This window comes from Magnolia sinica, chromosome 16 (assembly GCF_029962835.1).
Source record: "Magnolia sinica isolate HGM2019 chromosome 16, MsV1, whole genome shotgun sequence".
NCBI lineage: Eukaryota > Viridiplantae > Streptophyta > Magnoliopsida > Magnoliales > Magnoliaceae > Magnolia > Magnolia sinica.
Genome location: NC_080588.1, coordinates 55,087,744 through 55,231,922, shown reverse-complemented (window position 1 = coordinate 55,231,922; position 144,179 = coordinate 55,087,744). Strand labels below are relative to the sequence as shown.

Below are 144,179 nucleotides of genomic sequence, written 5' to 3'. Positions count from 1 at the left end.
GATCATTAAGAAAATTTCTTAAATTATATTATTTCACACTATTTATCATTGAAATCTTTCCTGACATGGCTTCGCCTGACCTGGACCTGTACGTCCAGGACTAAAGCCCAAGCCTTTCAGCCCAATTAAGGCCAGGACTTAGAAGACTAGGGTTGAACCAGGCCAACCTCACCCCGGCATATTGCCATGTCGACATGGGTCGGGTCAAAAGGAGTTCTAAACCACACCTAATGATAAGAAAAACATAAGAATATCTTCATTATTCAAGTGTTTACCATTGAATTGACCAAACATAGCCCATTTATTAAATGGGCCTGTTCGGACTGGGCCAGGGTCTGCCCAAGCACCACCTGTGAAATGAAACTCTGCGAGCCCGAGAAAAACGGGGCTCGGCCAAGCTCATCCTAAAAATGAAGTAAAAAACTATGTGTTGCATGCTAAGTATTCGTGTAGCTTCTTGTTCTCAAGGACATGCCTTGGGTTTGAGTAGTGGTGGCAACAGGGCTAGGGCTAGCCCAAACTGACATTATTGGGGCAAACCCAAAGCCCATATTAAGCCCAACAAGGACCCAGTATAGCAGGCCCAGACGTAACCGAAAAAATGAGCACATCACATGAAATTAGAATTGGCTGATTTTACAGTCTTTCCCAGTGGTGTGGCCCATTTGAATTCTCAATAAGAAAGATTTTTTTATATGTACGGTTAGAAAGAGGGACCTCAAATGATGGACAGATGGATGTCACGTAAACATCACAGCAGCACACACAAAAATCATGTGCTAAACACGCTATACATGTGAGTACGGGACGCACTTAATATGTAGGCTGCCGGAACATTTTAAAACGAAGAAAATGCTACAACCGAGCACCTCATAATTACATAAACGCTCTTATCTTTGCTTTAAATCTCTCTTAATACTCTACACCTCACGTGCACATTTATTGATAAAATCAGGGCGCGTGGGCTGGCCTTAAAGGTGGCATGGAACAGGCTAGATGAGGCCAATTGACGCAGGGTTGATCACCATCTTACTCAGGGATAACTACTCCAAATCTAGAGCTTCTCTGGACTCCTTGTAGAAATTCCTCGAATTCACAGGGGATGAAACTAAAAAATAATTTCTAATAATTCAAAATAAATTGATTGATGATGATGATGATGATAATAATAATAATAATAATAATAATAATAAACAAAATTAGAATCCTCTAAATGGTGAACTTAAACCTAGGATGGAATTTCCAACTCAAACTCCCTAAACAGGTGACTTACTATAAATAATAAACTTACCATTTATAGTGGTCATAATATCTACTAGATTTCATGGTTTTCAGCCAAAAATAGTACATGTCCAATTTGGCCTAACCACGTTATTCTCCTAATTTTTCCAAGCCCTTTTCATGTTGGGCATGACTCCTAAAACTCCAAGGATCAAAAGTTATGATCAAATTAAAAATTATTATTTATATTAAAAACATAAATAAAATAGACTTTCCGCCATCGATCTGATGCAATCTAGCAAATCCGGTGTGGACAACTTGGCATAGCGGGTTGGTTGGTTAAAGTAGCTTCTCTTACACCAAAATTATATATGGTATGTTGAAAAACTCATTCCAATTTATGAGATACGACTGTTTTAAAGTTCTGACAATCCTGATCACTTCCACCTCCGATCAAGCCTTCTATAGTCCATCTTGGCCATGAAATTGTCCATAACCCACTCTGTATCACCAATGTTGGCCTTACCCTAACCTAGAGCCCTAAGCCAGAACCCTAACCCTCTCCCTAAGTAGTTTGAGCCAAGCTAGGGTTTGGCCAAGCCATAAGAGAGTTGGCCTTTTAAGTTAAAGATAAGTTATATAGATGTTTTATGTACAAGTGGTGTATAATTATGTGTTTATGAATCATGATTCACTTCTAGAATATATATCAAACTTTTCTACAGCATACAAGAGCAAAATAAAATAATTCATCAAGAAAATGCCTAATTCAATTATCCACCATATGCATATAAACGAGTGCATCAATGTATTGTTCACAATCTAAAATGGATTTACATTTTGGACAGTTTGTAAGTGCTTACACATCATTCATTATACACTGCCAAAAGTATCAATGTTCTTCATGTTGCTATAAACACTAGCATACAGATTCTATAGTATGTGTACAAACTCTATAGTCTATGTTACTGGTACCTATGAACTATACCCTAGGGCAATGGTTGGGCCAAGTGAGTCTATTCATCATTAGCCCTAGCATACCCGATCCAAACACCGAATTTGTGAGATTCAATCAGATCAACGGTCGAAACTCCATTTTAATTTTGTTTTTACTATTTATTGTAAGTTTTAGTTCGATTATAATTCTTGATCCTTAAAGCTTTAGGAGTGTTGCCCAACATGAAAAGGGCTTAGAAAATTTAAAAGAATAATGTGGTTAGGCCAAATTGGACATTTACTATTTTTGGTCGAAAGCCATAAAGTCTAGTAGATATCATGACCATCTATAAATAGTAAACTTACTATTTATAGTAAGTCACGAATTTTAGAGAGTATGAGTTAGAGTTGGAGTTCGAGTTTGAGACTTCTTCCTAAGTTTGATATCACTATTTAAAATATTATAAATTCATTTTTATCATCAATCGATATATTTTTGAATTTATTAGAATTTATTTCTATTTTTCCTATTTTTTCTCGTGGATTTTAGGAATCTTTGTGAGGATTCCAAAGAAGCTCTCTAAATTCATAGTTATCCTCGAGGAAGACGGTGATCAACCTCATCACATACATATCCCTGCATCACATCACCACAAGTCTAACTATTCTAGGTGGGTTGGGCAACCCATTATCACTCTTATATGTCAGAGACCCATACCATAAAATGGTAGGCCCGTTTTGAAAACCATCAACATAAAAATCATGTGGATATTCTATGAGGTCGACCACACATTTGGACTCAATAAAAATTGACGATATGACTTAGAAATGGGTGTGGCCGCCCTATAATAAATTGGATTAGCCTCATTTTAAAACAGGTGATGCTCATTGCAGGACCTACCATTTTTATGGTATGATATCTTACATCTTAAGGGGCACACACGTTAATAAGAAAGATGGGGATACATGAAAAGTTGGCATACAACCAACTATATGTGATAAGTCTCTCTTCAATGAAGTATGCTAAGCTCACACTGATATGAGGGAGCCTACTAGCATGCCACACCATATGCTACGGCAACACGTACATGTATAAGATCCAATCGATCCATCTCATGAATCTCTTTATTTGATGCATTTTCTTAAAAATTAGTCTACTCATCAAGGGCATCTACACAGTGGGATCCATCTGATAGATATAGCTTGGATCTTACACATGTCAATCACTTTGTGATGCAGGTTGCATACCGTTTAAACAATCTCCATTGTCTATTTTCTTATGGCCTGCGTTTGAATTGTCCAAAGGCCTAGATTTTGACGTGTGATCACACAAGTGTCCACATCTAGCTTTGACCTTAAAAGACCATGACCATGGCACCACCGCGCGGATCCCACATGAAGCCCTTTAATTGAGTGACTCAAACTCAACTAGTCTTCGTAAAGGAATTTCCTATTAGTCTTTAATAATTTCCAGCAAAAGTTTTAATTATTACTTTTGAGTTATCAAATGATATCAAAACAATATGAAATTGGCAATATTTGAAAGTCTATAAAATTAGCCTTTCAACGGGTAGTTTTGACAAATATCATTGAGATTTTGAAAATATTGTGATATTTTAGCAATAAATAAACTAAATGATATCATTGCGAGATTGTCAAAATATTGACAATGTTAAAGTTTTGTGATTTTTTCATGAAATTATCTTGATAGATGTTGACTAACTTATGTTATAATTATATATTAAAAAATAAATTTTCATATTAATTTATGATAAATATTTACTGATTCTTTTTAGCGAGATTTCTTGATAATAATCTTAAGAAAACCTCAAATTTTGAAAATATTTTGAAATACAATCGAGCGGATAAATTCCCAACAACAAGATTTGTCACCGCCAATGAGCATAAAATCTATGATACCATTTGGATGTGTAGGGTTGTGACAAGATAACAAATTAAACTGAAGTAAGATTGCATCTTATTGGTTGTTAAGATTTACGAATCAATTTTCTAATCTGTAAGGTTTACAGACACGGATTTAGATCCCATTTTAGCATCTTATTGAGATTAAAGTATATTTCCTATGCTTTGTTTTATCACATTTCAACGCTGTTGGACCCTAACATTCAGTGTTTTTAACTTCTCAGTTGCTTTCAAACCCCCTACATACAAAACCACATATTTTTGTGCATCTATTCAGGTTAGAAGGTGTTAAGGAAAGTTTCCTTGGAAAGACATTGAATCTGATTACGGGACAAAGCATGCATCACATTTTAAGTCATCGTGCATCTCGTGCACCTTGTTTGTGTCAGTTCAAACCCTAACCTAGCCATCATAGACCTTTTAAAATAATAATAATAATAATAATAATAATAAGTAGCTTTTTAGTTAAAAAATTTACAAGTCCTAGCAACCAGGCTATCAATAATAGTAAAAACAAAACAAAATAGACAACCCATCACAAAATGAAGGCGATGATTGAAAGATTGATCTTGTCAACTGACGCAGGGAAAGACATGTTGAGGTTGAGCACCGTTTGGGGCGGGGGGCGGGCGGACTATTCCGAATCCATGAAACTTTTCTTCTCAAGACTCTTTAGAGAGATACCTTGAATCCACGGGGAAAATAAAAAATAGAATAATTTTTAGAAAATTCATAATAAATTCGTTGATAACTAAAACGAGTTTACAACCTTCTTAAATAATGACATGAAACCTAAGAAGAAGTTTCAGAATTAAACTACAACTAAAACTACTAAAAATCGTGACTTACTATAAATAGTAAACTTACTATTTATAGGCACTCATGATCTCCACTGGACCTCATGGTTTTCGGCCAAAAATAGTAAGTGTCCTATTTAGCTCAACCATGTTATTCTCCTAATTATTCTAAGCACTTTTCATGTTGGACGGAACTCCTAGAGCCCAATGGATGAAGAGTTATAATCAAATTAAAACTTACTATAAATAGTAAAAAATGAAAATTCAACCATCGATCTGATGGAATATCGCAAATTTGGCGTAGGCAACCTGGCTAGCCAATTTGGGTAGCTAAAGTAGCTCATCCTACCCCAAAATCATATATGGCATGTCAGATAACTCATTTCAATTTGCGGGATACACCCGTTTTAAGATTCTAACGGTCCGGATCACTCGAGCCTTTTCTAGTCCATCTTAGCCATGATATTGTACATGAACCACTCTACATCAATCCCCTCCACTTCAAAAGAACTCGTCCTTGAGTTCTTATCCTGCTTTGGATCGTGATACTCGGTTGGGTCCGCAACGTTGAAAGTGTGCGAGATCTCCATGTCATCCGAAAGATCAACAACATAAGCGTTTTCATTAATCTTTCGGAGTATCGGTACCAGTCCAATCTTCTTATTCTTTAATTTGTTGTACGTCCCAATCAAAAACCTTTCCTTACGTAGATGGATCATAACTTCGTCGCACACCTCGAACCCCTTTTGTTGTCAATGCTTGTCGGCTTGCTCCTTATACTTGTCGTTCGAGGCATGTAACTTGGCTTGCACCTTTGTATGAATGCCCATGATTATGTCCGTCATATGATCTGCTGCAACGCTCATGCCTAGGAGCTTGGGCCAAGGGGTCAAATCAAGTGTGTGGCGAGGCACTCAACCATAAATAATCTAGAATGAGGACTTTCATGTCGAGCGGTTCACCATGTTATTCAATGCAAACTCTGCTTGAGATAATGTCAAATCCCACTGCTTCAATTTTTCACCTAAAATATATCGAAGGAGGTTCCCCAATGTATGATTCACAACTTCAGTTTGCCCATTGGTCTGTGGGTGGTAGGCACTGCTGAACTAAAGTCGAGTATCGAACCGATTTCACAAAGTCCGTCAGAAGTGGCTAATAAACTTTGTATGACGGTCAGAAGTAATATCTTGAGAACCCTGTTTAGCCGCACGACTTCTTTGAAGAATAGATTTGTCATGTGTGTCGCATCGAGGGTCTTCTTGCATGGGATGAAGTGTGTCATCTTCGAGACTAGATTTGGGGACAATGTCAATATAATGTTGAACATCTCTCATGGTAGGCAATTCATCGGGAAGGTCATCGGGCTAAATTTCTTTGAATTCATACAACAAGGATTTTAGTTTATCAGGGATGATGGTGGGCTCAAGTTTCTTTCCTTTTACAATTAATGTATAGACATGTCCTGTTATTTTGGATTCCTCCACGAAATCTCGTATGGTTAAGAGAAAACAACCCTGCACTTTAGAAGTTTCAGGTGACTCCTTTGGATCCATAGGGGCTAATATGATTTTTCGGCCATCCTTGACGAAAATATACACATTATCTCGCCCTTTATGAGTGGCGTCACGATTGGATTGTCATGGCTGATCAAGTAGTATGTGACAGGCCTCCATGTCAACTACATTGCATAATACTTCGTCTTTATAATGTTTACCAATTGAAAAAGATATAATTTTTTTGTTGTTCAATTACTTTCATCTCATTGACATTTTTAATCCAACTGATCGTTTATAGGGAGGGATGAAGTTCCGTTTTTAATTGCAATTTCTCCACCATAATTTTAGAGACGATGTTCTCGTTGTTCTTACTATCGATGATCACATCACAAACTTTTTGATTCACCGTACACCTAGTTCGAAATATGTTATGTCGTCGTGGACCTCTTTCCTTGACGCATACAATAGTAGCCTCACGCCCAACAACTCACCATGATCCTGTGAAACCTAACATGTCTCATCTGCTTTGTCCTTATGGCATGCTCCAGTCCCTCAATATTTGGATCTTCATCGGTGTTTTCAGCACTACCATCAATGATGGTAATGTTCACCACTTGTCGATGGGGACAACTGTTTGATAGGTGACCCAGTTGGCCACAACGATAGCAATGGTCGAGTCCCGGCCGACTGTAGGGGTTCGGGATCCTTTTCAAACCAGTAGCAGTCGATACGCCCCTTTAGGGCCTAGCTTGCCCACTTTCTTGATCTCAGTTCATGGGTGTAGAAGGTTGAGTGCACACTCTTACAGGTTCTTTTCCTATGGAGCTCCTTGGGACGAACCTGCCGCAACGACCCTAGTGGTAGGATAGGTATGTGTGTTAGGACATTCAAGCTGTGCTTTTACTCGGTTAGCTAACTTGATTGCATCATTCATCTTCCAATTGGACTGCATTTAGATCCAATCCCGGATCATCATACGCAATCTACCGTTAAATCTGGTGACTTATTATGATTCAGTCTCGACCAAATCATTACGCATCGCCAAGAGGTAGAATTCTTCTATGTAATCTCTCATTAACCGACTGCCCTGCCGATAATTTTGGTCTTGTTGGAATAGTACTTGATCATAATCATTGGGGAAGAATCGTGCACGTAGCAGCTATTTCATCCGCTACAATGTGCGAATTGGTACTTTCGCCTGCCTCACCCGTGCGAGTTGTAGTTGTTCCCACCAAGTTGAAGCTCCGCCCTTCAACTTGTAGGTCATAAGCTTGACCTTCTTCGCATCGAAGATGTCCACATAGTCCAAGAATCACTCAACTTCAGAAAGTCAATCAAGGAAATCCTCAATGTAAAGTTAGCTATTGAAGATGGAATATCTGTAAGGCCCGTATCCTAGACCGTACCATTCCGTAGGCTTCCGCGATCCTTCCGGTCGAATTTCGGCAACCCTCGACCTATATTCGACGTTTGTGGGCGATCCTAAACCGAGTCCTCCATGTCAGAGTCGACTCGACAAGAAACTTGTACCCCTGCAACCATGTCATCGTCGCGGTTTCAACGCCGCGACTCGTGCACCGATCCGATACCCAGGACAGGAGATGTGGGCCTGCGTTCATCTCAAAGAAAACGCCGCGCGTTGCAAATTCTGAGAGAATCTCTACAATATGTCTCATCACTCAATCAGTCAATCAAGTCAAGTACATTCCATACCCCAAGTACAAGCAATCTATCCCTCCTTTTTCCCAAGTCAACTCTCTCTCTCTCTCCCTACCCATCCCTCTTTTCTAAATTTCAAACACACCCATACCTCTCCATTTCCTTTCCTTACAACCACCACTCCATCCATCCCTTTAATCCATTACTTCCCCCTCTCTCTCTCTCTCTCATTCCCTCTATTCACTCCCAAGCAAGCCAAAATACCACTCGGCCAAGCCTTTCTAAGCTCTCCCAAAACAACAAGTGTGGCTCACCCTCTCATCTCACATCTCAACCATTCATTCATCATCTACCTCCATCAACATTGAAGGCAAGGAGCTAAGGAGGCTAAGGGACCAAGAAGGAGGTCAATAGGTGGGTGATCTACCGTCGATTTGCATTTGAGGGCCCACTTGTAGTGGGACCCATTTTGATGTATGAGTTGTAATCATGTGGGGCCCATAGTGGCGGGGCCTCTCTCTCTCTCTCTCTCTCTCTCTCTCTCTCTCTCTCTCTCTCTCTCTCGTATGGATGATAGTGTGATTGTGTGTGTGGCCCACCATGAAGTGTATATTTTATCCATGCCATTCGCCTTCATAAGACCCACCTGACGCATGTGTTGGATCTACACCATCCAGCTCGTTACCGGGCCTAGACGGAAGGAAAACACAAATATCATATTATTCCAAATAGGTGGGCCACGTCCATGTGGGACCCACCATGATGAGGTAAATCCACACCGTCCATCAATGGAGGTGGCTAATAGTGCAGTCTGACAGTGGGGTGTAGCTAACAGTAAAGTGAGAACTGACTGTGGAGTGTACCGCCTAGCCACCCCTTTTTCTTTCTTTGAAATATAATATAATAAATATATTGTATATATATTATACCATCAGGTGGGCCATGTCTATGTGGGACCCACCATGATGCCTGTGTTATTTCCATGCCATCCAGCGTCCAGGGATGCTCGACATATAGTGAGGTGTGAACTGACGTGGGTATTGTTGAGGGTCAAATATGGCATGTCAGACCCAGTTGCTGCATAGATTTACAAGCATGATACCGCTTAATGGCCTGATTTAATCGTGTTTGTGATGCAGGGCGTATTCACGAGCTTGGGCTGGAAAAGGGTACTAAAGGCATGGATTTAACAGTCTAAAGTCACCAAGGCAAGCGACGGACCCTATGAGACCAAGATCGACAGATTTGCACGCCAGGGACCCAAGGAAATCGAGGAATTGAAGCTCAAGTGGCCTGAAAAGTGTCCAGAATGCAAGATCATAGGGTTCCCACCATCCGATCAGTTCAAAACTCCATACGTGGCCTGAGGACCATAAATGAACCGTACACGTAAAATTTCAGCTCCTGGATCACTGTGGAAGTGGCCCAACGGACAGATCAGCCCCTTTAATCATTATGTGGGGCCAGCCTGATATCCGGATATGCTTCAAAATTGTTCTAGACTGTTTAAATGAGCTGACAAAATGGATGGACGGAGCGGATCTCTCAAAAGCATCATAATGGACCCCACTGGAGTATGCGTGTGCATAGTGCATAGGTGCACTGGCCGTGCACAGGAACGAGAAGTTAGTCAATCCGACTTTTGACCGACTCCTTCTTCCAATTCCCACCAAAACGCAACAGCGTTTTATGCCGTGCTTCGCGGTTTCGATTGTGGGCCCCACACATCATCCAAATGGATGATCAGTGCCGTCCATTGCGTCCATAAGGGGGCGAAAACCCTCTCCTATGCGTCCGTTTGTCCTCATGCAAGCTACGGGAAGATCGTAACTATAAATCGCAGGTTGGACGGCAGCGAGCAAAGTTTAGTGGACCACACCAACTACACTCCAAAACCGTCTATTCCTGACTGGTTTTTCGTCAGTAACTCAGTGGACGTGGTGGATTTTATCAAAAACATCACTGTGGGGTCCACCAATCATCGGATATTCCGACGCGGAAGCTCTGTTTCGCGTCTGTGGCTGCAGAGAAAGCTTGTGGGCCACTGACGTGATTATCAGTCGAATCTGGACCGTTCATCAGACGCCCATGCTCCCTAAAAATAGCGCCTAGGTGGTGGAATTGCAGAGGACAGTTTTAATTGGATTTCGACCGTCCAATCGGAAGACCGACGGTAAATTAAACTAACTCGTTGTTCACCTCGAAGCGGATCCAAAACCAATCAGATTTCATTGGTTTTTCGAGGGGAAACTTATGGATGGGTCGGATTTCTCATCCAACATCAATCCTGGGCCCACCAGTCATCACAGATGCAAGGCCGTGGTTCTTTTCGCGTAAACAGGGAGTCCGTCTCCGTTGCAAAGAGGCTGCGAAGGAGAAGTCAGTGCTCGACTCAGCCACCACTGGCGGAATCTTATAAAGAGAGGGGGAGATCAGTGGCTGAGAGGAGAGAAGTTTTTGGGTTTTGTTTTCTTGAGGTAAGGCTGGACGTGGGAGCAGGGTGATCGGTTTTTGGGTTTTAGACAGAGAGTACAGGTGGTCTGCTGCTGTAACCGTTTGGAGAAAGGATTGAAAAGACGTGTCCAGAGGTTGGCTTGGCTGGAACAGGATGTTGGAACGGAAGAGAGTGAAGAAAGAATAAGTGTTTTCTTCTTTTCTTTACTTTTCCGTTTTATTTTTCTTTTTATTTGCTTCGGGTTCAGGCTATTCATGTGTGGCTAAACCTCTTAGCTAGGGCTAAGAGGTGAAGCCTGTAGCGAGATGGGAGATACTGTTTCATGCCTTTAATTCATAAACTGAATTTGATATATTTAATTATTAAAGGAATATTTTTCCTAGTCTTTAATGGTCTGTTGTGACTGAAATTACAATGGGATTGCAAGGGCTTTGAATATTTCTTTCCCCTTTTTATGTTTATGAAGTCAGGAAGCCCTGTTGTTCATCATTGCTCCATGGGCATGGTAGGATGACAGTACCCTTCCTGATCCTCATACATTGTTGATTGGTTGGTAATTAGTTTAATCCTGTTGTTTGCTTTGTCTCCTGGGCATGGTTAGATGATGGAATCCATTCTAATTCATATACCTTTCATCTCTTGAAAACCAGATCAAGTAAGTTCAGTTTGAATTCCATAAACATTGATGCAGGCATAAGATCTTCCTGATCTCTACAAGTGGATCCTCTGAATCCCTAGTTTCCTTCCTCTGAATTCCTTAAAGTTTTAGATAATTATTCCACAATTATTTCCTAAATTCTATTTGGTTTAGATCACATCTTAGTCTAGTTCTATTTCTACCTAGTTTCAGGAAACGTACAAGTTTCAGTCCCTGTGGATTCGACCTCGGTCTTACCGAGTTTATTACTACATCACAACCCTATACTTGGGGAGTGAACAAGTTTTTGGCGCCGTTGCCGGGGACTGACGGTTACGTTTTTCTGAAATTAATTAGTTTTAGAATTAGGTTAGGATTAGGATTTTACTTACTTTAGGATAGAAGTTTTTATTTTATTTTATTCTATTTTTAGAACTTAACCTGTTTTCCTGTTTTGTAGGATCCTGACATAAGTTCTTAAATTGGTAATTCCTTCCTAATCTCTCTACTTTTTCATATTTTTAGAATTAGGGTTTAAATTTTAGAAATTTTCTAATTCTAGTATCCTCCCTTCTGTAGGAAATAGTTTTTTAGAACTTAACCTGTTTTCCTGTTTTGTAGGATCCTGACATAAGTTCTTAAATTGGTAATTCCTTCCTAATCTCTCTACTTTTTCATATTTTTAGAATTAGGGTTTAAATTTTAGAAATTTTCTAATTCTAGTATCCTCCCTTCTGTAGGAAATAGTTTATTTTTAGAATTTTTGTTATTTCTTTCCCTTCTTAGAAATTAACTTTCTATTTTTTTTTAATTTTTTCTAACACTTTTAGAATCCAGTCTTGTTTCCTAATTTATTTTTAGAATTTTTGTTTAGGAACTAACCTTCTTATTTGGTAGGCCTTTAAGATAGAAATTTCTAATTCGATAAGCTCTGTCCCTACTTTCTATTTTTCAGTTCTCTTTTAATAATTTCCTTTCTAGTTTAGATCTTTCCTAATTTATTTTAGAAATTTCCACTTTCTTTTAAGAATTCCTTCTTTTAGAAATCAGTTTACTGTTATCTTTCTTTTAAAAGATTGTTTTTCTCCTTTTTAGAATCTAACTTATTTTTGTTTTATTTTGCAGGTCCTTAACTTAGGGGCTTCAATTTGGTAATTTCTTTCCAACTCTCTCTTTCTTTCTAGCTTTTCTTCTTTTTTCTTAGGATTAGGTTTTTAATTGAGGGCTGCGAGTGTTTTCATGCCCAAGTGGGCCCGTGACAACACTCGACGTCTCTTGACTGAAGGAGGATTGGTTGAGGGGTTGACTATCCATCGCAGGACTAGACACCGCTCGAAATCCCCTGAGTTAACTGAAGTTATGGCTGAAGACCAACCTCCTCTACTTCCACCAAGGGTGGAGGATACCCAAGATGAAAATGAGGTGCAACAGGCACCCCCGCCTCGTACTTTACGAGATTATCTACAACCGGCGGGAGTGAGTATGCCCTCATGCATGATTTTTCCTGAAAACACAGGACAAATGGACATCAAGCCAGGAGTTATCCAACTCCTTCCCAAATTCCATGGACTTGAATCTGAAAGTCCATATTTACATTTGAAAGAGTTCGATGAGATAATAGCTACATTATGTTTTCCTAATGTATCTGAGGATACAATTAGGCTGAAACTCTTTCCTTTCTCCTTAAAAGAGAAAGCTAAGACGTGGTTACATTCACTGCGTCCTAGATTCATTGGCACATGGAACGACATGCAGAGGGAATTCATAAAAAAATTCTTCCCACATCATAAAACGATTACCCTCAGAAAAGCAATCATGGACTTTGCCCAAAAGGAAGATGAAACATTCTTTCAATGTTGGGAAAGGTTCAAAGATTTGGTCAGTTCATGCCCACAACACGCATTTGAAACGTGGCGCATTACAAATTTTTTCTATGATGGACTGACATCTTCCATGCGCCAAATGGTCGAGACAATGTGTAATGGAGAGTTCATCAACAAAGATGTTGACGAGGTATGGGATTACCTCGATAGTCTCGCTGAAAAAACACAATCATGGGACTATTACCCAATGGCGAACACCACGTCTAGGCCGACTCAATTAAAGGAGAAAGGTGGATTATATCTCTTGAAAGAAGAGGATGATCTCAAGTGTAAAGTGACTACGCTCATAAGGAAAGTTGAGGCCATGGAAGGAAAGAAGGATAAGGTCAATGAAATTGTTTGCGGCATCTGTGATTGCAACATTCACACAACTGAAAACTGTCCTACAATACCTGCCTTTCGAGGAGTGTTGAATGAACAAGCCAATGCCGTAAATAATTATCAAAGACCTTTTACTGGACCTAACTCCAACACATACAATCCTGGCTGGAAAAATCATCCAAACTTTAGTTGGAGGAATGGACAAACGGCTACCCCTCCAGGTTTCTTCAATCAAAATCCAAATCAAGTGAAACCTCAAGAGGAACCGGTTCAAAATCCTATACAAGAGCTGGCTCAGGCAATGCGGGGAATTACAGATTTTATGCAAAAGATAGATTCTCGTATGACGGTTATAGAAAAGGGGATGCTTCCTGCACAACCTCTCCCCAATCCTAAACCGCAGTACGAGAATAATGATCCCAGCTCTTCAAATCAGATGGGGCATGCTAAATCCATCACCACTCTTAGGAGTGGGAAGATCATTGATAAAACTCTTCCGGTTAGGCCCGAAAAGCCTCAAGAACCAAAAGAGGACAACAATGATGGATCCAGTGATGCCCCACAAAAAGTAGAACCAGAACTTCTAGAGAAGCCAGTTGCTCCATTCCCCCAACGGTTGGTTTCACCAAAACCTCTCTCTAACTCTCAGGATATCCTGGAGGTGTTGAAACAAGTGAAAGTCAACATTCCTCTACTTGATGTCGTTAAACAGATACCTTCATACGCCAAATTCCTGAAAGACTTATGCACGACCAAACGACGGAAAATTATTCAAAAGAAAATCTTCTTGACTGAGAAAGTGAGTGCCATCTTGAAGCAAGACGTGCCGCAGAAATTCAAGGATCCCGGTAGCCCAACCATATCATATGTAATCGGGAACCATCGAATTGATCACGCACTTCTTGACTTAGGAGCGAGCGTCAATCTGATTCCCTACTTGGTATACAAACAGTTAGGTTTGGGTGAATTAAAACCCACCCTAACCACACTGCAACTTGCTGATCGCTCTGTTCGTGTACCAAGAGGGATAATTGAGGATGTGTTAGTCCAGGTCGATAGATTTTACTACCCTGTAGATTTTATCATCCTGGACACCGAACCCATCAATAACATGAGCACTCAGATTCCCGTCATTCTTGGTCGCCCATTCCTTGCCACGTCAAATGCAATTATCAATTGTAGGAATGGTATCATGACTATGTCTTTTGGAAATTTGACATTGGAGTCAAACATTTTTTTCAATAACGGCAGCAACTCAAAGGATGATGACGATTTCCACGACATTAACATGATTGACTCTTTCATGGAAGATACGACACCGCTGACCTTATCCTCCGACCATCTGGAGACGTGACTGGCCCACTCCCATGATTTTAATGATGACATGATTAGGGAGACGTGTGCCTTGCTTGATACTGCACCGGTACTTGAAGTTAACCGGTGGAGGCCACAATTTGAAGAATTGCCACAAACCGATGTAGTGCCTCTACCGTCTAACCTCAAGCCGCCGAAGCTTGACCTAAAACCTTTGCCCTCTGATTTGAAATATGCATATTTAGGTCAAGATGAGACATACCCGGTGGTGATCTCTGCCCACCTGGAGAAAGAACAAGAGAGTATGCTCATATCTACTCTCATTGAGCATAAAGGAGCCCTGGGATGGACGATAGCGGACCTCAAGGGAATCGATCCCTCGATTTGTACTCACCGCATATACCTTGAGGATAATGCAAAAATCGCTCGGCAACCACAACGTAGACTAAATCCAAATATGAAGGAAGTGGTTAAGGCCGAGGTTCTTAAACTATTGGATGTGGGTATTATATACCCTATATCTGATACTCAATGGGTGAGTCCAACTCAAGTGGTCCCTAAGAAGTCTGGAATCACCATCGTAGCCAATGCTAATAATGAACTCGTGCCAACTAGAGTCACTACTGGTTGGAGAATGTGCATTGACTACAGGAAGTTGAATACCGTCACGAGGAAAGACCACTTTCCCTTACCATTCATTGATCAGATCCTGGAAAGGTTAGCTGGTCATTCCTATTATAGTTTCCTTGACGGGTTTTCGGGCTACAACCAGATAGAGATAGCCCCTGAAGACCAGAAAAAGACCACATTCACATGTCCCTACGGCACCTTTGCCTATCGAAGGATGCCATTCGGACTATGTAATGCCCCTGCCACCTTTCAGCGATGTATGCTTAGTATCTTTTCTGATATGGTGGGGCAATACCTAGAGGTCTTCATGGACGACTTCTCTGTTTACGGTCCATCTTTCAGCAAGTGCTTGGAAAGTCTTAAATGTGTGCTGAAAAGATGTGAAGAAAAGAACTTGGTACTTAATTGGGAGAAGTGTCATTTCATGGTTCAGAAGGGAATAGTCCTTGGGCATATCATCTCGTCCAAGGGAATCGAGGTAGATAAGGCAAAAATCGATCTTATCTCTAACCTACCCCCACCCATGAACATAGAGACGTGCGATCCTTCTTAGGACACGCAGGATTTTACAGGCGATTCATAAAGGACTTTAGTCTCCTCTCTCGTCCTTTATGCACTCTTCTTCAAAAGGATGCTCCGTACGAGTGGACTGAGCAATGCCAGGAAGCTTTCACCAAGCTTAAGGGCACGTTAACCACTGCACCTATCATGCAGCCACCCGACTGGAGCCTTCCTTTTGAGCTTATGTGCGACGCTTCTGATTATGCTCTTGGAGCGGTCCTAGGCCAGAGAAAAGATAAGCGGCCCTACGTCATTCATTACGTAAGTAGAACTTTAAATTCTGCCCAGGTGAACTACTCGACTACGGAAAAGGAACTCTTAGCTGTAGTGTTCGCCTTGGACAAATTTAGGTCTTACTTGATCGGATCCAAGATCATTATTTACACAGATCATGCGGCACTTAAGTATCTTCTTTCTAAGAATGATTCTAAGCCCCGTTTGATACGATGGATCCTTCTACTTCAAGAATTTGATTTGGAGATTAAAGATAAAAAGGGAGTAGAGAACGTAGTGGCCGATCACCTTTCTCGCCTTAATACCTCTGATTCCCTTGAGGCGACCCATATCAATGACATGTTCCCTGATGAACAGCTGTTCAGAGTCTCCCATTCACCTTGGTTCGCTGATATTGCTAATTTTCTTATCACAGGTTCTATACTAACACAGTGGACTGCGCAAGATAAGAAGAAATTTTTCACCGAGGTGCGCAACTTTTTCTGGGATGATCCTTATTTATTTAAATATTGCCCAGACCAAATTCTAAGGAGATGTGTACCAGACGATGAGCATCAGAGCGTCATCTCCTTCTGTCACTCACAGGCCTATGGTGGTCACTTCTCTGCTAAAAAGACCATGGCCAAGATTCTACAGTGTGGCTTTTACTGACCCACTATGTTCAGGGACACTCATGAGTTTTGCAAAGCTTGTGAGCGTTGTCAGAAATTGGGAGCATTATCCCGTCGAAATATGATGCCTTTGAATCTCATCCTTATCATTAAAGCATTTGATTGTTGGGGCATCGATTTCATGGGACCATTCCCCCAATCATTTGGGAATCTGTATATTTTGCTCACCGTGGATTATGTCACTAAATGGGTCGAAGCGATTCCGTGTCGAAAGAATGACCATCGCACGGTCATTAAATTCCTAAAAGAGAGCATCCTTTCTCGATTCGGAACGCCTCGAGCCATCATTAGTGATGGGGGCTCACACTTTTGTAATAGACCATTCGAGAGCTTAATGAAGAAATACGGTATCTCTCATAAGGTGAGCACCCCATACCATCCACAAATAAGTGGACAAGCTGAGATTTCGAATAGGGAGATCAAACACATTTTAGAGAAAACGGTTAACCCAGATCGTAAGGATTGGTCAATTCGATTGACCGATGCCTTATGGGCATACCGTACTGCCTTTAAAACCCCTATTGGAATGTCTCCCTTTAGACTTGTCTATGGGAAAGCTTGTCACTTGCCTGTGGAGCTGGAACATAAAGCGTACTGGGCGATCAAAAATCTTAATTTCAATCTTGACAACGCTGGCTCGCTACGCAAACTTCAATTGAATGAACTTGAGGAAATCCGGAATGATACGTACGATAATGCGAGAATTTACAAGGACAAGATGAAAGCATTTCATGACCAACACATTTTGCGAAAATCATTCACGCCTGGTCAGAAGGTCCTTTTGTACAATTCTCGATTACATCTCTTTCCGGGTAAGCTTCGATCTCGTTGGACCGGCCCTTACATTGTTGTCACTATTTTTCCACATGGGGCCGTTGAGATAAGAGATCCCGACAATGGCAAGGAGTTTAAAGTCAATGGACATCGATTGAAACCATTTGTCGAGAAATTTGATTCAGAGGACGTGTCCATGCCTCTGACTGATCCTGTTTACCAGGATTGATCTCCTAGTCTGATGGAGATATAGGTAGGTTTCCTGCTTTCTTAGGACTAAGGTAGTTGCTTTATTTGTCTGGCTGAAGACAGTAAACTTAGCGCTCCTGGGAGGCAGCCCAGCTCTTCATTTCATTTCTTTTATATCATTAGTTAGTTCAATGTTTGTGGGTAACATTACTGCAAACCCTCACGAGACTACAACTTGTCCACTAGGGGTAACCTAGGGGTTTAAAGGCTTGTTGCATACGCTAAATGCAATCGAGAGCACCTATGAAAATGGTGTAGGTAGTATTTCATTTTTGTTATTTTTTTTATTTTATTTGGTCTCTCTCTTGTGCTGACCCGCTCTTACGTAGATATCTTTGGAAAGCCTCTTGATTCTTTCGTCCAGGTACTATCTTTCCATCACTCCTATTTTTCCGTTGTCTCATGTGCATTGCATGTCTATTTCTTTTTACATTGAGGACAATGTAGATTTTTGGTTGGGGGTGGGAGATTAGGTTTCCTAATCAGTGTTTTCTTGGTCTTTAGCAAAAGTGGTGAAAATTTTTAATTTTTCAGGATTTCTGATGAATTCAAAGTGATTTTGATGGCCATCTAGGGTACTTAGAATTTCAAAATGCGTGATGTTGGTACTTCATGACTCTTGGATTCAGTTATCTATTAAATTTCACAGCTAAGTTTGAATTGTTAATCCATTTTTAGAATTTGTAGATATTGATTGAGTCATGAATTCGCAAGACACATCTCGCTTGCATGTTAAGGTTTCAGTCTGATATTGAAGGATTAATGTGGTAATCACTAAGCATGAACAGAACCGGCCTGAGAAAATTAAAAGGATTGGGCGAACAGTCTTTATCATAGGATTGCTCCCTATAGGTGAGGACTCGATTCCCCATGAATGATATGTGAAAAAGTTGGGTATACAGTCTTTATCTTAGGTTTGCTCCCTGTAGGTGAGGATTTGATCCCTCTTCATGGCGTTACTCGTAATGAAAAAATAATAATAATAAGTCAAAAATTAAGAGAATAAAAAAAAAATAGGTGTAAGCCAAGTTGGGTTATCGTGATTTCTCTTATTTATTACCAATGATATCCTTAAATATCAAGGTGAATCTTAATGTTGACAAGTCGAGATTGGACTATACACTCATGGAACTCAATATTTAAAATCGGTCAAATTAATGGATTAATATTTGAGCTTGATTATAAAGGTTACTGTGAACTTGATTTCAGGAGAAAGTAAACCCAACATTCATGAATCATAGAATTCTAGGATATGGATTGCTTTTCAAAAATCATTCGATTTTATAGAAATTGTTCTGTAATTCTCAATTTATTTTTCGCATACTTTGCTCGGGACTAGCAAAATGCTGGTTGGGGGTTGTGTTGAGGGTCAAATATGGCATATCGGACCCAGTTGCTGCATAGATTTACAAGCATGATACCGCTTAATGGCCTGATTTAATCGTGTTTGTGATGCAGGGCGTATTCACGAGCTTGGGCTGGAAAAGGGTACTAAAGGCATGGATTTAACAGTCTAAAGTCACCAAGGCAAGCGACGGACCCTATGAGACCAAGATCGACAGATTTGCACGCCAGGGACCCAAGAAAATCGAGGAATTGAAGCTCAAGTGGCCTGAAAAGTGTCCAGAATGCAAGATCATAGGGTTCCCACCATCCGATCAGTTCAAAACTCCATACGTGGCCTGAGGACCATAAATGAACCGTACACGTAAAATTTCAGCTCCTGGATCACTGTGGAAGTGGCCCAACGGACAGATCATCCCCTTTAATCATTATGTGGGGCCCGCCTGATATCCGGATATGCTTCAAAATTGTTCTAGACTGTTTAAATGAGCTGACAAAACGGATGGACGGAGCGGATCTCTCAAAAGCATCATAATGGACCCCACTGGAGTATGCGTGTGCATAGTGCATAGGTGCACTGGCCGTGCACAGGAACGAGAAGTCGGTCAATCCGACTTTTGACCGACTCCTTCTTCCAATTCCCACCAAAACGCAACAGCGTTTTATGCCGTGCTTCGTGGTTTCGATTGTGGGCCCCACACATCATCCAAATGGATGATCAGTGCCGTCCATTGCGTCCATAAGGGGGCGAAAACCCTCTCCTAGGCGTCCGTTTGTCCTCATGCAAGCTACGGGAAGATCGTAACTATAAATCGCAGGTTGGACGGCAGCGAGCAAAGTTCAGTGGACCACACCAACTACACTACAAAACCGTCCATTCCTAACTGGTTTTTCGTCAGTAACTCAGTGGACGTGGTGGATTTTATCAAAAACATCACTGTAGGGTCCACCAATCATCGGATATTCCGACGCGGAAGCTCTGTTTCGCGTCTGTGGCTGCGGAGAAAGCTTGTGGGCCACTGACGTGACTTATCAGTCGAATCTGGACCGTTCATCAGACGCCCATGCTCCCTAAAAATAGCGCCTAGGTGGTGGAATTGCAGAGGACAGTTTTAATTGGATTTCGACCGTCCAATCGGAAGACCGACGGTAAATTAAACTAACTCGTTGTTCACCTCGAAGCGGATCCAAAACCAATCAGATTTCATTGGTTTTTCGAGGGGAAACTTATGGATGGGTCGGATTTCTCATCCAACATCAATCCTGGGCCCACCAGTCATCACAGATGCAAGGCCGTGGTTCTTTTCGCGTTAACAGGGAGTCCGTCTCCGTTGCAAAGAGGCTGCGAAGGAGAAGTCAGTGCTCGACTCAGCCACCACTGCCGGAATCTTATAAAGAGAGGGGGAGATCAGTGGCTTAGGGGGGAGAAGTTTTTTGGGTTTTGTTTTCTTGAGGAAGGCTGTATGTGGGAGCAGGGTGATCGGTTTTTGGGGTTTTAGACAGAGAGTACAGGTGGTCTGCTGCTGTAACCGTTTGGAGAAAGGATTGAAGAGACGTGTCCAGAGGTTGGCTTGGCTGGAACAGGATGCTGGAACGGAAGAGAGTGAAGAAAGAATAAGTGTTTTCTTCTTTTCTTTACTTTTCCGTTTTATTTTTCTTTTTATTTGCTTCGGGTTCAGGCTATTCATGTGTGGCTAAACCTCTTAGCTAGGGCTAAGAGGTGAAGCCTGTAGCGAGATGGGAGATACTGTTTCATGCCTTTAATTCATAAACTGAATTTGATATATTTAATTATTAAAGGAATATTTTTCCTAGTCTTTAATGGTCTGTTGTGACTGAAATTACAATGGGTTTGCAAGGGCTTTGAATATTTCTTTCCCCTTTTTATGTTTATGAAGTCAGGAAGCCCTGTTGTTCATCATTGCTCCATGGGCATGGTAGGATGACAGTACCCTTCCTGATCCTCATACATTGTTGATTGGTTGGTAATTAGTTTAATCCTGTTGTTTGCTTTGTCTCCTGGGCATGGTTAGATGATGGAATCCATTCTAATTCATATACCTTTCATCTCTTGAAAACCAGATCAAGTAAGTTCAGTTTGAATTCCATAAACATTGATGCAGGCATAAGATCTTCCTGATCTCTACAAGTGGATCCTCTGAATCCCTAGTTTCCTTCCTCTGAATTCCTTAAAGTTTTAGATAATTATTCCACAATTATTTCCTAAATTCTATTTGGTTTAGATCACATCTTAGTCTAGTTCTATTTCTACCTAGTTTCAGGAAACGTACAAGTTTCAGTCCCTGTGGATTCGACCTCGGTCTTACCGAGTTTATTACTACATCACAACCCTATACTTGGGGAGTGAACAGTATGTTAAATGGAATGCGTTAGGCACCAACACAGTGAAGAAGTATCTATAAAATTTTACTTGGACATTTTAATTATCAGCTCGTTTTAGGTGTTGAGCCGGAGAATGAAGACAATCTAAATATCTGGTGGGCCGTATTAAAGAAAACAGTGATCCTTACCGTCAGAATCTATTGAGGCCCACTTTGATGTTTCTACACACCAAAATACCTTGAATATTGGGCTTGTTTGGTCCATCATGAGCCATAGAATCCAACCAGTGGAGTGGATCTAGCTGGTGCGGGCCCCACCTAATAAAATCTGTAAAAAAATAGATAAATAAAAAAATAACAAAATAAGCAGCAGACACTACTGCTGCTGGCGTCCAGAGGACGCTGCAATAGCGTCCTGCTGCGTGGGATGTGGGTCTCAGCTGTGGCCCCCACTGTGATGTGTTTTGAACATCAACACCATGTGTTTGGTTCGCCCCCCTTCCACATGTGGGCCACCCCAAAAAATCAGCCATATGTGGGACTCAGGTGGCCGACACAGCAGGAAACAATGGGATTGAACGTCTGCCATTGAAACCCTTTGGGGTTGTCACAGAAGTTTTGGATCATTTTGAAATTTGTTTTTCCTCTCCATCAGGGTCTGTGTGACCTTATTAGCAGCTTGGATGGCAGGTAAACGTCATGGTGGGCCCCACGTGGGACCCACTGATGTATGTATTGTATCCCACACCATCCTACACATGGGAGTGGGATGGCTGGTGTACCTCACTCTAGCTATAGCTGTTGTAGTGGCATCACTAAGTTCCATAGGTCCCACCTATTTCATCTACGTCGTCCACCTATGGGACCCACCATGATGCATGTGTTGCATCCAAGCCATCCAACCATTTTGAAAGCTCATTTTAAGGCTTGAGACTAAAAATAAGGCAGATCTAATATCAAGTGGACCACCCTATAGAAAACAGTGGTGTTGAACGCCCACCCTTAAAATCCCTTTGGGTTACAGAAGTTTGATTCAATACCATAATTGTTTTCCTTCCCTGCTCAGATCCTAGTGACCTTATGAATAGTATGGATGGAAAATAAATACTATGGTGGGCCCACTAGAAATTTAACTGTGGAAATCATTACCACCACTGTCATTTGTGGTATGGTCCAAATGATCCTTTGAATATGATTCATTCTTTTTATCCCTAGCAATGGATGCATGGTGTATTTGATTCGGCCCATTGAATCAGCCCATTGAATCGGCCCATTTGAATCGGCCCATTTGATCGGCCCATTGATTCGGCCCATTTAATTTATATGAGGCCCAATGAGACGTGTGTGAGGCCTTTGTGTGGGCCAACTGTTACGTATATGAGGCGCATTGCGATGTGAGGTTTCACCACGATGTATGTAATGATGTTTTGGCGGCCATGCCTTGAGAGCAATGATGGTTTGACGTCCACATTGTAAGAGCAATGATGGTTAAATGTCCGCATTGTAACTCTCTCCCATTGATAGGCCCTTACTTGCAATGTGAAGGCCATCTAGGCCCATCTTCGTTATGAACAGAATCCATCACCACATAACATGTTTAGTATAGTTTCGTAATTCATGCTCATACACATCATACGTATGCTTGATATGAGGAATGACTGATCATAGCATATGCCTTCGAGCAGATTGTTTATGGGCTCCCTGATAGATAGAGTTGCCCTTCATGAGCGCGCGATACGCGCAAGATTATTACATGGCTAGTAGTGTTATTCATGCACTTCACATTTGTATGACATGATTTCTATACGCCCTAGTGACATCAGGGCTATGACCACCACAGATACATTGTGGATGGCAGGATCGGACACTGAAAATATTGTTACTAAGTATCGGGGCGCCATAGATATTCCTGGGTGAAAATCTCTAAACCCGATGGTACCAGAGGATGACTTCAACGTCGAGACCGAGTGGATACATAAGCACGCGAGGGTCGTATACCAGTAGGCCACGTCTCCAACTGTGTCGTGGTCGGTTGAAAAAGGGTGTAACCTTACCTGCCTGAGTGAGGGGACAATTTCTAAGTTGATTTTGGCCAGCTTGAGGAATAGGTGTAAGACCCGTATCCTAAACTGTACCATTCCGTAGGCTTCTGCGGTCTTCCCAGTCGAATTCTGGCAACCTTCGACCCTTAATCGGTATTTTCGTGCAACCTTATATCACACGCCGTCAACCTAAATCGACTCAAGCCGAAACTTCTAACCTTGCGACCACGCTGTCGCAGCGGTTTCAATGCCGCGTCTCGCATGCTGATCCGATACTCTGGCCAGGAAATGTGAGCCAGCGTTCGATGCGAGGAAAACGTCGCGTGTGCGAATTCTGAGAGAATCTCTAAAATATGTCACATCAATCAATCAATCCCATCATGTCAAGTACATGTCAAGTACACATCACCTCTCAACCTTCCCCAAGCAACTCCTAAAGTCAAAAGTTTCTTACAAGCCCATACCCCTTCTTACATAATCTACCACAAAAGTCAAAAAAGGCTCTTACACCCATCACTCACCACATCAACATATCCAGCACTCCATCACCCATCTCTCTCTCTCTCCCTTTACAACTCTCTCTCTCATTTCTCAAACTCACATTCCCAAGCAAGAGAAAAAAAATCCCATGTCCAAGCATTTCTAACCCCCAAGAGAATTTTGTATGTGGCCCACTTCATACCCCATCATCTCCCATCTCAACCATCCAAACTCCATCTCCTCCGTTCGAATCGAAGCTAAGGAGCAAAGGAAGTCAATGGAGCAAAAAGAAGATGGTGGGTGATCTTGGATCTCCACTCCTTTTTCTTCTTTGTGATGTAAGGGCCCACTTATGGTGGGACCCACCTTGATGTAGGCTTTGTATCAAAGAGGGGCCCATAGTGGCGGGGCCCCTCCATCTTCGCCGATGTCTCCCTCTCTCTCCCTCTCTCTTTTTATGATCTTGGCCACCTACGATGTGTGTATATCATCCATGCCATCTACCAGTGGACCCCATCCATGTGGGATGCACCATGATGTTTATATGTCATCCCAACCACTCATAGGGGGCCCACCTTAATGTGGCTAGAGTGGGGTGCGGCTGCCAGTGGAGTGTGATCTGACGTGGGCCCCAGCTCCACAGCTCACGTGGTAGGCTGAGTGAAAGATACCCTGTTTCAATGCTGGGACCCACCCAGCTCCACAGCTCACGTGGTAAGCTGAGTGAAAGATACCCCATTTCAATGCTGGGACCCACCCAATCCAGAGCTCAAGTGGCAGACTGAGTGAAAGATGCCTCGTTTCAACACTCGAGGTCTTGGTATTGATCCCTGTGGAGGTGGCTAACATGGAGTGTGTACTGACATGTGAGTACTGACAAGGGTGTGGGGTCCATGGGACCCATCAACACCGTCCATCCATTTAGCGTGGGCCACATCAATGCACGTGTGGTGTCCACCGTCCTTGGGCGGTGGGACCCACCCCCTCGTGTGGGGCCCTCCCTGACATGCCCAAATCCATAGCTCGACTGGCAGACGAAGTGAAAGATACTTCGTTTCAACACTAAGGTCTTAGCATCAATTCTCCAGCGGGGGTGGCTGCCAACGAGGTGTGATTGGACGGTGGGGTCCATGGGACCCACCCACACCGTCCATCCACTCTGTTGGGCCACACCATGTTGCATGCGTTTAATCCGGACCGTCCACCGTCCTTAGACAGTGTGACCCACCTCACGTGTGGGGTAACACCGTGATGCGTGTCGCTGTCCATGCCGTTCGAGGCCTGGACGTTTGATACATATAATATTATATTATAGTATTTATATTATATATTATATTATATTAAATATATGATATATTATAGTATATAATATATATATTATATTCATGCTACTATGGTGGGCCCTACGTGGGACCCACTTCTGTTTTGTCTTAGACAAGAAAAGAAAAAGAAAAGGTGAAAAAAAAAACAGCCACGTGCTGCTCTCTCTCTCTCTCTCTCTCTCTCTCTCTCTCAACGTCAGTGGCTAATTCCGTGGGTCCCATCTGTTTCACCCTCACCGTCTATTTATGGGACCCACCATGGTGCATGTGTTGTATCTAAATCGTTCAACCATCAGTGAGATCATTTTAGGACATGAGGTAAATGAGTGAGCTCCGAAGTTCAAGTAGACCCCACCAATTGCAATAAATAGTGGGGTACAGGGACATCCACCGTTCAAAACTTCTATGGGCCACCGTAGTTCCCAACATTGTTTCTACTTCATTTATCTCTATGTTAACTTGTGAATAGGTCGGAGCTCGAATATAAATAAGGGTGGGCCCGATTTGATATTCATGAGGCCCATTAATTCGGCCCATTTGATCATCCCATCAATTCGGCCCATTAATTCGGCCCATTTGATCGGCCCATTTGACTCGACCCATTTAAATTGGCCCATTTGATCAGCCCATTTAATGTATTGAGGCCCAATGATACGTATGTAAGGCCTTTGTGTGGGTCGAATGCGATGTATATGAGGCCCATTCGATGTGAGATCCTACAATGATGTATGTGATGATGTCTTTTGGCGACCATGTTTTGGGAACAATGATGGTTTGACGTCCTCATTGTAAGAGCAATGACGGTTAAATGTCCGCATTGTAACTCTCCCGAGGGCCCATTGTTAGGCCCATATGTGTAGTGTATAGGCCGTCTAGGCCCATCTTCGTTACGAACGGAATTCATCGCCATATAACATGGTTAGTATAGTCCCATGATTTATGCTCATACACATCATATGTATGCTTGGTATGAGGAGTGATTGACCATAGCATATGCCTTCGGGCCGGTTGTTTATGGGCTCCCGGATAGGCGGTGATGCCCCACATGAGCGCACGATACGTGCAGTATTGCCGCATGACTGGATAGTGTGATTCATGCATTTCGCATTGTGTGGCATGGCTACTATACGCCCTAGCGACATTAGGGCCGTAGCCTCCACAGGCATATCGTAGTTGGCAGATTGGATACCGAAAAACTTATTCTACATGGGGTGCTATAAATATCCCTGGGTGAAAGTTCCTAAACCCTTATAATACCAGGAGGTTGCTCCAACGTCTAGATCGAGTGGGTACATGAGCGCTGAGTGCCGATTACCAGAAGGCCGCGCTTTCCACTATGTCGTGGTCGGTTGGAAGGGGGTGTGGTCTTACCCGCCCGAGAGGAGGGGGCAAAGTTAGGCTGAGTTTGGAAATGAATGAACAGTTTGGATATAACACATACCTCATGATCAGACCCACAAAACTCACAGCATGAATACAATAGCTACGGCTACATACAAGTGTGAGGTATACGAGCCAATCCGCTTCCGGTCATGGTGGGGTAGTACCGTCAATTCACATCCCCCTCTTTGGAAACGAACGCGGATTAAGTACTACCCTTTGTTTCTAGTTTATTAGTTAATTTTTTGATTTAGTTGTCCTTCATCTTTGAGAAAAAGTAGGAAAAAGAAGAACAAAAGAATAAGGTAAGTTATTTTTTTTATTTAATATTTTTATTTTCATTTTCTTTTTATTTTTAAAGAAGAAGAAGATATTAAAGGAATATTTTTCTGATTCATTTATCTTTTTCAAAAAGAAAAAAGAAAAGAAAAAGAAAAAGAACGAGAAGAAGAAGCAGGGACATTTTTGTCCTTAACTTTTTTCTAAAAGATATTAGAGGTCTGCATGTCCACAATAATAAAGTCTATAGGATAGTAGAATTTATCGACTTAGAAAAGCACATCCTCTATCATTCCTATCGGTATATGGATCGAATGATCGGCTAGTTAGAGTGTGGTCTTGGTGAGTTTTAATTCACCTAGATCAAGTTGTTTGTAAACCGAGAAGGGGATTAGATTCATACTCGCCCCGCATCTGTAATGAGGGCATATGTTATGCTAGAGTCATTCATGTATCTTGCCGGTAACCTGCGATCACGCGGTGGGTTCCTTCTCACAGGTGGCTGCTCCACTTGCTCTTGTACCTCTGTTTACACATCTGTTTCTACCTAAGTATCATCTGTCTCAATCTGAACATGTACGATCAACCTTTCTGGTTCATCCTGCTCCTCTTGATCATTCTTGCGGAATATGGAGTTTTCATCGAAGCTGACGTCACAGTTAGTGATGACCTTGCTTGTGACCTTGTCGAATAACCTGTAATCTTTCACACCAATACTATAGCCAACAAAAATATACTTTTTGGCTCTATAGTATAGCTTATCTCTCTCTACTGATGGTACATGAGAGTAAGCCTCACAACTAAATATGCACAAATCTGAGTGGTTCGGCTTATGACCACTCCATATTTCCTCTAAGATTTTACATTCAATTGCCGTAGATGGGGATCGGTTCACTAAGGAGCAAGTCATATTAACAACCTTAGTCCATAAGTCCTTGCCCAATGTAGCATTACTTAACATGCATCTGGCCCTCTCCAAGAGAGTCTGATTCATCCGCTCAACCACACTATTTTATTCGGGCGTGTGACGCACTGTGTTGTGCCTAATGATCCCTTCATCCTTACAATATTCATTAAACTCAGTGAAAGTAAATTCTCTACCACTGTTAGTCCTTAAAACCTTTATTTTTCGCCCTGACTATTTTTCCACCATTGTCTTTCATTGTTTGAATATGGTGAAAAATTCGGATTTACGTTTCATGAAGTAAACTCAAACTTTTCTGGAGTAATCGTCAACGAATGAAATAAACCATGATGACCCCCCCAATGGAAACCTTTGGCGATGACCCCTATACGTCAGAGTGCACATAATCAAGCACTCCCTTACATACATGTTTCCTAGATTTAAAAATAATCTAGATTGTTTACCATATTTACAATGGTCACATATATCTAAATCAGATTTCTTAAATGCTGGAATCAAACAACGATCAGATAGTACCTTCATGCCCCGCTCACTCATGTGGCCCAGACAAGTATACCACATACATGCAGACATGGAATCTGCAATAGTCACTACTGCTCCACCTGTTAAAGTGCTCCTAATCAACCTGTAAAAGTTTTCATGCCTTTGTGCTCTCATAACCACCAGTGCCCCTTTTGAAACTTTAAGGACACCATCAATACCAGTGAAATTACACCATATAGCCTCGAGTGCGCCGAGAGAAATTAGATTTTTCTTCATATTAAGAACGTGCCTGACATCAATCATGGTACGCTCCATCCCATCAAACATCTTAATACTCACCGTACCAATAGTCACAACATTAGAGGCATTGTCATTGCCCATAAAGACCTGTCTACCATCGCGTTCCTTGTAGCTGGCGAACCAACTTAGATTAAAAGTCATGTGATATGATGCTCCTGTGTCAAGGATCCACTCATCTCTAAGATTATCATGTAAGTGTCCAGCCATAGACGCAAACAGAACATCACAGCCACATGTTTCTTCATTAAATGTGACAACATTGGCCTTCCTGGAAGAAGCCTCTGAGTTTTCTTTGTTTGCTTTAGTACTTGTGCAATCCTTCTTCATGTGTTCATTCATCCCACAGTTCCAACACTTTAGTTTTCATTTGCCCTTGCCCTTGGATTTGAATCTAGGTCTTGAAGATTCTCTACCTCGCTTAGTATCTCTTCCCCTTATAAATAGTACATCAGAAAATTACCCCATGCTACCGTTCATCGTTCTCATAACCTTCCCTTGAAGGGCTGAGATAGCGGTGTCCACACTTAGGGTTTTATTTATGGTGCACAATGAGTCCCTAAATGACTCATATGATGGTGGTAGAGTATTCAATAATATATATGCCCGATCTTCATCTTTGATCACTTCCTCCATGTCTAACAATTTACAAATCAGTTTATTAAAATGACTGATGTGAGCCTCCACATCTTCACCCTCTGCCAATCTGAAGGTGAACAACTGTAGCTTCAAGTGTAAGCGATTCTCAGTGGATTTTTAACATAAATATCCTCTAACTTTTTCCATAAACCAGCTGCAATTTTCTCCCTCAAAACATTTTAAAGGACCTCATCCATGAAATATAAACGGATCGAGGATAAGGCCTTATTATCAAGAGTATTTCATTCATCATAAGTCATAGTAGACTTTCTTTCCTCAAGAGCACCATCTTCACCTTACTTGGTTAAGGAACTGATCATCTTAATCTTCCACAACTCAAATTTATTTTTTCCTGAGTACTTCTCAATATCATACCGAGTGCTTCCCATTGATTTTAATCCTGCGGATTCAAATATGTGTCCTAACGATTGCTCTGATACCACTTGTTGGGAATCATTTTACAGAATCACACAGAGATAGATCTAGGATAGCAATCTAAGAGCACCAAGCAAACATAAGATAGCACAAAGATTTAATGTGGAAAACCCTTTTGGAAAAAAACCATGGCATAAAGCGATAGATCTTCACTATGAAAGCAGAAATTATAAAGAGAAAGGACTTACCCGATTCAAACAACCTCGAATCTCACCCTTACTCACCCTTTGCAAACCCTAAAACCATTTTAGAAACACTTTGAATACTTTTAAGAAGCTTTAGAATACCTTTAAAATGACCGTAGGAACTCCTATTTATAAATTAGGAAACCCTACTTTCGCACCAACTTGGAATAGTTCAGAAACCGCCTCAAATTTATGCGGTCCACGCACAATCTACGTAACCTTCGACTAGTTGAACCAGAGCTTGGGCTAGTCAAAAGCTGCCCTTTGACTAGTCGAACCTATCCTTTGTTGAGGGTCAAATATTGCATATCAGATGTAAGCCCCGTGTCTTAGTCCGTACCCTTCCATAGGCTTCCGCGATCTTTCCGATCAAATTCCGACAACCTTCGACCTTTATCCGACGTTTGCGCATGACCCTGAGTTACACACCGTCAACCCGAGTCGACTCAACCCGAGACTTATACCGTTACGACCGCGCCGTCGCCGCGGTTCCGATGCCGCATCTCGCGCGCCGAGGCATTACCCATGCCAAGAGATATGGGCCCGCGTTCGGATCGAAGAAAACACCGCGTGTTGCAAAACCCAAGAGAATCTCTACCGAATATCACATCCATCAATCAATCAATCCCATCAAGGGTCAAGTACATGTCAAGTACACCATCACCTCACAACCATACCCAAGCAACCCCATAAGTCAAAAAGTTCTTACACCACCCATACTTTTCTTATACAATCTACCCCTAAAGTCAAAAGTTTCTTACACACCCATCACTCACCATATCCATCACTCCATCACCCATCTCTCTCTTTACAACCCTCTCTCTCATTCTCAACCACTCTCCCAAGCAAGAAAGGAGATCACATGTCCAAGTTCTCCCAAACCTCCATGAGAGAACTTTGTGTGTGGCCCACTTCCTACCCTCTCATCTCCCATCTTAACCATCAAAACTCCATCATCTTCCGTCGAAATCGAACCTAAGGAGCAAAGGAAGTTAAGGGAGCAAGAATAAGACGGTGGCTGATCTTGGATTTTTGTCTTTCGTTCATTTCTTTTGATTTAAGGGTCCATATATGTGGGACCCACTTTGATGTATGCTTGTATCCAAGAGGGGCCCATAGTGGCAGGGCCCCTCCATTATCTCTCTCTCTCTCTCTCTTTCTCTCTCTCTTTCCATGATCATGGCCCATTTTACGATGTGTGTATTTTACCCAAGCCATCCAAATAGTGGACCACCTTGATCCTTTTTTTGGGGCCTGCATGAAAGAGTGGTCGCATAGGCCCGGATGAAAGGGAAACACAAATATTAGCCTGATCTAAAACAAGTGGTCCATGTGGGACCCACCTTGATGGGGTGCATACCCACACTGTCCGTCACCAGTGGAGGGTGCACTGACACTGGGTGTGTGCTATCAGTGAAGTGTTAACTAACAGTGGAGTGTGGACTGACAGTGGGTGTACACTAATAGTGAAGTGTGGGCTGACAGGGGGGTCCATGGGACCCATCCACACCATCCATCCCTTTTTATGGGCCACACCACGGTGTATGGGTTTTATCCAGACCGTGTGCCACCCCTGGGCGGTGGGACCCACATCCGTGTGGGGCCCTCCTTGGTATGTTATCCACGCCAGATCCATAGCTCCAGTGGTAGGCTGAGTGAAAGATACCTCCTTTCAACGTTGAGGTCTTGGCATTGATGCCCTGGTACGGTGGCTAACAGTGTAGTGTGGACTAACGGTGGGGTCCATGGGACCCACCCACATCGTCCATCCATTTTGGCGGGCCACACCTTAGTGTATGTGTTTCATCCAAACCGTCCACCATTCCTAGACGGTGGGACCCACCCACGTGTGGGCTACCACGATGCATGTGTATGTCCAGGCCATCCAGCGCCTGGACATTGCTTCTACATTAAATATAATGTTAATATATTATATTATTTTATACTAATATATATAATATGATATATTATATATTATATTATATGATATATGCTTGATATATATATATATATATATATATATATATATATATGTAGATATTATATACATCTATGAGAGTGGGCCCTACGTGGGACCCACCTCTGGCCCCTTGTAATGTATAAAGCTGCACTAGCAGTAGTAACTATATAAAATATATTAAATATATTGTATTATATACTTTATGAACATATAAGGGTGGGCCCTATGTGGGACCCTCCTCTGCCTCTTTTAAGCAGCAGCAGCTGCCTATACACGGCAGCTATACAGCAACCATATTGCTGCTGTGCACGGCAGTAAGTGGACCCCACCGCTAACTATTGTTCACCGCAGTAAGTTCCGTGGGTCCCACCTATTACATCTATGTCGTATGTCTACGGGACCCACCATGATACATGTGTTGTATCCAAACCGTCTAACCATTTGTGAGATCATTTTACGGCATGGGGTAAATGAGTGAGATCTAAAGTTCAAGTGGACCCCACCATTTGCAATAATAATGGGGTACAGTGACATCACCGTTTAAAACTTCTTAGGAGCCACAGTGGTTCCCACCCAGGCTGATCATCTATGTCTATGCTAATCATGAATAGGTTGGGTCTCAAAATACATAAGGATGGGCCCGATTTGATATTCATGAGGCACATTGATTCGGCCCATTTGAATCAGCCCATTGGATTTGGCCCATTTGATTCGGCCCATTCAAATCGGCCCATTTGATTTGGCCCATTCGAATCGGCCCATTTGATCAGCCCATTCAATCAGCCCGATGCAATGTAAGTGAGGCCCATGAGTGAGGCCCAATGTGATGTATGTGTGGCCGTTACATTGTGTATGAATTTCTTATGTAGGCCACTCCTTAGGAACAATGTTAGTTAGATGTCCACATTGATGGGCAATGATGGTTAGATGTCCTTATTATGACCTTCCCTTGGGCCTTATTAGGCCCAATCTCTTTGTCAAGTGAGCCCCATTCGCCGTATGTGATTGACCGATTTCGATTACTGATTTCGATTATTGATTATGTAACAACAGAGCATCGTGATACATGTCCATACGCATCATCTGCATGCTTGTGATAAGATGAGTGATTGATCATAGCACATGCCTTCGGGCAGATTGTTTATGGGCTCCCTAATAAGCGGAGTTGCCCTACATGAGCGCGCGATACACACATGTTTGTTGTATGACTGGATTGCGTGATTTATGCATCTTGCATTGTGTGACATGGTTACTACTAGGGACATCAGGGCCGTAGCCACCATAGGCGTATCGTGGTTGGCAGGACTGGATACCGAAAATTTTATTCTACATGGAGTGCTAAAGATATCCCTAGGTGAAAGTCCCTAAACCCTTATGGTACCAGGAGGTTGCTCCAACGTCTAGACCGAGTGGGTGCATGAGCGCCAAGTGCTAATTACCAGAAGGCCGCACTTTCTACTGTGTCGTAGTCGGTTGGAAGGGGGTGCGGCCTTACCCGCCCGAGAGGAGGGGGTAAAGCTAGGCTGAGTCTGACCAGCTCAAAGAATGGGTCTGCTATCGACGAGCTGAGCTCGATATTGGCAAGCTGATGGTGAGGTCTCTTCCATTCACCTTATTGCGCGCGATGGGGCGGCAATCTGGTTGAAGTGTGCTAGACCCCGGTTATATTCCAGAGTTGAACTGGACTCAGATGAGGATTTGTATGCTTGAGTTGCATCTTGTATCACATGGCCTTGGTATGGCCGACATCATTAATGTCTTGCATCGCATAGCCTTGGTACGGCTAATGGTATTCATGGATTCATCAGCATTTTTCACATTAATCTGATATTACGTAATTGTATTACTACCTTGCGCACACACTTTCACCACCTTCTAAGCTTTCTATAGGCTTATACACGATCGTTGCGTGTAGGTGATGTGGGATCGCAGTAGCGCTAAGGCTTGAGCACGTGGCAGATCATTTTGGAGCTTTGTCTATCATCATTGTATTTCCCTTTATATGTTTTGTACTTGTAAATTTTGAACATAGTAGAAATGTAATAGAGTTTTTGGTTGTTGTTTGTGGGTTATGCCTTTGGTTATGCTTATTACGAATCAAACTGATGTTGAAAATCCTCCTCGTAGCATCCTAGGATCGGAACCTGACGAATGGGCACCGGGAGCCGAGAATGGGGTACTACGGAAGCTGTCGGCGCCGGATTCGGCGATCGAGAATTTTGTGAGCCCGGTCTCCGAGTTTAGGGCGTGACATCAGACCTCAGTTATCACATGATTTTACATACATGATAATGTTTAACACTCTATTTTAATCATGTTTGTGTTGCAAGGTGAATTTAAGAGCTTGGACTGAAAAGGGTGCTAAAAGCATGGATTTAATTCTCAGAAACTTTATATCGAGTAATTGAAGTCCAAGAGGCCTGAAAGTCGTCATGAATGAGAGATCATAGAGTTCCCACCATCTGTTTGGCTCGAAACTTTATATCTAGCCTGAGGACCCTAAATTAACTGTACACGTCGAATTTCAGCCATTAGATCCTTGTGCAAATGTCTCAATGAACAGATCAGCCCATAAATCTCTTATTTGGGGCCCACCTGATATCTGGATATGCTTCAATTTTAGTATGAACCTCTTAAAAGAGGTGAAAAAATGGATGGACGGAATGGATTCATCATGAACATCAGGAGTGGACCCCACCTAGGGAGAACGTGCATAAGGGGTATGCGCACTCGCACTGCACTAGAATGTCAAGGCAGTCAAAGCTGCCTTGACCCATCTCCCTCTTGCGCTGGAACCAGCGGATGCACCCTGTCCGAGCCGGCTAATCACAGTGGGCCACACCCCATCGTCTAAATGCATGATCAGGACCGTCCATTGCATCCAGGGAGTAGGGACGACCCTAGCCAAGATGTCCTTTTGGCCCCATGCACATATACACATGTGGATTGACGAAAAACATTGGATGAATGGCGAGGTGATTTGATACAGTGGACCGCACCAAAACTCGACCAAAACCACTCCTTTCTAACTGAAATTTCACCAGAAATCTAATGAATGAGGTGGATCTCTCCGAAAATATCACAGTGGCGCCCACCGAGCATCTCAGCGCAATAACTTTCTAAAACGGACGTCCGGACGCGTCTGGGATTTGCGGGGAGTTGTGGGCCACAATCGTTGATTAGTTAGGTGATATGAACTATTCAAACGACACACCAGGGGGGCCAAGACCCTAACCAAGGAGAGAAACTGGGTTTTTCAACGCACCTCTTGCCAAAAACATGATCCAAATGTGGGTCGCCTTGCATTTCACTGCGCAACATGTATGTGCTGTGTAAGCACGATCCAGCTCCATCTCCAGGCCTTTAAACCGCCCTTGGAGCTTATAAAAAAGAGAGAGAAAGGGAGAGAGATCATCTTTGACGTGAGCAGCCGAGGAGGCATCATCAAGGGAAGGAGTGATCGTGAAGACGTGAAGGGGAGAGAGAGAGAGGGGGAGAGAGAGAGAGCGTGGAGTGGTTGTCTTCATCAGAGTTTTTATCTCCCTTTTCTTAACTATTTTTATTATAATTTTTAAAGAGATTTTAGTTAATCATGCTTATAATTGGCTAAACCTCTTAGCTAGGGCTAAGAGGTGAAGCTTGTATCATGATGAGGTGTTTTTCTATGCTTTGATTCATATTTATTGAACTCTCTTGGATTCTAGTTTGATTATAAGGAATGTTTTTAGTTTTTAATGGTTCATTGTGACTTAAATTACAATGGATCTGCAATAGCTCTGAGCATGTCCTTTTCACTATTATGGTTGTGACATGGGAACCCTGTTGTTCTCTATCGTCTCATGGACATGGTTGGATGATGGAACTCTTCCTAACGTTTAAAACCCTTTTTAGATTGGTTGTGGATTGGCTAAATTTTATTGTTTGCTTTGTCTCATGGGCATGATTTTGTGATGGAATCAATTCTAATTCTCATACCTCTATCTCTTGAAAACTGGATCAAAGGAAGTTCAGATTCGGATTTTAATGATATATCCTCCAACTGGATGAAGATGAGACTCTAATTCTAGTTGTGTTTATGAATCAAGCTCAGATCTCCCTGATCTCTACAAGTGGATCCTTGGAAACCTTAGTTTCCCACCTTTGAATTTTACAAATTTTAATATAATATTTCACCATTATTTTTCTTAAAAATTTCTTGATTTAAATTATATCTTCGTCTAGTTCTAGTTTTGGTTACTTTCAGATTGCGTATAAGGTTCAGTCCCTATGGATTCGACATCGGTCTTACCGAGATTATTACTATATCACAACCCTATACTTGGGGTGGTGAATAAGTTTTTGGCGCCGTTGCAAGGACTAACGGTTGTGTTTTTCTGCGATTAACTACTTTTGGAATTAGTTTATGATTAGGGTTTTTATTTTCTATTTTTTTTTAGGATTAGGATTTTTTTTCTATTTTAGAAACTAACCTAACTTTCCTGTTTTGTAGGATCCTATCATAGAAACTTCTGATTTGGTAATCTCTGCTTCATTTTTCTTCCTTTCTATTTCTATATTAGGATTTGTTTTATATTTTTAGAAACTTTTTAATTCTAGGATTCCTTTTATCTTTAGAATCTAACTTAGTTTTCTATTTTTAGGTTTAGAAACTTTCCTTTTTCTAGTTTTAATAACTAACCCATCTTTTCTATTTTTATTTTTAGAAACTTTCTAATTTTAGAATTTCTGTTTTAGAAACTAACTTGTTTTGTTTTGTTCTACAGGATTCTAACATAGATCTCCTCCAATCTGATAACTTCTTTCTAACTTCTCCTTTATATAGATCTCTTATTGCTATAAGATTTATCTTTTATTTTCTTTTAGGATTAGATTTAAAGTTAAGGCTTCACCATGCAAGAGTGGGAACATGTGTATGCTGAGATAGATAAGAAATCTTGAGAAAGGATGTATGATGATTATGATGGGAAACAGCCTATGCCTCAAATATTTTCTGAAAATTTCTTCAACCAATCGAAATATGATGCTCCATCGATTAAGAAGTCCTTTGGTGATTATCTGCAAGGGAATAATTGCACCTCATGAGTTAAGAAAACAGTACGTGATTATTGGAATGATGATGCGTATCAACTCCCAACCTATGACCCGTATGATTATGATAAGTGGAAACAAAAATATTTCGAAGTTAAGTCAATAAAATATCATAGTGAAAACCCTCTTGGATCAGCCACTTTTGAATATCTACCAGAAAAGATCCAAGAGGAGTCACCTCAGAGTTACACAGACTATGTTACTGACATGAGAAAATTATTAGAAGCACTTGAATCACAGCTCGATAGGCTAATGGAGACTAATTCATCCCAACCACAACCCAAATTACAAATACAGTGCAAGGAAAGTGATTTCAACTCGACACATTGGAGAGATGAACCGTCAATTGATTTTGTTGTTACTCCTTTAAATTCCCTACTTATGAGATAGTGGAGGCTAGTTTGTCCCAGCCACAACTCCATCCAGAAACACAATACGAAGAGAGTGATCTTAACTTGCTTATGGAGAACTCTAGAATTTGGAATAAGGAGTTGGAATCCATTAATGATCAAATGACCTGATTTCCCGATGAGTCGATCTCGATGACGGTCTAAATGAATAATCAAAAGACATTGTTGGTTTTCAAATATATTGATATTGACACACTTCACTCACATAACACACCTAATTTTAATGATAAGGAATAGATTATTTTATTCGAACCTCAACCCAATCTAAGAACAGAATATGAAGAAAGCGATCTCATTTCAAGTATGTACTGCACTGAATTGGAAGATGATGCATATTGGGATTCAATCTCAAGCTTGACCCATATCCATGATCAAGAGGTTCAGGAAGTTGTTGACCATAGTGATCTACTCTACATATCTGACATGACCAATTTAAATATGGAGGATGAACCACTTTCACCTAAACGTTCCAACCTTTGTGATGCATACTTAGACCACTCCCCTGAATTAACTTATAAGATGGTTAGGGAGATGGACGAATTACCCGATAAGATTCTAGAATTTGGAACCACCCAGTTGAGATTACCATATGAACTGTCAATTTTTTACGATTCAATGCCTCTTCTGAGTAGTATCAATGAAAAGGGTTTTTCAATGCACCTCTTGCCAAAAACAGGATCCAAATGCAGTCACCTTGCGTTTCACTGCACAATGTGTATGTGCTGCATAAGCACAATCCAGCACCGTCTCCAGCCCTCTAAACCGCCCCTGGAGCTGATAAAAGAGAGGGAGAAAGGGAGAGAGATCATCTTTGACATGAGCAGCCATGGAGGCATCATCAAGGGAAGGAGTGATCGTGAAGATGTGAAGAAGAGAGAGAGAGAGAGAGAGATATATATATATATATATATAGCGTGGAGTGGCTATCTTCATCAGAGTTTTTATCTCCCTTTTCTTAACTGCTTTTATTATAATTTTTTAAGAGATTTTAGTTAATCATGCCTATGATTAGCTAAACCTCTTAGCTAGGGCTAAGAAGTGAAGTTTGTAGCCTGATGGGGTGTTTTTCTATGCTTTGGTTCATGTTTATTGAACTCTCTTGGATTCTAGTTTGATTATAAGGAATGTTTTTAGTTTTTAATGGTTCATTGTGACTTAAATTACAATGGATCTACAATAGCTCTGAGCATGTCCTTTTCACTATTTTGGTTGTGACGTGGGAACCCTGTTGTTCTCCATTATCTCATAGACATGGTTGGATGATGGAACCGTTCCTAACGTTCAAAACCCTTTTTAGATTGGTTGTAAATTGGCTAAATTTTGTTGTTTGCTTTGTCTCATGGGCATGGTTTTGTGATGGAATCAATTATAATTCTCATACCTCTCATCTCTTGAAAACTGGATTAAAGGAAGTTCAGATTCGGATTTTAATGATATATCCTCCAACTGGATGAAGATGGGACTCTAATTCCAGTTGTGTTTATGAATCAAGCATAAATCTCCCTGATCTCTACATGTGGATCCTTGGAAACCCTAGTTTCCTACCTTTGAATTTTACAAATTTTAGTCTAATATTTCACTATTATTTCTCTTCAAATTTCTTGATTTAGATTATATCTTCGTCTAGTTCTAGTTCTGGTTACTTTCAGATTGCGTACAAGGTTCAGTCCCTGTGGATTCGACCTCGGTCTTACCGAGATTATTACTACATCGCAACCCTATACTTGGGGTGGTGAACATCCTTCGACTGGTCGAATTTCTTGAAAGTTCCAAAATACATTGTTGCTGGACTTTCATCAGAACTTTCTCGGGATAGTCGAATTTTACATCTGTTAATAACACGAGGTTCATTGTTAGTGCATTTTTTCTTAAATTTCATTCTCATTTGTTTACTTAAGAACCTTAATAATGTTTTATGTTTATTAATTAATTTCGGATATATTTGTCATTTTTTCAAAAAAAATAATAATAAAAAGAGGAGGAAGAAAAAGAAGATTGAAAAGACGAAGGTACATTGTTTTCGTTATTTGATATTTTTATTTCCATTTTCTTTTTCCTCTTTTGTTTATTTAAGAAGATTAAGATTATTCTTTTTAATGTTTATTAGTTAATTTTCAGATTTAGTTGTCCTTCAGCTCTGAGAAAAAAGTACGAAAAAGAAGAACGAAAGAATAAGGTAAGTTATTTTTTTATTTAATATTTTTATTTTTATTCTCTTTTTATTTTTAAACAAGAAGAAGATATTGAAGGAATATTTTTTTTGATTTATTTATCTTTTTTAGAAAAAAAAAGAGAAAAAAGAAAAAGAAAAAGAACGAGAAGAAGAAGCAGGGACATTTTTGTCCATAACTTTTTCCAAAAGATATTAGAGGTCTACATGTCCAAAATAATGAAGTCTACAGGATAGTAGAATTTATCGACTTGGAAAAGCACATCCTCTATCATCCCTCTCGGTATACGGATCGAATGATCAGCTAGTTAGAGTGTGGTCTTGGTGGGTTTTAATTCACCTAGATCAAGTTGTTCATGAACCGAGCAGGGGATCAGATTCACACTCACCCCCAAATCAAATAAGGCATGCTCCATCTGGTGGTTTCCAATCACATATGAGATGGGCAACCGGGATCTTTTTATTTTTGGGCACATCCAGTTTAATGATGACACTCACTTTCTTTGTCAAGAATATTTTTTTCATAACATCGTGTCATCTCTTGACCATACAAAGGTCCTTAAGGGGTCGTTTGGCACCGTGGATTTGAGAGGATTTGAGGGGATTTCAAATCCCCTAGTTGTTTGGCAGCATAAAGTAACTGGGGGTTTCAAATCTAGGGGGTTTGAAAGCCACAGTGAGAGCTTGGATTACACCTAAAATCGTTTCTATAGTTGCATGTATAACATGTGTTTCACCATACTATTATTATATTGGGCACATGGCCCATTAATGATATCAAAAAACAATTAGATTATCAATTGCATCATTATAATTATTTTAATATGATGATCAACACCATCCAAACATTGTCCATGTAAATCAACGGTTAGAAATTGTTGGTTAGTCACTCGGACATGATCTTATGCTTGTGGCTCATCGGAGGGTTGAAATTTCAACATTTTAGAGCAAAGCATATATTTCAGCGAGCTTATTACAACCATTGTGTCAAACATTACATGTCACTAATTAGAGATATTAAAGTTGATTTAGTAATTAAATTCAAACCCCTGTCAATATACCATGCATAGCTACTTTTGGATTAAAGTTAATTCCCAATCCAGGGTGCCAAACAAAATAGGAGGATTTCAAATCTAGGGGGTTCCAAATCTAGGGGTTCCAAATTCATGCTCCCAAATAGGCCCTAAGGAATTTGGCATATAATGGGATTTGTTTTATGGCATCTAATAAGGAAATATTGATTTTCACCTGTTTGAGAACCTTTAAGATATCCTGAGTGTTAGGTAGAAGTTTGTGTGAGATCAATTGTTGAGGAAATGGAGCTACTAGCTTATACTCTTTTACTAGTTCTTTCTCGTATGGAGTGTTACTAGTCTCATCATCATCCTTAGATTCTTTCGAGTCCTTAGTCTTCTCAACCCTCGTCAAGATGCTTTTATTAATCGTTTTTCCACTTCTAAAAGTGGTGATAACCTTTGCTTGCTCCACATGTTGGGTGAAAGAGATAGGGTCACTTATCTCACATTGTGGTTTCGGGTTAGCTAGAGGTTGGGCTGGAAGAGTCCCCTTCTCCCTACCAGTTAGTTATGACTCCAATCTTTGAATGGATGATGCAAACATCCCTAAGGATGTTTTAATATCCTGCAATGCTTGCATATCATTCTGAGTGAATTGCTCTTAATCGTTTCATCTTCGATATGGATCCGCTTGGGTCTTTTTCCATGTTAAGAACGGAATAAGGATCAAAGGTCGAGCCCATTGGGGATTTTTATCGGCATTAGCTGTTGTTTCGTTCCTCAAACTGAGATTTTGGTGGTTCCACCGACTAAAATTTTGTGTTTGAAATTAGAGCACTAAAAGGCCTTTAATAATTGTTCATGGCATTAGATTGTTCATGTAACAACTCTTAGGATGCATGAATTGTAGAACATTCCTGCATCAAGTGTATGTTACTCGTGTAAATACCGTAAATAGTTTCAAGTGTTTCCTCGTGTTTGACTGCTTCCATGTTCTTCAATTCCATGGCCTTGACTTTTCTTATGAGGTTGGCTACCCTAGCATTGACATCGTTTTCCTCCCTCAAGACACAAATTCCCCACTTTTCCTTAGATTGAGTCGACTTAGGATGGATCAACTTGGTTGAAGTATCACAGGATTAAGCGTTTTCAGCTAACATGTCAAAGTACTCCCATGCGTCATTGGGATTCTTATTCATGAACTCCCCATTACACACCATCTTTATGAATTGGAACATGGGTGAAGTCATTTCATCGTAGAAAAAGCCATGATGTGTGTGAGGCCCATATCCTAGACCGTATCATTCCCTAGGCTTCCACGGTCCTCCCGGTCGAATTCCAACGACCCGCGACACGTAGATAGCCTTTGCATGCATCCCTGAGTCGTACCCTGTCAATCTGAGTCAGCTCAACCCGAGACTTGCATCCTTGCGATCGCGTTGTCTTCGCGGTTTTGACGCTACGTCTTGCACACCGATGCGATACCCGGGCCAGAAGATATGGGCTCGTGTTCAGTTCGAGGAAAACGCTGCCCATTTGCAAACCCAAGAGAACATGTCCCATCAATCACATCAATCATGTCAAGTACATATCCCATCCCCAAGTACAAGCAACCCCTAAAGTCAACTCTCTCTCTCCACCCATCCCTTTTCAAGTACACCCATCACTCACTCACCTATCACTTACCATCCCTCTTCCTCTCTTACATCATATATATATATATATATATATATATATATATATATATATCTCTCTCTCTCTCTCTCAAACTCATCTCCCAAGCAACACCCATGAGAGAGGTGGACGTCCAAGCTTCCATGGAGAAAGAAGCTTTGTGTGGCCCACCTTCCTACCACCCAATCCCATCCTCCAAGCTTCATCTCAACCATTGAAATTCATCCCTTAGAGCTCTAGAACACATCGGTGGAAGGAGGAGTCCAAGATCTAATGATGGGTGATCTATCATCGATTTTCAATTCAATGGCCCACTTGTGATAGGACCTAATTTGATGTATGTGTTATAATCATATGAGGGGCCCATAGTGGCGGGGTCCCTCCCTCTACACCGCCTCTCTCTCTCTCTCTCTCTCTCTTTCCCCTTTTGTGGCCCACCTTGATGTTGATCCACACCGTCCACCAGTGTGGACTGTCGTGATGTATATGTTATTCTACACTGTCCAGATGCCCTGGACGATGGTACCCACTTGAGATAAGTGTTGTCTAGCACGTGGCCCACCTTGATTTATGTATTTTATCCCAGCCGTCTACTGACTGGACGATGGGCCCCACCGTGAGGGATGTGTTATAGCCAAACCGTTCATCTATTGTGCAACGTTAGCAAGAACGGTGGGCCACACTATAATGTATATGATTTACATCCAGACTATCATATGGGCTCAGAGAAAGCGAATAGACCTGGTACTAAATTTGGTGTCACAATTTTAATACAAAAGCAACTTCTTTTTTCAAATTTTGCGTCCAAACAACATTATAATAAAAATAGATAAAATAAACAACATCATCCACTCAAATTTTATGGATAAAATTAGATTTCCGCATCTAAGTTATTCAACTTTCATTTAAAAAAATGTGCTTATTATTTTTTTTTCAAGAGTGGGTACCAAACAAGGCTTAAGAGGTTTGTAGACATGTAATGTAAATTTTTATACCATTTAAGTAAGCTATGGCTGATCTCATGAGAATGCATATAGTTGATACAGGATTACAAGATAGAGTATATAGAATGATTAAATTTCGTTGATTATTGAAATTTAGTAATAAATTTTTATTGGCTAAGAGGTTTTGTGGACACTATCTAGGTCTAGGAGTTAAGAGTTAAGTCTTATAAAATCTCTCTTAGAAAAGAGAATGGATGTTATGGTTTTTCTTATTAGAAATAATAATTGCAACTAATAAAGGAAGTTAATATTTATCCCTCTTTCACGTATCATTGAGGTAATTAAGAGTTTTCTATTAGGAAACTCTGAAAGCACATATTTGCTGGTTGATTTTCCTCTTGTGAATTGTTGTTGTTGGTTTTTTTTTTTTTTGGCATTCTTATATGGTTAACCTAGATGGTCTGTTAAGGACCACACTTATGATTGATGTAAGCTAGAACGGGCTGTGACAACAACATGCCTAGAATTGTGGCAGCGATGATCGAGTGTCTTTGAAATTGGTATGGATGGACAAGCTTACAGTCCCACGGAGCCTTAGTAATGGATTAGTGAACACCTTGTTAACGAGAGGCCACAAGCATTTTAGAGGTGTGATTCTCAACTTCAAGAGCAAATAATTCAATGGGATTGGATGATTTTCTTCAGTGTTATAGTTACAACACAAGCACTCACATAGATAAAACCAAATATCCATTCATTAACTTGAAAATTCTCCAAATTAAATTTATAATGCCATTTATGTCATATTTTTTGTAGATTAAAGAAAGAAATTTCATATTTTTAGATGTGGTAGCTATCAATTTGCAGGCAAGGATGATTATTAGTGCGAGTGATGGGACTCCAAGAAAAAGCAAAGATAATGACAAGCTGAGTTTTTGTATGAACTTCAGTGATCCTTATGCTCATGATGATTTGCTCCACCAAAAGCGAAACACCAGCTTCTTGATCGAGGATTTGTAGAAATGAGTTGTTATGTAGCCACAACAAGTGAAGATTGGACGTCGCTCCAATATCATTGAGACTTCCAGTATATTCAAACTTGAAGGAGATTATTGATGTCATGAGATTGCAAATTGCCAATTGTCAATCGTGATTTTATAGAGCTCTTGTGATACGGTTTTTGGATGATTTTCATCATTCCCAAGAAATCTTTATAACCCAAAATTCCAAATTAATGACTAGCTATTATACTAATTGCAATTAGTGAATGGTAATCCACTCTCAATCTGGTTTTGTAACTGCCATCAATTGTTATGGTAAAATATTAACTGACCTTTATGGCATTATACCAACAAAAATATCTCCCATTTGTGGCATCATTTTAAGCCAAACAGTAATTTTGATGCAACATCTCACCATGCAAGTATCCATATCTCAAAAATCCTATTGAGGACTATCTTATCAATTGCATTAGTTGTCTCTAGATGGAGTATTAAGAAAATGTCGAGAGAGAAAGAACAAAAAAAACATTGTAACCTTGTTATAACTATTTGGGGTTGGCTTTATTAATTACATTATAGCCTTAGTGCCAATGTATTGTATCTATGACATCCAACCTGTCTAGAAGTTATTCCTAACCATGAAGATCACTTGTTTCATTTTGAAAAATTGTGTCACTTAGACATTTTAAACTAACATATCATTGCATTTTGGGCTATTGCTAGTCATAAGGTGTCTACCACATCAGTCACTCCTATGCTTCATGCACCATTCAAATGCTAGAGACAAGCAAAGTCTTCCATCCTTTCTGCTACTAATACTAACCCTCTACAGAATCTAGCAACGTTTTAACTTGTGATAGAAAAAGGAGAGTGAGAGGGGTTTTCTATGAAAGGGAGAGTTTTCTCCCATGTGTTTCTTCTCGTATTTTAGTGAGGTGGAGAAAATATGTGAGATGGTATTTGTGTCTTTCGTGAGAAGAGAGGAAATATTTGAGAATAACAGAGGTGATGCTATTAAGGGCATGTTTGGACAATAGTATTATAACATATTGTGTTGTATCTTTCTCACCTTAACTTTATACTCCTATTTGGATAGTGCCTCCAAAAAAACAAGGTACTTTGAATGTAAATTACCTAGCCGTCTCATCAATGGTATTTCGAATGTCAGTATTAGAAAAGCTATGAGGGCGCCACTGTGATATGTGTGTTTTATCCACATTTTTTGTGCATTTTCATTTAGTAATCATTGCAATATTACAATACTACAGTCCAAACAAGCTAAAAAAGACTTGCAATCTAGCAAGGGTCTACCTGTTTGAGTGACACTTAAAAATCAATTTATCTCATTTCAATAATCACAATTATGTATTAGAGATCATATTTCTTAGTGGAAAGGATTAAAAATCGTTTTGATAACCAACAATCACTGTCTCTGACATACAATGACATTCAACTAAAATGAAAGGGACTAATTTTAAGGGGCATCCAAAGAAGAGAAAGAAGGAGGTCCCTAGCTTTTCTAGCTTCAACAAATGTAGTAGCAGTGGCCGTTGTGATCTAGACCGATGCTGTGGATCCATATGTGGATGAGGAATGGTCCAGAGATATTCTGAACCGGTCGCTCCTAACAACCCATCAATCTTTGGCGTGTTTTGTGGAGTTGTGGACCGTATTTGCATCTTTTCTCAACCGCCAATTCTGGGCAATTGATTTACGGTTGGGATCTATCAATCTCCAAGATTGCCAATTTCTGGGGAATTGATTTACGGTTGGAATCTTTCAATCTGGGAGATTACTGCGCCCATCGAACAATCGATTCAGTGCTTCCGGTAACCGCGGGCTCCACACGTACTAAACCCAACAACTGATTGCATTTGCTTCGCCCAAAGCCGATAGTTCCTCGTTGGGTATTTTAGCTCTCGGCCCAAGGTCAAGCGCTAAGAACAAACGCACCACAGATGGTGATGTAGCGCATTTGTAATGGATCTGAACGCTTATACGGTGGGCCTAGTAATTTCTTACCCCAAAAGTCTGTCAGATCCATTTGTCATCTGGGATACGCATGTAGGAAGAAAAGTGATAATCAACGATCCACACTTAACGCACATGCTTATCTCATCTGATTAGATGAATAGTTTAAATTTTAATATTTTTCACATGAAGGACATCTAATGAAGGGTCCAGATCGTACACTCACCATCTAAATTTACATATGAGTGGATTTGTATTTGGCGCTTGAATATGGTGCATTGGAATGAACATTTCACCTCGTGAAAACTGAGGGCGTGCAAAAGCTACTCACGCGAGTATTATAAGAATTCTACTCACGAATACATACTCCTTTTCAAAATAACTTGATAAGATCCAGTCCGTTCATAAAGTGACCAATCCCTTCATCTACCTTATATAAAAATATGACCTTAGGATTTCTTCTCAGCTGGACTAGATGTGTATAAAAAAAATGGATGGATAAAATGATAGAACAAAATCCCACGTACAATATATACATGTGTTCTAAATAATCACCTAAACGAACTGAATTATCAGGAAAACTACACAAAACGGCCTAGACAGACGATGGTCGGTCAAGATCTCTTATTTTGCCACATCTCACCGCGTGTAGAATTCCAATCCAACTCGTCCGAGAGTCCTTTGCACCTCCCAAACGATAAAGAGAGCCTTGCAAATCCAGGCTTCGATCTGCTTTTGCCCTTCGAGTTTCTACGAGAGAGTAAGGTGAAAGAGAGACGAAAAAAAAGGAAAAAAAAAAAAGAAGAGAGAGCGAAAGAGAGGCGGGAAAACATTTAGTCCAATTGGCCTACCGTTTGGATTCCGAACGCCTCCTTCTTACACTCTTCGATTATCTCATACATACATATGTTCATATCTCCATTTCCGCATCCAAACGGTTTCCGTCTTCTTTCTAGGTTTTGTCGAGGTCAAAGGGCGACGAACACAACCAAAACGAGGAAAAGGGTAAGCTTCTATTTCTCAACGTCTGTAATATTTTCTTCTTCCAATTTCTCAATCTTCTTCTTGTTTTTGTTTCTATTTTCTGTTTTGATTCCTCCCGTTTACATGAGAAGCTGGATTTATCTTGATGTGTTTATGTCGCTTCCTTCCATGCCCTAGCTCTAAGAAAGCGAAAAGCTGATAAAAAAAAAAAAGAAGAGAGAACGGGGGGTGTTTGATTTGGGAGACACGTGGCGGGGTGGTCCATACCATGGACGTTGGATGGACCAGTGTCCGAAGGTTGCACGGATCAGATGGTTTTACGTGGTTGATTGGTGGACCTGGTTATTGCCAGGGTTCTCTCTTTTTTTTTTTTTATATATATATTTTTATTTTAATGCTGTCCATTTGTTTGTAATGTTTGGATGGTTGAGATTGTCTGATGGGCCGGGTTTTATTTTATTTTATTTTATTTTTTTCCGTGGCTGATACAAAGTGGGACGTGTCTAATGAGCGGTCTGGATTATTGGCCATTGTGCTGTATTGGGCCGCCCCCCCCCCCTTTTTTTTTGGTGTGGGAGCTCATGAGGAAGAGCTGGAGTCCACCACATAAGGAAGTGGCAAAAAATAGAATGTCTTATGAGAACACGAGAACATGACACTTTACGCTACGAGTTTCCGTGAGCTATCATATATACACTGTAATTGTCTGAATTGTTCGAAGAAGACTATTGATCTAATGGTTCCCAAACATGGATGGAACCATTAGCTGACTCTTGATCTAATTGTTCCCAAACATGGATGGAACCGTTAACGATTTTTAAAATTTTTTTTTTTTTTTAAATTTTAATTGTCAATATATATATATATATATATTTATTATAACAGCGACAAAAAATTTATTCAAAAAGAGAAAAGACTGCAGGACTATCAAGATAACGGATGTGAATTGCTAACCATGCACTGAAAACCATGTGATTGGAAGATGGTTGCATCTAATATTTGGCCATGAAGCTTTGGTCCTTGTGTCAATTGCTTATTTGCAGCCATGAATCAAAGGTTTAGGCTTGGCCTATTCAAGGTATTCAATAACGCTAATAGTGGCTGTTACGGTCACTGTAATCCAAATTAAAAAAATGTCGGCCCCATAATGGGGGTTTTTTATGGGCCTTTTTTTTTTCCCCATAACAGCCGTTATGGCCTCGTAATGTGTAATGAGAACCACCGTTATTGTTACGTAACGGCTGTAACCCCATTTGAGGATATTTTGAGGCATGACACATCTATGTAGGTCCGCTAGAATTAAAGTCTGGATTGCCAAGCCTGGGGCCCCACTTCTTCGGAGTCAGGACCTAAATTCTCTTTGTTATTGATAGAAAAGGATGCTATATATCTTCTGACTGAGGATGACCAAGGTATTATAGAAAGGTATCGATGAGTTTGTACAATGTGTTGTATGAGCCGATGGCTTGCAACAACTAGATTCTTTTTGTGTGTGTGTGTGTTGGGGGGTGGGGGACAAATTAATGGTGAATTCTTAAAAATGCGAGGATCCCAAATATGTGTTCTTTTTTGGTTTTGGACATGTATTTGATGGTGTGACGTTATTTCTTAAGTATGCCATTTATTGGGCAATGTCAGCTTGACCTGTTGAGAGTTGACTAAATACGCCTAATTGAACACAAATCAAACATGATTTGAAGGATTATGGCCCGTTAAATGTTTTTAAAAAAAAAAGATGAAAAAATGGAGAAAAAAGTGGTGGTTTGCCCCTTATACAAATAAAAAATACAATCAGCTAATTAATGCACCCAATCCAATCCTTAATATTGAAAAACCCTGTCAGCGACCCTTTGAGAAGAACATCTCCTGTTCTGTAAGCAACGGTTATTCCCCTTGCCCCAAAGAGATCAAATAATTGCAAGAAGCCAAACTTTTCATCTCACTGATTTCTTGCCTCTCGGACCACCCTCATGCCCATGAGTGAAATAGATCAACAATGGAATTAGGCATCACCCAATACCGAGTAGAGCAATAGGATAATGTTTGTGCCAACTTCACTTGCAATGAGGCAATGAATGAGGAGGTGGTTAACAAATTCCAGATCCTTGCAATAGAGCAGATAGATGTTGGGCAAGACCATAGCCCTTTTGTCAAGATTATCCATGGTCAAAATCATGTTCCTTTCGGTAGCCACACAAAAGCCGAGACTTTAGGAGTGCCATAAAACCAAACAACACCCTTATGATTGCAAGGAGTTTGGACCATAAATCAAGAGATTAGAGGGAAGAAATATCTCATCGAAAAAAGCTAGACTTATCAAAAAACCAAACTAAGGTGTCATTCACAACTGGATTAGGTTGAATCCCCTACAACTGGGAAAGAAGGTGCATTGGGTCTTCAATCTCATCATCCGAGAGGTTTCTTTGGCAAGGAGAGGCCCAAACACCCCATTTCCTGAGGGGAAATAACAACAGGCAACCGGGACATCAATGATGGGATACAACCCAACCAGCCTAGGGAAATCCAATCTAAGGGGTGGATTCCCTGCGCCGGACATCATTCCAGAACCTCACCCAAACTCCATCTCAAACTGAGAAGTGCATCCCTTCAAAGACCTTGGGGGCAATCCTCGCTATAGCCTTCCAAATGTAGGAAGCGTGATACAAGGAGGAATCACTGGTCTACCACCCCATAGGCAAAGAGCCGTATTTACCAACTACAATGGACTTCCATAAGTTTCCATCATCCGCCCTGAATATCCAAACCCATTTACCTAATAAAACTGAATTAACCTCATCAAGCCGCTTAATCCCAACGCCCCCTCAAAATAGGGCTCACACACCTCTATTGAGCTCAAGAGGTGAAACTTACCTAAGATTGCTCCACCATGCTAGAGGATCTCTCTCCTTAGCTTGTCAATTCAAGAGAGGACTAGAGAAGGGTAACGAAAAAGGGACATAAAATACAAAGGAAGATTGAATATGGACGCCTTAATTAGGGTGATTTTGTCCCCTAGTGAAAGAAATTTGCTTTTCTAAGGAGAGAGCTTTCTTTCCAGCCTCGCGATGTCATTATCCATACGTGTTTAACAAGCTTTCCAACATAACAGTGAGAAACCCAAGAATGAGGAAGGAAGAGAATTAGCTTAACAACCAAAGATTTTGGCTAATCGAGTGACCTCAGGTAGAGGCACATGAATTACAAGCATTTTCACTTTTATCCAGATTGACCTTGAGACCTGACACCACCTCTCAGCATCTGACAATTTTTCTGAGATTGTCTTCCATATATCTATCATCTTCACACAAAATGAGTGTATCTGCGAATTGCAAGTGACTGACATGATCGGAAATACTATGAACTTTGAAACTTTTGAACAAACCCACACATTTACCCCGAACTAACATCCGACAGAGAGCTTCTAAGACAATGATAAATAAAAATGAGGAGAGGGGATCCATTTGCCAAAGGCCCCTTGAAGCTTTGAAGAAGCCAAAAAGGGAGCCATTGCTGAGAACTGAAAATTTGGTCGAGGAGACACATGCCTTGATCCATCTTCTCCATTTGATACCACACCCAATTCTTCCCAACAGGCCAACATATAATCCAAGCATTCATGAGCTATCAAGCTATTGTCGAGAATTTCTTCTATAAATAAAACAACGCTTTGAAAAGGAGAAATTACTTTGGGAGAACAACCCCTACCCTCTAGCTCAAAATCTTGGCTAAAATTTTATATGGGCTACCGATAAGACTGATAGGTCTAAAGTCCAACAGACTAACAATGCCTTCAATCTTCGGGTTGAGGGCAAGAAAGGAGCTGTCCATCTCAGGTAAAATGCGACCAAAGGTGATGAATTCATTCACAAAATCTAATAGATATGGCTTGATAAGAACCTAAATTTTTTGAAAGAAAGCTGGAGGGAACCCGTCTAGATCCAAGGCCTTATCCCAAGCTAGGTTAGAAACAACTTCTTTAATCTCCTCTTCTAGAGGAGGCAACTCGAGAGAATCTGTCTCCTCCAGGGAGATGCTATCAATTACCAAAATGTTGAGAGTTGGTGGCGACTAGTCCTCGTTCGAAAGCAGATTCGAGTAGGAGGCAACAACAACATTAGAGATAAAGACTTTTTATCTTCCAAGTTTAAAACCATTAATAGCAAGGGAGGAGATACAGTTGGCCCTAGCTCTGGCATCGTCAATCCCACGAAAATGCTTGGTATTTTTGTCTCCTTTTTCTGTTGGGTTGCCCTAGAGTGTTGATGTCATGTTATCTCCTCCGTTAGCATAGAGCTATAGTCGAAAGAGAGCTTATCTTTCAAGACTTTATCAAATTTTGACAGTGGGCCATCATCCTTCTTGATGCCTAGGGCTTGGATTTCGAGAAGAATGGAGTTCATTTCATGCTCCCTTTGCCCGAAAACTTCACCATGCCAAGTCTTTAGCTTTGCCTTAAGCAGCTTCATTTTCTGAAATAGCTTAAATCCAACTCCACTTGCAATCTCAAAGGAAGATCACTAATCTGATACTAGAGACTAAAAGCCCCCACCTCGAGCCAAGGCAATTCGAAATGAAAAGGTTTAGGGCCCTAGTCGATTTCATCAGTCTCCAAAAGCAAATGGCAATGATCCTAGATAGGCTTAGGAAGACCCTTTCTAATGAGCCAAAGGAAAATGGATCAACCAATATGGAGAAACTAAGAATCAATCCCACCCGGACATGGTGAGCTTTGCTTGGCTGTTTGACAAGGTAAATTTGACTACACGTGAGGAGAGATCAACAAGCTCATGCTTCTGGATCCAATCGGAGAACCCCTACATGTTACGGGTCATAAGGCCTTCATGGAGCTTCTCATGTGCGAAATGGACCATGTCAAAGTCCCCGACAACACACCAAGGAAGCAACCAGCTGCTAATAGCACAAAGAGCTCCTCCCAAAGAAAAGGATGAAGGACTAGAAGGTTTGGCCGTAAATTCCAAAAAAAAAAAAAACAACGACACCTAGAAGAAACTTCATTAAATACCATTGAAATGGAAAAAAAATGACCCCACCAGGAATCTTCCTTGACCCATAGGTTTGAATCCCAAAGGATGAGGATGGCACCAACAAACCCAATTGCATTAAGAGAGACCCAATCCACTCCCTCATGCCCTTAGATAGACTCAACCATGACCTGACCGAAAGACTGAAGCTTGGTTTCTTGAAGAACAACAAGGCGGGTTTTAAACTGCTTACAAACATCTTTAACTGGGGTGCATTTATGGGGGCACGCAAGCCCTCAGACATTTTAGCTAAGAATCTTCATTTAATAACTACTATAAGTCTAACCTCTTGCCCAGTCGCTTCTCGGAATGGCATCAACCATGCCTAGCTGATCAATGCCCATGTTGATCAACTCCCAACAACCCTTGGACATTGCCCCGAGGATCCCACTGGATTCCATACGAATACCTCTCTTCCACTAGCTGGAAGATGGCCACATAATCCTCATCCCTGTCTTTGAAAACCACCCGAAGGAGACGACCCACATGAGAAATGGCCTCTTGGATCCACCTCTTCCTCTAACGACTGCGAGGTCCATGACCAAACCTTTTAGAACCTCCAAAAGAGACCTTGAGGACGACTTGGATGGAGAGATGTCTGAAGGGGAGGGATATATAGGGCTTCATTCATTAGAGTAACCTCCTTTATAATAGAGGGCTCAGGGAAAATTCCTCTCCAAAGGACGTATAGGGGAGAGTCTAGGGAGGGGATAACCACTAATGCTAGATGGCCAAAGTCGCTCAGTGACCTGGACTAAAAATGGTCAACAAAGAAGATTGGTCACATGGGGTCATTAAAGCATACACCCACACGAATGGGAGGGTTTAATAAATCCACACTAGCGGGAGAGAAAACACAGGGTCCTCTCCCTCGGGTCATTAGAAATCAGGGGCCATTCCTTCATCATCACTGTCAAAAACTTAAAAAAAATAAGGACATGTATAACAATTTGAGCATTCTCCCCTGGTTGTCAGGGCTCTGGAGCCAAGCCAAAATGAGCATGTTGAGGTGGATGAGTGGCAAGACAAGGAAGGACAAAATTAGAAACGAATGGCATTTGAGGGTGCATGAATGGACACAATAGGTAATAAGAGGGAAAGTGGACTTGGATGGCTTGATCATGTGCATCAGGAACCAAGAACTACTCCAATTAGGAGTGAGTTGGTTCAAGTTGGAGCCTATAAAAAGCATGGCGTGTCGTAAAGGTCATTACGTAAAGGTAATAGTGGCAAGCGTTATACGTTACGGGGTCGTAATGGCCATAACAGTTGTTGTGGAAAAAAATGACCCGTAATTGCTGTTAACGGCACGTTATATCCCCTATAAAGGCCATAATAGCCCTATAATGGTCTATTACAGGACATATACATGTTTTTCATACTTTTTAATCAACATTACAGGGCAGATACAGGTTTTTTGGGGCTTTTTTCAATAAATTTAAAAAAATAAAAAAGAGAGACCGTAACGGCCGTTATGGGGCCGTAACGGCCGTTATGCCCTGTTTCGTAAAGGTAACAGAGGTGGCCGTTATGGCCACCTTTACCGTTACGGAACACCTTGATAAAAAGGGCAAGCAGAAGGCTCAAAAGGATGTGGGTGGAGGTAGTTAGAAAAGATTTGATGATATAAGGTTCAGCTGAGGACATGGTTCTTGATAACTAGTGGAGTGGCGGAACATGATTCATGTAGCTGACCCAATGTTTTAAATAACATGCATAGCGTCAACGCTATGTAACGTGCCTAAATAGCGTTTTTGCCTATAGTGTACATAGCATGTTGCCTACGTAGCGTATGCTACACACTTTTCAAAATATTTTTTTTTCTTAATTTTTTAAATTATTTTAAGAAACAATTTTAATATGTTATTTTAAGTCATGTTGTAAAGTGGTTGGCGACCCATCTTTCTCACATGTGGCAATGATGCAGAGCTATCCAGTTCATCCAAATAGTGGGCCTTATGTAGATGGAGATTATGTACGTGCACACCCATATCAAACAATCTTAACCATCTATAAAGGGGCCTCCATGTGTACGATTGAGAACTTGCGAAATAATGTCAATGGTATGAAACTCACATTATAAGAAATCTTTTAAAACAGAAGGGTTTCGAAAGCCCTCTTTCGACATGCACACCCCTTCGGTCCCTCGAACCCTTTCTTTTGATTCTCTTGATCCACAAAGCCATTTAAAACATAGGCTCTTTTTTTCACTTTTTTTTTTCTTTTTCTTTTTCTTACTGTTTATCATATTTCCTCCTTTTTTAACTTAAAAAAATAGAAGTATCATGTAACTTATGCTACACGCTATAGAGGGTCGAATACTACGCAATACACTACACTATTTAAAACACTGAGCTGACCCCAATTCACGTAAAGCTTGATGGTTTCGGTAGTTCTTCATTGGCTAAGGGTGCGTTTGGTCGCACCAAATATCATGAAATGCCATGATATTTCATGATTAATTAGTCTAATTTGGTGAAGAAATGCGGGGAAACATGGGAAAAATGATGGAATTTTCAGTGAAACTTCAGGAGATGTTAAAATGTACATATTGGCATATTTAGAAATTACAAAAATGGCAAAAAGAATGCATATGTAACAAGTTTTCATAAGGCCTTAAAAGCATGTATTGTTGTAAGAAATCAGTCCAACCATCCCATTCGGTCTATTTGACCATCCAACCTTCCATCCAAATATCCATCGATATTGCAAAATATCAACAACACGTAAAATCATCAACAATTGGAAAGGAAACGAAAGATTGTGGTCTCAATATCTCGCGTTTTGCGATATCGATAATAGCGAGATATTATCAATATTATCAATGACAAATTGAACACTACATGCAACCATGTGCCCATGAGAAAAAAATGAAATAAATTTTTTTGTAATAAACAAAAATTTGATGATATCAATACGTTGGTGATATTATTGAAATATTGTTGATACACTTATGATACAGGCATTACCTAGAATTTACATAGTCGAAAATATTGGCGATACATTGGCAATACAAGCGACATCCGGAATTTACGTAGTTGAAAATATTGGCAATTACATTGGCGATATTCATACTTTGGCGATACTTAGCGATACATTGCTAATACCTAGAATTTCTGATACTAGCAGTGTTATCAGTATCACTGAGCTAGAGATAAAGATGATATCGGAGATAATTCGAATGCTGGATGCTAGAAAGTTTCCTTGGACATGGACCGTGTTTTGAGTAGAGCTTTCATGTAATGGACACAGCCTCTTGTCACTGGCCACTCTAACAAACAGGTCAAAAGATACCATGACGAAATACTTTGAACAAGGAGGCAATGTATTGGCCCTAATCTAAGCATGCATTACTAGATCTTCACTGAAAATTCACTGCTAGGGAGTTTTTCGACTATCATCCATCTTTATTTCTTCTGTGAACGTTCATGAAATTCATAAAAGTTCTCCCAAATCTGGATTTTTAAAGTTGATTCAAAACAGCCTCAATGTTCTGGCTGTGAAATCATATCTCGAAATTCTCAATTTGAAGCAACCTGGTGTTCGGGCTTACACCATGTTTGTTAATTTTGGGTGGCAAGGGAAGGGGTCAGGATGTCACTCTGGCCAATTGGCCTGACCTGCTTTTGAGGCGGGATGGACCAAGCTTAGTGGGTAGCTGGTCAAGGTTGGTCTAGAAATGTGGCCCATTAAATAAATGGGTCAGGCTTGGTTGAACCCTGCCCAACCAACCCACCCATATAAGCTATTGATGGGCTAGTATAAATGAACCCTACTTGACCCATAACACAAATCAAAATAGTAGAAGATTAGTATACACACATACATTATCATATACAATTGTGTATGCATCTATGCATTCACTAATTGGGTCAGGCTAGGCATGCCTTGAGTCCCATATTCCATCCCATATTCCATTCTTAAACCTGAGTTGGGTCATTCCTAGTAACATAAGGTTGGTTAAGCTTGGCATGGGTTGAGGCAGGTCGGCCTTGGGTTTGATGAATTTTAAGTGGGTCGCGTTGGGCCATTGGGTAATGGGTTGTGAGTTGGATTTGGGCGAAAGTTCTTGGCCTGTGTAGTAAATGCTTCGGGCTCGGGCTAACCCCAATCCGACCTGAACCTTACCCGTTGCCACCCTTGCCACCCTTAGTTTGAGGGAAACTTTTGCTCTTGGGAATTGATGATGATCTCTTTCTTCTTTCTTCTCTTTCCAGCTCTCCTCTTCTCATATTTTCCTTTCTTTTTTCTTTTTTGGTTACCCTTCTAGACCCTACATTCTTAAAACCCTAGCCCCCATTCCCTTTCTATTCCACAACCGTAATTGCCACTCCCTTCCATCCTAAAACCCTAGCTACCTCCCTTACCCTAAAAAATCCTAGCTGCAACCCCCTAGCTGTCGCACCCTAAAACCCTATCTATAGCCCTTGCCCTAGGATCTTCACCACTCAACCCCCAAAACCCTTTATCTACATTCTCCAACTTTAATCCTAGCCACAAAACCCTTAGATCTAGTCTATATCGTCACCGTACATGCCCCAACTTTTAAATCTAGAACACTAAATAATAAAAAAATTGAACCTTCTACCAAAACAAATCTCAAATATATGACTATAAGAACTCAGATCTTCAAGCTAAACCCCTAACCTAGTTCCGAACTTTAGATGTACCCAAAATCTTGACCAATCATACTTTAAACTCTTAGATCTACCCCTTCACCTTAAACACCAGCCCATCCAACCCTCACAAATCTCAGTTGCGCAACTTCCCCACCTTCGGTCTACAACATTCAAACCAAAATCAACTTTCAGAACTCCATCTTACAAGTTACAACCCTGTCATTATTAGTGGATCTATGTATCTACATACATTTCATCCCTTAGATCATCACCATCATCATCATCCAAGCCTTATCCCAACTAATTGGGACCAGCTACATGAATCCTGTTCCGCCATTCCACTCCATCAAGGGCCATAATTTCAGTTAGACCATAGGTCCTCAAGTCTTTTCTTACTACCTCCACCCACATCCCTTTGGGCCTTCCTCTTGCCCTTTTAGAGCCATCGTTGTACGAAATCACTCTTCTAGCCAGTGCAGCTACGGTCCTCAAGTCTTTTCTTACTACCTCCACCCACATCCTTTTGGGTCTTCCCCTTGCCCTTTCAGAGCCATCGTTGTACCAAATCACTTTTCTAGCCAGTGCAGCTCTCTCTCTCTCTCTCTCTCTCTCTCTCTCTCTCTCTCTCTCTCACGGTAGCCCTTGGATCAGATTTATGTTTTGGACATGATAATTGGAGCAATTTTTTTTAAAGAGTATCTTGGATCTGCCAATTGGAAGCTTTCGTCCTCTTGGTGTGTTTGGTTATGTGATCAGGGATGTTAGCTTTCCAGATTTATTATAGCCTACAGGCATTTTGTGTTAATATCTGTGTTTGATCTGTTTTTGGACACATTCTGTGTTCCAAATTTGCATTCAGATCGGTTTTTTATACTCATCTACATTTTGCTGTTGAAAGCATTTCGTCGTTCGAGCTGTGTTTTGCTGCTGGACGCATTTTGTATCCATGTTAATATCTACTGAAATATGCGATCTATGTTTTGTGATTCACTGTCGGAAAGTGTTCTTTGGTCATATCTGTGGTCTGATTTGCTGTTGGACATGTCCAAATCTGCATTTCAGATCTATCATTGGATTTTGAAATGTCCTGTATTCCAGATCCATGTATCCCTTGGTGTATATTGTTTGTAGATGACATAGTTTTGATTGACAAGACAAGATTTTGGAGGGGTGCTTTAGAATCTAAAGGATTTAAAATTAGTCAGACTAAAACAAAGTATATGAAATGTAATTTTAGTAACAATAGAAGTGGGAATGAGGAATTAGTTAAGATTTCTGACCAAGAAGTTTCCCAAAATGACCACTTTCATTATCTTGGGTTGATAATTCATGAGTGTGGATTTTGAGAAGGATGTTGCCCATAGAATCCAAGTGGGGTGGAAGAAATGGAGATGTGCCTATGCCTGTGGAGTTTTATGTGATCGTTGTGTACCACTCAAATTAAAAGGGAAAATTTATAGGATGGCTATAAGAGCAGCCACTCCTTATGAGACAACATGTTGGGCTGTTAAGGAACAACATGTTCATAGGATGAGTAGCTGAAATGAGGGTGTTGACATGGATGAGTGGCAAGAGAAGGAAGGATAAAATTAGAAATGAATGCATTTGAGGGAATTTAGTAGCATCACCAATAGGTAATAAAATGAGGGAAAGCAAACTTGGATGGTTTGGTCATATGCAATGCAGAACAAGAATTGCATTGGTTAGGAGTGAGTTGGTACAACTCAAAGGCTTTAAAAGGACAATGGGAAGGCCCGAAAGAATGTGGGTGGAGGTAGTAAGAAAAGAGTTCAAGATCTATGGTTTGAACTTATGGCCCTTGATAGGGTGGAATGACATAAAATGATTCATGTAGTTGATCCCAATAATGTGGATTGGCTCAAACCATCAAATACCAGGAGTCGCTAGCTCTTAGGTGTGAGATTGTGTAGAGTGCTAGAACTAGATGAAATAGTGAAAAATGACTCCAATCACTCTGATCAACTAAAGATTTTTGTAATAAGGGATCTGGTTATGAAGGAAGAAGGGATACCATCCTTCACCCGATTTCTCGGTCTCCAATAAAAATATGCAAGATCAAATGATCAAATCAAAATTTCACTAAAATTTAAATACAATGATACAATGTAAGTATGAGAAACAAAACAAATGATAGTTGAATTGAAAATTCTCCCCCTATGGCCTTGAATTTGGATGAATTGCAACCAAGGTATTCCGTATCGGTATCGGTGGGCATAACGGTGCCCACCGTTACCTATACGGATACGCCCCGTATCGGCCGATACGGGGCCGTAACGGCCGATACAGGTCCCGTAACGGTGCAATTTTTTTTTTTTTCGTCAAAAAATTATGGAAAACTATCCATTAAATTCGGAATATTCTAAATATTCCAAATATATATTCATTTATAATTTGGAACATGTTTATGGTGGTGTAACGGTCCACTCTTTGGTGAGAAGTTGTATCGGACTGCCTAATGAATTTATGAACTTGACGACCTAGTATTAGCTATAGATCTTTTATATTTAATTATCTAACTATATAATATCAATATGAATTAATTAGAATGAATCTAATACCAAAATATCTCATATTTGTAGGTATTGGTGTATTACATACCTTGTGACTTGTGTACATTTTATTTCAACATACAATTTAGGGACTTTTATGTCCAGTTATATAATTCAGATATCTAACAAATTAATATAATTTTTCCCAATAAATCTTAAGAAAAAAATTGAAATTATATTCAAGTAAATAGTATTGTCGATCTAGAGCTGATTTGGTGGACCATTTGATGCCCCTAATCAATGTTAAATTCATGCAATCTATTGGCACTTATCTCACTAATGGATTGGTGGATATTTATTGAACAGTGAAGAATGAAAAATATCAAATGATCCTATTTCAGAAAAACAAGTGTTTGCAAATTAATGGTGAAAATCATTTAAATAATTTAATTTTGGAATTGTGACATGGCAACAATAGTGCCATAATTTAATTTATTAATTTTGAGTTAATGTATTCCTCATGGACAATTTTTACGGCCATATACATAGGGCCCACCACGATGTATGTATTGTATATCAATGACATCCATCCGTTTTATCAAATCATTTTAAGGCATGGTCCAAAAATGAGGTAGATCCATATCTAAGGTGGACCACTAGTGGGTGAGGCCTTGAAATTGGGGTCCACCTTAATGTATTTGTATATCCGTGTCATCAATCTATTTTGCCAGCTCATTTTAAAGCATGATCTAAAAAAACAAGCAAATTTAAACCTTAGGTGGACCGCTAGTGAATGACGCCCTGAACATGGGACCCACCTTGAATCCTTGATGCATTTGTTGTAAATCCATGCTGTCCATCCTTTTTGCCAACTCATTTTAGGGCATGGTCCAAAAAATGAGGCAAATCCAAATCTTTGGTGGAGCACACAGTAGGGATTGAATTCCCACAATTAAAACTTTTATTATTATTATTATTTTATTTTTAAGCTGCGACTTTTGTTTTCCTTGATCCAGGTCCATGCAACCTTATCAGTAGTTTCGATGGTAAATAAACATTACAGTGGGCCATAATAAGTTTTTAACAGTGGGCATGCAATCCTATTGTGCGGTCCACTTGAGATATGGATCTGCATCATTTTAGGGACCGTATGTTGAAATGATTAGGAAAAACTGATGGGTGGCATGGATATATATTACAATACATAAATCAAGGTGGGCCGCATGCACTAAAACAGTGCAAGTGCACTAAGCGGCGTGCGCCACTGACCACTTAAAAAAATAAGGTGCATGGTTTTTTTTGTTTTTTTTCCAGACCAAGAAAGAGGGAGAGAGAAATGAGAGGGAAAAAGAAAAAATGAGAGGGAAAGAAAGGGAAAATGAGAGAAGAAGAAAACGAGAGGGAAAGAAAGGGAAAACGAGAGCCGCAACTGCAGCTGTTGCTGCAGCCCGAGAAGAAGAAGAAGAACAAGGAGAAAACGAGAGGGGAGTAGGGCCGCAGCTGCAGCCGTAGTCGTAGCCCGAGAAGAAGAAGGAGAAGAAGAAAGAAAGAAAGAAAAACAAGGTATGTTTTTTTTTTTTCCCTCCCTATTTTCTTTAGGCCAGTAACAGTTGTTACGGTACCGTAACGGCCGTTACGGGCCCCGTAACAACCGTTATGGGTACAAAAAAGAGGGGGTGGCTGTTACGACCCCGTAAAGCGTAACGGTCACAGTCGTTATCGTTACGTATCGGCCGTTACGGCCAAAACGTAACCGTTTTCGAACACCCTGATTGCAGTTGAATGTTCTCTAGATCTTTTTTAATTTCAACTACTAGAGCAGAATCTCCGATTGAATTACTTTGATGGTGCCTTACTCTCTTTCTTCTTTCTTCTTCTTACCATTTCTGTCTCTCTTTCTTTCTTCTCTCTTCTTGTGTAATTGAGGGGGGTCTCATCACATGAGAATTTCCAGCATAAAAGGGCCCCCTCCTTTTGTAGAATTTTTAACTATTTATAGAGCTCTAGATTGACATTTCTGCAAAAAAGGTGAACAAAGGCGGCATAAGAAAGGGTAGCCGTTTAAAATGTTGGTAAAATCTTAATCTTAGGATGCAAGGACGAGATTGTAATTGCTTAGGATCAAGGATGTGGTTTGTTAGAGAAGAATCTTGTGAAGCTTCTCAACAATTTCCAAATTGGGGTCGTGTTTTGATTTAGTCTTTTCATTGCATTGATGAAATTCTTAGCATTTTTTTTTTTTTTTTTTTTTTTTTCCGTTTAAATTTGGGTTGTAGGGTTTCAAAAGTTAATAAATGTTTAAGCTCTCTAATCTTTTTCTAAATTAGAAAGAAAATCCAGTTTAAATTTAGATTTTTCTATAAATGGCAAAACTGTAAAAACAAGGATTGTAGAATCATGCAGGACCCTTCATATAGATGCAAATCACAGATCTCCTCACACATGAATCCAAATCATGAGATCTTGGTACCGATGGAAGCTCTTTTGATGCCAACATGATGGTATCAAGGAGGATCATGCGAACCATGCACTATCATCATCTAAATCATGGCCAAAACATTCGGCCCAACACTATTTGGATAGCAGGACACCATTCACGTATGTGGCCCATATCTCAAGTTGTTAGTGCTTGATCAAAGAGATTTTATTGCCAGTGTATAGTTTTTTTTTTCGAGTACTATATGGTCAATCCTAAGATCATCAAAATCCGATTTAAAACGAGGGAGATATTGCTTCCAGAATTTTGTTGCGCTTGTTGCGCATTGCCAAGCGAATAAAATTTACTTGTTTGCCAGTGGGTTCCATTCTAAAATCAATATGTGCCATCCAATGGACTTGTGAACCACATATTATCCAAATTCATTGGAAATTTCATCAATTTAAGTTTGAATTTCCAATTTAAGGTCAATCTAAAGTCGGGTGTCGAAAATGCCATGAGTTGTTAGTCTTTGAAATGGCGAATGAATGCTAGAATGATGTGATGGGACACAAGCAACAAATTATTAAAATGTTCACAAACTAGATGATTGACCTAGGTAATCATTTGGCAAAGCAGATGAGTGGCCTAGAAGGCTGGGTGATTGCTATGGAATAGTAGGAGATGCACTTTTGACCTCAAAACACTGGAAAACAATCTTGAGGGATTTTTAGAATCAAGATAACTTCCAAAACAATTTGAGCCTTGTACACTGGAGAAAAATAACATATAGTGACTATTAAGATCACCTGGGGATTTAAGAACCATACTATCTACCGTTCTGGGAATAGCCATTTTTCCTTAGCAAGATTGTCCAAATCATCTTGAGGGAGGACAAAGTCTCCATGCCAAAGACCTAGCTAAATGCGTGAAAATAAAGATAAAAGGTTATGATGGTAATATTGATATGTTTTCATAAATTGTGTGAGGTTAATGGAAAGTTATTTCCATTTCCACAAGATGTCTAAGACAATAAAACTGTGTTTGTGTAACCTTGATGTTAAAATTGTTTACTTATGAGCTGTGGTTAATGATGACTTGCATCATAGTGGCCTTCCCTTAGTGGACACTTGAGATGATGTTAAACAGAGACTAGGAGACCATTTTATATTAGGACCTCCTTGCATAAGACAATCCATTGAGGAATACACACAACCAAGGTATTCTGTGGTAGTAACGGTGGTTTTAACACTCACCACCATTATCGATACGGGGGGTGTAATGACCGTTATGACCCCCGTAATGGTAGGAAAAAAAATTTGCCCAAAAAATTCTTAATTTTTTGAGAAATTCCAAAATAATGTAAATATTCTAAATATGTATTCAAATTTTTTTTTTTTTTATATTTAAAAAAAACCATGTTTATGGTAGTGTACGGTCCACTCTTTAGTATGAGTGTTGTATTTAGTTGTCTGGTGAATTTATGAACATGGTTATGTGTCTCTAATATTTACACATCACAATCAAGCATGAGAACTAGAAATCGGGAAAAAAAAAAGACAAATGCCACTTTTTTCGATATATATATATATTTTAAAAGGGCCCTCAGAGCTTCTGTTCTCCCAAATCACTTTAATCTATGGTTTTAATCCGAAAAACATAAGTAAGAGTAGTTGAAATTTGCTATAGAATAATCTAGGAAAGATTTTGGAATGATAAAAGTGGAAAAATGGATTTAAATAGAAAAAAGTAGTTTTTTAAAAAAAAATTGTTATGGGGGTACTGATCGTTATGCCCTGTAAGGACCAACCCGATATCAAAAAACCAACCCCCCGTTTCATCCCTGTATCGTGTAACAGTCATGACCATTACTTATATGTATCGACCTTTATGACCGGATCATAACGGATACGGAACACCTTGCATGCAACAATCTATGATTTCAACCTTGTGGAGAACCGCCAAACAATGGATAGCCCATCATTGCAATGGAGCATAATAAAAGAATGATGGCCAAATGCAATAATTTCCAAGCTGCACGAGTACCCACCTCTCTGTCTCACTACTGGGAACTCCAACCCTTCCAGTGTAATACCATGCACGAAAGATCCTAGCATCCTCCCACGATCACTAAAACGAATGGTCAAGGGACTTCGGGAAACAATGGTCCTAAGGTGGTTTAGGAGATGGAAGAGTTATTTGAGGAAGAGTATGCAAACTTTTCTTGTTATGACCGAGGTGAAGGATTCACCTACTAAAACTCTTAAAGAAGATAATTTTGAGGATAAAGAGTTGATTGATTACGCTAGCGAGGTAGACGAAGGTGAAGGGGAATATGGTGACAGACAAAGGAATTTATCTCGTGCTTATGACCCAATGAATTTTGATCATTCGTCAGGGAGACGGGTGAGAAATAGCTGCATTAATGCTTTTCATACGCGGGGAACATGTGCCAGAAAGATCATCAAGGTCATTGTCGATAACAACATCAACTTGAACATCTTTTCACAAAAAGCGGTTGATCAACTGCAACTGTGAGCGAAGGACCCACAACCCCTTGTGTTGCTGAAACAAGCAATGAGGCTATGCGGGTGATCCATTAATGTCAAGTGACATTCATTGGGACAAATTTCCACTGAGTCATATGGTGTGACGTTGCCTGCACTGAGAGCTTGTCACCTCTTGCTTCATCTATGGATGTACAATCATCGTTTAAACTATTATGGGTTCACTAACGTTTACAACCTCGTGCATGACGGGAAGGAGATCACTCTCAATCCAATGAAGGATTGATGCAAGCAAATGGCCGAACAAGCTAATTGATTGAGATTTTAAGAATCTAACTTTTCAAATTGTCTTGATTGACGATATGGGCTAGATCCGTGTTTAGATGATCAATCTGATGGGATCAGTGGTTAGATTACATTGTGGGGTTGAGAGTATCAGTGAATGGTCATTACATTTCTAGGATTTATTTGTTTTAGTTAGATGCTAGGTTTTTATTAAGTATTTAATAATTTCCACCCATTTATTTGCTCGTCACTTTTTTGGTGGGCCACTCTTAGGGTACCAAATGATGTTCGAACGATACAAAATTGGTCCCATTTGATAGCCCATTGAGTTATGGCTCAATTTAGTGAATCATGGCTTATTTATACGAGTCCCATATCGTAGTCAGTTATAAGGGTTGATTAAGTATTTAATAATTTCGACGTTTTTTGTATTTTTGTTACTTTATTTTGGACCACTTTTGGGGTACCAAATCATGTCCGAATGATACAAAATTGGTCCCTTTTTTTTTTGTAGCTCATTTATACACGTCTGTTTGAAGTTAGCTTTCAAACGAGCCCATAATCATGTAATTTGACTTAGTTATGACCCATTTATACATGACCCAAATGGCAGTGACAAGCAGGATTTCATCAAACACACTCCTAAATACTTCTAAATTAGTCTCAATTAATAGTTGGTTGAAGGGAAATTTTGAAAAATAATAATATTTTATTAAATTTTAATTAAAAATTATTTTTATGTTTTGAAAATTGACAAGAACTTAACAAATTAGTAGATCAACCCTCATACATGCTTGATTTCATGTTTGGAGTGCAACATTGCAAGCAATTTGGGGGGAATTGGGGAACTTTAGAAATTTTCTCAATTTTCACTAAATCAAACCACCCACACTCAAAATTCGAAATTAGAGTGTATGTAATGATCGTTTCATCAAATACTCCTGATACTTTGAAATTAGTCAACTGGTTGAAGGAAAATTTTGAAAAAAAATGGAGAACATGAAGAACCAATGGATATCAAATCAAAGCTCCAACTCCATGATTTTTCATGCAAAACATGAAGAACCAATAGATTTGTAACCATTTGACATTGATTTAACATAATTTCAACAAAAAAAGGGATCGAAAATTGAAAATGCTCACCAGATCGAACATGTGGGATATATCGACACTACCTATGTGTTTCGTATTGCATAGGTGGAATACAAGATATATCGTGGGAAATATCGGCCGATAGCGTCGATATTGAAAACATTGGTTATGGAGGTGTAATACATTATTACGATGATTTGAATAGAATTTCTTAGGCTTGTTGTTTCTTTATTAGGTAGAAGATTTGGAGAAGCATTTAGTTTAAGGATGATCGGGTTTTTTCCCACACTCTCTTTCTTCTTTTCTTTAATCTATTTGCATCCCCCTTTTGGGGTTTACATTAATTGGTATCAAAGCAAGTTCCCGGTCTTTGGAAACTGAAGGGAGGTAATTTCCTCATCTCAATCCTTCACTTTCATCTTTCCCCTCTTCCTCAATCCTTCATCTTCCATTTTCTTTTCTTTCCCTTTTCCCCTTTTCCTTTTCCTTTTCCCTTCAAATCACTAAACCTTGAAATGTATCTGTTCTCTTTTCCCAAAACCTTCAACGTTAACCGTACCAAGTAAAAAAAAAAAAAGAATAAGAAGAAAAGGGAAAAGAAAACCATCAAACCTTGACCACACTCATTTCCGACCTTATCAAATCATATTCCTGTTCCAACCCATCAATTCCCCTACCCATCTTTTTTTTCCTTCCCCAAAACCGATCTCAAACCCATAGATCTAAAACTCAAGCCTACAGTTTAGCCTATATTTTTTTCATGTTCTTTTTCTTAAACATGTCATGGATAGGAAGATGTTCATATGCTTCGTACAGTTATCCCTATTCAACCTCCATGCCTTTCCATATTCATCACGTTATTCTTATTTGAGTTACTTTGATGATCAAAATCATCCTTCATATTATCCTAAGTCATACTCATCTTCATATGCGCCTTATGCCGACTCCTTTCAACACCCCCCTCGGCATTATGAACCATGACAACCACATGTCAGTTATTCAAAAGCATCCCATTGCACGAAAATGTCAGCAACGGTTAAAGAATGTTCAAGAGACGCATGACGAGAATCTTTGAGAACAATTAGAGCGTTCAAGGAAGATATTACAAAAGAATTCAAGAAATTCAAAGAGGAGATATGAGCGTGCTTTGAGCCCTTGATTGAATAAGAAAAGCACTATGGATTTCAATCCATTGTCTCTTAGAGTTCCTAGGAATGACATGTTTGAAGAAAGTGTGGTGACTCAAGAGGAATCCACTGTTGGCTTACTCAATGGATCCATGGATACACCCATTGTTTTAAATATCGTTATTGCGTAATGTATCGCACCCTTGGGATACGGATACATCGGTTGTCGCATGGGATATATTGGCTGTATCGCGTAATGTATCGTCGTTGTTGGGAAACATAGGAACATTGAGAAATTGGTAAAATTTTTCAATGAAACTTCAGGGATTGTTGAAAAAAACATTAATACACACTTAGAAATCAAAACATCATAAAAAAAGTGCACATAATAGGAGTTTTCTTTATATGGGGGCCTAATATATGCGCTTTCTAACTGAACTGCTGCAAGTATATTCAAAGTCCATTCATATAATTTATAAACGGAAGAAGACATGTATGGAAACACAAGCAATACATTTAAAAGAAAAAGAAGAATCAATAGATCAGGTTACAAGTTTAATTTTGTGTTTGGATACAAATATTGTAACTGATTTGCGAGAAATTGAGAAATTTTGATTTTTCTCAATTTTCTGCAAGCTTGACCCATCTCCCATAAATCTCGAAATTGAAGTTCCAAATCCATGATTTTTCATGAAAAATATGAAGAATCATACATTTGTAACCATTTGATACTGGTTTAACGTGATTTACAACAAAAACATGTATAAAAAATTGGAAATGCTTACTAGATCAAATAGGTGGGATATCTTGGCACTACCTGTGCGTTTCGTATCGCGCAAATGGGATACAAGATATATCGTGGGATATATTGGCTGATATCGTCGATATTTAAAACACTGGATACACCTATTGATGGATCAACAACTTGATTAAAGTGCTAATGAAAATAGACGATCAACCATCGAATAACATAGTAGAGGAGAATGAAGGATTAATGAGTATGGATAATTCGATGGTCAAAGATATGGATAGTTTCACGATCACAATGGTGTCATCTCAATGTCAATAAAGGCCCACATATCAAAAGCCGACTGTGACAAAGAGGCCACAATCGACGTCTAGAAAGGATCACCGAGAAATGAAAATATGGCATGTATTTCAACGCCATATTATGCACAAGTTGCCCGTCAGGTGTCTCTCTCTCCACCATTAATTGCGTGCGAAGCCGAAGAAGACGTGCTAGAAACGAGGATATTTACAGGAGATTAAGACTACCAATTCAAACTCGAGGATGAGTTCTTTTTTAAGCTGAGTGGAATTAATGCAACCAAATGGCTACACAAGTTGATTGATAAAGATTTTAAGAATAAAACCATTCAAATTATCTTTATTGATGATCTTGACCAGATCGTTGGTCTGATGATTAGTGGTTAGACTACATTCTGGGGCTAAGAGGATTAATGGATGGTCACTAAATTTCTAAGATTTATTGTTTTGGTTAGTTATTAGGGTTTGATTAAGCGCTTAATGATTTCCACCTTTTTTTGTGTTTTTGTCACTTTTTTTTTGTCGGACCACTATTGTTGCACCAAATGATGTCCAAATGATACGAAATTGATTTCGTTTGATAACCCATTTATATGCTCCAATTTGAATTTAGCTTTCAAACGAGCCCAAGATCATGCAATTCTGACCCCATTTGGGTGAGTTATTGCTCATTTATACAAGACCCTTATGGTAGTGACAACTAGATTCATGGATATTTTGGTCATTTTTTGTTATTAGGGTTTCTCTACTTGGTTTAAGTCTATATAAAGCTATGTTATGGACGTGTAATGCATTATTATAATTATAATGATTTTGAATAAAACTTTTTATAATGAATCTCAGCAAAATGTTGTGATTTGGTTGTAATTCGAGTAAAAATGACTTTTTTGGTTCCCTTTTAAAGGCAAGAGAGTTGCACGTGTGACAAAGGTATTGTTAGGCTACTAATCTGCTATACATGTGGCATGCTGATTATACCCCAAAACAATCTAATTATCAGCTTTCAGTGTTTTAAATAGCGATGGCGTGATGCGTAGCACTCAACCCTCTATAGCGTGTAGCGTAAGCTACATGATACCTCTATTTTTAAATTTAAAAATAGGACAAATATAATAAATAGTGGAAAAAAGGAATACACACACACACACACATATATATATTATCAATTATAAGCATGTTCAAACGATTTATTTCTTATCATTTATCAAAAGCCAATCCACATATATAAGCCAAATCAAATAATTATCACATCAACAACTTTCTAAGCAAACTGCTTTAATTAATAATGTCTAATTGAAACCACAAGTCACAATTATAAAAAGAAATAAAAATCCCATAGGTTAAAAGTATCAAGTAAAATACAAGTGTCACATTCCTCAACATTAGATGCAAAGAAAACATAAAAAAAAGTAATAAAAAAATAAAATTGTAAAGAAAATACATTGTAGTTTACGCTACGCTTTACGTAGTTGTAGCATACGCTACAAGCCCCATAACGTACATCAACGCTATTTAGGACGCTACGTAGCACTATAGCCACGTTACGCTACATAGCGTACGCTACCGCTACACTACGGGCGCTATTTGAAACACTGTCAACTATAACACTAAAATCACATTAATAGAATGATCCGAATTGTCTACACATTGGCCATCTAAATGGATGGTTAAAAAATGTTGGTGAGTCGCTTGTTTGTGATCCTTGCGCATGTGGCCCACTCGAGGCTTGGAATTTCCTCATTTTTGGCCAAATGATATATTTCAATAGGTTTATTATAATCATTCTATCAAATATCACATATGCATACTAAATTGGTATATTAAAGCTAATTAGTTAATTAAATTCAAGTCCCGTGAATAGACTAAAGAATTCCAATGCATTCCAAATACAAGCTTTGAAACAAGAGGTTTGGATTTCAGTTCATTCCAACCAAACAGAACTAAGAATTCAAAATCACCTTGATTCCAGTGTAATGGTGATTTGGATTCCAATGCATTCCAAATACAATCTCCTGAACGGACCATTAGATTGACCAAATGTTATGTACGCCTAATTTTGTGTATTTATGAGTATATGCTGATATTCACATCAGTCACACTTGTTTATTTATTTTCAATATAAAAAATAATAAAAAATATATTTTTAAATAAATGCCCCATATATTGTAGGACATATTTAATGTTAGTATTTAGTACATCAAAGGTGCTAATAAGTGATATGAATTATAGAAATATTAATGATTTCTTTATTTATTATTTTATATAAACTGATTTTTAATACAGTTGCATCACTTCTACCTGACAACGCATAGTTTAGTACCCTATATAAAGAAAAAGTTAGTGTATACTTGATTTTTGTAATCTTTTGAGTTCTAAGTGTGTAATGATTTTTTTAACATCCCCTGAAGTTTCATTGAAAATTTTGACCAATATCCCAATGTTTCCCAATAATGGCAATGCATTACGTGATAAATCTAATATTTCCCATGCAATACCCAATATGTTTCCGTATCCCAAGGGCGTGATACATTCATTGATGCCAATACTGAATACATTGATTAACGTGATCTTGGGCTCTTTTGAAAGCTAACTCAATGGGCTATTAAACGGGACTAATTTCATATCATTCGGACATCATTTGGTACCCCAAAAGTAGCCCATAAAAAAGTGATGAAAATACAAAATGGAGAAATTATTAAATACTTAATCAAACCCTAATAACTAAAACAAATAAATCCTAGAAATATAATGACCATCCCTTGCTCCTGTCATTGCAATAATGTAATCTAACCGTGATGTAGGACATGAAATTTAAATATGATATGCAAGATTTCAGGCTTAGATCATACTAATTCAGAACAATCACATAATAATTCCACATCCCACACAAAAGCTCAAACATTCAAGTAAAGGGTAATTTGTATGGGTCCAGGCCTACACAGGCTAGGACTGGATCAGTAAAATTATGGATCAAACGATGCTCAAAGGGAAATAAAAATCATCCACACATGCACAACAACCAGTCCCTAATCCAAGGGATTCACCAATTTCAATTCAAGGAGCCCTAGGGTGAAGAAAGGGACAAATAAATTAAGGATAATGCAATCTACAGTTAGGGTTTATGAAAATAGGTATAAAAGAGGGAAAATAAGAAGGAAAACCTGAACCGAAGAAAGTTCATGTGTGCAGGCAGCGGCAGGGCCAGGCGCACGTGCGCACAAGCCTGGCCGCACATGCGAGCGGGGCCCGATTTCCAAAACAGACTCCTTGGCTCTGGTCAGCCAGGGGGGGTCCTCAAAACCTCCAAGTTTTGTGGCGATCCGACATACGGTCTGTGCGGAGTGCTTCGTTGAAGTTTCGGCCCTCCTGTAGGGCCAGGTTCTTGAAACTGACTGTAGGAAGAAGAACGGTTGAAAAAAATGATAGATTCGAAGCAAAGATGATTGTAGAAGGTGAGAGATATGGATGGAAGAGGGTAGGGGCGAATGAGGATAGATGTGGCTTCGCACCACGGTAGTTAGCCCTTTGAAAAGTGAGGGCTTTGTACCCACTTGAATTTTTCCACAACTCAGAAACTCAGAGAGTAGAAAAAAAAACTTGCAATTTTTTTTATTAAACTTCAATGAATCCAAAAAGCTACAAGGGGTGCCTATTTATAAGAAAACCCTATACCCCAAACTCGCGCCATGTACACAACCTATTACTTGGTGATGAAGTAAACCAAAATAAAAACTAATCAAAGAAATCTAAACCGTCCATGATATTCTAAATAACATTAATAAGCAAAACCTAAAATATGAGATTAATCAGACTAGCGGGCCACGATCATGAGATCCCATGATGGGCTTAACTTGATTACCGGGCCGGCTCCAACGGACCAAAACTCAGTCTTCTAACTAGGAGGCCCTCCCTAGATGTCGTCATCAATTCAGATCGATGGTGGGGCCCTCCATCTTTTTTTGTGTGTGTGGGCGTGCATGTGCGCGAGATGTCCCCATCAAACCGTTGATCCCATCAAATTGATCATCAGACTAGATATTTGGTCCAAATTATAAATCAAAATAATTTGAATGGTTGGATTCTTAAAATCTTGATCAAAGCTTCTAGGCCATTTGGTTGCATCAAGGTTGATTCTCCACAAAAATGATGATCAGACAAAGACCATTGTTGTGACAACTAAAGACATTGCAGTCAACCAAGAATGACCTTGCCTTGTTGCTTGATTGATCATTTAGTTGTGCATTTGAGGACAAGCAATGAGACTCTAGAACCAAATGGAGTTTGTGAGTGAAATGTTACATTCCCCAAATTGATCGGGTCCTGTGAGTTTAAGGTCATTTTTCTTAGATTTATGGGGCTGAAGCTCTCTCCCGCTAAGTTATCAACATCCATACTTCAGTTTTTGATGTTGAGACTCCTCGTTTTCGTTTTGCATGCTTCTTATTTTGGTGCACTGACCATGGAATGGATCCAAACCATCCAATAATTGGGCGACCTCTTGGATGAACCGTTTTCCAAAAATTACAGAGCTTGAAAGGTCGCAACTTTCCTATCCATCACAGGCAAATAAAAGAAAAAAAACGAACTTTATCACAATGCTCTACAGAAAAAGTCAATGGTCCGAATGCCTTTCCAAAAAGAGTTTCTAGTTTGGTACCTGTTTAGTAAATGGTATTAGACATGTGCCGATTCCTAAACCTTCTCTTTAGTACTATAGATTCACACCTAACGACTGTGAGCTCTGATTCATCATCATTGTAGTCTTGTTCCAGCTATTTAAGTTGACTTTTTCGAGTCTTCTTGTTTTGCCATTTATTCATATATGGATCCATTCCCTCGGTCCAAGTACTTTTAGGTCTCCCCTTCACCCTCCTCTTAGGGCTTTTAGCATTGGACAAACTTTCCCTCCTTACTGGACCATATTCTTCTTATGCAGAACATGGCCAAGCCATTTCAATCTTCTGTCTATCATATTATCTCTTACTGGGCTTTTACTCCTAGGCTGTTTAGGATGACCAAATTGGGAATTGTATCCTTCCTAGCCTTCCCACAAATCTGTCTAAACATCCGCATCCTTTGCAAATCCCTCTTAATTGCCACATTGCCCAAACTTTGCCCCATATAGCATCACTGGTCGAAGAATATGAATCTTCTTCTTGAATTTGATTGGCATACAACAATCACACCCTCTAGAGGCAGATTTGCACTCCTACCCAGCTTCAATTCTATTGACCATGGGTAACATCCTCACTCATCTCTCCATCCTTTTGATTTTAGGTGCTAAAGTAATGAAACACATGACTTTGAGAGATCCCCTGTCATTAACTGTTCCTACCAAATTTGCAGTCTAAAAGCTGCTTCATTCTTTCAGTTATTTCTTAAACCTAACTCTAGAGTCGTCTTCAAAACCTCAAATTTACCATTTGGCCCTTTATTGTCTCACCGGTTAGCATCATGTTAATTTGTGTGTGTTTCTTGATTAAAGCTGCACCCCCAGTAAATATTCCAGTTATTTCTCATAAACTGTTAATCTGAATGGCGAGTTGTTTTTTTTTTTTAAATTTTAAATTTATAAATCACCTTCTAGCATAGTATTTTTGGGGATGTCTTGTCATCTAAAATCAAAATCTGATCCTTTTGTGTGTTGATGTCAGTTGCAGTTCCCTTCTCTTTCAGGCAACATAACATATGTTCAGAAATAAAGGTGTCCAATTCATTGCAGCAGATGGATGTTACTTCACCAGCACAGGAAAGTTTTCAGGCAGAAAATGGTTTAAGCCCCAATCAAAATTCAACACAACAAAAGCACTGGAATGATTCTGAACATGTACGTGGTGGATTTATAGAAAAGTTACTGGCAGAATCAGGGTCTCTGAATATCGGGCAACTGCAACAGTCACATCAAGATGCTAAAAATTCTGAGTGTAATCTTGGAAGCAAGGAAATGCAGCAGGCTACAACGGACAAGTCCAGCAGATCAACATGTAAGGAAAATGCTTCCTCAAAATTGGGTAGCAGAAAGTATACCTCAAGTACTGTTTCTTTACATCCCTGTACCGGGAGTAGTAACAAAAGGGAAAGGGGGAAAGAAGCAAAAAGAGGAGCATCAGAAAATGAATTCTCTAAAATTAGAAAACGCTGTGGATACTTATCGACCAGGATGAGCTTTGAGAAGAGTCTGATTGATGCTTATTCCAGTGAAGGCTGGAAAGGACAGAGGTTTGTGCACTGCAGCATCTCGCCATAAATTGTGCTTCTCATTCTAATGACCTGCGTTTTTCCATGCATAATTAGCTCAGTCAATTCAGTCATAATTATATTTTCTTGCCACAAAATCTATCAGATTCTTGATTTATATGTTCCTCTGCTGTACTATAAGTAGAACGCCTGTGATCGCTTATCAGGAAATTTATATTTACTGCACCTAGTGTCTAGTTTGCATTGCATGAAAACTTTTCAGCAGCCTATGACAAAGAAAACATTCTGCTTGCACACCCCTCTGTGGACGGCAAACAAAAGAGCCTCACATGTGCTAATGTGACAAACATGAGACCTGGGCGTTCATAAGGTTGTGTCATGGTTAATGTGCCTTTGCCCAAAAATCAGGCCAGGCCAGTCCACTCATCAGGCAGCTGTGTTCAGAAAATGGACGATTATGAAAAGGATAAGAGTGGTCATTCAATGAGCATTTGTGGCCCACCTGATGAGTGGACCGCCTGATTTTTAAGCTTGGATACACTATGAATATCCTCAATGTAGCACATGTTTACCAGTTTGGCACATGTGGGACATTTGTTTAGTGTGCAAATGTGCATCTATGAGTAGCATCCGTCTTGACAGAATAGAGCTTTGTATAGATTTTTCTCAAGTAAATTTTGTTTCATGGGATCTGTTTGGTTCTCTTTAGCATGCATCATGCTATGGAATCCAAGAACTTGTTAGGGCAAATTTGTTGAAAATGCAATGGATCTCCCAATCGAACTTGCTGCTACATGTCAACAAATTCAACTACCAGCTTTGAATTTTCATTGATCCTGATTAGTAATAAAATGAAGGACAGGCGCATGGATTTGTTTTTCCATGAGGTTCTGAATACATGATCAAGTGTTGCAATATTTATTGATAAGGAGGCAAACTATAGTATAGATATCTCATTCCTACTATATTTCACGAAGTTTGAATTTGAGAAAAGTTCATTGAGTGAATTATTTCACATTTTGGATCATGTTTGGGATACTTTCAAAAAAAAAAAAAAGAAGAGAGGGTGAAATTCAAAGGCCTTATTCTTTTCTTCTTCTTCCCCACTAACAGTGTGGCCATGTTGTGTTGAGTTGGACAAATGGTACAAATAAAGCCCCAAACCCTCCAAGTTTCATTTTAAAGGGAATAAAACAGAAAATTAGAATATGATTTTGCTGAAGTCCCCACATTCCCATGGTGTCGTCCAACTAAGGCCTTATTCTTTTCTTCTTCTTCCCCACTAACAGTGTGGCCATGTTGTGTTGAGTTGGACAAATGGTACAAATAAAGCCCCAAACCCTCCAAGTTTCATTTTAAAGGGAATAAAACAGAAAATTAGAATATGATTTTGCTGAAGTCCCCACATTCCATAAGGTTGATCTTACTGTACCTTATGGTAAGGTTGAGCTCTCTAGGCCCTAGGCTTCAGGCCCCCACCATGATGTATGTTGGACATCTAAACTGTGCATTAGATATGTCCCTCCCTGTTGGGTTGAGAGCCTAAAATCTAGCCTGATCCATGACTTAGTTGGACGACACCATGGGAAATAGTTGAGAGTGGAAAACCTCCCATTAAAACCTTCCTCATTGTTCGTGGGGCCTACTAAGATGGGATTAAGTCATCTGACCCATCCCTTGTGTGTCTCACCTGGACGAGGGGTCCCACCCAATTTCAATTCATTGCAAAACTCAACTAGGCCATGAGAAGTGATATTAGATGTTTTAGTTATGACTTCCAAGTTCCAGATGGTATGGTCCACCTGAGTTCCGAATGCAATTGATTTTGGTGCAAACCATCATCTGGAGGTGACTCATCTTATGCATGGATCGGATGTTGGACAAACATCATGGTAGGGCCCACAGCTCGACCTTACTGCAAGCTTAGGTAAAGGCCTCACCAAAAGACTCAATAAGGTTGACCTTACGGGATCTTTTCCCTACACAAAAACAGATATGAGAGGGTACGTGCATGATATGGTTTTAAAAGAGGGAATGAGATGGGGCATGCTATCCTTGATTTTGCTATGACATACAAACTAGTTCTAACAAACACATACTTCAAAAAGAGAGATGAACATTTAATAACTTTCAAAAGTGGATCATGTACAAGCAAGGTAGATTTTTCTACTCGTGAAGGCAAAATGATCATTATGGAAAGATTTCAAGGTTATACCAGCAGAGTTTGACTACACGAGATGGAAGAAAGGGACTAAATATGTGTTAAATAAGGAGGTGATGGAATTTAAGAGGAGAGTAAACAATGCTATTTAGTAATAATTTAACGGAAGAGGGAAAGTGGAATGTCGAGGAAGAAGTTAATGTTATGTGGAATGAGGTGGCTAAGTGCATTAGGAAAGTGACAAGGAGTTTTAGGAGCATCTAGAGGATAAACTGATGCAGGACATGAAAATTAAATATGATATGCGAGATTTCAGGCCTAAGATCACGTTAGTTCAGAAACAATTACACAAATTCCATATCCCAAATGAAAGTCCAAACATTCAATTAAGGGGAATCTATGCGGGTCCAGGCCTACACATGATAGGGCTGGATCAATAAAAATTATGAACCAAACGATACTCAAAGATAAGAAATAATCATCCACGCATGCAAAGTGATCAGTCCCTAATCCAAGGGATTCAGAAATTCCAATTCGGAGAACCCCTAGGGTAAGAAAATTGGCAAATAACTTAGGGAAACGTAATCTAGGGCTAAGATTCATGAAAAACGGCTATGAGAGGATAAAAACCTGAGCCAAAAGACGATCCCGCGTATGGACAACAACAATGGCCAGACGGACGTGCGTGTGATCCCGACCGAACGTGTGTGGGGCTCACTATTTAGAAAAAGGCCACCTTGGCCCTAGTCTGCCAGGGATGGTCTCCAAAACCCTCAAATCTCAGCTCGATCTGATTTACGGTTTGTGCGTGGTACTCCGCCGAAGTTTCAGCTCGTTTGCGGGCCGAAATCTGGAAACCTGCTGTAATGAAGAAATCTGATGCAACAAAAGGATGAATTCGAAGTACGGATGGTGGGGGAAGATGGAAAAAAAAAGATGGAGGATGGGGGTGAATCGAGATCGACGTGGCTTCGCACCACGGTAGTTAGCCCTTCGAAAAGGGAGGGCTTTGCACCCACTTTTGAATTCTTCCACAACTCACGAAGAGAGCAGAAAAATAAAGCATGAATTTTTTTATTAACTTCAATGAATCAAAAGAACTACAAGGGATGCCTATTTATAGGGAAAATCCTATACCCCAAAACTCGCACCATGTGCGCAACCTATTACTTGGCGATGAAGTAAACTAAAACAGAGAAATTTAAAGCGTTCACAATGTTCTAAGTAATAACAATAAACAAAACCTAAAATATGAAATCAATCCGACGAGTGGGCCACGATCATGAGATCCCATGATGGGCTTTTCTTGATTGTCGGGCCCAATCTTTTGAACCAAACTTCGTCTTCTAGGTAGGAGGCCCACCTTGGACGTCGTCATCGAGACAGATCGATGGTGGGGCCCTCTTACTTCGTGCGTATGTGCGTAGGTGAGGCGGCGTGCGTGCGCGTATGCGCGAGATGTCCCCATCATAAACACTCATATAAGGTAACTTTGTGGTGGAGTGACAATGTATAGAGTGAGAAACAACCATGTTTCAAAGTTAGGCAAGGGACTAGAAATGAGGAAAATTAAAACAATATTGAAACACACAAGGGAATGCTAAGAAAGTAGTGTGGCTAAACTTAAAGTATATGTGATCTTTACAATAAATTGGGGGCAAAATTAGGTGGGAAAGATGTCTTCAAACTTGCAAAATGATAGAGAGGAAGGACGAAGACTTAAATCACGTTAGATGCATTGAAAGCAATGACCAAAGGGTATTGGTTAAGGATGATGCGATCAATGAGAGATGGAAAGCTATTTCCAGATCCTATGAAGTGATGACCACTTTGAGAGCATGGGGATGGAGGAATCATAAACTCAAATGATGCCAAAGATGATGGATACTGACGATGAATTAGGATATCTAAAGCGAAAGAAGCTATGAGAAAGATGGAGGCAAGAAAGGCCCTTGGATGAGATGGTATATTGTCAGAGGTTTGTAAGTGTACGGGAGATATTGGTTTATTTTGGTTGACGAGGTTGTTCAACATGATTGTAAAATTGAAGAAAATGGCAGATGATGTGGTGGAAATGTATTGGTGTACCTATTTACAAAATAAAAGAAACATGTAGAGTTGCACTAACTATCATGGAATTAAACTTATGAACATACTATGAACCTTCTGGAGAGTGATCGAGCTAAAAGATTTGAGACGATTGTATCAAGAAAGCAGCATTGATGTATGCCGGCAAGGTCAACTATTGAGGCTAAGAGGAGGAATGATTTCTACATGGTCTTTCTTAACTTAGAGAAAGCATACGATGAGATCCCTAGATAGTTATCTAGTGGGTGTTGGGAAAGAGGGGTATTTAAATGATATATTGACATGATTAAGGATATGTATTAGGGGGCAGTAACAAATGCGAGGAGTAGTAATGGAGAGATAAGTTTCCAATTATTACAAGCTTACTGCAGGAGTTGTTATTGAGGCCCTATCTATTTACATTAGTCATAGACGAGTTAACAAGGCATTTACAAAGAGAGGTCCCATGGTGGATGTTGTCTGTAGATGACGTAGTTTTGATTGACGAGATGAGGAAGGGAGTAAACATAGAGCTAGAAGTATGGAGGGATGTTTTAAAACCTATAGGTTTTAAACTTAGTTAGACAAAAATAGATTATATGGAATGCAATTTTAGCAACAATAATATTGAAAAATGATGAATTGGTTGAGATTGCCGAGCAAGAAGTACCCCAAGATCACCATTTTTGATATCTATGGTCGATAATTCATGAGAGTGGACAAATTGATGGAGGATGTTGCTCATAAAATTCATGTTGGGTGGAAAAAGTGGTGATGTGCCTCTGGAGTTTGATGTAATCGTCATGTACCAATCAAACTGAATGGGAACTTTTATAAGATAGTTGTAAGATCAGCCATGCTTCTTGGGACAAAATGTTGGGTCGTTAAGGAACAATAGGATGAGCGTAGCTGAAATGTGGATGTTGAGATGGCTTAGTGGCAAGATGAGGAAGGATATAATTAGAAATGAATACATTTTAAGAAAATGACAAGTAACACCTATAAGTAATGAGATGAGAGAACGTAGACTTAGATGGCTTGGCCTTGTGCAAAAGAGACCAAGAACTGCTTTGGTTAGGAATGAGTTGGTACAGGTTGAAGGCTTTAAAGTGCAATGGGAAGGCCCAAAAGGACATAGGTGGAGGTTGTAAGAAAAGACTTGAGGACTTGTGGTTTAACAATCGTTATAGTCCGTGATAGAGTCGAATGGCGGAACAGAATTTTTGTAGTTGATCACAGTTAGTTGGGATAAGGCTTTGATGATGACAACAACACACCCACACCCACCCACTCACCATGCACGTGCACACATGCATGCACAGAGTATTGGTCTCTTGTGAGCAGCGCCGCAGGAGTGTGTGAGCAAAATTATTGGCATCCTGGTGGTCCCCATCACGATGTGTATGTGAAATCCACTCCAACCGTCAGTTGTGTCACCCAATGTTAGGTCTAGGGTCCAACAGTCAAGCCCATCCATGATTCAAGTGGGCAACACAATCATGAATAGTGTATAAGGGGGTGCCCATGCTCAAAACTATTTCCCTTGGTGTGGCTCAACTGAACCATAGATGGGCTTAATTTTTGGGCCTGGGCTTGACATGTGGTCGAGCTCATGAAAAATAAGGATGGATGCCCCCTTGGTTTAGCCCGCCTAATCACGGACCAACCTGGCTTTTTAGGCCTTGGACCTAACATCAGTTGATGCATCTAATGGTCAGGCTAGATGTCTCATACAATGCATGGTGGACCCCTTAAAAAATAAATGGTGGGTGTCATCCAAGCAATTGTTTCCCTTGGTGTGGCCCACCTAAATCATTGATTAGCTTGGATTTCAGGCCCTGGGCCTAACATGGGGTTTCACACATGATGGTTAGAGTGGATTACACGTGCACACCATAGTCCGGCATCATTTTTTTTTTTTTTTGGGGGGGGGATGCCATTTGCTTACATGTAGAATTGTACACGAGCTGAACCAGGCCAAACTTTGTCCTAGCTCGGCTCGTTTAGCCAAGGGGCCTGGCTCGAGTTCGGCTCAGCTTGATCATCGAGCCAACTTGGTCAGCTCGGCCTGGTTTGGTATTCAAATTGAGTCGAACTTGAGCTAGGTTCTAGCCGAATCAAGTTCTAGCTAGTTTCAAGCTTATTCAAGTTCTATTTTTTTGGGCTAGATTGAGTTTAGCTTGTTTGATTGGTTTGATTTTGTAATTGTAGACAAAAGAAGTGAAGTGGAGAATAAATGAACAACAAAACCCAAACTAAGAAGTTTTTTTTTTTTTTTGTTTTGCATCTATGCTGCATTCATACTCAGGCGAGCCGAACCGAGCACATGGATCGAGGAGAAATTCGAAGGGGAGAGAGTCAGAGGGATACTGGAGTCCTCCATAACACCCATTTCAGGGGGGACCCATGGGGGCCCACCATTTTAAAAATGTAAAATCCACTCCGCTCATCAAATTATACACTTGATGTTAGGTCTTGAGGTAAAAAATCAGCTAGATCCACAACTTAGATGGGCCACACCATATGGAATAGTATTAATGGGATGCTGACCGTTCGTTTCTGTGTGGGCCACCACACCCTGTTCTGTATCTTTCATCATACATATTAATTGGGTCTAACTCACCAGGATGAAGAGAAGATACAAAAATAAACCTGTTAAAAAACTCAAGTGAGCCACACTGTTTGTACATTGACTTTCCAGGATTGGTTAGCATTCGACATCGGAAGATCTGATAATTGTGGATCGCTATTCCTATTTTGATTTGTCGACTTGCTAGATGCCCCCTTGTAGAAGGCACCTTACGGACAACGAGTTGGAGGAGATCCAATCCCATTTGGCCTGGCTCCAGTTAGTATTCCCTACATGAGGGGCTGATTATATGGTGCGGTCTATCCATTGTTTGGGGAGGTTTTTTGTTAGTTCTTTTTACAAGTTGCTTTGCTCGGAAAGGATAAGGTCTGATGGGGTCACACATCATTTTTAGTTCTATGGAGCACTACCCAACCCAAGGTTGCCACTTTTACGTGGCTAGTGGGCAGGAAAAAGGTTTTGACGATTGACAACCTTCAAAAGCAGGACATGCCTATTCCAAACATGTGCTATTTATGCAAGCAAGATGCCGAAACTATTGATCATCTATTCACATTATGTCTGTTCACTTCCAAGGCGTGGGCTTTGTTTTTGCCCATTTTCAACATGCTGTGCATTATGTCGTCGGTCTAAGATCTTCTTTTGGCTTGGAATGGGAGTTGGGTAATTAAGAAAAGGTTGGTTTGGAATCTGATTTTGCCCGCAATTTGGTGGGCCATTTGGAGCGAGCGGAATAGGCGGCGGTTTTGAAATTCTTCGGTTTCCACTAACGCTCTAGTGCTGTCCATTGAAGTTTCTGTTTTTGAATGGGTCATATCTTTGAATGTTGATCCTGTTTTGGTAAAGTCAATCCTTGGGTTGTAATTCTCTTTTGCTCCTTTGTATTCTTTTCTCACTTTGCTTTGCAAGTGAGCCACTCCATGCGAACTTAGCAGTTTTGAGAGCAATTGTACATTGTTCCATTGGTGTGATCCATATGAGTATTTTTCAGGCTGATATTTTGTATGTACGGTTCATATAATGGTTCTCACCTGATGTACATAATGTATTGTACATTGTTCCATTGGTGTGATCCATACGAGTATTTTTCAGGCTGATATTTTGTATGTACGGTTCAAATAATAGTTCTCTCCTGATGTACATAGTGGATTTTACATGTACGACATAGTAGACACCACAAAGCGTTGCACCACGGTCTCCTCTTCATGTGGCATGAGCTACGTGTGGAGAAGAGAAATCGCTGGGGGCTACCCGCTTTAAAAGAAGTGAAAGAAGCAGGTTAAATCTTAACCATTGAGTGCATTTGCAGGTGAAATCTTAGTTGCATTGAGCACACTCATGTTCGTTACGCATGCTCCAATATCATGCCTAACACCAAGTTCATGCAATGTGCCTAATTTTTGGATCATGCTGGCTTTTGGAGTTTCCCTTCATCTTGGTGAGGCACACATGATGAATGGGTTGGGCAGAATATACACACCATAGTGGAGCCCCACACAAACTTATAGATAACATCCATTGTTCTTGTTGGTGTAGCCCAATTGAGTTGTGGAATTGGCTGTTTTTTGGGCCTGATGACCTAACATCGTGTAGCTCGCCTAATTTACTAGGTGGATGTGTAACGCCCTGGATTTCGGGGGCCGATATCCCGGGTGCTACTTATGCTTTGCGGAAGGGGGATACTACAGTTCGTTTCACTTGACATTGGAGCAGTTCATAGAATTAAAATAGATTGCAATGTACCCTAGAATAAACGTAAATTTTAATGCAAGTAAATCAGTTAACAAGTAAAATATGTCTATCCAGAGTATGTGATTATAGCTGAGAAAAATTACAGTTCCAAAAATACAAAATGTGTCGACTTTAAAATCTCATTTTTTCCCCTCATTCTACTGAAATCGACAATGTGCACTTACCCACTTTGATGGAAATGGAAGAGATCATCAGATCGATCTGCCTTATCTAAATTTGAATCCTAGCAAACCGAAACTCCCAATTGGATTTTGTAGCCACATCAAATTGAAGTACTTCTCCAATATAAGGACCCAACTCGAGTAGAAACTCGAGATTCCAGAGTTCTAGAGGAATGCCAGAGAATTCGAACAAAAAATCTATAAAGCCGAAAGGGGAGCAATCCTCTTCTTAGGATCAAAGACCCGATGGATCCAAAATTCATCCCAACCTGCCGGAATATTAACGACGAACGAGGTCGGGAAATGGGTGAAAATGGAAAAGGGCACCCTCTTCTTAGGATTGACTGGTTTTTCCTTACTACCAAGGTCCATTCACCCTCAAATGGGAGTTGCTGAGATGCAAGAGGGGTCAGAGCTCTTCCCAGGATTCCTTTGTGTCCTTGTAGATGAGTAGAGAGATTCCTCCTCTCGGTTCAATGTAGTTCTTTGGTTGTCTCCTTGTTGAGCTGAGCTTGATTCTTCCCTCTCGCTATGGTTTTGTCCTTTCTTAAGACCATCGCAAGACGAAGACGCTGCCAATTATTGTCTCTGACGTCCGGACTAGACATGTACTCCATGAATCGAAGATCTCTGTAGCCTTTCTTCTTTTCCGCCACCACCGCACCGCTTCCATGAGGGGCTTCTAGAATGATAGAACCACCAGATCTGATTTTCCCTTCCATTTCTAGCCAATGATCCCTCTAAGCATGTTCTTTCTCCCAGCGTTCTGACGCTTCACTTTCTCTCTCCCATCATTCTTTGAGAGTGTGATCCCTTTGTTGGTTTCTTTTGTCATCCCACTTACCTTTTTTGCAAGAGATTTCCACATGAGAATCCGATGTTTCTCTGTAGTAGGAGGATGTAGGGCACACTTTTCTCACAATTGTTTCTCACCTTTTCTGTGGGAGTTTTTCAAGTCCTTGAGAGCGCATAGGCAAGTGGATCCATTGTCATCATTCCTTTTTGTGGAATCCTGATAATGTTGCATGGATGATATGCAGACAGTTCAAAATTACTATGGAATTGCATACATGGCATATAATTAGATCAAATTGAATTTTCCAAATAGTGGGTCTCAGTTTCAATGCACCATGAACCAAAAATCATGTTTACCTGATAACGTGATTATCAGATTGGGGGACAGTTATTGGACTCTTTGAAAAATATCTGGTGGTGCTATTTCAGCAAACAAGTGTTCAAGAGGTTAGAATAGATTAGTCAATCTGATTTTGGGAGTATGGTGAATCTGACATGGAGGGCATGGTCCAGCCATAATTGGAATTAGGCTTAATCCTGTTTTTGCTGGATTCCCTACCCAAACAAACCCTTAGGGCGTGTTTGGTCCGTGGGATTAAATGGTATTGAATTGTATTAGATGGGATTAACACCACCATTATTGCACAATGATTGCTTGTCTGGAAATACCATGGTATTTTGACCATCCAATCTCATGTTTGGGATAAAATTCTTGCTACGGGAAAAACACTGGGTTAATTAACATCCTGTTTGGTGGACCATTGAATTGTAATCAACGAACCAAATTCACAACGGATGTCGTTCACTTGTACACGTATATAACCAAAATGTCACGTGTAAAGGGTGTATATGGATGGACGGCATGGATAAACACATGCATCAATGTGGGGACCACATGTGTAGTGGATTTCAAAATCCACGGAAATCCTGCATGGGACCAAATGCAATTCCATCCCACCTAATCCCAACCTTTCCCATCCTCCCCAAATGCCCGATGGAATTTGCACGGGGTCAAATGCAATTCCATCCCACCAATCCCATCTAATACCATGTGCCAAACACCCCCCTAGGATTTATGAAGATTTTGCATTTAGATTTGTTGTAGCCCTCATGATATCGTGAACCGATTCAATTTTTCATACTATTGTCTAGGATTACCGAAATGCAAGCCAATACCCTCAATAACTTGAAACGTTGCCTTTTATATCTTGCAACAATGTAGTCAGTACGTGCACCATTTACTTGCTCACTGATTTTATGTCGGGATATACTAATTCAAGGGAAAGTGTTGACAAGGATAATATCTTATCTGGCAGTCAAATTCATTGACTTAATTTATTTTGCAACTGGAGTAATGATGCACACCTAAAGTTTGTTTTAGTTCCTCTGTAACATCATTCAGTTGGAAAAACAGTAATCTCTTTCTTTATGGTACTTATATATTTATCAGTTTGCTTCCCCACCTGATTGATGAAAAAAAAAAAATGCTTCTCCATTTCCAAGGCTTCATTGTTCGCTGCATACATCAGTTGGTTAATTCAATAACAGTTTTTTGCAAAGCGCATTATTGGTTGTATTGAATTGTACATGGAGATTTCCTTTTTGTTACTTTGTTTCATGCAAGGATTTTGGTCAGTGGTTTTTGTTTGGCTCAGGGCTGTTTCATTTGTGGAGAAATTTGATTTATGATTTTGGAGTATCTACTCTTAGTAGAGAACTGCGAATGCAGCTCAGAAATTGTTTCACATCCACACAAGTTCCATTTCAGGATTTATGGGAATTCTACTGAGCAGAAATCCTAAAATCATGATTTTTTTTTTCACAGCCCAAGCTGATGAAGCCTTAAAAAGATTCATTCAGGTGATGCGCATAAGCTGTCCTACTTATCTTCTGTGTGTACACTGAAGCATGTTGCTGATACCAATACCAGTGTGCTTCAATAGTTGCTTATACCATGGAATTATAATTTGAGTGTATTTTGTAAGACTTTTTAGTCTAATTCTTATCTTATATTTGCAGCCAAGATAAAGTAAAGCCGGAGAAGGAGCTTCAACGTGCCACATCTGAAATTTTACGTTGCAAATTGCAAATGCGCGATTTATTTCAACATCTTGATAGTTTATGTGCTGAAGGAAAGCTTGAATCTTTATTTGATTCTGAGGGGCAAATTTACAGTGAGGATGTATGTGAAGTCTTTACTCTTTCATAAACCCTGTATCTGTTGGGCTTCATTGCCTTCAAGAAATAATTGATACAGAAACAGTAAGGCAAACATTGAATCCTAAACCATGATCCATTTTATGGCAGATTTTTTGTGCCAAATGTGGGTCCAAGGACTCTTCTGCTAATAACGATATTATACTCTGTGATGGTATCTGCAACCGTGGCTTTCATCAGATGTGTTTGGTGCCCCCTTTGTTAAATGAAGACAGTAAGACTCTTCAAACCTCTTATATGACTGGTGGTTCTTAAGATTTTCATATTTCTGGTTAGGAACTGGTTTCATTTGTGCTAGTCTTCTCAATTGCATTTGTGCAGTTCCTCCTGGTGATGAGAGTTGGCTGTGCCCTGGATGTGTTTGTAAAGTGGCCTGCATTGACTTACTTAATAACAAGCAAGGAACAAAGCTTTCCATTAACGACAAGTGGGAGGTGAGTTGCAAAATCTTTAATTCATGGTTTAGTCAGTAGAGTCGTCTTGAATAGTTGATTGAGTCTTAATATCATGATTTGATAAAAATTAACATTTTAAAATTTAACAGATAGATCCAGAATTAGCTAAAAGTGTGAAAAGAAAGTAGAAAGTAAATGGGAGATAAAGGATTTATTCCTTTCCAAAGAAAACTCCTTTCAGAAGGTTTTGGAAGGTTAAAAGCAGTTCTTTTCTATAGGTTAAAAAAAGAAAAGAAGAAAGACAAGACATGATTAAGTCTTGGCAAATCAGGTTGGTTTGATTCTGTTCTGATGGCTGTTGGCCAAATCAGGATTTGTTTAATTCAACTGAGAGAAATTGTATTTCTTTCATTTTTATTTTTTTATTTTCAGAACCATACTTTAGTCTCCTCCATATTTGGTTGCCGCACAGAATGTTGTTGTGCTGCATTTATTTCTGCATGTGGGCCTGTTGTCTCTGGCTTGGAATTGTTGAGCTCAGGATGCTCATTTTTGTTGGACCCCAGAGTTTACTCTTTGCTCATGTGCAGAAAGTTTTTCCTGAAGCAGCTACCACTGCCGCTGGAGATAAGCTTTTTGATGAACTACCATCAGATGATTCTGCGGATGATGATTATGATCCGGATGGTCCAGCACTTGATGACAAGGATCAAGAGGAAGGCTCAAGTTCTGACGAATCTGATTTTACTTCTGCATCTGATGACTCAGCGGCTTCAACCAGCAAGGAGCAGCACAAACATACTGGATTATCTTCGGATGATTCAGAGGATAACAATTATGACCCTAATGTTCCAGACACTGATGAAAAGGTTCAGAAGGAAGGTTCAAGTTCTGATGCATCTGATTTTACATCTGACTCTGAGGACTTAACTGTTCTAAGAGCTGATGATGGGTCTTCAGGCCTAGATGGATCTGTTATGGGTTCTGGTCAAGGAAGATCTAAAGTAGCTATAAAAGAGAATCAGTCTGTAAATTCTGAACTCCTGTCTCCGTCCGAACCAGATCTTAGGGGAGAAAATGATGTACGCGTTTCAGGGAAAAGGCACCGTCAACGTCTTGACTACAAGAAGCTGCATGATGTAAGTGTCCCTTTATTCGTTATCTGACTTAGTTCACATTCACTTCATGCTAGGTTGTGGCGTATGAATTGAGTATCGGGAATGATATCGGTATTGGTATTTCGAAGCTCCTACTTTGAAAGAACTAGATGGAGGTACAACAATGCTGCAGCTTGATACGGATTTCATATCTAGATCTGTATTCCATGCATCTCATTTCTGTGTATGCTTAACAGTACTCTCTGAAATACCGATGACTTTCTGCAAAATTCAGTGGATATTGCTGCAAATGCTGACCTATATTTGCATTATAACAGGCACAAGAGCATATCCGCTTTTTAGATAGACATACTATGGATAAGTAAAATAGGCTGCAGTGCTCCTAGTTGCATCGGGGCACATTGATGCAGAACCACATCTGATCTGTCAAAAAGGATCAAATACACAATTGACGGATCAAGCCCTATAATCTGTTCAAAAGGGTCAAATACACGATTGACAGATCAAGCCCTATAATCTGTACAAAAGGGTCAAATACACCAAGAAAACATGATTTATTTTATTTTATTTTATTTTTTTGGAGAAATTTTTTTTTTTGTTAGAGGCCTGCAAAAGCGGGAAAAGAATACAAGCCCCCAGAAAAAGCTGCCAAAACTGCCTAAACAAAGGCAAACCAGCTAGACACTAGCCCTTCAATGATTCTAATGACCTTCTCCACCCCCATACTTACATTTCGAAAGCATCTACCATTTCTAGACGAACCCACCCCCCAAATGACCCAGAAAATCTCCATAAGAGTCAGCCTCCACTTGGCTTTACCCACTTTTCCCGCTCTTCCTGCATGTCAAGCCCACAAGAGATCTTGAATAGATTCTGACATGATCCATTTGACATGAAACAATGCCAAGAAGCAAGCCCAAACTTTTGAAACAAAAATAAAATGCACAAATAGACATGGTGTGCTGTAAAGGCCGTTACGTAAAGGTAACAGTGGCAACCGTTACACGTTACGGGGTCGTAGCGACCGTAACAGCCGTTATGGAAAAAAAAGAAGAAGAAGACCCGTAATTGCCGTTAACGACACGTTACGTCCCCTATAAAGGCCATAATAGCCCCATAATGGTCTATTACAGGACACATACAGGTTTTTTATACTTTTTAATCAACATTACGGGGCAGATACGGGTTTTTCGGGAATTTTTTCAATAAATAAAAAATAAAAAAGAAAGACCGTAATGGCCATTATGGAGCTGTAACAACCGTTATGCCCCGTATCGTAAAGGTAACAGTGGTGGCCGTTACGGCCACTATTACCATTACAGAACACCTTGCAAATAGATGATCGATTGATTCCACACTCTCCATGCACATTATGCATATATTGGGAAGGATAGGAGCTCTCCTTTGAAGATTATCCATTGTATGGACCCTCTTACTCCCTACTAACCAAACAAACACAACAATCCTTGGAGGAGCTTCGTAAAACCAACTATGGAAAGGGTAGGGCGGAGAAAAAACTGATTCACCCAAGTTTCTCAAAAGAGACCAAATAGAGAACTTTCCCGAAGAGTGACACTTACAAACTATCGAATCTGCACGAGAAGGGCAAGGAAGAACCGTCTTTAGACGATCCAAAAGCCTGATGAGCTCCTTGAATTCCTCGCAAATCTCTTTTACAAGGGGGACTCCCAAAAATAGAATCTTCGCTCACCGAAAAACATTTTGCCACTGAGATGAACTGATTGGGAGTGAGCCAAGCGACCCTGTTGAAAAGGTCCTGAAGAGTGCAATCTCCACACCAAACATCCGTCCAAAAATGTATATGAAGGCCGTCACCACCCAACGAGAAGGCAATCCTACTACGAACATGATGGTCTGACGTCGCAATTGCCTTCCAAATGTGAGAAGTTCTATATAGAGAAGACCTCTTCACATATCATCTGCCCTCGTAAACCCCATACTTCTTAGCGATTAATTCCCTCCAAAGCCTTCCCTCCTCGAACTCGATTCTCCAGGTCCATTTCCTAAAGAAAACTAGATTAATATCTCCCAGACATTTTCTACCAGCTCTCCCCTCCACTACTGGCTTACGCACCTCAGACCATCTCAACAAGTGGAACTTCTTATCGTCTGAAGCTCCTTTCCAGAAGAAGTCTTGTCGCAGTTTATCAAGCCTGTCCAACACCTCTTTGGGACATTTGAATAAAGACAAGAAATACACAAGCATGTTGGCGAAAGTTGTCTTGATAAACGTCAACTAAACCCCCAACGAAAGATACTACCACTTCCAAGACAAGTTTTTTTTCTTCAAATCTATCAATCACCTTATCCCATGATGTTTTGCCGGTATGCAACCAAAGATGCTTGAAAGATGCCACAACTCTTCATCACTAACGTGCACCCTCCAACATTTCAGACTTAGCCACATTGATCCTCAACCCCAACACGGCTTCAAAGCAGACAATTAATTTTTGAAAATTGTCCACGGAGGACTCCCCCTACGTCACAAAATAATAGGGTATCGTCCGGATATTGAAAAAGGCTTATCTGGCATCCATCCATCAATGTTTTGAAACCACTAAAAACCCATTCTCCTCCCCTTTGCAAAGCATCATGCTAAATGCCTCCTCGATGACGACAAGCAAATAAGGGGATAGGAGATCTCCCTGCCTTAAGCCTTTATATGCTTTAAAAAGCCTTTCGGTCACCCGTTAACCATTATAGAGAAAGAGGCTTACTGAACACAAGCCTTCATCCAACTTCTCCAGTTCCTACCGCATCCCAACCTACCAAGCATATAATCTTAAAAATCTCAATCGACGTGATCGTAGGCCTTTTTCAAATTCAACTTATACCTGAGGCCACTCTTCTTCTCCCAATGCCTGGAGTCAATATTTCATGCACAATCAAAACACTATGCAAAATCCACCAGCCTGCCACAAAGGCACCTTGAAACTCTGAAATTACCTTCAAAAGAACTTCAAATTTGAAGGCGAGAATCTTGGCCATAAGTTTGTAGGGACCTCCTATGAGACTGATCGGCTTGAAATCTTTGAGATGGGTAGCTCCATCAACCTTTGGAATGAGAACAATGAATGATGTGCCAAGCTCTTTCGAAAGACAACCGCGGTCAAAGAATTCCTTGTAAGTAGTCCATGCCATCCTTTTTAATAAGGTGCCAATTAAAAAATAAAATAAAATAGAATAGTGAACCTATCAAGACTCAGAGCCTTTTCCCCGCACTAAAACCCTAATGCTTGATGCAGGACAAATGGTCTATCCTAGAATGATGTGCTGAAACTAAATAACAGATTAATTAAAGCAATCAAAACACAAAATAGAACTACTCTATAACAAAGTTGAGGAATCCAAGTAACAAAACATGTTCCAATTCAAAACCGTAAACAATCCCTCAATGCAAACCTAACAAAATATGAGTCGATTAGGACCTATGGAAGGTAGAACTTCGATCTAACATAGGGATTATTCCTAATTCAAAGGGATTCACTTGGTTTTAGGGTTTTGGCTAAACTAGGTTTAGGTTTAGGGTTTTAGATTTTAGGAATTGGGGATCTAGGGTTGTGAGAATTAGGGTTTTGAGAATTGAGGTTTTCAGGTTTAGGATTGAAGTAAAGGATAAGGAATAGAGAGGAACGAGGGAAATGAAGCAAGAGGACCATAGAACAAGGGGTCGTCTATACAGACAGCCGTACATGTGTGTCCGTACGGACACGGGCTTGGGTTGGGGTTGGATGGGTTAAAGCTTGATTGGGTTGTGTTTTGGATGGATGCAACCGTATGACCGTTCATACGACCAACCCCATTCTTTCCTCTTTTTTTTTTTCCCCCCTTTTGGTCCTTGATCCTTCTCCTTTAAAACCCCCTAAACCTAAAAACCCTAACCCTAGAACCTAGAATTCCAAATCCTAATTTCCCAAATTCTGTAAACCTTAAATCTACAAACCCTAATTATTTTAAACTCTAACAAAGCGTAGGTGAATCCTCATGTTTAGATTGAACCCTATGCTAGATAGAAGTTCAACCTTCCATTGGGCCGTTTTCAATCGATAATCTTAAGATCAATATGTGGGATTGTGATGTGGCCTTGAATTTGAGCATAGTTGACTACTTGATTTCTTTAGATTTGTGATAGATTGGAAATATTTTATATTTTGATTTAATCTAATAATCCGTTTATTAATTCATTCGCATCATTATATTTTAGGCTACATGTCCTGCATTAATGCTGCTTTTACCTCTTATGTGAACGAGGCTTCTAAAGAATCATCATTATCACAATCCAACTGTTGAAAGTCAAGCTTGTCCACCTTCGGCCAGTTCCACTACCCCTAAGAGAGCAAGTTTGAGTAAAATTGGACAACAGAATCACAAATCTGATTTTTGTCCGAGGTTAACGACCCGTCGACAATCAAAATAGAAATCTTGTTACTTCGGGCCCGGACGCCAAGGTGTTCCGTTGCAGTATCGGTGGGTGTAACGGTGCCCACTGTTACCGATATGGATATGCCCCGTATTGGCCGATACAGGGCCGTAACGGCTGATACAAGGTGTGTAACGGTGCAAAAAAAAAAAAAAAAAAAAAGGTCAAAAAATTATGGAAAAATATCCATTAAATCTGGAATATTCTAAATATTCCAAATATGCATTCATTTATAATTTGGAACATGTTTATGGTGGTGTAACGGTCCACTCTTTGGTGAGAAGTTGAATCGGACCGCTTGATGAATTTATGAACCTGACAACCTAATATTGGCTACAGATCTTCTATATTTAATTATCTAACTATATAATATCAATATGAATTAATTATAATGAATCTAATACCAAAATATCTCATATTTGTAGGTATTGGTGTATTACGTACCTTGTGACTTGTGTACATTTTATTTCAACGTACAATCTAGGGAATTTTTATGTCTAATTATGTAATTCACATATCTAACAAGTTAATATAATTTTTCCCAATAAATCTTAAGAAAAAAATTTGAAATTATATTCAAGTAAATAGTATTGTCGATTTAGAGCTGATTTGGTGGACCATTTGATGCCCTAAATCAACATTAAATTCCATGCAATCTATTGGCACTTATCTCACTAATGGATTGGTGGATATTTATTGAACAGTGAAGAATGAAAAATATCAAATGATCCTATTTCAGAAAAACAAGTGTTTGCAAATTAATGGTGAAAATCATTTAAATAATTTAATTTTGGAATTGTGACATGGCAACAATAGTGCCATAAATTAACTTATTAATTTTTAGTTAATGTATGCCTCAAGGACAATTTTTACGGCCATGTACATGGGGCCCACCCCGATGTATGTATTGTATATCAATGACATCCATCATCCGTTTTATCAAATCATTTTAAGGCATGGTCCAAAAATGAGGTAGATCCATATCTAAGGTGGATCACTAGTGGGTGAGGCCTTGAAATTGGGATCCACCTTGATGTATTTGTACATCCATGCCGTCAATCTATTTTGCTAGCTCATTTTAAAGCATGATCCAGGAAAACAGGCAGATTTAAACCTTAGGAGGACCGCTAGTGAATGACGCCCTGAACATAGGACCCACCTTGATGCATTTGTTGTATATCCATGCTGTCCATCCTTTTTGCCAACTCATTTTAGGGCATGGTCCAAAAAATGAGGCAAATCCAAATCTTTGGTGGACCACATAGTGGGGATTGAATTCCCACAATTAAAACCTCTATTATTATTATTATTTATTTATTTTTTAAGCTGTGACTTGTGTTTTCTTTCAGCAATTTCGATGGTAAATAAACATTACAGTGGGCCATAATAAGTTTTTAACAGTGGGCATTCAATCCTACTGTGCGATCCACTTGAGATCTGGATTTGCATCATTTTAGGGACCATGCCTTGAAATGATCAGGAAAAACTGATGGGTGGCATGGATATATAATACAACACATAAATCAAGTGGGCCACATGCACTAAAACAATGCAAGTGCACAGTGGGCATTCAATCCTAGTGTGCGGTCTACTCGAGATCTGGATTTGCTTCATTTTAGGGACCATACCTTGAAATGATCAGGAAAAACATATGGGTGGCATGGATATATAATACAATGCATAAATCAAGGTGGGCCGCATGCACTAAAACAGTGCAAGTGCATTAAGTGGCTTGCACCACAGACCACTAAAAAAAATAAGGTGACAGCCACGCCACCAGTTCATTTTTTCAAGACCGAGAGAGGGAGAGAAATGAGAGGGAAAAAGAAAAATGAGAGGGAAAGAAAGGGAAAAAGAGGGAAGAAGAAAACGAGAGGGGGAGCCGCACTAGAGGGGAAAGAAGAAGTAGAAGCAGGAGGAGTAGCTGCAACGGCACCGCGAGGAGCTGCAGCAAGAAGAAGAAGAAGTCGTAGCAGCGCCGTTCAAGTTTTTTTTTTTTTGTTCATTTTTTTTTCTATTTTCTTTTAAAGTTGTTACCGGCCCGTAATGGCCGTTATGCCTTGTAACGGCCGTTACGGCTCACATAACGGCCATTTTGGTTCCATTTTTTGCACCTCCCTGATTCAGCCCCCGTATCGCGTAATGGTAACTGCCGTTACGGCCGATACGTAACTGATTTGGGACACTCTGCCGGGCACTATCAATGCTTTAAAAGAATCATGTGTTCTTATCCCCCATGTTTGAGCGAAATAACCTTAGATCTTTAACGCCATTTTATTTCCTCTTCCTTAAAGATGCTAGCATATCTAAGAGAGAGTTATACTCTCCTCTCTCCCCCTTCCGTTGAAAGATCACCTCTTTCCTCGAGAATGTCCAATTCCAAATTCTCCTCCACCATGGAATCAAATTCGGCCTCACAAGCCCCAAGCACCTCTTGTCTTCTAGCCATTAATCTTATCCTTAAGGAGCTTTAGCTTTCCGCTTAACCAAACACCAGCAAAACCAACAAAGGAGTTCCATCATTCTGTTGTAAGCTTTGCAAAACCATCAATCTCCAGCCAAGCAGTTTCAAATCTGAAAGGTTTAGGACCATGATTATCCTCGACCACTTCAAAAACGATAGGGTGATGATCTGACACCACTCCAGAGGCCCCAATAATTAGCCAAAGGAAAAAGCTCCAACCAATTTGCAGAAATGAGGAATTTGTCTAGGCGGGATAGTGACGCGTTAACTTGCCGTTTAACGGCGCGTATTTGGCTCCCCCCCAAAGGCAGATCAACTAAGTCATGCAAAGCAACCTAGTTTGAAAAATTCTTCATGCTCTGTCACCCTGTCACCTCTCGGTTTCTCAACAACAAACCTAACCACATTGAAATCCCCAACGATGACCAACGTTGTATGATACTATCAAGCTTACCCCAAAATTGTTCATGCAGGATGTAAGCACATGGACCATAAACACCTATGAAGATCCACTGTAATCCATAAGAGATGTTGTGTAGCTAAACAGACAAAACGAACCAACAAAGGAATTGACTTTCCTCCATTTCTGAGAATTCCGGCATGCCAAAATTCCCCCAGCAATCCCTATTACTCAACTGCCATCTAGAGAAAGCTCCTTAGGTTGCATGGTTGATGATATAGAAGCCTTGTCACGAGGGAGGGTTAGGTATTCATAGTGTGTTGGAAGTTATGTAAAGTCTTCGTATGAAAATGGAGTGGAGTCTTTTTCTCATTAAAGAGATTGTTGGCCTCTTTAGATTTAACCCCCCAAAGCAAATCATCCATACCTTTGTTGATAAATTGGAGCTTAGATTTTTGAAATACAATAATATCTGCTTTAGCTTTCTTGCATACTTTCCTGACCTAAGCTCACTTGAACACCCTAGGCCTTTGATACTCCAAGACAATATAATCATTGGAAACCAACTTTATCCACTCCCACCCCTTTTCCGTTGTTGGTGATGACTTTCGAGTTGTAGTTGATCGAACATTTGAGACTGAGCAACTCTCACATTTCTTTTGGAGATTTTCTAAGCCTTGGAGCTTGAGAATTATGCCACCGTTGAACTCCCCTAGCTTGACAAACTAGTAGGAAAAGATGTCCTCTTCACTATCGAAAGATAGGCCCACCAACCCCCCAACCCTTTCCAATATGTCTCTGGCCAAAAGAATTATTCCTCGGTGATTCCTTTGCTGCGGTCAGCGGCAATCTGAGACTCAACTAACGAACCATTGATCCATGGGTCCCTCACACTCGGAACGTCATGCATCTTCTTAGCTTGAAGAGGAGTCACTAGAATTGGCTCTTCCAAAAGCTCTCGTCTTTATTACCCCGTTGATTACCATCTTTCCTTCCTTTGAAGCTTCTGACTCATGCAAGGTTGCAGCACCAATATCGGCAGTTCCTGAGCTTCATTCGAGCCGCTGGTTACCATAGGGATGAAGCATGCCGCCTATGTTTCCTACTAGAGGCTCTGATTGCTTGTGAACAACCTCTACGGAGATGATCTCTCCTTATTGCTCACACCCTTTTCCCGCATAAAATTGCCTACCAGGTTTGAAATGAACTCATCTGAAGTAAAAGAGGGATATTTTCGAAGAATATTAAGGGGTCTGGGTGTCCCACGTGTGATCCCGAAGCACACACATTGAGGAATATAAGGCATCGGTGTGTGTGGGAGATAAGTTGGCATGTGTTGGAGGTAATATAATCGTTAAATAGTCTTTGGAAATTCTCGTACGTGTGAGGCCTTCCTCCCTATTGGCATTAGACAATTACTTGTCCCCTTATCACGTGTCATTGTCTAACAGGGCTTCCGAGCCATCCTTACCCTTGGACAAAGAAGAATATCCCTTTAAAGCCTCTCCATCATCGAATTCGTGACACGTGTTTTGAATCGGACTCTGATCTGATTTAAATATGCAGGCTCGGGAGGGAATCTTGATTTGGTTCTGCCTCAGCGTCCAACCCACCTTAAGAGTTGAGACTTGTAGCGGCGAACGCCTGAATTGGTGCTCCCACTTCGCACTCGATGCCACACGTTGCAATCGTGTTTGTGTCCTTCTCACCTACCTAACACTCTCCAACGAGAGAGAGACATCTCCCAGCTTCCCCTTTCAATGGTCCGAGAGAGGAGCTTGTCCGAATGCCATCTTCCACCGCAGAGCGATTACCATGGCTAAGCAATGAAGCTCCTTCTCCTCTTCCAAACTTTGCCCCTCCATATGAAATTACCCTTGATTTCCTCCCTTTGGACCTTAAGTTCCAAGTGTTTATCCCCGTCCTGGGTTTTGGGCAAAGGGCTTCGGTCGTAGTTTTGCTCCCCACATACATAAGTTTGATTCCCCTCCCCATGGATTACCCAATGCATATGGTTGGCGGGTGATTGCGTGCATTCACAGGGAATAATCTTGCCTTAAAGGGGCGGGGACACCCTGCCGTCATTAAAAAAAAAGAAGTTCCAATTGTTTATCCCCAATAAGCACATTGATTGAGTTTGGGTCCCCCACAGATTTCTTCCTCTTAGCACAAACCCTTGCAATACCTTATTCTTCTTTGGAAACCGTTGTAGGGTCGATTTCGACGAACTCCCCCAAATAGGAAGCAACAAATGCAGAACTCTGGAAACCAAAATTCCAAAGGGATCCCCCAAATAAAAAAAACCATTGATCTTCCTTCTCAAAAACCGAGTATTTCTCCCATCTATGAATCCGATAAATCAAACTGTCTCTATGAATTGCCCTTACTATGAATAGACTGTCCATGTCTCCGTCTGGGCGCATGCGAATCCATAACTCATTAGCTTTAGTGAGTAATCCTCTGGATGCAACCCGCAACAGTCTACAACCACTGCCAGACTTGAGAAAGAGATGAACCTCCTTGGTCAACGCCACCATTGAGAATTGTAACGACTCCCAAGCCTCTTGTACTACATCTGGCCTTAGCCGAACTGCCCTTGCGTCACAACTTCCTTTGTAGAAACGCATTTCAATGAGTAATCCTCTAGATGCAACCCACAACAGTCTATAACCACTGCCTAACTTGAGAAAGAGACGAACCTTTGTTGGTCAACGCGACCATTGAGAACTACAACGACTCCCAAGCCTCTTATACTATCTTTGGCCTTAGCCGAACTCCCCTTGCATCACAGCTTTTTAGAAACCCATTTCCCGATTTCAATTTTTGAGGTTGCAAGCGGTTCTTTACGGGCGTCCCAATCTTTCTTCATCGGTTTCTTGTTGGCAACAATGTCCTTGAAGGATGAGGGGTTTTCTTCCCTGAAGCTGACAGGCCATGGCAACCAGCCTCCTCCTCCCTCACACCCCTCACGTCTGATGAGTTCTTAGTGTCGCCTTTCCGAAACAGTTTATCCCCCTCCTTGTTCTTGAGTTTCGGGCCAAAGCAAAATCTATGACTGACATTCTCGCTCCAAAGCTTTCTTCATGAAGAGTTTCCACTTCCAGGCGAGCTCATACACACAAATGCAAATCCCCTATTTGCCACCGTGAGACGTTCCCAAGGTAGAAGCACCTCCATGACCTGACTTGTCCTTCCGAACACCCTTTCAAACTTAATGGGCAACCAACCTTTTGTGAAACCCATTACATATAGTGTCGGGTACTCAGACAGGTTGAATCTACAACCTACACTTTTTTCAAACAGTCATTTCCCTTGGAAACTTTTGTCTTGGTTCCTCCATCTTCATCTCCCCCAGCATCTTCCAAAGCAGATAGCGGAATGTCACCACTTGTTCAAGTTGCCGATGTCCCCGTTCTTCTCCATTTCATTGGCTGGGAAATGAGTATTGATCATTGCCTAGGATCCTGACCATCGAAAAGTCTCAATCCCTCTTCTATCAATTGAAGAAACCCAATTCAGATGGAGCGTTGGTTGCAATAAAAAGTAGTAGATTTTTTCTTCTGAGATGTTTGCTTGTATATCTCTAAAACTAGACCATATCTTCAATCATACCAATTATATCCTCACCACACACCCCCCCCCCCCCTCTTTCTCATATCTCTAAAACTAGCTCATATCTTCAGTCACATATTTTAATCATCTCCCCATATCTCTAAAACTAGCTCATATCTTCACTCACATCTTTAAATCATCCCCCCATATCTCCCAAAATTAATAAATTATAATCCTTGATATAGGCCCTCAAATTTGTAAATAATCAACCAAAAATAACCACATGTTGAGCCTACATTAGGCTATGGGCCTATTTCATTGACAGGCGCTACAGTGGGCCTCCATCAATTCTCCCCTGCTTCGAAAGAACTCGTCCTCGAGTTGGAAACCCATATCAACTAGTGTTCAAAATATCGGTATCATATTATGTATCGCATGCCTGGGATACAAATACGTATCGGTTATCGCATGAGACATATTGTTTATATTGGGTAATTTATCACGCACTTTTTAGGAAACATGGGGATAATTGTTGAATTTTTCAATGAAACTTCAGGGAATGTTAAAAAAGACCTTAATACACACTTTTAAATGATAACATCTTAAAAAAGAAGTGCACAGAATAGGTTTCCTTTGTATAGGGTCCTAAGCCATGCGTTGTCTAATAGAACTAATGTAACTATATTCAAATTGAATGCATAACATTTAGAGTGTATGTGATGATCATTTCATTAAACACTCATAAATACTTCAAAATTAGTCTCAATTGATAGCTTGTGTGAAGGGAAATTTCAAAAAAAAGTTAATATTTTAATAATTTCTAATTAAAAAATGATTTTTTTTTTCTTTTTTTTTGAAAATTGACAAAGACTTAACAAATCAGTAGATCAACCCTCATACATGCTTGATTTCATGTTTGGAATGCAACATTGCAAGCAATTTGGGAGAAATGAGGGAAATTTTGAATTTTTCCAAAATTGGGCTACCTACACTCAAATTTTGAAATTAGAGTGTATGCGACGATCATTTCATCAAATACTCCTAAATACTGACAACTAGTTGAAGGAAAATTTTGAAAAAAAACAACATGGAGAACGTGAAGAACCAATGGATATCGAAATCAAAGCTCCAACTTTATGATTTTTCATTCAAAACATGAAGCACTAATGAATTTGTAACCATTTGACACTGATTTAACATGATTTCAAAAAAGAAAAACAAAAAAAGAAAAGAAAAGAGAGAGAGAGAGAGAGATCGGAAATTGAAAATGCTCACCGGAACAAACGTGTGGGATATATCGGCACTACCTTTGTGTTTCGTATCGTACAAGTTGGATATAAGATATATCGTGGGATATATCGGCCAATATCGTCAATATTTAAAACATTGATCTCAACCTTTAGACTTGTAATGCCTCTATGATGAATCGTGTTGGACGTTGATGGTGTAACCCCAAGCATTGGCTCAACACAACCTTTGTTAGAGTCCACTATAGGTGATGTCTTTTTCGCATGTGCTTTTGTGAATGTTAACTTGTTTGTTGTAACTTTAAAGTTCTTCATGGATCCTGAAACATTTGCTTTGTTTTTCATGCCACAGTCATGTTTTGCAAAGGTGTTTCAATTCAAGTATTAAGATCCACTTGCATGTCTATCAATGTGACTAACACTATCATTTAATTCATTGGTGAATTCAAGTCTAGGTCCAACGTTAATGCATCGATCACGTCAAATGTCAACTTTTCCTTTTGACTCCGTGGATCTCTACACCATTTTTGGAATTTCTACTTCAATTCCAGACGCTTCGTCACATTCTAACAATCAAAGGATTCGATCATTGGTTTTTTCATAAGCTGGGGCTGCCTGTTGTTGGTTAGGACTTTAGTGGGGACCTTCCCTTGCGTGTTTGCATGTTCCAACTTTGGTCTTCGGATTCACTCCACACCAGTGCTCTTCCACTCTATTAGTGAGATTGCAGACCACATACGTGAGTTGATCTACCTGCTCTGTGAGTATGTGGATCAATTGGATTAATTGCACACTTCTTGTGTCACCTCCTTCGAAGCCATTAGGAGATGATGTGGAGTCGGTAGTTTTCCAATGATCACTTACTTTGATATACCAAAATGGTGCAACCCGATTATTGAGTCAATGAGATCTCGATTCCCAAATCACAAAAAAAAAAAAGAAGGAAAAAGTATAACACAAGAACAATGGAGTGGAGAGGGAAAGAACTTTATTGATGTCAACCTGCTTCTCTTACAAAAACTTTAAGAAAACTCCCACTTAGAAAAATATTCAAATGTCTAACTCCTACCCCACCACCCCCTTTTTATAAATCTTAAATGAATCTTAACTTAAAATCCCTCCAAGTAAGAGATTGATTTCAAATCAATCAGAATTTATTACAAAACCAATCTAATTTTCTTTAATATGGTAAAAGCCTAATAAAAAGTAAACATGAAAAGTAATTATATATCTAAAACCAGCCCATATCTTCAATCATACCAATTATATCCCCTTCATATCTTTTATCATATCAATCACATCATCAGTCATGTATTTAAATTATCCTCCATATCTCCCAAAATTAGTAAGTTATAATCCTTGATTTAGGCCCTTAAATCTGTAAATAATAAGCTAAAAAATCAGCACATGTAGGCTTACCGTGGGCTATGGGCCTACGTCATTGACGGACCCAACAGTGGGCCTAGATGAGCTACGGGCCTACTTCCCTTACCATTTATAATTTTTTTTTTAAAAAAAAAAAAAAAAAAAAAACGAGAAACACCCGCTCAGCAAGCATTCTCAACTCTTTTGGTTCAGTTCCCTGATATCAATAGGCACCTCTCTTAGAACACCCAGCAAGTACAACTTTTTTTCCTTTTTTTTTTCTTTTTTAATTTCTTCTAGGAGTATTTCATGGATTATTAATTATGGTGCTTTTGATCACATGATCGATAAGCATAGTCTGTTGTCTCAGTCCATTCTTCGTAGATCCCTTCTGTGATACTAGCTAATGGTACATAAACTCGTGTATCTAGGGTGAGGCACTATTTGTCTTACTCTAGATCTCTCATTATCTTCAGTTTTGTACATTTGTAAGTTTCCTTTAAACTTATTATCTATCAGTATACTAACCAAAGCTTTAAATTGTTTTGTCAAATTCTATTCTTCCTATTGTGAGTTTCAAGATTTAAAGGCAAGGAGGATGATTGGTGGACATGAATTGAACAGACTCTATTACCCTGATCATGGAATAACAAGAACTGGAGTTGCATTGCAGACTAACGTCTCTTTTCATTAGTGGCATTACAAGCCTGGTCACGTATCTTTAGATAGGTTGAAGAGTCTTGTCTTGGTCGTATGTGTCTAGGTTAGAGTGTGAAGCTTGCGAGTAAAGCAAGTATCATAGTGCCTTTTCTTTCATGTGAGAATAAAGTAATAAATCATTTTACTTGATACATTCAGATGTTTGGTTTCTAGTTCATGTTTACAGTTTATTGACTTTAAATACTTTGTTATCCTTGTAGATGATTTCTCTAGAATGACATGGTTATATCTAATGAAAGATGATTCTTAGGTATTTACATAGTTTAAAAATTTCCATATGCAAATACAAATTGATGCTAAAGTGTGTATTTTGAAATCCAACAATGCTAGGAAATATATGGTGTACTATTTGTTCCTATTTTTTAACCCATTGCATCATTCACCACACATCATATACACACACCACAGAAAAATGGAGTTGTAGAGCGTAAAAATCATCATGTGCGTGAGGTTGTTAAGGCATTGCTATTAAATATGAAGGTTCTGAAAGGTTTTTGGAGTGATGCAGTTTTGACTGCATATTATCTCATAAACCAGATGCATTCATTTGTCTTAGGTGGTAAATCTCCTTTTTCTATCATATATCTCTAGTGCCAACTGTTTTCAATTCAACTTTACCATGCTTTTGATAAATTTGAACCCGAGGCTGTAAAGTTTGTTTTTCTATGATACTTTTATACTCAACAGGGTAAACGTGTTATAATCTAGTCACTCATACAAAGTATGAATCAGCTGATGTCACCTTTTCTAAAGTAGTCTATATTTTTTTGAGGGGGAAGATCATTGCAACTTGACGAAGGTTCCATCACACTTTCTATGGTGCTAGACACAACTTCATCACAGACTGAGTTCCTGTGCAACATTTAGATCCACTACCATTGGATGTCTACTCTAGACATTCCAAGAGGTGATGTAGTGCATACTAGCCGTTTATCAATTTTGTTGGCCCTGTCTGAAGATCATTCTTTTGAGTCTTTACCAGTACTAGCGAATGAAGATAATCTGCCCGTTGCTCTCCATAAGTGTATACGCACTTGTACCCGACATTCTATCTCTAAATTTGTTTCTTTTCATGGCCTCTCTTTCTTTTTGGTAGTTTGCTTTGTTTTTATCTTTTGCGTCTATTCCTCGCCCTTTCCAGGAGTCTCTTAACAGTAATGGGTAGAAGTGAGCTATGGAAGAAGAGATGGCTGCACTTCATCAAAATCAAACTTGAACTTTAGCTACACTATCTACAGGAAAACATGTAGTACGATGTGGATTGGTATATACCATCAGATACAATCCAGATGGCTCAGTGGATTGTTTAAAGGCTCAACTAGTTGCGAAGGGATACACTCAGACTCTAGGAGTTGACTGCTCTGAGACTTCTCTATGACCAAGCTTCATTCTGCACGTGTGGTAATCTCAATCGCTGTAAATTTAGACTGGCCACTATACCAACTTGATATGAAAACTGCCTTTCTTCATGGGGGTCTGCTTGAAGAGGTGTATATGGAGCAATCGCTCGGCTTTGCTGCTTAAGGGGAATCAAATAAAGTTTGTCGAGAAATCAATTTATGTATTAAAACAGTCTCCCCTCAGTGCAACTTGGTTATCAAGTCAATTAGATCTTACCCATATCGCAAAGAAATGGACAAGAGTACACCCACAAAAATATTGGAGTAGAGAGGGAGATAACTTTTTTAATATCAAACTTCTTTTCTTACAATACTCACGAAAAACTCACACCTAGAAAATATTGGAATGCCTATGCCCCCAAGATGATAAATGCTTAATAATAATAAAAGCAAATCTAAGAAATAATCCACCAAATCTTCAATCACATCTTCAAATTAGCCTCTATATCTCCACTCACATATTTAAATTAGTCCCCATATTTCCCACAATAGTAAATTAAAAATCTTAATATTTATGCCCAGAGTCTATAAATAAACAATTTGAAAATAGTGCATGTTGGGGTCTGCCATGGGTTGTAGGCTTGCATCACCCCGTGCTTGGTTTGACAAATTCAGTAAGGTGGTGCTTTAGTTTGGGATGAAATGTAGTCAAGCATATCATTCAGTTTTTATTCGACAGAGTGAGATTGGTACAATCGTGTTGTTGTATATGTGAATGATATCATTGTTACTGGCAAATGATAGTACGGGTATTTCCAAGTCAAAGTTCTTGTAGCAACATTTTTGTACAAAGGATTTAGGTTGCCTTTAATATTTTCTAGGTATTGATATAGCAAGGTCGAGGTGGGAGTTAACCCATCGTAGTGAAAGTATGCGATGGATTTATTAGAAGAAACAGATCTGCATGGGGCTAAGCCACTTGAAACTCCCATGGATACTAATTCAATGAGTATAGATGAAAGAGAAATATTTGATGATCCAGGGAGATACTGCTTGCTAGTTGACAAATTGATCTATTTGAAGATCACATGACCAAATATCACTTATCCAGTCAGTGTAGTCAGTCGGTTTATGCAGATTCCTCCTATGTCTCATATGGAGGCTATGCTTCGCATACTTAGATATTTAAAGAGAGCTCTTGGCTGTATAATTCTCTACAAACAAAATCTTATATTAGAAGGGTTTTCCAGTGCAAACTAGGCTATCTCTTCTTCTGACAAGCGGTCTACCACAGGTTGTATGTTTTTAGCAAATATCTGGATACATGGAAAAGCAAGATGTGTTGTTGCTTGGTCAAGCGCAGAAGCAAAGTACAGGGCTATGGCCCATGCAACGTGCAAACTTATTTGGTTGAAGACGTTAATGTGTGAGCTCAAGTTTGTGGTGGATGTTACTATGAGATTGTGTTGTAATGGTTATGTAGCATCTCACATTGCCAACAATCCAGTTTATCGCAAAAGAACCAAGCACATTGAAGTTGACTATCACTTCATTAGGGAGAAGGTAGCCTGCAAGGAAATGTGCACATCATTTGTCGGGTCCTAAGATCAAGTGGCAAACATATGTATGAAGGCTTTAAGTCGGGCCCATCTAGATAGATTCTTTGTCAAGCTGGGCATTCATAATATGTATACTGCAGCTTGAGGGAGAGTGTTGATGCATTATGACCACACGTGGTCCACCAGTCACTTATATAGTCCACATATAGGTTTGGGTTTATGTTGGGCTTGGTCATATGTTTTGTTAGAGTCTTTGGGCTGATATGTTATTGCTTCATATTGTCTTTAAGCAAAGGGGATACAATTGTAATTTTCTTATGACTGGTTATTGCCCTAATAATAAAAGAGAGAGGTGGGGGGTGTTAAGGGTTTAAGCCTTCTCTCCTTTTTTTAACTCTCATATTTTGTTTCTTCTTCTCTTTTCTTCATGATTAACTACACATGACTAATAGGTGGTCATGGTCACACTGACTTAGAGAAGGCTTATTTGAGAAGTTGGCAATGAATGTCTCAGCAGGGTCCTATATGAAGACATTAAGTTTGTGAAATGGGGGATGAGACTTGTGTATGTACCAAGACAAATTTGAAAAGAGAACTTTGTTCTCCAACTGCGTGAGCTAGTGTTTGTGTTGGTCTCGAAGAGTATTATAGTGAAAAAAATCTCAAGCTACCTGATTAAAGGAGGGATACGAGGATAGGGCTCATTTTCTTTTTCCACATAATGACAAACACTAGAAACAAGAATTGGCTAGCAGGTATTTATGTGGGGGATGGGCTAGCTTAGGACTCTAAAGAGAGAGAAGAGTACACCGTCAATTATTTCAGAGGCCTATACTACAAAGTAACATTTGTGACCTCTTTCTTTTTTACAGGGTTCCTTTCAGTACCATTCCAAATGAGCAAGCAACGTGGTTACAATGTGTGGTTCTTAAAACAAGATGTGAGGGTTGTGGTTTTTTTTTTTTTCCAAGAATGGGAATGAAGCACCAGGCCTAGATGGCTTCATGCTTGTTGAGAGATTGCAAAAGATGATCTTATAAAGGTTCCATGTGAGGGAATTATAAATAAAAGGTGCTAATTCTACATTAATTACTGTGATCCCTAAGATTGAAGGGGGTGAGAAGGTTAGAATTACATGAGCTAGCGACAAGACAAATTGCAATTCTCTCTTATCATCTCAAACAAGTAATGGTTTTTATTGTGTCTCAGTTCGAACTAGCCTTTATCGAGCTGCACCCGATTTTGGATGGGATTCTCATTGCTAATGAGTGTATTGATTCAAGGCAGAAAACTGGTGCAATTGGCATTCTAAGGTGGATATGGCTGAAGCATATGATCATGTCGATTAGGTGTTCTTTGTCACTCCTTGAGAAGACTGAACTTTGGAGAAAAGTGGATAAAGTGGATGAGCTCTTCTATCTCCTTGACCTATTTCTTGTCTTTGTTTTTCTTTCTTTCTTTCCTTCTTTCTTTCTTTCTTTTTTATTATTTATGTATTTATTTATTTGTTGAAAGGTAACACTACTAGGGATTGAACCCTGGATCACTCACACACTACAGTCTCTTAAATAGTACAATTGTTGCTCTCTTTAAAATCCCTAAGGGGATTAAGACAGGGGGACCCTCTATCTCCCTTTTTCTCTATTATTATGGCTGAGAGCTTGAGTAAAATGATTCTGTAGGGTGTATCTGGAGGCTATTTAGTGGCTTGTTAATTGGGCCCTCATAGATTAACATTTCCCATCTCCAATTCACCAACAACACAACCACTCTTCTGTGAAGCAGATCAACCGCAGGGTATAAACATCAAGCATATTCTTTGGTGCTTCAAAGTTGTTTTGTACTTCAGATTAACATATCAAAAGGTGTGATTACAGCTATTGTGGTTAACTCCAGGTATCTCTTGGTTGTAGGCAGGTATCCCTTCCCACGATATATATGGGTCTTCCCTTGGGAGGGAACCTCTGTGCTTCATCTATGTGGGTTCCACTTCTGGAAAGGATGGAAAAAAGGTTGGCATCATGGAAGAGATTTCTTTCTTTCAGGGCGCATATCACTCTATTGAAGGCTTTGCTCTCTAACCTCCCAACTTATTATCTGTCCTTATTTGAAGTCCGAAGTAAAGCTGCTGGAAGGATTGAGAAATTACAACATTTTTGTTTTGTTTTGTTTTGTGGGTGGGGGGAGGGGATCAGCATCAGCAATATTAGAGAAGGGAATCAGGCCTTGCTCTCAAAATGGTGGTGGTGTTTTGGTAGTGGGAAGGACGCGTTGTGGGGAAAAATTACAAGTATGGAGAGGAAGCTCAGGAATGGACCCTGGGTTTGTGTTAAAAGAGGAAGAGCTATGGTGGTATTGAAGAAGTTTGTGTTTGCAAAAGGATGGTTAGAGAAGGACACCAGTCCACATTAAATGGGCTAGATTCCTTTGATTGGACAGTTTGAATTGGCAGATCAGTTTGAGTATTAGCAGTGACCGCTGAACCGGATAAATGTCGCTGCCTTGTAAAAGAGACCAGCTGCAAACAATGTGGTGTAGTTTACAAAAAACAAAAACAAAAACAAAAACAAAACAAAAATCTGTCTCCTCCATGAATCATTTCCTTTGTTTTTCCTTGATTAATTATTGTATTTTGATTCAACCTCATCAATTCTCAATTTTGACTGTCAAGTGCTTTTATTATATATTATAGCTTCTGTACTCCTTTTCTTTTTTTTGGGGGGGTTCATTCATCCTGTTTTGTCATGCCCTTATTTTTGAAGGAGGAGTATGGCAATGCACCCTCTGATTCAAGTGATGATGAAGATTGGAATGAGATGAACACACCAAAGAAAGGGAAGAGTGACGATACCTCCGTAGAAGGCACAGTTATGTCATTAAAGAATAATGGTCAAACTGCGCAGAATGGGATGGATTACAAGATACCCCAGAGCATTAATGATATGTCACAGAGGCCAAATTTGGACCAATTGGGAGAAGCAAGAGGTACTTCAAATAGAAGAAGCCGCCAGAAGATGAAATATAATGCTGCAAATCTTTCAGTAGCTAACCCACACGAAGATAGTGGAAAGCCTGACTATACTGGAAGAAAGGCTTCCACATCGGGCCATAGAAGAATTGGGCAAGCTGCAACTCAGGTGCTTTGCTACTTGTTTTTACGCTTGCAGATGTAGTTTTATACAATGCTTGTGCCAAAAGTTTGTATTTTATGATTGGTTTTCAGTTTGTTCAAGTGGGTCCCCATGGTTACTTGGTTAGTGATCCAAATCATTGACGTCACTGTTGCCATGTGCGACCGCATATGCACATATCCGTATGCAGATCACATATGTGATCATGGCACTTATGCGATCACATGTGGCATATGCGAAAATATGCGATGTATGTGATTGCATACAACATATGCGATTGCATATTGGCGATGGCACATTAAATTTTTTTATTTTTATTTTTTTGCAAAAAAAAAAAAAAACTTTTTGCCTATAAAAAGGCATCCAAACCTCGCAATATTCTCACCCCCAAAACTCTCTATCTTCTTCTCATACATTTCTTAATTCCAACTGATCTTAATCTCCCTCTCCCTCCCCCCTCTACATTCCTTCTCTCTTGGAGATTCAAACACTTTCAAGTTTCAAGTAAGATAGCTTGTTGATTTTCTACAATAATAAATAAATAGCTTGTTAATTTTGTTGTTACTTCTTATTAACTATAATGTTGAATGTTGATGACTTGATGTTTAATTGATTTTATTTCTCTAAAATGTATTTTAAATATGTAAAATTAGTTATCTATTAACTTAGGAAAGTTCCCCTTAGTTTCTTATATAATTTTACTTCTTTTCTTCTTTTTCTTTTCTTTTTTTTTTTTTTTTGAATTTTTTCCTATTTTTCATTTTTTTTAAAAAAAAATTTCAAAAAAAAAAAAAATAGCGGTTGCATATGTGAACATAGGCATATGCGATCACAACATGATCACATATGCCAACTCAATTTTGATGGCCCATGCACCAAGAATTTCCATGATGGGAACTAGTCCTTAAATTGGCGTCCATCAAATAGATGTTTAATAAAGAAAAACAGCAGCCACCCACTTTCAAGTCAATGGAAGGCCTACAATACTCGATCAGTAATATTTCAAACCTGAGGTATTTGCTGCATGGGCCATCCACAGTGAGTTCCAGCCTGTCAGCAGTTTGGATCATTGGAAGATGGGGCCATGCTTGTACAAACTGAGAACCCAGGCATAATGAACAAACTCTTGGCCCGAGCATGGTCTGGTTTTACTCTTTCTAATATCAGTTGGTAATATTGGATGATGACATGGGGCCCAAAATTTGGCTCTATCACCAAATGATCTCTGATAATGCGTTGTGCATGATTGTTTATTGTGCAGAGACTTAATGAGTTCTTGAGCTTGAACCATTACCCCACCCGAGAGATGAAAGAAGATCTGTCAAAAGAGCTAGGAATGACGGTCCAGCAGGTCTGCGCTTTCCCCCTTCTCGTTTTACTGTATTACTAAAAGTTTGTTTTGCACGAGCTACGACTCTTGCTCATCCACCATGTGTCAGCACTGGATGGAAACCAGATGGATGCATTTTCCAGTGATCTGAACTGTTCATCAGGTGGGTTGCATCGTTTGATTGTAGACATTACACAGTCAAATGATCATGTTCATTGCAGAGCTTGTCCTGTTTTATTTCTGGTTAACAGATGAGTGTTTGCTTTATTTTGTTATAACAATTTGATGCTGCCACCCTCATGCTACTGTATCATCTATTGGTGTGGTTTTCCGAAGATGGCCCAAGTGCCCATCAGATAGACACTTTAACTCATCAAGCCATGCAGCTATTTGGGCCCATCCGGTTGCACTGATACTGGTGGCAAAGCATGAGGCGCAACTGACACAAACAAATGGTCTTGCTATGGAAGGATTTCATAGTTTTTCTCCTCTCCCTTCATTCAAAAAATAAAAAAACAATCTTCTTTTTAACAGGTTAGCAGATGGTTTGAGAATGCTCGTAGAAGCTTGCGCCTTTCCACAAACGGGGAAGGAGGAGCAAATGGAACTCCAAATAATGTTATCATCCTTACAAATGGAACTGATCTACAGTACCAAGTTATGGTCACTAGGAATGGAGGTGAGGAGATGCAATCAAATAAGGCAGATTACCAGCAAGGCATGTGTTGAAAAAGAGAGAACTGAGAAGGTCAGCTACTGCTACCTGATAAAATCTTCAATATCAATGCAGTGACAGAAAAAGGGTACAGGGTCGGATTCACCAAGAGTCCAAATGGTCCGGTAAATGGTTAAAACCCTAAATCCAGAACATATGCACTCACCAATCAACTGGAAGAAGAGCCATTGCTAGTGTTGGAGTCAGCGGCTTACCATTGAAGAACTTATGGAAAAACCAGTTTTAGTTCCCACCATTTATCTGGAATGTTGGGAACTGTTAATCTCGGATGTTGTAACTGCAGAATGCCTACCACGGCCCTGTATGTATCTTTGCTCGCAAGAGCTATCTTTTCCAAACAGGAGATATCAAACGGTTCAAAGCGTATGTATGGGCTCAATGCTGTTGAATTGGCAGCCAGAAAGTGTACACTAACGTGTTGATATGACTGTTGTATCATTTGAAGAGGACCTTGTTGCTAGCACGTTACGGTGGTCAAATGCTGGTTTTCATATGCCCCGACTCATCCTTGCAATTGAGCCTTTGTTATGAGTACAACCTCATGTGTTTTATTTGATTCTGGTTGTCTACTAATGTCACATCCACCAGTCCAACCATGTTTTTCATGTGTTGCACACCATCAATTAGGGGTCTAACTTGGGTCGGGCTCAATCCGGAACTTGGATTGTCCAGCCCAAAATTTTGTTTGGGTTGGGTTGAGGTTGGCCTGGGCTCAGGTTGAGGCCTTGGACAACCTGACCATATTTATGCAATGGCTCTTCCAAGGTCCTGAGTGGTCCTTGCGACCCCATTGTGAATGGACCAATCCCCCCAAAAATCTCCCAAATTGGCAGATCCTAGACATTGAAACTTTGGTCTTTCCACTAAATGTGTCTGTGCATTTCTTTTTAACAGACTCGGATTGGATTGCGTGCGGATCGTAGTGTTGTAGAACACAACACTGACATCAGTGCTGTGTATACGCGGAAAAGCTGTGGGACCCGCTGTGATGTATGTGTTTATCCACGCCATCCATTCATTTTGTCAGATCATTTTAGGGCATGAGCCCAAAAATGAGGCATATTCAATCTGTAAGTGCACCACACCACAGGAAGCAGCGGGGATTGAACTCCTACCACTGAAAACTTCTTGCGGGCCATGGATGCTTTGGATCAAGCTGATATTTGTGTTTTCCCTTTATCATGGTGGGCTCTAGGAAGGTTTCAGTGGTGGGCGTCATTATCCCCGTTGCTTCTTAGGGTATGGTCCACTTGAGCTTTGGATCCACCTCATTTTGATATGCCAAAATGAATGGATGGCGTGGATAAAACACATACATCATGGTGGGGCTCACAGTTTTATCACGTATAACACAGCATCGACTGACTAGCTCCACTTGGGTGCAACCCTGACTGTAGGGCCCACCTCGATCAATGCATTTTATATCCACGCCGTCCATCTGTTTTTTCAGCTTATTTTAAGGCATGTTCCCAAAAATGATGCAGATATAAATCAGGTGGACCACACCACAAGAAACAGTGATGATTGAATACCCACCATTAAAAACTTCCTATGGTCAACCAAAATGCTCTTCGACCATCCAACCTAACCTGTTGAAAAGGTCCATAGATGAAGGAATATATATATATATATATATATATATATATATATATATATATATATATATATTGATATATATATATATCAGCTTGATCCAAAACTTGTGGCCCACAGGGTTTTTAATGGTCAATAATCACTGTTTCTTGTGATGTGGTCCACCTAAAATTTATATCCGCTTTATTGTTGGGATCATGCCCTAAAATAAGCTGGAAAAAACAGATGGATGGCGTGGATATAGAATGCATACATCGAGGTGGGCCCTACAGTGTCACACCCGCATTGCTGATTCCACAGCCAAGTCACGTTCATCACCAACGTTCTACATTATGCAATCCGAGTCCCTTTTAATCATCTGTCCATGCCAATGACCGGATTGTTAATTGAGAGGATATTCTTGGAATGGACCATTCATGTCAGATCCATGGATAGACCATGTGCCCCATATGTGAACTCGTTCTAATAGTTCAATTAAAATGAACGTGTGAGATGGACGCATAGGCCTGTTGGAAGCACTCGCATGAGTCTCTTGGAAATATCATTTTAGCCTTTTGGGTCACGTATGTGCATGTACATGGCTTGTATCAGATGTATGGTTGACTTATTAAAATTTTTGTTCTTTTGTTTTCCTTCTTTCTTTTCATTTGGGTTTTAATGTCTCCTTAGTTTTTACACATTTCGCATGGCCAACCTAGTCATGGGCACATGAACTGGCATATTGGCTGGGGTTGGGCTAGCCTAGATTTCGCTAGCATGAACATCGGCCCAGTCCATTGACAACCCTAATACAAAATGCTCCTAATGGAATTGTCATGCACAAAAAGCTCACACTTCTAATCATAAATCTCAAAATCAAATTGGTACTCCCTAGATTTGCTGAGATTTCGAACCGAGTCACTAAGAAACTTACTGGCGAGCTTGACTCAGATGGGCTGAACTCGTCATGTTGGCTAGATGACTCGGTTGACTTGCAAAGATTGGAACCCGCGACCTTAAAGAGCCGAGTACGTTGTTTAGCAGCACACCATTTGCCTTTCTAATCATGCATGTCAATGAATCAAATATCTAGTATTCATCAAATTTACTTGTTAAAATATCCAGTAGAGCCGACTCTTTTAGTCAACTTGAGTTGGCTGGACATCGATTCGAATTTTTGGATTTTTGAACTATGCTTCTAAATATGTATAGATCAACTGCACACAGACTACTAAAAATATGAAAACGAACTAAAAGCACCGAACTAGAATAAAGTTAGAACATGGTAAACCATATACCTTTTATCATTTGTTTCTACGTGTAATTCTCATCCACGACATGCTCATTTGCTTTGTGGGTTTGATAACGATGGACATGTTCCTGACTGATCATAACATGTCATCAAAATGGTACAACATAATATTTTTGTGGGCCATACGTGTACAACATGTGATAGATGTTTACAAATAGGTGTTAACATGAAACCATATCATCAAAACCCATGTCAACAAGCAGCTGGAATGTCAACCCATATCATCAAAGCCCATAATAACAAAAAACAAACCACATGACGAAGAAAACAAAAAGGCACCATTTTTAGTTTAAGCCAAAGACAATTTAACAACACCACGGGCATAGACAAAAAAAAAAAATACTATTCCCATAAAAACACCACAAGAAGAATTAATGCTCCTCCAATGTAGCCATCATAAGCCACTCAACCCCGTTATTCTCCTCCGACACAAAATATAATTCCCGTCAAAACATGATGGCAAGAACTAATAATCCCCCTACATGGCCATTATAAGCCACTGAACCTTGTCATTCTCCCCAGTGATAAGAATAGGTCTTTGGTGTCCTGATCCTTAGGAAACATGTTGTGGGCTTTCGGGTACTGTCCCTTTTTTACTTGGGCTCCTTTCTAATTTTGTAAAGCACGTATATAATCTTTTGATTTTACACATAGCAGAATTGCATACAATACAAAATAATTAAAGATCTAATCCTAGGAATACTCGTAAGCAATAACATTCAAATTTCCAAAGCATATAAAGATACATGGATGAATGAATGAGATCAAATCTGGATGCGATTAATTGTGTGAGCAGTCTTGTTGATGTTGATTTGATGATAATATTGTAGAGATGAACTTAATTTTCTACATCTTATACCCCTTATGAAAACCTCTTAGTGGGATTAGAGTTTTCTGTGTATAAGGGGACCAAGATATGTATTTATAAAATAAAATTTAAAAGAAAAAAGAGGGTTGGAGAAGCTTACCTATCACACTTCTCCCCTCTAGAGTGTCAACACCGTAAATTTTCATATCTGTTTGAATAACCATGTGTAGAGACCACGGTATAAGCACTCTACCCCAAACTTAACTATATTGAATATAACTGTATTGGGGCCCAACAGATGCCTCAATCTAAATAATCCAATAGTTAAATAAAAACTAATGATCATGTATGACCCACTTAATAGAAGTTTTACATTATCCCACTTAGGCTATACTGATATGGTGAGATCCATTTGGTTCATTCAACAATATTCTAGATCTCGTTGTCTTTCATGTGTTTAATTTATCTTTAATTTATTAATATCGATCTAAAGAGTTGATAATCTCACCATTTTTAATATCATTAATGAAATTAAGTTTTTAGTACCCATAATCCGAACGAAATCTAGAATCTTTATATACCTTTCTTGGTATCCAATAATTAACTGTCTTGGATCAAATTTTTTTTCTTGCAGGTTATAAGCTTGGTTTCTATAGAATAACCTCATAAATGAATGTGTCGCAAACTAAAGTTTTCAATATAGTCTTGCTTGAGATTTAATTTAGTATATTATTAACATGTCACAATATTATAGGAATTATGTATGTATTACGTTTAAGAATCCAATGCTCTAGTGGGATAATGTAAGACTTCTATTAAGTGGCATATGAAGCTTTCAAGTTTAGTTGGCAAAAATTATTAACCATAATGCTTTTGTCAATCACATTCGAATCATAACAGACACTCAACTTTCCATTATCAAGTTTAAACGTAGAAGTATATTATCTAAACCAAAAATAAAAATGAAATTGTTGCCTATAAAAGTCACATAAACAATATCTACTAAATTCAAAATTTAACCATGACTCTAACCTAAGCCCACAAACTTTAATTGCTTCTTTGTTTATATTAACGTTATTGATCACATTGATTGATTTCTTAATTTTACTTGATTTCTGATTATGTAGCATGCCCTATATAGAGTTACATATGTGAATAGAAGTACTGTAATTTATCCAACAGGTGTCTACTAACACATTGGCTATATTATATTCAAATAAATCAAAATAAAAGACTTATCATTCTTTATAACACATTTGTTATGTATTCGTTATTTGATGACTTGACTTCTTAGAAAAGAATCAAACACCATTCTTAGACCGTTTTTTATTTTATTGATCTTCATGTTGAGGATGGTCATTAACTGTACAACTTGAAATATATTTTCCAGTATTTGATTTCCTTTTCTCATTTTCATTTGGTTATTATTTAGAGTTTAAAAGATGTACATAATGTATTATTTCTTGCCTACTAGGCATTTCTTTCCTTTGAACACATTGATTAATAAGCTCATCCAATATGGCTTTGTCAATAAGGGAGGCCCTCAACAATAACATACAATATTGGCGAACTAATGAAAGGTCACGCACCATAATGACAAAGTAGCCAAAGTGTTCCTCTGGTAAACTCGTTCCATCAAATTTCTAAAACTCGGGTCGCCTATATAATTATTTGGAAGAACATTTTTCACTTCTTATATACAAAGAATTTGATGGCGGAGCTTGTTCTTCCTTTCTTCCTCTTATTACTTAGGTTTAACACTATCTGCTTCAACTCATCTCCATTTATATTGTGGGCTGAAATTAGTGTCAATATATTGATCACTTTTACCAAAGGTTGTTTTACTGACGACCCATGTTTTTATCTTGACATCTTACTTGTATCCTTCTCAATATGACACTTTAATATCATCTTACTTTCTATGGGATGAAAGGTTATCAATTTTATAACTTGATGAGTAAAGATAGATAAGACATCTTTTATTTCTTCGAATTGTTTTCTTATTATTATTTATGCTTGTAATATCTTCACCGGAGACTCATTCATTGATGACTCTGTGGACTTATTCACTCCATTTATATGTGGAACAACGAACGATCGAGTTATATATTTCTTTTATTTTTGAAAGAATCATGAAAGAAATTTGACACATCGATTGAAGTCGAAAACTTTATGTTCGAGCTTAATAATTTAGATGACGAGAAAGAAAACGATCGATACTGATGTACGAATAAATTGTGCGACAAAGATGGTGTCGCTCCTCGATTTAACAAAAAGGACAAACATCTTCTTGCTGCCAATGACTTGTTTGTTTTTGTCTACTCTAGTTGTTATGCGATAGGCAATGATGTAATGCTCTGATTCTCTTATACCACTTTCTTAGCAACAAGCTTTCGTGTTGACAATATTAGCTTATTTCACCATAGTGGCTTTTTAGAGGAGATAGTCAACAATTCCCTTTCTCTACTCACCTTCAACACATTTCCATTGGTTATATTATAAGTCTTTTCAGAATCTATTCTTACTGTAATTATTCTTGCATACATTATCTGATGTGCAACAGTCCTGGGTTTGGTCCTTGTGACTTCTTTCAATTGTTGAATTCATTCTTTGGAGCTATTGAAGATTATTGACCTTTTAGGCATATTCCTTACTTCATGCACATCTCTATGCTCTCTTCTCAAATAAACGGTACTGACACAATTCATTAACTTATTCTACCTCTCAAAGAGCATAATTTATTGTAGTCATAATAATTCTCTTACCATCTATTTGATAATGGGCATTTATGTAAACACCTATTGATAGAAATGCAATATCGAACCCTCTAATGGGAATGAAAAAGCAATAGGCCATTTTGAAGATTAAAACTTACAGTCATGGAACAATCAAAATATAAATCGTATATTTGTGATTGTACAAATAAGATGTCTCATATTTATGAAATCGATATTCATACTTTAAATATTACTTTAAAGATGAATGGAGGAATATACTCATTAAAAATTGTCTCTTTGGCACTGCAAACGACGTTGAAAAGCTTTCCAATGATATGTGACCTCATGTGCTGGTGAATACTTTGAAAACAATTATACATTTTTATAAATGGTAGTTTTTTAAAGCTCTAGCACTACTTAGGACTTGTTTGTTTTTCATCATATCATGTAAATAAATTTTAATCAATTTATCATTACTTACACTTGTAATTACTACTCAAACCACAAAGCTGATGTTGGTAAATATTATGTTTGGCCTAACAATGATTGAAATACATTTTTAGTACAAGAATTGTGAGGTAAACCGTGATGTGTATGTCATATCCATGCCATATATGCATTCTACCTGATCATTTTAGGGCATAAGCTCAAAAATGAGGCAAATACAAAGTCTAAGTGAACCACACCATAGTAAACAGTGGGAATTGAATGCCTACCATTAATAACTTCTTGGGGGCCAAAGAAGTTTTGGATCAAGTTATAATTTGAGGTTTATCCTTATTCATATATTTATTACTTTATGAACAGGTTGGATGAAAAATAAGCATCATTGTAGATCTTAGGAAATTTTAAATTTCCAACAGTTGAGGTCCATTAAGATTACTATTTCTTATTGTGTGGTCCACTTGAGCTTTAGATCTACTTCATTTTTTCGCTCACGCCATAAAATGGGTTAATGTAACAGATGGAAAGCATGGATAAAACACACACACACACACACACACACATATTCAAATGCCCCCCACAGTTTTATCACTACTCGAATATGTGCAATTCGGAGAGGAACCACATAGTTTTTTGAGATTGTATTTACTCTTTCAAACAAATGAAAAATAAACATATTTACATGTATTTGTAGTGTAAATGGGAAAAATATACAAGCCCATAGAGTATAACCAAAGATTTTGAGTTTAATCCCCAGTAGAGTTGTCTCTTTATTGGTTGGGATTTTGATCATGTATAAATATTTAACAAATATTGTACTAGAAATCACATCTATTGTCATTCATTTCAATATATCTATGAAGCACTTTCATTACATAGCCACATTCACAGAAGAGATAAGAGAGCACATATAGTTGAAATTTTATTATTATTATCTGGTTCTTATTACATTTTAGGTTGTGATTTACCACAAACTCTGAATTACATCTCTTAGGATAACCTTTAATTCTAAGATAAAGTACAATATGGTAGAAAAATATTGATAAATACCAAAAAATGTGATGTTTAAAAGAATGCAAAAGATGCATGATATGCAAGTTTGTATGCATTGCAACTGTTATTTAACAATCTAAGAATCATCTATGTGATCCATATCTCGGGCTTTATGGCCTCCTCACATGGGGAGAAATGATCAGGGTAAGAACCTTTATTACTGTTATCATTTCCAATACGAATACATGATAATGTAATATATTTCGGATAAGGAAATGTAGCTTATCACTTGTAAATCTCCTAAACATGGTGTAACACTATATCTATATTAGAGAACGCATCATTTGTGTATTGAAAGAACAGTGGTAGAACACTGTATTAGATATGTGTATGTGGGTGATATACATACATTCATACTAAATTAGATAATAGAAAATATCTTTTAATAATTTGTTTGAATCACCATGTGAGTAAATATATAATTGAAATAATGCCTTGATTATTGAATGTAACGAGAAGTAATGAAAATAAGTCACAAAAATGAGAAAAAAAGAAAAAAGTACTCTCATTGGAGATAGCGTGGATGTACTATTAGATTAGACGACATCATGGCTAGTTAAATCAACCAATTTCAAAAATATCAGCCTTAAAGAGGTTGACATGGCTTTTCTCTCGAATGGAAGAAACTATGTGTTTTTCTTGAATATCACCTAGAGAAGGCTACATAATCTTAAGTGATGAGAGCTTGAAGAAAATAGTAAATGAAAGTAAAGAATGAGAGAGAGTTGTGTAAGAGAGGGGTCGTCATGGAGTATTTATAGACTTCCTTGATTAGTTTCTTAATGATGTGTTGCTTCCTAATTAAGTAATGGTCATGCCCCATAGCACATGCACTGCTCTAAGAGGCTTGACTAATAACATGGCAAGATATGAACTCAAATTGGTTGATGTGACAAAGGCCTAATGTGAAATTGGACTTAGACCACATCAGGGGTTCGTGCCATTGTGATTGTCGGGCCATGCTATCACATTTTTCTTTAATCTCTCCAGGCTATAGCATCCTTGTACTTAATTCAATTTTGTAGTTTTTTATTCCAATAATTTTCTCTATTGTCCTTGGGAACTCAAGTTTGAGCACAACGGTGTTAGTGTGCATGCCCTAAGAAACTAATGCTTTGATATTAATCACAAAATTGATGATATTGTCCGTTAAATTAATGATCTTGATTGTAAATCATAATAATAATGGATCATGAATGGGCATTGTTAGTGAACTGATTTGTGTATCTTGTTTGTTAATCACGTGAGTTTGTGTGTCATATAGTCAATTGAGCCTTTGAAAGCTAAAGATTAAAAACACAAGAAAACATGATCATCAATGAGCAAAGAATAGGTATATAAGGTACCTTGGTGACCCTAACATTGACCCAAAATAGCCCTTCAATCTCTAGATGATCCTAACCTTATAGGTAAACCTTGTTGATAATCCTTTAGCCTTAGGACCAAAATTGAAACATTATAAGTAAGGGTAAAAGAGGTGATAAGCTGTTGTAATATATATAGCCCAAAATAATAATTTTTAAGTTGTCCTCGATCCCATCGATAGGCCATCGATGGGTTACGATGGCATCAAAGGACCACTCGATCCGATCGATGAATTAGTCCAACAACCCAACACATAAATTCATGAATTTTCTCGATGGAATTAATAGTGTGCTTGATCCTATTGAATAGCCTTTTAATCCCACCGATAAAGCCATTAACTAGCCCTTTTATAGCCATTGGAATACAGTTTCTTATAAAAGAGCATTCGGTCCTAAGCATTTGGATGGGTTTTTGATGCAATAGAAGCTTACGAGATTCTCCGCTCATATCCCACATTCCTAGCCCCCAAGTCCATAAGATTTAAGTCATTTTCCTTATGATTCATCACTTGAAAGAGGATTCCAACCTTAGGAACATAAAAATCTCATTTTATTTAGTATAAGTGGGTCACAACACAACATATAGATGACAAACATTGGTATGGTAAGCTCCATAATAAATTGTATTGTGAATTGAGAACAATCGTGTTAGAAGATCTCATATATCCAACATTTAACCTTCCATTAGTCGAGTATAAGTCATAGCTATATTTTATCTTTCAACTACTAATTTTTTTGCCACTAATTGGCCGGATGGAGATATCAGATATGGAAGATTCGTATTTTATATACCATTTGTGGTGCAGTTGATCATATCAATTTTATGGTTCAGTGAACCATTGGATTCCCATGTGGAGGCTAAAAACCCAAGCATATAGTGACAATTAACCTGCCTCACACTGTATAATCCTAAGGTTTGCCACCTACACCATCCTCACAGCATGTACCTCTACATGCAGTACGTGTCATCCGAAAAGTATATTAAATATCTAAGTGGTATATAAGGTGGGAACCATCGTGAACATACTATACATGAAATCATCCTAGTCCTATCTATCTACACTTGATCTGATTGCACTAGATTTAATGGCTAATGAGCTGACACATGGTGACACCACTATATAGAGGATTGAGATGAGATCTTCACAACCAATGCGATTGGCAAGAGGAGATAGTGAAGCACAAGAAAAGCTATCGCCACAAGACATGTTTCATCACGGTTAGGTAAAAGTCGTTACATAACATGTGATAATACAAGAAAGGGCATATGCTTTGTAATAGCTTAGAAAAAAGTCACGGCCACTGTTTTAATTGGCTTTCTCATGACACACGATAGAAGTCTAATAGCTAAACATATGTGAAACCATACGCGAAAAACTCTAATATATACAATTAGTTAAAGCAGTGGTCAATAGAGACACATTGTTATGCCCCAAAAATTCATGTGCCCAAATAATAAAATTCGAGCCCAAATTGAAATTACAGCTTTTCCACTATAAGCGAAGCTTGAAAGTATGTCTAATGTCCTAGAGAGGGGTGAATAGTACTTTTCAAATTTTATTTAAACTAATAACATGCACTTCTAAGTTCACAAGTAAAGCATTCTAAATGATAAGAAGTGCATAATCATGGTCTAATCAATGAAATACAACATTCATGCATTTTGACAAACATGTTTGATGAAGAAATTAAATAGAGTATAGAGTTCATCCAAATATCACAAAAAAAGAGTTAAAATATTCATCACATTGCACATGATGTATAGTGGTTTGACTATGTGCCTACTCCACTCCCAACTAACCCACTCTCTCCTAGAGTGTGCTAGATTTTTATTCAGATAGTTTTAAATGAGGTTCACCACAAACATTCACAACCTACGCAAGGTTAACATTTTTCATCTGTCGATGGCCTACACAAGGTCTTATTAAGTCCTACACAAGAACTTGAGAAGTCCTACATAAGGGCAAAAAAAAAAACATACTCTCTCGTCGGAGGCCTACAAAAGGACTTGTCGAGTTTAGAAGTTCAAACTCTGAAACCCAATCCTACACAAGGAATGATTTCCAGACACAAATAGACTCTTTGTACTTACCTAGAAGTGAGTGAGTCTCATTAAGCACTTGATGAAGAACTTTTTGGATGATGAAGGATCTTCAGCTCCCTTATACCGCAACCGTAGGATGATGCTCCATTGTAGATGCCGTGGTTGATGGGTCAAGGATTTTATGAATCCTTAACCAGATATTAATGGGTCTTTAAGAACTAGTAAGCATCCTCATAGCTGAGTATTCAATGCTTACTAGATTACATATTTTCCAATAAAATTGGTTGCTAGAGTATAATAAATGATAGAGTTCATTCTTCACTCCAAGCTTTGAATATATAACATCCCGAATTTTAGCGGTTTGAGTACATACTCATGCCCGAGAATTTTGGGTGTTAATTATGTAAAAATTGGATGTTTCAAAATCATGCCTTATTTTTTCATTAAGATTATATTCGGTTACATTCACGAAGGTAACCATTCATGAGAATAAAATCGACTATATTTATTATTCCATTAGAGTAAAAAGCATACAAATAATTCTTTAATGCCCTTTCGATTGGAACTGATTACATTATTAAAGTTTGTAGCGAAAAATAATAAAATAATTCATAGTACTCTCCTACGTCTTTATTCGAAAGAATCTTCCATATAATGATTATTAGCCGTATCATCAACTTGTAATTCACCTGCAATATCTATATGGTAGGAGAGGGTCAATGCCCTACTCATAGTGATGGTTATCCTTTAAGATTAACAATAATTCAAGATATTCATAAGAATAATGTGAGAGTTCTGATACGTCTCGTACTCCACCACTACGAGTGGTATCAGTATGTGTAACCAATATATATGAATACATGCCTAGCAAATTGTGTGCGGTCCATCATACGTACCGATCATCACAATGTGGAGTATAATTTATAAAAAAACCCGGCTCACCCCGCATCCCATACTATGAAGATTCGTCAGTGTATCCAACATTACCATAGATTCACGTGAACACCTCAAGACAACACAACACACAGATCGAATGAAGATACAATTTGTTTATAGAGCAACTATTTGTGACATCCAATCTCAGAAGTGATGTAACACGCATTTCGAATTACTTACATCGATTTGTGCACCATTACCCAAAATTCATGGAATTACATGTCGACCAAGAGGGCCACTACCTAGAGCGCATTATGTTTACAATAAAATATATGAACCATTATATACGAGACTTATAACACATCACTTGCATCAATAGAGAAATAAACCATGAGGGTTTTAAAATTTCAAGACACATACCCAAGCCATAAAGGGAGATAGCATAAGACTAACCTAATAAAGGAGAAAAGTAAAATTAAGTTACCTCAATTAAAGAAAATAGTAGTAAATGGGCTAACTTAACAAGAATAAGGGGAGATGAGCAAAAGGTCAACTCATTATAGAGTGAAAGCACGCGTCGCTCTCAAAATTGGCAAAGGGCAAGGCTTGTATCTATCATCCCACATAAATTCATAAAAATCATTCATAATTAAAATCATACCTTAACTATAATTTTTAAAAGGATAAATGATTCATACGGTCCATCAATCAATTGCATGAAAAATGACAATAATATGAAAGTATGTAAAAACAAGATAAATCATGTTAACTCAAATTAGTATAAGCTTAAAAGAATCTCTCACCTTAGCCTTAGATCTAAACCCTAAGTAGATATCCATGTAGGAAAGCTTCTACATGAATCACGACATCACTTGAGCAAGAGGGAGACACCACACATGTGGAGAAGGAAGAGGGATGGGCATCTAGGATTCTCTTTCTCTTTCTCTTTCTTTCTCTCTCTCTCTCTCTCTCTCTCTCCTCCTTGGACATTGGGAGGTGGTGCGTGCTCACAACCCTAAGTGTAGGGTTGCGATGTAGTAATAACTCGGTGAGACCGAGGTCGAATCCAAAGGTACTAAACTTGTACGTATTCTGAAAATAATTAGAAGTAGAACTAGAACTAGAATAAGATCTAAACTTAAATTTAAAATAAAATAAAGTAATTGTGAAGGATTTTTCAAATATAAAAAGGGAACTAGAGTGCCAAGGATCCACTTGTAGCTATCAAGATACTACCTTTCTTGATTCAAGAAACCAAACTAGAATTGGAGTCCTATCCTATTCAATTGGAAGATGAAATAATTAAAGCACAATCTGAACTTTGCATTGAATTAATTTACACATGAAAGAGTATTATGATGATTAGAAGGGATTCCATCATCCTACCATACCCAGGAGATGATGGTGAACAATAGGATATACCGATCTCACAATCTTAGAATGGAAAAGAAGATATTCAAAGCTATCATAACGTCTATTGTAATTTGAGTCACAATAAACCATAGAAAACTGAAAATATTCCTTAAATTTAAACTAGAAGTCAATGAAGTTCAACATCAATAAGAATCAAAGCAAAATAAACTTACAAACACGCTACAAGCTTCACCTCTTAGCTTTAGGTAAGAAGTTTAGTTAACTATAGACATGATTGAACTAAAAACTCTTAAACAAAACATGAAAATAGACTAAGGAAGATGAAGAAAAACTCTTGGAAGGCTGCTCCACCTTTTGGCTCTACTCCTTGAACCCTAGAAGATCCTTTGGGACATCCTAGGGACTCCTATTTATAGTTGTGAAACACCATCTTTCGCACCGCCTTGGAATTTTCGCAAACCAACCTTGAAATCGCCTTAAATTTACGCAGCCGCATTATGCATCAGTCAGACCGAAGTCAAGTTTGAATCATGGCATGATTCTATTTCAGCAGTTGCCTGATTTTGATCACACTGTGCTTAGGTTCGGTCAGACCGAACTTAAGTTTCGGTCGAATTGAATTAACTCAAAAATTCATTGTTCTTCGCTGCAGCTTTTTATGCACTTTTGGTCACACCGAATCCTTCCTTCGGTTGGACCAAATTATCCTTTGGCCAAACAGAATTAGCTCTGAATTTCATCGTTGGTCGCCGAACTGTTTTGTGCGATTTCGATCAGACCGAAGTTGTCTTCGGTCGGACCGAACCTGTCTGTTTTCTACTATGAATTAAAAAAATCTTCTCCATTCTTTTCTTCATCCTTTGTACTTGGCTTCATTGGATCTTTTATATGTGAATTCTTCATTCTTGGTCTCCTAAGATCCATCTTTTGCCTTGATGATTCTTGAGCATCAAATCCATGCTTTTAACATTCTTTTCAATCCAAGCTCTCAGATTCACCTTGCAATACAAACTTGTATAAAATATACCTATTAAACATTATCATATTCATAAAACTAAGATATCAATAGGGGAAAATAAGTAATATTTGACATCAGTATACTAGCATTTTACTAGTCCCAAGCAAAACATGCATAACATAATCTTCAATTTTCAATGTTCAAACTTATTTTAGAAAATAATCGTTTGTGCAAACAAGTATGAATGAGTATAATTCAAAGAAACAAGAGTGACAATTTGAAAACCTAGAGCCGAATCACATGAGCAATCAATCAAATAGATTCTTTATCAATTACTTAGCAGCATAAGTTCATATATCAAGTTTTTCAATGTGCTCAATGAATTTCAACTACTTTCCATAAAAATATTATCATTTCATAATGTTAGCCATGCCATCACCGTAGGATTAATCGAATAATCAAGTGCTGATTCCGAATTTATCCCCATTTTTTTCTTTTTCTAGTTTTTTATTTTATATCGATAGTCACTTTTATTTATTCATTCTTTTCAATCTTTTTATTCTTTTTACTATTTTTCACTCTTTTTATCATACATGACCTTTTCGTCGATCTCTCTGTTTTTTAACTAGTTTTTTTCATCTTTTTAAGGTGGATAAAATTTTCCAAACTTAATTCTCAAATCTATCAATGATTCACATGTTAACAATTAGAAATTTTATCACAATTCATAGAAAATAAATTTAATGTGTCTTGTGATTTAGATCAACATGATATTCAAACTTCCTCTTAATCAATTGGATGAGAGAACTTAAGTGATAGTCTACTTAGTTGATCAAACTCCAACAATTCAAAGTTCAATCTTTATCTTATCATTGTACTCAAGGCATTCTTAATTACTTACACTTTTGTTTTCCAAGTAGTTCTTTTAATTGAAAATTTTCAACAATTTTTGCTCAAAGACTTAAGAAAATATTGATTAGTTTACCTAATCCACACCCCTGACCTAAAATCTACATTATCTTCAATGTAAAAGGTATAAGCATGCAATGCACATGAAGCAACGAAAAGAAAGGACAAGTGATCGAAATGTAGTACCTGAAGAAGGAGAATTGAATCTTTTTCAAAGTTCTTAACATGTAGATGAGTTAGTATGAAGGCTAAAATTATTGAAAAACAAACTATCCTAATCCTAAATCTTAAGAAAGAAATAAACCTAACTGTACACCTCCATCAAACTAGGAGGTCAATCTTGATAGACTGGATCAATCAGAGGTATGGACATATCCTCTGAATTGAACTTCTCAACAAATGGCTTTAAACGATGTCCATTTACTTTGAAAACATTACCATTTGTCAGATTCTTTATCTTGACGACACATGAGGATAAATATTAGTAACGGCGAAAGGGCCAGTCCAATGGGACGAAGTTTACTCAGAAAAAGATGTAACTGAGAATTTTATAGAAGGACTTTTTGACTGGTTGTGAATAATTTTAAAAGGATGTTCCGGTCATGGAACACCTTCATCTTGTCCTTATAAATTCACGAGTTCTCGTATGCATCATTTCGGATTTCCTCGAGTTCATTCGAATGAAGTTTGTGCAGCGAACCAGAATTGTCCAAGTTAAAATTCAGATTTTTGATAGCCCGGTAGGCTCTATGTTCCAACTCCACAGGAAAGTGGCAAGCTTTCCCATAGACGAGTCTAAAGGGAGACATTCCAATGGAGGGTCTTAAAAGCAGTACGGTAAGCTCATAAAGCATCAGTCAAACGGATTAACCATTCCTTACAGTCAGAGTTAACCTTTTTTTTCAGAATTTGTTTAATTTTTTTTGTTGAAAATCTCAGCTTGCCTGCTTGTCTGCAGGTGGTATGGAGTGCTTACTTTATGAGAGATGTCATATTTCTTCATTAAGTTCTCAAATGGGCCTATTACAAAAGTGTGAACCTCCATCACTAATGATGGCCCGAGGCGTTATGAATTGGGAAAGGATATTTTCTTTTAAGAATTGAATGACCGTTCAATGATCATTATTCTAGCATGGGATTGCTTCGACTCACTTAGTGATATAGTCTACTGCTAACAATATGTAAATATTTACAAATGATTGAGGGAATGGTCCCATGACATCGATGCCCCAGTAATCAAATGCTTCAATGATAAGAATTGAGTTTAGTAGCATCATATTTCGACGGGACAATTCTCCCAATTTCTAACAACGCTCATAAGCATTGTAAAACTCATGAGTATCTCTAAACATAGTGGGCCAATAAAAGCCACACTATAAAATTTTGGCCATGGTCTTTTTAGCAGAAAAGTGACTACCACAGGCTTGAGAGTGACAAAAGGAGATGACACTCTGATGTTCATTGTCTGACACACATCTCCTTAAATTTGGTCTGAAAAATATTTAAATAAATAAGGATCATCCCAGAAGAACTTACGTACCTTGGCGAAGAATTTTTTCTTATCTTGTACAGTCCAATATGTTGGTGTGAAACCTGTGGCAAGATAATTCGCAATATCAGCAAACCAAGATAATTGGGAGACTTTAAACAATTGTTCATCAGGGAACATGTCATTTATCAGTGTCGGTTCAAAGGAATCAGGGAGATCAAGTCGAGAGAGATGGTCAGCCACTTCATTCTCTACTCCATTTTTATCTCGTGTTTTTATGTTGAATTCTTAGAGTAGAATGATCCATCTTTTCAAGCGGGGCTTAGCATCATTCTTAGAAAGAAGATACTTCAGCGCCGCATGATCAATGTAAATAATGATCTTGGATCCAATCAAATAGGACCTAAATTTGTCTAAAGCGAACGGTATGGCCAAGAGCTCCTCCTTAGTAGAGTAATTCACTTAGGCAAAATTTAGAGTTTCACTTGCATAAAGAATCACATAGGGCTTCTTCTCTTTTCTCTAGCCTAATACTGCCCCAATTGCATAGTCAGATGCATCGCACATAATCTTAAAAGGGATGCTCCAATAGGGTGGTTGCATGATAGGTGCGGTTATTAACATAGCCTTGAGCTTAGTGAAAGCTTCTTGAAATTTTTCAGTCCGCTCGTATGGTATACCCTTTTGAAGGATATTACATAAAAGACAAGAGAGATGACTAAAGTCCTTTATGAGTCGTCTATAAAATTCGGCGTGTCCTAAAAAGGATAGCACATCACGTATGCTATTAGGTGGAGGTAGGTTAGAGATAAGGTCAATTTTAGTCTTGTCTACCTCAATTCCCTTGGACAAAATTATATGTCTAAGCACTATTCCCTTAGGAACCATAAAATGACATTTCTCCCAATTCAAAATAAAATTCTTTTCTTCACATCGCTTCAACACATTTTTAAAATTTTCCAAACATACGCTGAAGGATGGACTAAAGACAAAGAAGTCATCCATGAAGGCCTCTAAATATTGCCCCACCATGTCAGAAAATATACTCAACATGCATCGCTGAAAAGTGGTGAGGGCATTACAGAGTCCGAATGGCACCCTTCGGTAAGCAATTGTGCCAAAGGGACATGTGAATGTATGAATATTGTTTTTTCTTAATCTTTAAGGGTTATCTCTATTTGATTGTAGCCCGAATACCCATTAAGGAAACAGTAGTAAAGTGAACAGCTAGCCTTTTTAAAATTTGATCAATGAAGGACAAAGGAAAGTGGTCCTTCCTTATGATGGTATTCAACTTCCTATAATCAATGAACATTCTCTAACCAATAGTAACTCTAGTTGGTATGAGTTCATTGTCGACATTGGCTACGATCATGATTTCGGACTTCTTAAGAACTACTTAAGTTGGACTCACCCATTGCCTGTCGGATATAGGGTATATGATCCCCACATCCAACAACTTAAGCACTTCTCCCTTAACTACCTCTTTCATATTTGGATTTAATCTACGTTGTGGTTGTCAGGAGATTTTTGCATTATCCTCAAAATAATGTGGTGAGTACAAATTAAAGGGTCAATTCCCATAAGGTCCGCAATCGACCATCCAAAGGCTCCTTTATGCTCAATGAGATTAGAAATAAGCATATTCTCTTATTCTTGCTCAAGGTGGGAAGAAATCACCACCGGTTATGTCTCATCTTGACTAAGTAGACATATTTAAGATCAGTGGGTAAAGGTTTTAGGACAAGCTTCGGCACTTTGAGGCTAGACGGTAGAGGCACTACATCGGTTTGTGGCAAAGTCTCAAATTGTGGCCTCCACTGGTTAACTTCAAGTACCCGTGCAGCATCAAGCATGGCATCTATCTCCCTAATCATATCATCATCCAAATCAGGGGAGTAGGTCAAGCACGTCTCTAAAGGTTCAGAGTATAGTGTTAGGAGTACTCTATCTTCCACAAAAGAATTGATCATATTGATGTCGTGGATATCTTCAACATCCTTTGACTGTTTGCTCATGTTGAAAAAGATATTGAGCTATAACGTCATATTCCTTAAAGACAAATTCATAACTTCATTCCTACAATTAATAATGACATTGGATGTAGCAAGGAATGGGCGACCAAGGATAACAGGTATCTGAGTGCTCATGTCTATGATGGGGTGAGTATCCAGGACGATAAAATCTACTGGATAGTAGAATTTGTCAACCCGGACCAACACATCCTCAATCATCTCTCTCGGTACACGGACCGAACGATAATAAGCTGTAATGTGGTCCAGGTGGGTTTTAATTCACCTAAACCCAATTGTTCGTACACCGAGAAAGGAATCAAATTAACTCTCGCTCCCAAGTCAAGAAGTGCATGCTCAATCTAGTGATTCCCAATTATACAGGTGATAGTTGGGCTACTAGGATCTTTATATTTTTGTGGCACATCTTACTTGAGGATGAAACTCACATTTTCTGTCAAAAAAAATTCATTTTGAATGCTCTGCCATCTCTTGGTTGTACATAAATCTTTAAGAAATTTGGCGTAAAAGGAAATTTGTTTCACAGCGTCCAGCAGAGAGATGTTGACTTTCACTTGTTTCAACACCTCTAAAATATCTTGTGAGTTAGCCAGAGGTTTTGATCCAATTAACCGCTGGGGGAATGGATCAATCAGCTTACTCACTTTTTCCGGTTCTTTCTCATGTGGGGCATCGCTAAGTCTATCATTATTAGTTTTTTTCGGGTCTTTATGCTCTTCAGCCCTCACTGGAATAGTTTTATCAATAATCTTCCCACTCCTAAGAGTGGTAATAAACTTAGCTTGCTCCATCTGATTTGAAGAGCTTAGGTCACTTATTTCATATTACGATTTTAGATTAGGGAGAGGTTGGGCCGAAAGGATCCCTTTCTCCCCAATCGAGTTTTTTGTATCAAGCCCTTATATGGCCTGTATAAGGTCTTGAAAGGCTTGTAACATACCCTGATTATAAAGCTCTTAGTTTTGTAATGTTTTAAGACTAGATCCTCTTGAGGTTTCCTTTGATTCAGAAATTGGTTAAGGAACCCTCAAGGAGTAGTAGTTTGTCCATTCCTCCAACTAAAGTTTAGATGGTTCTTCCAACTTGAGTTATATGTATTTGAGGTGGGTCCACTGAAAGGTCTTTCGTAGTTGTTTACATCATTTGATTGCTCATTCAATATCTCTTGAAAAGTAAGAATTGTTGGTCAATTTTCAGTTGTATGTATGTTACAAGCACAAATACCACAAACAACTTCCGCAGCCTTTTTGGGTTCTACCTTTTTAAGTTCTATGGCCTCGACTTTTCTTGTGAGTTTGGCTATGCTTACATTTATATCATTTTCTTCTTTTAAAACATAAATTCCTCCCATTTCCTTTGATTGAGTAGGCTTAGAAGTGGTGGTTCTTGAGGAGGTATACCATGATTGCGTGTTTTCAAAATAATCTCACGCATCATCAACTTTCTTGTTCATGAATTCCCCATTACACATCGTCTCCACAAATTGGCACATAGATGAGATCAATCCTTCATAGAAAAAGCTCGTTATCCGCCATGTTTCATAGCCATGTTGTGGATATGAATTTACGAGATCCTTAAATCGTTCTCAACATTGGAAGAAAGTCCTATCTTTTTATTACCAAAATTCATGATTACTTTCCTTAAGGTATTCGTTTTATAATATGGGAAGAACTTCTTAAGGAACTCCCTTGTCATCTCAGCCCATGTGCCAATGAACCGTGGTCTTAAGGAATGTAACCACGACTTGCCTTTTCTTTCAAAGAGAAATGAAACAATTTCAATCTTACCGTATCCTCAGAAAATTTTGGGAAGTATAATGTAGATATTATCTCATCAAACTCTTTCATATGCAAGTATGGACTTTCAAATTCTAGTCCATGAAAATTTAGAAAGAGTTGAATCACCCCCGGTTTAACATCTACAGTTCCTGCATTTAATGGAAATATCATAAAGGAAGGTGTACTCACCCCAGCCAGTTGTAAATAATCTCCTAGAGTACGAGGTGGGGGTGTATGATGCATCTCATTCTCATCCTAGGCTTCCTCAACTAGGTGTTGAGGTTGATGTGCAGTCATCACTTCTACTGACTCAGAGGATCTCAGGTGGTGTCTAATCCAGTGATGGATAAGCAACCCTTCAACTAATCCTCCTTCACTCAAGAGACAGAGAGTGTTGTCACGAACCCACTTGGGCATGAAACACTCACAGCCCTCAAGTAACCAAATAATTGAAATCTAAAAAAAAAAAACTAAAACCTATAGCAAGTAAGAGATCTAAAAAGATAAGAGAGAGTTAGAGAGAAGTTACTCGATTAGGGTTGTTATGTGAAGATCCTACAAAATAGAAACACAATGTTAGTCTCTAAAAACAATTTCAGAAAAATCCTAACCTAAAAGTATAGCAAAAAAATAAACCCTAATCTTAACCTAACTTTAATACCAATTAATCTCGAAAAAACGCAGCCGTAATCCCCGGCAACGGTGCCAAAAACTTGTTCACAACCCCAAGTGCAGGGTCGCGATGTAGTAATAGCTTGGTGAGACCGAAGTCGAATCCACAGGGACTAAACTTGTACATATTTTGAAAATAACTAGAAGTAGAATTAGAGTAAGATCTAAACCTAAATCTAAAATAAAAAAGAGTAATTGTGAAGGATTTGTCAAATCTAAAAAGGGAATTAAGGTGCCAAGGATCCACTTGTAGCTAGCAAGATGCTACATTTCTTGATTTAAGAAACACAACTAGAATTGGAGTCCTATCCTATTCAATTGGAAGATGAAATAATTAAAGCACAATCTGAACTTTGTATTGAATTAGTTCACACATGAAGGAGTATTGTGATGATTGGAAGGGATTCCATCATCCTACCATGCCCAGTAGACGATGGTGAACAACAGGATATACCAATCTCACAATCTTAAAATGGAATATATATATATATATATATATATATATATATATATATATATATACACATATATATATATACATATATAAAGCTATCATAACGTCTATTGTAATTTGAGTCATAATAAACCATAGAAAACTAAAAATATTCCTTAAATTCAAACTAAAAGTCAATGAAGTTCAACATAAACAAGAATAAAAGCAAAATAAACATCTAAATACGCTATAAGCTTCACCTCTTAGCTCTAGCTAAGAGTTTTAGTTAACCATAAACATGATTGAACTAAAAACTCTTAAACAAAACATGAAAAAAAACTAAGGAAGATGGAGAAAAACTCTTAAGAGGCTGCTCCACCCTTTAGCTCTACTCCTTGAACCTTAGAAGATCCTTTGGGACGTCCTAAGGACTCCTATTTATAGTTGTGAAACACCATCTTTCGCACCGCCTTGGAATTTTTGCAAACCGACCTTAAAACCGCCTCAAATTTATGCAGTCGTGTTACACATCAATCGAACCAAAGTCACCTACGAACTAAAGTCGAGTTCGAAGCATGACAGGATTCTATTTCAGTGGTTGCCCGATTTCGGTCACAACGAGCTGGGTTTGGTCAGTCCGAACTTAAGTTTCGGTCGGACCGAATTAATCCTCGGTTGAACCGACTTAACTTCGAAATTCATCATTCTTCGCTGGAACTTTTTGTGCACTTTCGGTCATAGCGAATCCTTCCTTTGGTCGGACCGAACTTGGATTCAGTCGAACCGAATTAGCTCTAAATTTCATCGTTGGTTGCTGGACTGTTTTGTGCGATTTTAGTCAAACTGAAACTGTCTATTTTTGGATGCGAATTAAACAATCTTCTCCGGTCTTTTCTTCATCCTTTGTACTTAGTTTTCTTGGATCTTTTACATGTGAATTCTTCATTCTTGGTCTCCTAAGATCAATCTTTTGCCTTGGTGATTCTTGAGCATCAAATTTATGCTTTTAACATTCTTTTCAATCCAAGCTCCTAGATTCACCTTGCAATACAAACATGTATAAATTATACCCATTAAGCATTATCATGTTCATAAAACTAAGATATAAACAAGGAGAAATATGCAATATTTGACACTCAATAGTGTGTTAGTGGAGAAGGGGACCCACACTCCTTTTATAAAGGCCTGGGCGTGTGAGAGGGGGTGTTTCACATCCCACTTGGATTGAGTTTCTCTAATTTGACCTTTTTTGGCAATCTTTCTTTAAATCTAGTTCATCCAGTGTGTCGGGGTCATCGAATAGAGCCAGGGTATATGATTTTCTTGGTGATTCGAAATTTAGATTGGCCTATCTTGAAAATTCTTCTAACGGGTGCCGAAACGAACTTGATCTCAATTAACAGTCCACACTTAATAATCAGGGCCCAATTTAGGAAAAAATGTATAGTCATGATAGGCAAACGATTGGACAAAAGTTGGTGGTTAATCAATGGTGCAAAAGACCTAAATCTGAAATTTCACCTTTTGCACCGAAATAAATGAATTGGAGTCAAGGCAGTCATCATTAAATAGTGTAGGATCATATATCATGGTATAAATTTTGTATAATATCGTAGTCATATGAGGTCAAAGTGTGGTCTAAATTTGAGCTGTGATTGATGGTGTAAAGTAGGTCAATCAGAAGCTCCAGATTTAGAAAGAATTGGTAAGCCTAAAACGAATAACGTCATGCTTAATAAAAAGCCTACCAAGGTCAGGTTCTCATATTTCACATTTGTCTATATGATAAAAAATCTAAGTCATTCATATGAAGGTAAATATCCTACTATGACTACCCACGAGCTTTCTTCACTTGATGGACACCAAAATCAATGGTTGAGGGGCTGATTTGTCAATTAGGCTACTTTTACAATGATTTAAGGGCTGAAATTTGATATGTATGGTTAATTTATGATAAATAGGTATGCTATAAAATTTTACATGAAACGGATAATGGGAACCTTGTGATCTAAAATTCAAGGGTATAGGTCAATGACATTAAATATTTACGATTTTGTCATCTTTTATTTCTCCAACTTCCACCATCCGTAATGTCGGGATATACCATCCAAATGCATTAAAATTTCATAAACATTCTTTTTTTTTTCATTCTCTTTTTATCACCCCATTTTTAGGTCTTGATCGCTTATAGATGACCAAGATGCCTTTTTAATGGGCTATACCGCCCCAAGGTCTAAATCAACGCTTTCATATATCTAATAGAAAAGTCAGCCGGTAGTTGTGGCATATACCTTACGATCTTCGAACTGAACAATTCATTCTGATATTTATGCAGCCCATTTGGCGGATCCAAATATGATAGACAGTCAGATGGCATGTTAAAAGTAGAAAACCTTAATGGTTAGTACTCTGATCATGTATGTAGGTAGTTATGCAGTCGATTTTATAAACAGATGAACACAAGTAGGTTTTTGGAGTGATCAAGAAGTAGAACATGTATACCATTAGATTTAAATGACTTGTTCACATGTGTAAGTTTCTCAAATTGTAGTCCTGATGGTGGGTTAAGCATATTCATCGGTGGTGAACAAGATGAATGGATTAATATCTCGATTCGATACGTGTATGAGCGGATGTAGAAATCAGGTAGTTGGTTTACCATGGTCGGGTGGTCCAAACTCAAAGTGGACGACGGTCAGATATCTTTACCTAGCGGTGAATAGTTGAATGAACGGTTGGTTATTATGAACAACTGAGAATACTTGGATATATGATGATCTTGTCCTAAAAATCAATGGTCAGATGACTTGATCTATGGATGAAGATTATTCTCAATGGTGAAATTCGGGTTAGAGAATAAATGTAAGGTTAGGATAGGCTAAATTGGTAACATACACATATATATACTAAATTAAATTTCATGGTAACACTTGAGAACTTTCAATACTCAGGTATTAAAAAGTTCGGGGTGCTACAGAATATGTTAATGATTGCCTTTAAGATAAAGATTGAATGATGAACTCCATGAGGAAAGAGAGCTTAAAAAGATGGATATTAACTTTAGGTATTAACTCTCACAAAGCTCTCTTAATAACTCACTCAATTGTAAAGAAACACATCACACAAATATATAGAATAGATTTTCAACCATTAAAAAATGGGCAAAAAACTGTCAATTTCGATGTTATCGAAGGGTCTTCAATACCATCAAAGTGATCTTCAATGTGATTGAACTTCCTTCGATGCTATTGCTAAATTCCACAAAATATTCAAGTTAGTTGTTGGACAATTTTTTATCTTCTGTCGATGTCATCGAAGGGGTCCTTCGATGCCATTGAATGATGCTCGATGCCATCATAAAAATCCAAATTTATGACCTGAGGTTGCTGGACAATTTGGGTCCAATTTCGATGCCATCGAATTGGCCTTCGATGTAATCGAAGGTTTCTTCGATGTCATCGAAGGATGGTTCGATGCCATTACAAAATTCCAGAATTTATGTGATTTTTTGTTGGACAGTTTGAATACTTCTTCAATATCATCGAGGCTAAGTTCGATGTCATCGAAGTTTAAGTTTCAATGCCATCAAACAGGCTTTGATGCCATCGCAAAAATCCATATTTTCCTTATTTGCTTGCTAGACAAATTTTACTCTTTTTCGATGCCATCAAAATTATGCTTGATGTCATCGAAGAGGTCTTCGATGCCATCATAAAAATTCAAAAAATACGTGTTTGCTTGTTGGATAATCTGTGCTCTTTTTTTATGTCATCAAAACTATGTTCGATGCCATCGAAGAGGTCTTCGATGCCATCGTAAAACTTCGAAAAATACTTGCTTACTTGTTGGACAATTTGTGCTCTTTTTCGATGTCATCAAAACTATGTTCGATGCTATCGAAGAGGTCTTTGATGCCATCGAACTGAGTTTGATGCCAATTACAATGTCTGATTTTAGAGTTTAACTTTTAACTCAGACATCAAATCTCATAGAATTTTGGCATACATAAAAATAGTTTTCCAAGATGATTCTGGTTAAGTATGTGCTATGATTGAGAGGTTTTGTTATAAGGTTTGGCGAGGTCTTGAGGCTTTCTTACCTTGTCTTGAATCTGAAGACTTCGACCCTTTAAATCTTCAATCTTTGTTCTTCTTGGGGCTCACTTGACTCTAAGACTCTAGTCCATGTTAATTGAGAAACTATGGCACTTTCAATCTCCCCCTTTGTCAATTACATGAGAAAACCTAATAAACCTTCAAAAAAAATAAAATTTAAAAAGTAGATTTAAGACTACAAAAACTTCAGTGTAGTTCATATGAGCTCCTTGGACCAAAAACCCTATGAGTTTAAGTTTTGGTGAAATTATATGGCTGTGAGCGCGTGTGTTAAAGTAACTTTAAAATAATAATAATAATAATAAAGAAGACCACAACATAGAAAAAAGTGGTGATTGAATTACTATGGTAAAAAAAAACTTTTTTTTAGGCTACTAGAGTTTGGAATCAAGCTAATAGTTTTTGTTTTCCTTCTATTAAGGCTTGTGTGACATAATCAAGAGGTTGGATGAAGAAAAAAAAGTGGGCCTCTGGAAATTTTTAATGGTGAGCCGTGACTGTTCAATAACTATTGTTTCTCACAGTATGGTTAACCTTAGATTTTGATCTTCCTCATTTTTTACTCATGTCTTGAAATGAGCTAGAAAAAGAAGAAAAAAAAAACATTGTGGATAAAACACATAACTCATGGTTGATCTCAATGATGACACGGTACCATGTCGGTGCTGTGCTACACCATGCAATCCAAGTCCACGCACCCACTCCCTCGGGCCATGCATTTTATTGTATAGTTGAGCAGGTATAACCATGATATACTGGGACATTTCCCCGGCACACGTGGCAATATTACGTGTCAATAAGGGTGGTCCATCTAGTGGGCCCCAGTATGGATGAAATTAATCTAAGATACACATGAATCGAATTATCCTAACCATCCGATGTATGGTCAAAATCCCTAGAGAGATTCAACCTTCCAAATATTCCTAGGATGGCCTTCTAACAACTTTTGGAAAATGTTTCGGACAAAAATGCCCATGTCCTTGGATTAGTAGTTGTACAGTTTAGAGTGTAAAAAAAGTCAAGTGTTATTTCAATTCCGAGAAAGTGACATGGACGGAAGCCTTTTTTAGCGTGGGCAAGGCCCAACTCGTGGGGCCCACACTGATGTATGTGTATAATCCATACCGCCCATCCTTTTTGCTGTGTCATTTAGGGCTAGGACCCAAATATCAGCATGATCCGGTGCTCGTGTGGGCCCCATAATAGAAAATAATGGTGACAATGGCACCCACCGTTGAAACTTTCTAGGCCCACTATGATGTTTGTTAGAAGTGAACACTGCCCAAGTCAAGACTTTTTGGTCCCATGGCGAGCTGGCCGACAAGGTGGATGGAATAGATTGCCCCATTGTGACCCTCGACTCCTATTATTTAAAAATAAACAAGTGACCACGATCCATTCGAAGGGTCGCAGTTCATATTCACTATGGATCGTTGTTGTCAATCACGACCCTTTGTAAATGAAAACCATGATCCATTGTGCATATAAACCACGACCCTTCGAATGGATCGTGATTGTCATGTAGCAAGCGTCGAGGTTATCATGTTATATGGGTCGTGGTTTTTATGTTATATGGGTCGTAATTGTCATATTATATGGATCGTGGTTGTCATGTTATATGGGTTGTGGTTGTCATGGGTCATAGCTTTCATGTTATATGGTCGTGGTTGTCATGTTATGTGGGTCGTGGTTGATATAGGTCGTGGTTGTCATGTTATATGGGTCATGGTTGTCATGTTATATGGGTCGTGGTTGATATGAGTCGTGATTGTCATACATATTATATGGGTCGTAGTTATCATGTTATATGGGTCGAGGTTGTTACGTGACGCAGTTCGTGGTTGTAACGTAATACGGGTCGATGTTGTCATGTTATAAGGATTGTGGGTCCTGTCGTGATTTATGTGTCAAATCCAATCTGTCCATTGGATTTAGACTTTAATTTAAAGTCAAGGGCCAAAAAATGAGTTACATCCAAAATATTTATGCCCCAAAAGGTTTTCAATGGTAGGCTTTCAATTTCACTGCTTTCTATGGTGTGGTCCACAAGAGCCTTTGATATGCCTCATTTTTGGGCTCATTCCTTTAAATGATCTTTCAAAATGAATGGACGACATGGATAAAATATATACATCATAGTGGGCCCAATAAGACCATTCATCTCTACATATATAGGGCCGCGTAAGTCGAGTAACCTGACTTACTAAAGTAACCTTCTTGAGGTCTCGGGACTCCTCCAGCTAATGTGACTTACTAAAATGAGTTCAAAGTTACATGAGGCCCACAATGATGTATTTATTATATCCAAACTATTCATCAATTTTTTGAGATTATTTTAGAGTATTAGCCAAAAAATGAATCATATCCAAAGCTCAAAAGGACCACACTAAAAACAGCAGAGGGATAATGATTTTCACCGTTAAAAAATTTATAGGGCCCACCATAACGTTTATTTTCCATCCAATCTATTCATAAGGTCACAAATACCTGTATGAAGGGAAAAAACAAATTTCATGTTGATCTAAAACTTCCATGACCCCGAAAGGGTTTTAATGGTAGACGTTAAATCCCTCGCTGCTTTTTGCAGTGTGGTCCACTTTATCTTTAGATCTGTCTTATTTTTAGTCTCAAGCCTTAGGACGAGCTCACCAAATGGATGGACGATTTGGATATAACACATACCTCATGATGGGACCCACGAAACTTATTGACGTCAATACAGCAGCTATATGGTTGTGTGGTACACTAGTCAATCGGCTTCCGTCCTGGATACAGACGCAGATTAGATACGGACAGGTTGAGTAGCGAGAATCGCTACTGAAGTGACGTCACCAATTTCTGTGGGACCCCACCTGATGTATGTGTTGTATCCACACCATCTATCCATTTGGAGAGATCATTTTAGGTCAAGAGACAAAGAATGAGTCAAATCCAAATCTGGAGTGGACCCCACCATAGAAACAGTGGTAAGAGTGATGCTCATCGTTGAAACCTTCATAAGGTCCACTATGATGTTTATCTGAGATCCAACATGTTCATAAGTTAAGACAGACATTAAAAAAGAGAAAACACAAATTTCAGCTTGATTGAAAACTTTTGTGGCCCTTAGAAATTTTTAATGGTGGGCTTCACTCTCACCACTTTTTTCTGTGGTGGGGCCCACTCGAGTTTTGGACTTGAATCATTCTTTGGCTCATGCCCTAAAATGGTCTCTCCAAATGGATGGATGGTGTGGGTACAAAAAATACATCATGATGGGACACACAAAACTTGGTGACATCACTTCATTAGCGAGTCTAGAGACTCAACTTGTCAGTAGCGAGTCTAGATACTCAACCTGTCAATAACAATCCACGCCCATTTTTCTTTCCCTCACGCAAGCTTTTTCCCAACGTAAGTTGCGCTCGAGAGAGGAAATCAGATTAAGTACTCGGTTGTGCCCATTCAATTGAATGTATGTGGTCTATCCATGTCGTCCAGCCATTTTTCCATCTAATTTAAGGGGTTCAGCCCAAAATTTAAGTATATCCAAAGATCAATTGGATTATACCACTGCTTTAATATGTAGCCTTTGATCCATTTACACTACCGAAAATAGATCGTAGTTGTCATGGGTCATAGTTGTCATGTTATATGGGTCGTGGTTGTCATGTTATATGGGTCGTAGTTGTCAAGGGTCGTGGTTGTAATGGGTCATGGTTGTCATGGATTGTGGTTGTCATGTTACATGGGTCGTGGTTGTCACATATTCACTTCCTTTACTACCAAGTGAAAGGCTAGCCATTGGTACCATAGCCTAAGGCCCACATGGGGTGATCCAATCCATCCACCTTGTCGGCCAACTCACTGTGAGCCCACAAAGTCCTGATGTGGGCAATGTTCACTTCTAACAAACATCATAGTGAGCCTGGAAAGTTGGAAGAGTGGGTGCCACTATCACCATTATTTTCTATTATGTGGCCCACATGAGCATTGGATCAGTTTGAAATTTGGTCCTTAGCCCTAAAATGACATGGGAAAAAGGATGGGCGGCATGGATTATACACATACATCAAAGTAGGCCCATATGGGTCGTGGTTTGCATGGGCCGTAATTGTCATGTTATATGGATTGTGGTTGTTATGTTATATGGATCGTGGTTTTCACGTATTCACTTCCTTTACTAATTATCCATTAGTACCATAGCCTAAGGCCGGGGTGATCCGATCCATCTACCTTGTCAGCCAGCTCACCGTGGGCTCAAAAAGTCCTGACTTGGGTAGTGGCCACTTCTAACAAACATCACAGTGAGCATGTAAAGTTTCAACAGTCACCATTATTTTCTATTATGTGGCCCACACGAGTATTGGATCAGGCCGATATTTGGGCCCTAGCCCTAAAATGACACGACAAAAACGATGGGCGACATAGATTATACACATACATCAATGTGGGCCCATATGGGTCGTGGTTTGTATGGGTCGTAGTTGTCATGGGTAGTGGTTGTCACATGCTCCTGTCATTTACTACCAAATGAAAGGCTAGCCATTGATAACATAGCCTAAGGCCCACAATGGGGTGATCTGTTCCATCCACCTTGTCGGCCAGCTCGTCGTGGGCCCAAAAAGTCCCGCCTTGTGTTGTGTCCACTTCTAACAAACATCATAGTGAGCCTGAAAAGTATCAATAGTGGGTGACACTATCACCATTATTTTCTATTATGTGACCCACACACGCTCTAGATCATGCTGATATTTAAGCCATAGCCCTAAAATGACATGGCAAGAAGGATGAGCGGTATGAATTATACACATACATCAATGTGGGCCCCATAAGTTAGGCCATGTTCACGCCTAAAAAAAAGATTCCATACATATCATGTTCTTGAAATTAAATATTACATAACTTTTTATTTCTTAAAAATCCGTATAACTATTGAGCCAAGGATAAATGGCATTTTAGTTCAAGTAATTTTCAAAAGCTTATCTGATGAAAGTTTTGGCCAAAAACAGTTAATGGTCAACATAAAGTGCTGGAGGTGAGTGAAAACGACTGACGGCTAAGATCGTATGACAGTCACGATTTTCAAAAATTAGGTCATCGACGACAAATCCCATCGAATGGACAGTTCCGATTAAAATATCAGCCTGCCACGTGCACTGTAGAGAGATGGCTCAACGATATTTCCGGATCTACTGACTCTACTTTAGCACAGCTATTTTGATTTTCACTGAAATTCATACGACCCTCCCTGACCGCTGCGCGGAAAAAAATCCCGCTTCCAATTTACGGCAAGGAAAGGTAGGTCCGACCAAATCTTCAATCACATAATCGCCCTTTGCGAAGAATCGCAAATCAAACGCGCCACCAAAGGAAACACATGTGTAAGACCTAATCCACTCATCATGTGGGCCTCATCTTGTTGGAGCTCGGGTAAAGAGACAAGCTGGTCCAATGATCTGGGAACACGTGTCCTTTGAATGCGGAATGTTGGTTAATATTTTTAACCATCCAATTGTTATCTCACGATGTGCCCCACCCGAAGAGCGGATCATCTATATTTTTTAACCCAAGCATGTCCAACAGTGTGGCCAGTCTGATGAGCGGCTTGAATCTCCTCCATGAGTCCTGCTAAACTGGTAAGAGTGGACGACGAGTCTTACTGAAAATGCACTCTCACAAGACCAAAAGGTGGCCATTTGTATTTTTTTATGCCCATACCCTCACACGCACAACGATGGGGAAACGGATTGGCTACTCCCCCTGACACCAGCCAATGGCTGGTGGTCGGTGCTCCGTGGGCCCCACCATGATGTATGCGTTTCATCCATGCTGTCCATATATTTTTACATATCATTTTACAGGATGAAACGAAAAATGAGATATATCTAAATCTTAAGTGGACCACATTACACGAAAAAGTGTTGAATGAGCGCTGACCATTAAAAAACATTTTGGGGTCATAAAAGTTTTAGATCAAGCTGATTTTTGTTTTTTCCCTTCATCTCGGCCTGTGTGACCTAATCAACATATTGGATGTCAAATAAACAGTACAGTGGGCCTTAGGAGGATTTTAAGGGTGGATATCCAATCACTATTGTTTTCATGTGGTGTGGTCGACCTGAGGTTTATATACCACTCATTTTTGAGATCAGTCCATAAAATGATCTGTGAAAATTGATGAACGGAATGGATGAAACACATACATCATGATGGGGCCCACATAGCACCGACCACCAGCCACGGGGCTGGTGTCAGGGGGAGTAGCCAATCCGTTTCCCAACGATGGTACTCGAGACCGGAAACGGATTGGCTACTCCCTGCCACCAGCCAATGGCTGATGGTCGGTGCTGTGTGGGCCCCACCATGATGTATGTGTTTCATCCATACCATTCATCTATTTTTCTAGATCATTTTATGCTACGAGACCAAACATGAGGTATATTACAATATGAAGTGGGCCACATTACAGGAAACGGTGTTGAATGAACTTAGACCATTAAAAACTTTTTGGGGGCCATTAAAATTTTGGAGAATCTGATTTTTGTTATTTCCCTTCATCTGGGTCCGTATTACCTAATCAATAGATTGGATGTCAAATAAACAGTACAGTAGGCCTTAGAAGGATTTTAATGGTGGATATCCAATCACTATTGTTTCCCAGTGGTGTGGTCCACCTGAGATTTATATCCCTCTCATTTTTTGGTAAAAAAAATTAACCCTATAGATGAGTCCGTATTATGTCTTTTTATTTTCGCCACCCGAAAACTTATCTCACCAAGTGAATTTTTAGGACATGGAGGTAGGATTTTCGACGAAAGTATCTCTACCTATTAGAGTAATTATCATCTTCCTAGGTTCCTCCGCACCAATAGAGATATTATTTAGTTATTTAGATTTTTTTTCAGCTCGAATGAAAAAAAAGGCGAGTAATATGCCGAGTCTATACTGAAAAATTACCCTTTTTGGTATCAAGCCCTAAAATAATAGGTAAAAATGGATGAACGGCATGGATGAAACACATACATAATGGTGGGGCGCATAGAGCATCGACCACCAGCCACGGGCCGGTGGCAGGGGAGTAGCCAATCCGTTTCAACTCTTGTGAGTCTACCACCAGGCAACCCAATGCGCCACTTAGTCATTAAATCCTATCCGTGCAAAAGTGGTACAAGTTAGAAATATCATTTGGAAAAAGAATCGGGATGGTTTATGGATAAGGCTGGCTACACATTTGAAATCAATGGACAGCCGATGATCAGACTATATCTATCATGCAGCCCACCTTTTGAATCAATTGTTCAAAATTGTGCTCCATGTAATCTCAATTGTACGTTCCACCATTTCTCACGGTTCGGATTTTCCAGCGAAATGAGGCATCCTTGCAAATTAACGTTGCATGTTAATGTTCCCATACAACTTTGCATGTTAAAATTCCTCCATCACGGAGGCGGATTTTGTAGCGAGCTGAGTAAACTGCATGGGTCCACCTTGATGTGTCTTATCCATGCCGTCCATCTATTTTTCCAGCTCATTGTGTGATTCCAAAATTGAAGAATATCGCCAAAGTTCAAGTGGGCCACACTGCAGAAAACAGTCGGTATAATGATATACACGGTCGAAACCTTCTGATGTTATTTATCACCCACCTTCTTCACAGGGTCGCATAGATATGGATGAAAGGATAACACATTCAAAATGTTCAATTCCCATTATTAGCTTTGGTGTGATACACTTTAGCTTTGAATATTATTCAATTTTGGGTTCATGCCCTAAAATGAGCTGAAAATATAGATGGACAACATGATGGAAATATAGATGGACAACATGACCGACGGTATGGATAGGACACGTACATCGCAGTAAGTCTCACAGAGCTTACTCAGCATATATGCTAGCCCTCTCAGTCACTCGTTACCTAATCCACGTCCCTCAATTACAATGACTGGGAGGCAAATATAGCTAGGACTACCGAAGTATAATTGGCTATACATGTTAAATTTGGTAGAGAGGTCTACATCTCAGCATGGATGCTCATCATGTGGGGCCACCTTTGCTTGTAAATCTCTTTTAGTGACATAGGAATTAACGTGATGAGGTTGATTACTGTCTTCCTCAAGAATAACTATTCTGAATCCACATAGCTTCTCTAGACTCCTCACATAGACATCTTGAATTCATAAGGAAAGAAAGCAAGAAAATAATGATAAATTCTAATAAATTTGTAAATTGATTGATGAATCAATTAAACGGGTTCACAACCCTTTAAATAGGGATACCTAGCAATGGGAGAGAAATCAAAATCAAACTATAACTAAAACTCCTAAAATTCACAACTTACTATAAATAATAAACTTACTATTTATAGACGTTCATGATGTCTACTAGTGTGTCCTATTTGGCTTTGCCAAGCCGTTCTCTTAATTATTCTAAGTACTTCTCACATTCGGCGCAACTCCTAAAGCCAACTGATGAAGAGTTATAATCAAACTAAAACTTACTATTTATAATAAAAACGGAATTAAAATAGGGATCCAGGTGTATTTCATAAATCCGGCTTGCACAACCCAAAGTAGCGAGGTTGGGTGGCTAAAGTAGCTCATTCTATCCCAAAATCATATATTCTATGTTCGATAACTCATTCCGGATTGCGAGATACACCCAATTTAAGGTCCGACGGTCCGGATTACTTCTGTCATCAACCGGGTTCTTTTTTGATTCATCTTATCC

At 39.1% G+C, this 144,179-nt stretch overlaps 1 protein-coding gene and 1 non-coding gene across 8 annotated transcripts; one reads left to right on the top strand and one right to left on the bottom strand.

Moving 5' to 3' along the window:
- Window positions 1-12,924: 12,924 nt before the first annotated feature.
- Window positions 12,925-13,031, bottom strand: LOC131229980 (small nucleolar RNA R71). Its single transcript, XR_009163712.1, has one exon. It is a non-coding gene; the product is annotated as a small nucleolar RNA R71 (small nucleolar RNA).
- A 33,849-nt stretch (window positions 13,032-46,880) lies between these two features.
- On the top strand, window positions 46,881-110,010 carry LOC131228669 (homeobox protein HOX1A-like). Of its 7 annotated transcripts, XM_058224491.1 has the most exons (11): window positions 46,881-47,156; window positions 73,435-73,999; window positions 85,524-85,686; window positions 85,812-85,935; window positions 86,043-86,155; window positions 86,707-87,255; window positions 106,236-106,334; window positions 107,085-107,459; window positions 108,715-108,804; window positions 108,893-108,946; window positions 109,318-109,454. In XM_058224491.1, exons 2-10 carry the CDS (start codon window positions 73,506-73,508, stop codon window positions 108,932-108,934), a joined length of 2,049 nt encoding a protein of 682 aa, XP_058080474.1. In that variant the 5' UTR covers window positions 46,881-47,156; window positions 73,435-73,505; the 3' UTR covers window positions 108,935-108,946; window positions 109,318-109,454. The 7 variants fall into 7 exon arrangements, with proteins under 7 accessions (XP_058080474.1, XP_058080470.1, XP_058080469.1 ...); XM_058224487.1 differs by lacking the exons at window positions 108,893-108,946; window positions 109,318-109,454 and adding an exon at window positions 109,092-109,311; XM_058224486.1 differs by lacking the exon at window positions 108,893-108,946 and having other exon boundaries at window positions 46,882-47,156; window positions 73,441-73,999; window positions 109,318-110,010.
- Window positions 110,011-144,179: the final 34,169 nt, after the last annotated feature.

Bases quoted from the DNA above. Each gene is read 5' to 3' on its own strand.
- LOC131228669 (XM_058224486.1), top strand. From the start codon at position 73,506: ATGGATGTTACTTCACCAGCACAGGAAAGTTTTCAGGCAGAAAATGGT. The intron at 85,687-85,811 runs GTATGTGAAGTC...ATTTTATGGCAG, and splicing joins GGCAAATTTACAGTGAGGAT to ATTTTTTGTGCCAAATGTGG. The intron at 108,805-109,317 runs GTCTGCGCTTTC...TCTTTTTAACAG, and splicing joins TAGGAATGACGGTCCAGCAG to GTTAGCAGATGGTTTGAGAA.